This window comes from Hyla sarda, chromosome 3 (assembly GCF_029499605.1).
Source record: "Hyla sarda isolate aHylSar1 chromosome 3, aHylSar1.hap1, whole genome shotgun sequence".
Lineage (NCBI taxonomy): Eukaryota > Metazoa > Chordata > Amphibia > Anura > Hylidae > Hyla > Hyla sarda.
This window is the reverse complement of record NC_079191.1, coordinates 447,247,611-447,376,457: the sequence shown is the minus strand read 5'-3', so window position 1 is coordinate 447,376,457 and position 128,847 is coordinate 447,247,611. Positions and strand designations below refer to the sequence as shown.

Sequence of the window (128,847 nt, the reverse complement as noted above, 5' to 3'; positions counted from 1 at the left end):
CCCCTGTATAATATACATCTCTATATACACTGTATCCTCCTGTATAATATACATCTCTATATACACTGTATCCTCCTGTATAATATACATCTCTATATACACTGTATCCTCCTGTATAATATACATCTCTATATACACTGTATCCTCCTGTATAATATACATCTCTATATACACTGTATCCTCCTGTATAATATACATCTCTATATACACTGTATCCTCCTGTATAATATACATCTCTATATACACTGTATCCTCCTGTATAATATACATCTCTATATACACTGTATCCTCCTGTATAATATACATCTCTATATATACTGTATCCTCCTGTATAATATACATCTCTATATACACTGTATCCTCCTGTATAATATACATCTCTATATACACTGTATCCTCCTGTATAATATACATCTCTATATACACTGTATCCTCCTGTATAATATACATCTCTATATACACTGTATCCTCCTGTATAATATACATCTCTATATACACTGTATCCTCCTGTATAATATACATCTCTATATACACTGTATCCTCCTGTATAATATACATCTCTATATACCCTGTATAATATACATCTCTATATACACTGTATCCTCCTGTATAATATACATCTCTATATACACTGTATCCCCCTGTATAATATACATCTCTATATACACTGTATCCTCCTGTATAATATACATCTCTATATACACTGTATCCCCCTGTATAATATACATCTCTATATACACTGTATCCCCCTGTATAATATACATCTCTATATACACTGTATCCCCCTGTATAATATACATCTCTATATACACTGTATCCCCCTGTATAATATACATCTCTATATACACTGTATCCCCCTGTATAATATACATCTCTATATACTCTGTATCCCCCTGTATAATGTACATCTCTATATACACTGTATCCTCCTGTATAATGTACATCTCTATATACACTGTATCCTCCTGTATAATATACATCTCTATATACACTGTATCCTCCTGTATAATATACATCTCTATATACACTGTATCCTCCTGTATAATATACATCTCTATATACACTGTATCCTCCTGTATAATATACATCTCTATATACTGTATCCTCCTGTATAATATACATCTCTATATACACTGTATCCTCCTGTATAATATACATCTCTATATACACTGTATCCCCCTGTATAATATACATCTCTATATACTGTATCCCCCTGTATAATATACATCTCTATATACACTGTATCCTCCTGTATAATATACATCTCTATATACACGGTATCCTCCTGTATAATATACATCTCTATATACACTGTATCCTCCTGTATAATATACATCTCTATATACACTGTATCCTCCTGTATAATATAAATCTCTATATACACTGTATCCTCCTGTATAATATACATCTCTATATACACTGTATCCCCCTGTATAATATACATCTCTATATACACTGTATCCCCCTGTATAATATACATCTCTATATACACTGTATCCCCCTGTATAATATACATCTCTATATACACTGTATCCTCCTGTATAATATACATCTCTATATACACTGTATCCTCCTGTATAATATACATCTCTATATACACTGTATCCCCCTGTATAATATACATCTCTATATACACTGTATCCTCCTGTATAATATACATCTCTATATACACTGTATCCTCCTGTATAATATACATCTCTATATACACTGTATCCCCCTGTATAATATACATCTCTATATACACTGTATAATATACATCTCTATATACACTGTATCCTCCTGTATAATATACATCTCTATATACACTGTATCCTCCTGTATAATATACATTTCTATATACACTGTATCCCCCTGTATAATATACATCTCTATATACTGTATCCTCCTGTATAATATACATCTCTATATACACTGTATCCTCCTGTATAATAAACATCTCTATATACACTGTATCCCCCTGTATATTATACATCTCTATATACACTGTATCCTCCTGTATAATATACATCTCTATATACACTGTATCCTCCTGTATAATATACATCTCTATATACACTGTATCCCCCTGTATAATATACATCTCTATATACACTGTATCCTCCTGTATAATATACATCTCTATATACACTGTATCCTCCTGTATAATATACATCTCTATATACACTGTATCCTCCTGTATAATATACATCTCTATATACACTGTATCCTCCTGTATAATATACATCTCTATATACACTGTATCCCCCTGTATAATATACATCTCTATATACACTGTATCCCCCTGTATAATATACATCTCTATATACACTGTATCCTCCTGTATAATATACATCTCTATATACACTGTATCCTCCTGTATAATATACATCTCTATATACACTGTATCCCCCTGTATAATATACATCTCTATATACACTGTATCCCCCTGTATAATATACATCTCTATATACACTGTATCCCCCTGTATAATATACATCTCTATATACACTGTATCCTCCTGTATAATATACATCTCTATATACACTGTATCCTCCTGTATAATATACATCTCTATATACACTGTATCCTCCTGTATAATATACATCTCTATATACACTGTATCCTCCTGTATAATATACATCTCTATATACACTGTATCCCCCTGTATAATATACATCTCTATATACACTGTATCCCCCTGTATAATATACATCTCTATATACACTGTATCCCCCTGTATAATATACATCTCTATATACACTGTATCCTCCTGTATAATATACATCTCTATATACACTGTATCCTCCTGTATAATATACATCTCTATATACACTGTATCCTCCTGTATAATATACATCTCTATATACACTGTATCCCCCTGTATAATATACATCTCTATATACACTGTATCCTCCTGTATAATATACATCTCTATATACACTGTATCCTCCTGTATAATATACATCTCTATATACACTGTATCCTCCTGTATAATATACATCTCTATATACACTGTATCCTCCTGTATAATATACATCTCTATATACACTGTATCCCCCTGTATAATATACATCTCTATATACACTGTATCCTCCTGTATAATATACATCTCTATATACGCTGTATCCTCCTGTATAATATACATCTCTATATACGCTGTATCCTCCTGTATAATATACATCTCTATATACACTGTATCCTCCTGTATAATATACATCTCTATATACACTGTATCCCCCTGTATAATATACATCTCTATATACACTGTATCCCCCTGTATAATATACATCTCTATATACACTGTATCCCCCTGTATAATATACATCTCTATATACACTGTATCCTCCTGTATAATATACATCTCTATATACACTGTATCCTCCTGTATAATATACATCTCTATATACACTGTATCCTCCTGTATAATATACATCTCTATATACACTGTATCCCCCTGTATAATATACATCTCTATATACACTGTATCCTCCTGTATAATATACATCTCTATATACACTGTATCCTCCCGTATAATATACATCTCTATATACACTGTATCCTCCCGTATAATATACATCTCTATATACACTGTATCCTCCCGTATAATATACATCTCTATATACACTGTATCCTCCTGTATAATATACATCTCTATATACACTGTATCCTCCTGTATAATATACATCTCTATATACACTGTATCCTCCTGTATAATATACATCTCTATATACACTGTATCCCCCTGTATAATATACATCTCTATATACACTGTATCCCCCTGTATAATATACATCTCTATATACACTGTATCCTCCTGTATAATATACATCTCTATATACACTGTATCCTCCTGTATAATATACATCTCTATATACACTGTATCCTCCTGTATAATATACATCTCTATATACACTGTATCCTCCTGTATAATATACATCTCTATATACACTGTATCCCCCTGTATAATATACATCTCTATATACTCTGTATCCCCCTGTATAATATAAATCTCTATATACACTGTATCCTCCTGTATAATATACATCTCTATATACACTGTATCCTCCTGTATAATATACATCTCTATATACGCTGTATCCTCCTGTATAATATACATCTCTATATATACTGTATCCCCCTGTATAATATACATCTCTATATACACTGTATAATATACATCTCTATATACACTGTATCCTCCTGTATAATATACATCTCTATATACACTGTATCCCCCTGTATAATATACATCTCTATATACACTGTATCCTCCTGTATAATATACATCTCTATATACTCTGTATCCCCCTGTATAATATACATCTCTATATACACTGTATCCTCCTGTATAATATACATCTCTATATACACTGTATCCTCCTGTATAATATACATCTCTATATACACTGTATCCTCCTGTATAATATACATCTCTATATACACTGTATCCTCCTGTATAATATACATCTCTATATACACTGTATCCCCCTGTATAATATACATCTCTATATACACTGTATCCTCCTGTATAATATACATCTCTATATACACTGTATCCTCCTGTATAATATACATCTCTATATACACTGTATCCTCCTGTATAATATACATCTCTATATACGCTGTATCCCCCTGTATAATATACATCTCTATATACACTGTATCCTCCTGTATAATATACATCTCTATATACACTGTATCCTCCTGTATAATATACATCTCTATATACCCTGTATCCCCCTGTACAATATACATCTCTATATACACTGTATCCCCCTGTATAATATACATCTCTATATACGCTGTATCCTCCTGTATAATATACATCTCTATATACACTGTATCCTCCTGTATAATATACATCTCTATATACACTGTATCCCCCTGTATAATATACATCTCTATATACGCTGTATCCCCCTGTATAATATACATCTCTATATACGCTGTATCCTCCTGTATAATATACATCTCTATATACGCTGTATCCCCCTGTATAATATACATCTCTATATACCCTGTATCCCCCTGTATAATATACATCTCTATATACCCTGTATCCCCCTGTACAATATACATCTCTATATACACTGTATCCCCCTGTATAATATACATCTCTATATACGCTGTATCCTCCTGTATAATATACATCTCTATATACACTGTATCCTCCTGTATAATATACATCTCTATATACACTGTATCCTCCTGTATAATACACATCTCTATATACACTGTATCCCCCTGTATAATATACATCTCTATATACACTGTATAATATACATCTCTATATACACTGTATCCCCCTGTATAATATACATCTCTATATACACTGTATCCCCCTGTATAATATACATCTCTATATACTGTATCCTCCTGTATAATATACATCTCTATATACACTGTATCCCCCTGTATAATATACATCTCTATATACACTGTATCCCCCTGTATAATATACATCTCTATATACACTGTATCCCCCTGTATAATATACAACTCTATATACACTGTATAATATACATCTCTATATACACTGTATAATATACATCTCTATATACACTGTATCCCCCTGTATAATATACATCTCTATATACACTGTATAATATACATCTCTATATACACTGTATCCCCCTGTATAATATACATCTCTATATACACTGTATCCCCCTGTATAATATACATCTCTATATACTGTATCCTCCTGTATAATATACATCTCTATATACACTGTATCCTCCTGTATAATATACATCTCTATATACACTGTATCCCCCTGTATAATATACATCTCTATATACACTGTATCCCCCTGTATAATATACATCTCTATATACACTGTATCCCCCTGTATAATATACATCTCTATATACTGTATCCTCCTGTATAATATACATCTCTATATACACTGTATCCTCCTGTATAATATACATCTCTATATACACTGTATCCTCCTGTATAATATACATCTCTATATACACTGTATCCTCCTGTATAATATACATCTCTATATACACTGTATCCCCCTGTATAATATACATCTCTATATACACTGTATCCTCCTGTATAATATACATCTCTATATACACTGTATCCTCCTGTATAATATACATCTCTATATACACTGTATCCTCCTGTATAATATACATCTCTATATACACTGTATCCTCCTGTATAATATACATCTCTATATACACTGTATCCCCCTGTATAATATACATCTCTATATACACTGTATCCTCCTGTATAATATACATCTCTATATACACTGTATCCTCCTGTATAATATACATCTCTATATACACTGTATCCTCCTGTATAATATACATCTCTATATACACTGTATCCTCCTGTATAATATACATCTCTATATACACTGTATCCTCCTGTATAATATACATCTCTATATATACTGTATCCTCCTGTATAATATACATCTCTATATACACTGTATCCTCCTGTATAATATACATCTCTATATACACTTTATCCTCCTGTATAATATACATCTCTATATACACTGTATCCTCCTGTATAATATACATCTCTATATACACTGTATCCTCCTGTATAATATACATCTCTATATACACTGTATCCTCCTGTATAATATACATCTCTATATACACTGTATCCCCCTGTATAATATACATCTCTATATACACTGTATCCCCCTGTATAATATACATCTCTATATACACTGTATCCTCCTGTATAATATACATCTCTATATATACTGTATCCTCCTGTATAATATACATCTCTATATACACTGTATCCTCCTGTATAATATACATCTCTATATACACTGTATCCCCCTGTATAATATACATCTCTATATACACTGTATCCCCCTGTATAATATACATCTCTATATACACTGTATCCTCCTGTATAATATACATCTCTATATACACTGTATCCTCCTGTATAATATACATCTCTATATACACTGTATCCTCCTGTATAATATACATCTCTATATACTGTATCCCCCTGTATAATATACATCTCTATATACACTGTATCCCCCTGTATAATATACATCTCTATATACACTGTATCCTCCTGTATAATATACATCTCTATATACTGTATCCCCCTGTATAATATACATCTCTATATACGCTGTATCCCCCTGTATAATATACATCTCTATATACACTGTATCCTCCTGTATAATATACATCTCTATATATACTGTATCCTCCTGTATAATATACATCTCTATATACACTGTATCCTCCTGTATAATATACATCTCTATATACACTGTATCCCCCTGTATAATATACATCTCTATATACACTGTATCCTCCTGTATAATATACATCTCTATATACACTGTATCCCCCTGTATAATATACATCTCTATATACACTGTATCCCCCTGTATAATATACATCTCTATATACACTGTATCCTCCTGTATAATATACATCTCTATATACACTGTATCCTCCTGTATAATATACATCTCTATATACACTGTATCCTCCTGTATAATATACATCTCTATATACACTGTATCCTCCTGTATAATATACATCTCTATATACACTGTATCCTCCTGTATAATATACATCTCTATATACACTGTATCCTCCTGTATAATATACATCTCTATATACACTGTATAATATACATCTCTATATACACTGTATCCTCCTGTATAATATACATCTCTATATACACTGTATCCTCCTGTATAATATACATCTCTATATACACTGTATCCTCCTGTATACTATACATCTCTATATACACTGTATCCTCCTGTATAATATACATCTCTATATACACTGTATCCTCCTGTATAATATACATCTCTATATACACTGTATCCTCCTGTATAATATACATCTCTATATACACTGTATCCCCCTGTATAATATCTCTATATACACTGTATCCCCCTGTATAATATACATCTCTATATACACTGTATCCTCCTGTATAATATACATCTCTATATACACTGTATCCTCCTGTATAATATACATCTCTATATACACTGTATCCTCCTGTATAATATACATCTCTATATACACTGTATCCTCCTGTATAATATACATCTCTATATACACTGTATCCTCCTGTATAATATACATCTCTATATACACTGTATCCTCCTGTATAATATACATCTCTATATACCCTGTATAATATACATCTCTATATACACTGTATCCTCCTGTATAATATACATCTCTATATACCCTGTATAATATACATCTCTATATACACTGTATCCTCCTGTATAATATACATCTCTATATACACTGTATCCCCCTGTATAATATACATCTCTATATACACTGTATCCCCCTGTATAATATACATCTCTATATACACTGTATCCCCCTGTATATTATACATCTCTATATACACTGTATCCTCCTGTATAATATACATCTCTATATACTCTGTATCCTCCTGTATAATATACATCTCTATATACACTGTATCCTCCTGTATAATATACATCTCTATATACACACTATCCCCCTGTATAATATACATCTCTATATACACTGTATCCTCCTGTATAATATACATCTCTATATACACTGTATCCCCCTGTATAATATACATCTCTATATACACTGTATCCCCCTGTATAATATACATCTCTATATACACTGTATCCTCCTGTATAATATACATCTCTATATACACTGTATCCTCCTGTATAATATACATCTCTATATACACTATCCCCCTGTATAATATACATCTCTATATACACTGTATCCTCCTGTATAATATACATCTCTATATACACTGTATCCTCCTGTATAATATACATCTCTATATACACTGTATCCCCCTGTATAATATACATCTCTATATACTCTGTATCCCCCTGTATAATATACATCTCTATATACACTGTATCCTCCTGTATAATATACATCTCTATATACACTGTATCCCCCTGTATAATATACATCTCTATATACACTGTATCCTCCTGTATAATATACATCTCTATATACACTGTATCCTCCTGTATAATCTCTATATACAGTGTTAGTTTGGGGGATACCCTGTGTATTATGTGTATATGTTGCTGTATCCTCCTCTCTAATCTCTATATACAGTGTTAGTTTGGGGGATACCCTGTGTATTATGTGTATATGTTGCTCTATCCTCCTATAATCTCTATATACAGTGTTAGTTTGGGGGTATACCCTGTGTATTATGTGTATATGTTGCTGTATCCTCCTCTCTAATCTCTATATACAGTGTTAGTTTGGGGGTATACCCAGTGTATTATGTGTATATGTTGCTGTATCCTCCTCTCTAATCTCTATATACAGTGTTAGTTTGGGGGTATACCCTGTGTATTATGTGTATATGTTGCTGCATCCTCCTCTCTAATCTCTATATACAGTGTTAGTTTGGGGGATACCCTGTGTATTATGTGTATATGTTGCTGTATTCTCCTCTATAATCTCTATATACAGTGTTAGTTTGGGGGTATACCCTGTGTATTATGTGTATATGTTGCTGTATCCTCCTGTATAATCTCTATATACAGTGTTAGTTTGGGGGTATACCCTGTGTATTATGTGTATATGTTGCTGTATCCTCCTCTCTAATCTCTATATACAGTGTTAGTTTGGGGGTATACCCTGTGTATTATGTGTATATGTTGCTGTATCCTCCTCTCTAATCTCTATATACAGTGTTAGTTTGGGGGTATACCCTGTGTATTATGTGTATATGTTGCTGTATTCTCCTCTATAATCTCTATATACAGTGTTAGTTTGGGGGTATACCCTGTGTATTATGTGTATATGTTGCTGTATCCTCCTATAATCTCTATATACAGTGTTAGTTTGGGGGTATACCCTGTGTATTATGTGTATATGTTGCTGTATCCTCCTCTCTAATCTCTATATACAGTGTTAGTTTGGGGGTATACCCTGTGTATTATGTGTATATGTTGCTGTATCCTCCTCTCTAATCTCTATATACAGTGTTAGTTTGGGGGTATACCCTGTGTATTATGTGTATATGTTGCTGTATCCTCCTCTCTAATCTCTATATACAGTGTTAGTTTGGGGGTATACCCTGTGTATTATGTGTATATGTTGCTGTATCCTCCTCTCTAATCTCTATATACAGTGTTAGTTTGGGGGTATACCCTGTGTATTATGTGTATATGTTGCTGTATTCTCCTCTATAATCTCTATATACAGTGTTAGTTTTGGGGTATACCCTGTGTATATGTTGCTGTATCCTGTTCATGGTTACATTTATTTTTTAATCCTTCTCCTTCCATCCCCTCCTCAGGGCTCCCCCTGGACTGTGTGGTGATGGGCTGACCTTCATGTCTCCAGGGGTCCTCATTGTCTTCTGAGCCGCGCTCCCCATCCTCAGTGAGTATAGCGCCATCCTGAGTCTGTATAGTAGTATTATGTCTGTGCACATTATATCCACCGTCTAAGACCTGGAAAAGCTTTCAAACCAGCATGGAGCACAGTTCAGACTGGAGTCTCACCACAGCTACAGGGGACGTTACTTCACCCACTCACTGCAGGCTGGAGCCCAGTTTAGTAAAATCAAGAAACATTATTATTTCCACATTAAAATCTTAGTTTCCAGGACACATCAATAATAAAGGAAAACAGATACAAATACAAAAAGATACCTCAAGACTTCTCTTCAAATACTGACAATTTGTGGCACCACTACAAACATCTGGGGAAATTGTCTTCACGTAGGTCCCGGACAGGCGTCTTTGCGTAGGTTCCGGACAGGCGTCTATGTGTGGGTCCCGGACAGGCGTCTATGTGTGGGTCCCGGACAGGCGTCTATGTGTGGGTCCCGGACAGGCGTCTATGTGTGGGTCCCGGACAGGCGTCTATGTGTGGGTCCCGGACAGGCGTCTATGTGTGGGTCCCGGACAGGCGTCTATGTGTGGGTCCCGGACAGGCGTCTATGTGTGGGTCCCGGACAGGCGTCTATGTGTGGGTCCCGGACAGGCGTCTATGTGTGGGTCCCGGACAGGCGTCTATGTGTGGGTCCCGGACAGGCGTCTATGTGTGGGTCCCGGACAGGCGTCTATGTGTGGGTCCCGGACAGGCGTCTATGTGTGGGTCCCGGACAGGCGTCTATGTGTGGGTCCCGGACAGGCGTCTATGCGTGGGTCCCGGACAGGCGTCTTTGCGTGGGTCCCGGACAGGCGTCTTTGCGTGGGTCCCGGACAGGCGTCTTTGCGTAGGTCCCGGACATGCGTCTATGCGTGGGTCCCGGACAGGCGTCTATGCGTGGGTCCCGGACAGGCGTCTTTGCGTGGGTTCCGGACAGGCGTCTATGCGTAGGTCCCGGACAGGCGTCTATGCGTAGGTCCCGGACAGGCGTCTATGCGTAGGTCCCGGACAGGCGTCTATGTGTAGGTCCCTGCCTAAACGGTGACTCCTCAACTAGAAAACGCTCCCTACTCTGGAATAAGTGCAGGGACGTCTCAGGTGAAAACAACAAACTACGCACAATACAGTAAAGGTCAGGGAGAAACTGTCAGTACACAATAGGTTAAACTGCACAGGATTCTGAACCCAGAGGGAAACAAACAAACAGTAATTGGATAGTCAGCAAGCTGGATCAAAAAGCCAAGAGGACCACAGAAATCAAATAGCAAAGGGTTAACAAATACCAGAGCCAAAGTCACAGAACCAGAACACAGAATCAGATGCAGGATAAAGCTACAGAGGAGACTCTACTACAAGCAAAGACTTAAGGACATTGCAGACTTAAATAGCCAGAGCAGGAGGGTGTGGACGTAAAAGTGACACCTCATTGGCCAGAGAAACACCAGACAGGATAGGCCAAGGCGTCACCAGAGCAACCACAAGCTTTTCCAGAGACTAGAAAGGTTTAACCCTTTGGGCAAAACTAGGTTGTGTCGTTACACTGGACAGGCGTGTTCGTTTAGGTTCCAGACAGGCGTCTTTGCGTAGGTTCCAGACAGGCGTCTTTGCGTAGGTTCCAGACAGGCGTCTTTGGGTAGGTTCCAGACAGGCGTCTTTGGGTAGGTTCCAGACAGGCGTCTTTGGGTAGGTTCCAGACAGGCGTCTTTGGGTAGGTTCCAGACAGGCGTCTTTGCGTAGGTTCCAGACAGGCGTCTTTGCGTAGGTTCCGGACAGGCGTCTTTGCGTAGGTTCCGGACAGGCGTCTTTGCGTAGGTTCCAGACAGGCGTCTTTGCGTAGGTTCCAGACAGGCGTCTTTGCGTAGGTTCCAGACAGGCGTCTTTGCGTAGGTTCCAGACAGGCGTCTTTGCGTAGGTTCCAGACAGGCGTCTTTGCGTAGGTTCCAGACAGGCGTCTTTGCGTAGGTTCCAGACAGGCGTCTTTGGGTAGGTTCCAGACAGGCGTCTTTGCGTAGGTTCCAGACAGGCGTCTTTGCGTAGGTTCCAGACAGGCGTCTTTGCGTAGGTTCCAGACAGGCGTCTTTGCGTAGGTTCCAGACAGGCGTCTTTGCGTAGGTTCCGGACAGGCGTCTTTGCGTAGGTTCCGGGCAGGCGTCTTTGCGTAGGTTCCGGGCAGGCGTCTTTGCGTAGGTTCCGGGCAGGCGTCTTTGCGTAGGTTCCGGACAGGCGTCTTCTTGTAGGTTCTGGCAGGCGTCTTCTTGTAGGTTCTGGCAGGCATCCTCGTGTAGGTTCCGGACAGGCGTCTTTGCGTAGGTTCCGGACAGGCGTCTATGCGTAGGTCCCGGACAGGCGTCTATGCGTAGGTCCCGGACAGGCGTCTATGTGTAGGTCCCGGACAGGCGTCTATGTGTAGGTCAGCAAGCTGGATCAAAAAGCCAAGAGGACCACAGAAATCAAATAGCAAAGGGTTAACAAATATCAGAGCCAAAGTCACAGAACCAGAACACAGAATCAGATGCAGGATAAAGCTACAGAGGAGACTCTACTACAAGCAAAGACTTAAGGACATTGCAGACTTAAATAGCCAGAGCAGGAGGGTGTGGACGTAAAAGTGACACCTCATTGGCCAGAGAAACACCAGACAGGATAGGCCAAGGCGTCACCAGAGCAACCACAAGCTTTTCCAGAGACTAGAAAGGTTTAACCCTTTGGGCAAAACTAGGTTGTGTCGTTACACTGGACAGGCGTGTTCGTTTAGGTTCCAGACAGGCGTCTTTGCGTAGGTTCCAGACAGGCGTCTTTGCGTAGGTTCCAGACAGGCGTCTTTGGGTAGGTTCCAGACAGGCGTCTTTGGGTAGGTTCCAGACAGGCGTCTTTGCGTAGGTTCCAGACAGGCGTCTTTGCGTAGGTTCCAGACAGGCGTCTTTGCGTAGGTTCCGGACAGGCGTCTTTGCGTAGGTTCCGGACAGGCGTCTTTGCGTAGGTTCCAGACAGGCGTCTTTGCGTAGGTTCCAGACAGGCGTCTTTGCGTAGGTTCCAGACAGGCGTCTTTGCGTAGGTTCCAGACAGGCGTCTTTGCGTAGGTTCCAGACAGGCGTCTTTGCGTAGGTTCCAGACAGGCGTCTTTGCGTAGGTTCCAGACAGGCGTCTTTGCGTAGGTTCCGGACAGGCGTCTTTGCGTAGGTTCCGGACAGGCGTCTTTGCGTAGGTTCCGGACAGGCGTCTTTGCGTAGGTTCCAGACAGGCGTCTTTGCGTAGGTTCCAGACAGGCGTCTTTGCGTAGGTTCCAGACAGGCGTCTTTGCGTAGGTTCCGGACAGGCGTCTTTGCGTAGGTTCCAGACAGGCGTCTTTGCGTAGGTTCCAGACAGGCGTCTTTGCGTAGGTTCCGGACAGGCGTCTTTGCGTAGGTTCCGGACAGGAGTCTTTGCGTAGGTTCCGGACAGGCGTCTTTGCGTAGGTTCCGGACAGGCGTCTTTGCGTAGGTTCCGGACAGGCGTCTTTGCGTAGGTTCCGGGCAGGCATCTTTGTGTAGGACTAGAGATGGGAAGGACTGGATAAATTGGAAAAACAAAAATGGAATAAGGAATATGTTCTTTTATACTGATACGTAATCTGCTTATAACATATTCATCTATATAATATTTAGACCTTCATTCTCCAGTTTCACCTGAACGACAAGTAAATTCTGAAATACAATTCAAATACGGAGAATGCAAATTTTAATATGTATTTCTGTCTCTAGGTGGCGCTGCAGGGAAAAATGTTTGTTTTGGTTTGGTTGTGGCCGGACTCCATCTTGTTGGTATTACGGTAGATAATGGTTTCTGTTCTCTTAGATTGGCCTTAACTTACATGTATTCATCCCATATTGTGACACCTACCTGAATGTAATGGAGCGCTCTCCGCCATACCTACCTACCTGACTATAATGGAGCGCTCCCCGCCATACCTACCTACATGACTATAATAGAGCCCTCCCCGCCATACCTACCTGACTATAATAGAGCGCTTCCCGCCATACCTACCTGACTATAATGGAGTGCTCCCCGCCATACCTACCTGACTATAATAGAGCGCTCCCTGCCATACCTACCTACCTGACTATAATGGAGCGCTCCCCGCCATACCTACCTGACTATAATAGAGAGCTTCCCGCCATACCTACCTGACTATAATAGAGCGCTCCCCGCCATACCTACCTGACTATAATAGAACGCTCCCCGCCATACCTACCTGACTATAATAGAACGCTCCCCGCCATACCTACCTGACTATAATAGAGCGCTCCCCGCCATACCTACCTGACTATAATAGAACGCTCCCCGCCATACCTACCTGACTATAATAGAGCGCTCCCCACCATACATACCTGACTATAATAGAGCGCTCCCCACCATACCTACCTGACTATAATAGAGCGCTCCCCACCATACCTGCCTGACTATAATAGAACGCTCCCCGCCATACTTACCTGACTAATGGAGCACTCCCCACCATACCTACCTGACTATAATAGAGCGCTCCCCACCATACATACCTGACTATAATAGAGCGCTCCCCGCCATACCTACCTGACTATAATAGAGCGCTCCCCGCCATACTTACCTGACTATAATGGAGCACTCCCCACCATACCTACCTGACTATAATGGAGCACTCCCCACCATACCTACCTGACTATAGAACGCTTCCCTCCATACATACCTGACTATAATAGAGCGCTCCCTGCCATACCTACCTGACTATAATAGAGCGCTCCCTGCCATACCTACCTGACTATAATAGAGCGCTCCCTGCCATACCTACCTGACTATAATAGAACGCTCCCCACCATACCTACCTGACTATAGTAGAGCGCTCCCCACCATACCTACCTGACTATAATAGAGCACTCCCCACCATACCTACCTGACTATAATAGAGCGCTCCCTGCCATACCTACCTGACTATAATAGAGTGCTCCCCACCATTCCTACCTGACTATAATAGAACGCTCCCCGCCATACTTACCTGACTAATGGAGCACTCCCCACCATACCTACCTGACTATAATAGAGCGCTCCCCACCATACATACCTGACTATAATAGAGCGCTCCCCGCCATACCTACCTGACTATAATAGAGCGCTCCCCGCCATACTTACCTGACTATAATGGAGCACTCCCCACCATACCTACCTGACTATAATGGAGCACTCCCCACCATACCTACCTGACTATAGAACGCTTCCCTCCATACATACCTGACTATAATAGAGCGCTCCCTGCCATACCTACCTGACTATAATAGAGCGCTCCCTGCCATACCTACCTGACTATAATAGAGCGCTCCCTGCCATACCTACCTGACTATAATAGAACGCTCCCCACCATACCTACCTGACTATAGTAGAGCGCTCCCCACCATACCTACCTGACTATAATAGAGCACTCCCCACCATACCTACCTGACTATAATAGAGCGCTCCCTGCCATACCTACCTGACTATAATAGAGTGCTCCCCACCATTCCTACCTGACTATAATAGAACGCTCCCTGCCATACCTACCTGACTATAATAGAGCGCTCCCCGCCATACCTACCTGACTATAATAGAGTGCTCCCCACCATTCCTACCTGACTACAATGGAGCACTCCCCACCATACCTACCCCATATTGTGACACCTACCTGGCTATAGTGGAGAGCTTCCTGCCATACCTACTGCATATTGTTATACCAACACCTAAAATTTTTACTGAACTTGGATCCAGCCTGCAGTGAGCCGTACAATTCACCCCAGACACCTTAAATCAGTGCAGATAAGACTCTCTTCACACCTTGTTTGCCCATTATTCCCATGAGTCCCCCCATAAAGATCTAGATGGACACAAGGACGCCTCCATTCTCTGTTAACAAGCAGAAATATTAAAATCATTAAGAAGTTAGACTCAAAGGTTACAGAACGTCTTCATTATCAGGTGATGGAAGATTTGGAGAATGTCAGCAAAAATATAGGTCCCCAGACATTGACCTTATATCTGGTGGCCCTGGCGATTCTGAGCCCCATATTTCCTGTGCAGTAATTTGTCCCAGTCCAAACCCCTCCCCTCCTTTATAATATCCTCGTATACCAGCAGTTTACATAGGACTAATCACCCTCTATATGTGTCTTACCCATCATCCACATGAGTGTAGTTGTAGCTGCGCTGCCATGTAACAATGTTTTACTTTGATTTTTAGAAGTAAAATGAAGCGACGCGCAGAGCGAGAGCTCCAGACCAGCAACCAGAAACAGAAGAAACGCTTCGAAGAACTGGGGCTCAACCTGAGCTCCACCTCTGATGATGACACCCAGTGCAGCAACCATGGCACCCAAGGTGAGGGAGAGTCCGGGACTATAATTCTCATTGCACCTTTATATTGTGCTGCTGAATCCTATAACATTTTACCGAACAATTATCCAATTTAGGACTGATTAAATAGTACAATAATAAAACTAAAAGGGGTACTCCGCCCCTAGACATTTTATCCCCTATTAAGCGGCTGGACCCCCGCAATCTCTATGCAGTCCCCTGGCGTTCTGAACATTATGTTCAAAATGCTGAGTTCGGGTGGTTGTGATGTCACGCACATTCATGTCTATTGGAGGGGGCATGACATGAATGAAGGGGGTGGGGCATGACACCCCTCCCATAGACATGAATGGAGGGGGCGGGGCACTCCTCCCATAGACATGAACCGAGGGGGCGGGGCACTCCTCCCATAGACATGAACCGAGGGGGCAGGGCACCCCTCCCATAGACAAGAATGGAGGGGGCGCGGCACCCCTCCCATAGACAAGAATGGAGGGGGCGCGGCACCCCTCCCATAAACAAGAATGGAGGGGGCGGGGTACCCCTCCCATAGACATGAATGGAGGGGGCGGGGTACCCCTCCCATAGACATGAATGGACAGGGCGGGCCACCCCTCCCATAGACATGAATGGACGGGGCGGGGTACCCTCCCGAGGGGGGGGGCGGGGTACCCTCCCATAGACGTGAATGGAGGGGGGGCACTCCTCCCATAGACGTGAATGGAGGGGGTGGGGCACCCCTCCCATAGACGTGAATGGAGGGGGCGGGGCACTCCTCCCATAGACATGAATGGACTGGGCGGGGCACTCCTCCCATAGACATGAATGGACAGGGCGGGCCACCCCTCCCATAGACATGAATGGACGGGGCAGGGTACCCTCCCATAGACGTGAATGGAGGGGGGGGGCACTCCTCCCATAGACTGTGAACGGAGGGGGCACCCCTCCCATAGACCGTGAACGGAGGGGGCGGGGGCACCCCTTCCATAGACCGTGAACGGAGGGGGCGGGGGCACCCCTCCCATAGACCTTGAACGGAGGGGGGCAGGGGCACCTACCGACAGGCAATGGCCAGCAGCTGAACCTCCCCACAGGCAATGGCCAGCAGCTGAACCTCCCCACAGGCAATGGCCAGCAGCTTACCCTCCTCACAGGCAGATAGCAATAAATGCAGAAGAAGCTATTAACACATTATCCATCTACCTGCATTTAATGCTCTAATGGAGTTATCCCAAGATTACAGCTATCACTCACCTATCCAGGGGAGTGACACTGCAGCACCACTCACTTTATATGGGGCAAAGATGGCTGCTTATAAATGTAACCTCTCTGCTTTTCTGTCTACTTTCCAGAGTCCTCCACAAGTGGCACAGGCTCGGACAGCGATTGTGATGAGAAGAGACCAGTGTTTGGGTCCGCGGGTAATGACAGCACCTCAGATCCGCTGGCAGAGGGAACGTCTTCTCGCTACCACATGTTTAACAGCGTCTCCCAGAAGCTCATGGTAAGTGATGGTTTCCATAGATATTTCCTAAAGGGGGATATATCATACCTAAAAACGTATTATCTATCCGCAGGAGAGGGGATAAGTTTTATATCGCGGGGGGTCCGACCTCTGGGACCCACCGCAATCTCCTGTACGGGGCCCCGGGAACAGGGCGTGCTATGTGCAGGGGTCGACACGCTACATTCCCGGGAAGAGCCGGGGCGTACAGGAAATCTTGGTGGGTCCCAGCGGTCAGACCCACCATGATCTTAAATTTCTTGTCTGGCTCCATTGGGGGATGCAGAGACCGTGGGTTTATGATGCTGCCACAAGGAGGTGCTGACACAAGGCAACAAAAGAAGTCGGCCCCTCGCAGCAGGATATACCCGACTCCTACAGTTTTAGCTTAGTGTTTCCCCCCTCTCTGTCTATCTCCAACCTGGCGCGGGTTTTCCGTACTGTGGTGACTGCCTTGGAGAGGCTCACTCACCTTCCCCTGATCACTGTTTTGGGTGATCTCAAGCGCCTTAGGGTTTTCTCCTCTGGTTCCTCTCGGGAATCCAAAGCTCGAGACAGGCGCTCTACTCATAGGACTCACTCCTCTTCCCTGGCCCCCCCCGTAAGCGCTCCTGCTCTAAGGGTCGCTCTCCTGATCGCCGTTCTAGGTCTGCGTGCCAGGTCCGTTTCGCCTTTATCCAAGGCTGCCTCCACCCACTCCCACTCTCCTGGGGAGCTGGAAGATGAGGTGTCAGGTTCTGCCTCTGATCCAGAGGACCGAGCCAGCACGTCCGACATGGTAGACAACTTGGTCTCTGCCATCAGGGACACCTTTCATCTAGAGGACTCCGGAACTTCGGACCCAGGAGCAGAAGTTTCCTTTCATTGCTTCTGTCGCTCTCCTAAGGTATTCAGCTCTCATGCTGAATTTGACACCTTACTGGAAACAGCATGGAAGCATCCAGGCAAACTCTTTCAAGAGACTAAGAGGGTTCAGGTGCAGTTTCCATTTGCCCAGGACCTCATTGCGAAATGGACATCTCCACCGACTGTATCCTCTGGTTTCCTTTCTGTGAAAAGCGACTACTCTGCCTTTGGCGAATGCAGCATGGCTTAAGGACCCGGGGGACAAGAGGATTGAAAATTTGGCCAAATTCGCCTTTGAAGCAGCAGGTTTATCTTTGCTTCCTGTCTTCTCTTCTGCTTGGGTGTCCCAAAGCCCTCTCTGTCTTGGCTTCCCAGCTCTGCCAGGGCATTTTGTCTGGGGCCCCTTCTGAAGATTTGGCAGATTTTGCACTTCAACTCTCCAATGCTGGAGACTATTTATGCTCTGCTTCTATGCAGTCTATCCATTGTATGGCTTTTGCCACAGGTGATCTATTGGCGTTGCTCCATGTGACTCAAGGCCTGGGAGGCCGATGCCGCTTCCAAGAAATCTCTTACTGAGCTTCCTTTTGCTGGGTCCCGACTTTTCGGGAAACGCCTGGATGAGATTATCTCTGAGGTCACTGGAGGTTAGAGCTCCTTATTACTGCAGAATAAGTCTCGCCGTACCGATTCCCGCAGGAAGTCAACCTCCTTTCAGTCCTTTGGCTCAGGTCGGGCGACCAGACCTGTGCCCTCACAGGATAAGAAGGTTTCTTCCTTCAAGGCCCGTCCCTCCTGGAAATCGGTTAACAGTTCCGTCCGTTTTGCGGCCAAGTCGGGCACCCGTAAGCCTCCCTCCACCTGAAGGGACACCCCCACCCGAATGCTCTTCTTAGGTTGGTGGTCGTTTGTCCCTTTTTTCCGGGATGTTTGGTCTGCCCACGTGCAGTATTTTTGGGTCCGAGATGCTATCGGATCGAGTTTGCTTCCTTTCCAAGGGATCGCTTTTTTCGATCCCGCCCTCCTCGTTCCCCTTCCTTAGCAGCGGCTTTTCGGGTTGCACTTCGGACCCTTCCCACTCAGGGAGTGATCGACCCAGTTCCTCCCAAGGAGCGTTTTTCTGATTTCTGTTCAAACCTGTTCATTGTCCCCAAGAAAGGGGGTTTTATCCACGGCCCTGTATCTGAAGCTCCTCAACCGTCACCTACTTCTACGCCATTTCTGTATGGAGTCTCTCTATTCTGTAGTGGCATCCATGGATCAAGGGGAATTTCTTTCCTCAGTGGATATCCGAGATGCCAACCTTCACATCCCTATTTTTCCAGCACATCAGCCATTTTCAGTTTGTGTCCCTTCCTTCTTGCCTGGCCACGGCCCCAAGGGTCTTCACTAAGGTCCTGGCGGCAGTGATTGTCATCCTGTGAGCCCGGGTTGTGTCCGTGATCCCCTACCTGGACGACCTCCTGCTCAAGGCTCCACCCGCGGCCAAGAATCAAGATAGTCTTCGTCTCACTCTTCAGACTGTGTCACGTTTCGGCTGGGTGGTCAATCAAGACGAGTCCAACCTGACTCCCGCCCAGTGTCTGATCTTCCTGGGAATCCAGTTCGCCACCGCACGAATTTGGCCTCCACCAGACAAACGCTGTGCTCTGTCATCAGGAGTTCATATTCTCTGGCATCCTATTCCAGTTTCCATTTGGTTCTGCATGAAAGTCCTGGGTCGGATGCTTGAAGCCGTTCCCTTTGCCCAGTTTCATTGTCGGCCTCTTCACCTTTCTTTTCTGTCCTGGTGGGACAAGTCTCCGCTCTCCCTTGATCGCAGGATCATTCTTCCTCGCAGGACTCGCCAGTCCCTACTATGGTGGCTGCAGTCCCCTTTTTATCGACAGGGCCGATCCTTTCTGCCCCTCCACTGGCAGGTTATCAAGACTGATGCCTGTCTCATCGGTTGGGGGGGGGGGGGGGGGTGTTTTCAGGGATCGGACAGTCCAAGGCCTTTTGTCCTCCCAGGAAGCTCTCCTCCCCATCAACATCCTGGAACTTCGGGCAATTTATCTTTGCCTTCTCCATTGGGAGCGCCTTCTTCAGGACTGTCCTGTTTGTGTCTAGTCGGACAACTCCTTGGCTGTGGCATATGTCAATCGCCAGGCCGGCACTCGCAGCCCCGCAGCGATGGCTGAGGTCTCCAGGATCCTTCTCTGGGCGGAACTCAGAGTTCCCTCCATCTCTGCGATTCACATCCCGGGAGTGGAAAATTGGGAGGCGGACCTCCTCAGTCGCTCCTCGGCCGAACCCGGCAAGTGGTCTCTTCATCTAGAGGTGTTTGTGGAGATCTACAACCTCTGGGGCACTCTGGACGTGGACCTCTTTGTGTCCTGCCACAACTAGAAAGTTACTTGTTTTGTCGCGAAGTCCGGTCCTGTCCTTTTTGCCTAAGGTGATCTCCTCCTTTCACCTAAATGAGGATATCATCCTTCCGTCCTTTTGCCCAGCTCCGTCCCACCCCAGGGAACGTTTGCTCCATGTGCTTGATGTGGTACAGGCTGTTTGGAGTTACCTTTCAGTCACTTCTTCCTTTCGCCAGTGTGACTCTTTCTTTGTGCTTACGGAGGGACGTCGCAAGAGACTTCCTGCTTCTAAGACGACCATTTCACGGTGGATCCGTTCTGCCATTTCGAAAGCTTACTTCTGCAAAGGGAAGACTCCTCCTTTCCGGGTCTCAACTCTTTCCACTTGTTCCATCGGGGCCTCCTGGGCTCTCCACAACAGGACTTCGGTCTTGCAAATCTGTAAGGCGGCCAGCTGGTCGTCCTTACACCCGTTTACAAAATTTTACCGGGTACATACCTTTGCCTCCACTGATGCTGGTTTGGGTCCCAAGGTGTTGCACGCGGCTGTGGTCCAGCCTTCCACCTGATTTACTCGATTTTTTTCCCACCCAGGGGACTGCTTTGGTACGTCCCACGGGCTCTGTGTCCCCCAATGGAGCCAAAAGAGAAAAGTAGATTTTTGTGCTTACCATAAAATCTCTTTCTCAGAGGATCCATTGGGGGACACAACATCCACCCATTTGTTCTGGTGTCCTTGGTTCGGTTAATTTTTGTCTGTGGTTTCCTCGAACAGTTACTGTCTTTGCTTTACCTGTCGGTCCTCTCCTACTGCTTTGGGACTGATAAACTGATAGCTTAGGTGCCTGTGGGCGGGTATATTCTGCTGGGAGGGGCCGACTTCTTTAGTTGTCTAGGGTCAACCTCCTAGTGACAGCAGCATATACCCACGGTCTCTGTGTCCCCCAATGGATCCTCCGAGAGAGAGATTTTACGATAAGCATAAAAATCTACTTTTTTGTGATACTTATCCTTTACTAGTACCATACTAAACTGAACCCCCTTAAGGACACATCCTATTTTGGCCTTTATTTTGGTCAACACAATGAAAATTATACCCAATTTATAATTTTTTTAAATTATTTTACTTTAAAAAAAAATATCTAAAATTGTAAAAAAAAAATCTAAAAGTTTAACTTTATTTTGTATTTTTTTTTAAACAAAATCAGTATGCCTAAAATTGTCCTTTTCTGACACCTATAACTTTATTTATTTTTTCATATATGGAGATGTATGAGGATCATTTTTTTAACCCAGTGAATTATATTTTTATCAATACCATTCTGGTTTTGCTGGGACTTTTTGATCGCTTATTGATCTTATTTTTTATTTTTTTTAAATACACTTTTTACCATGCGGTATCATAAATGTTGTTTTTTAATAGTTTGGACAATTACGCATGCATCAATACCAAATATATTTTACTAATTATTTTATGTATTTTTGGGAAAGGGTGTAAAATGGGAAAAGATGGGTGGTTTTATCTTGTATTAGGGGAGGGTGTTTTTACATAATTTTAATTTTTATTTTTTATTTCACTTTTTAAGTTGTAATAGGGGACTGTTATATGCAATCATTAGTTTGCATTCATTGTATAATACTGTGCCTATGGCACACCATTATAGGGTGTGATTGGTGCTCTACTGGCTAAGCGGTTACAGGGACCCTACTGGCATTTTAGCTAATCGGACCCCCACAACATAGTTGTGGGGGTCCAATGAGCCCCAATATCTAGCCAGCTTGTATGATAAATTCCTTGAGATTCCATGATTAGCGTTAATCGTGGCATCTTTTTTTAAATTTTTTTTTTAAACAATTTGCTTTTATTCAGTAAAGAAAGAAAAAGGAGATAAACAATACATCATGTATATCAAACAGTAACAAAGTAGTCCGAACATGAAAGGCCAAGTGAATTGACATAGTCCGGATATACAGAACTGTCAATTACTTCATACAATAGTCACAAAGGCATTAATGCCTGGCTCAACAGGTTTGTCAGACATCTCGCTGCATATTATAAACGGCTTAAAGGGAATTGAGCCATAATACAAGAAGTGTTGAGTTTAATTCTGGCATCTTAAAAGTAAATGACTGGGAACAGTGCAGTTATGGTGATTATTTTTATTTTATTTTTTATTACCTTGGTTGGTGTTTTTTTTTTTTTTTTTTTTCTAACCAGGGTGGCTCCAGCTGTTGCAAAACTAAAACTCCCAGCATTCTTAGACAGCCAGCGGCTGTCCGGGCATGCTGGAAGTTGTAGTTTTGCAACAGCTGGAGGCCCCCCCTTGTTAGAAAACACTGACCTAGCAGGAGAAGTTTGCTACTTCCTCACTGATGTTACCATTGAACGTTGGGCAGCCCAGCACTGTTTATGCATTGCAACATTTGCCAGCCCAGCAATGTTTAAGCATTACAACATTGGGCAACCTAGCACTTTCTATGCATTATAACGTTGGGCAGCCTAGCACTGTTTATTCATTACAACAATGGGCAGCCTAGCACTTTTTATGCATTACAACATTGGGCAGCCTAGCACTGTTTATGCATTACAGCTTTTGGCAGCCTAGCACTGTGTATGCCTTTATAACATTGGGCAGCCTAGCACTGTTTATGCATTACAACATTGGGCAGCCTAGCACTGTGTATGTCTTTATAACATTGGGCAGCCTAACACTTTATATGCATTACAACTTTTGGCAGCCTAGCACTGTTTATGCATTACAAAATTGGGCAGCCTAACACTTTATATGCATTACAACACTGGGCAGCCTAGCACTGTTTATGCATTACAGAATTTGGTCTATGGTGTGTCATAACATTTAACCCTTTGCACATTTATTCAGAGATTTGGGGGGCTTAGAAGGGCCTCCTAGTGACCAATTAACTGATTATCACGCTTGCGACATTTCTGTTTTCTGGACTTTGCTGACTCCTATTTCTTCTCTTTCAGGCAAAGATGGGTTTCCGCGAGGGAGAAGGTTTGGGCAAGTTCGGACAGGGGCGAAAAGAGATTGTGGAGACCTCGAAGCAGAAAGGCCGCAGGGGCCTGGGTCTGATCCTGAAAGGGTTCGAGAAGGATCTGAACATTAACTGGAGGGACATGCCTGAGGTTAGTGGGGGGAGGGGAGAGGGGGGTGCATGTGGATGCTTAGGGACAGACCACTCTAACCTTCTCACTGATGTTCCAGGCAACGGCTTATGAAGAAGTCGAATGGTTCCCAGAATGCACCACAGAGATTCCTGATGCCGATGAGCTGGCCGACTGGATGATGGTGGGCAAGGTAAATGTTCATAATTGTCCTGTAGACTCGAATGAGGTTTTAAAGGGGTTATCCAGCAGGACGAAAACATAGATTCTTTATTTCTGATGCAGCGCCACTCTACGCCTCAGGTTGTGTGAGGTATTACAACTCATTTCCATTAAAGTGAATGAAGCTGAGTTTTTATACCTCACACAAACAGAGGACAGGGGTGGTGCTGTTTTTGTAAGAAAGCATCAGCGGGGGAGTCTGGGGGGGCGGAGGGTGCAGCATCTTTAGTGACATTTGATCCTGGGTACGTGATGCAGCGTCCCAGAAGGAGAGCTACAGTACCAGCTTTGTGTGCTATGTTAATATAAAAGCGGATGTAAATATCCATCTTGTTTAACCCCTTAGTGACCTCCCGCATCTCCCTGATGCATCCAGCGTTCATTTACAGCATTTGTAGCAGCGCCAGAGGCACGTGACATAACAGCAACGCCCCCTCACTGCAAGTCTAAGGTCGTCACGCCCCCTCCCATAGACGACTTGCATTGAGGGGGTGTGGCCGTCACGAGCCTCCGCCCCGCATCGCCAGTCATCCGGCACGGAGCGAAGTTTTCTCCGTGCACCAGATGTCTGGGGTGCCGCAGCCAAAATCTCGGGGGTCCCCAGTGGTGTGACCCCCTGTGATCAGACAATCTTATCCCTTATCCTTTGGATAGGGAATGAAATGTCTTGGGGCGGAGTACCCCTTTAACCTCTTAAGGACCCAGGGCGTATGGATACGCCCTCACACCCTGGGCCTTAAGGACCCAGGGCGTATCCATACGCCCTGGCGTTTTCTGGTCTCTGCCGCGCGCCGGGCAGAGATCGGAACTGGATGCCTGCTGAAATCCTTCAGCAGGCATCCAGGGCAAACGCCGAGGGGGGCCATGTAGGCCCCCCATATCGGCGATCGCCGCAAATCGCAAGGGAAATCGCCCTTGCGATCTGCGGCGATACCGGGCTGATCGGGTCTCTGGGACCCGACCGCCCGGTAATTTTGCATGATCCCGGCTGTCACAGACAACCAGGACCATGCTGGAGGCTAGAAGCGAGGTGGCAAGCCTGCCACCTCCTCCTATACCCTGCGATCCGTCGGTTAGTTAACCGACCAATCGCAAGAGGGGGGGCGGTTACTTCCTCCCGTCCTGCCCGGCCCCTGAAAGTCCGGAGAGGACGGGAGGAAGACCGGAGGACGCGGCGGGGGACGGGGGAGTGCTGGGGACCGGCCCCGGTACTTACCTCGTCCCTGAAGACCCGAATCCCGGCGTGAAGGCGGCGGCGACAGGTGAGTAGATCTTCAGCCGCGGTCGGGCCCTTTACAGCAATGCACGTCGCCGTAAAGCGACATGCATTGCTGTAATGGGACCCTGTAAACTACAACTCCCAGCATGCCCAGGCAGCCCTTGGCATCTGGGCATGCTGGGAGTTGCAGTTTTGCAACATCTGGAGGTCCACAGTTTGGAGACCACTGTGCCCTTCCAGATGTTGCAAAACTACACATCCTCAGCATGCCCTTACTGTCCAGGCATGCTGGGAGTTGTAGTTCTGTAACATCTGGCCCTTCAGATGTTGCAGAACTACAACTCCCAGCATGCCTGGACAGTTGGCATACTGGGAGTTGTAGTTTTGCAACATCTGGAAGGGCACAGATTGGGAACCACTGTATTAGTGGTCTGCAAACTGTAGTCCTCCAGATGTTGCAAAACTACAACTCCAAGCATGCTGGGAGTTGTAGTTCGGCAACATCTGGCGCTAAAGATGTTGCCGTACTACTTCCAGCATGCCTGAGAATGTTTGGGAGTTGTGGTTTTGCAACAGCTGGAGGCACACTGGTTGGGAAACATTGTCTGTTTCCTAACTCAGTGTTTCCCAACCCGTGTGCCTCCAGCTGTTGCAAAACTATAACTACCAGCATGCACTGATAGACTGTGCATGCTGGGAGTTGTAGTTTTGCAACAGCTGGAGGTCCCCCCCCCCCCCCTGTGATTGTACAGGGTACATTCACATGGGCAGGGGCTTACAGTGAGTATCAGGCTGCAAGTTTGCGATGCAGCAAATTTTGCGCGGCAGCTCAAACTCGCAGCGTGAAACTCGCTGTAACCCCCCGCCTGTGTGACTGTACCCTAAAAACACAACACTACACTAACACAAAATAAAATAAAAAGTAAAAAACACTACATATACTACACATACCCCTACACAGCCCCCCTCCCCTCCCCAATAAAAATGAAAAACGTCTGGTACGCCACTGTTTCCAAAATGGAGCCTCCAGCTGTTGCAAAACAACAACTCCCAGTATTGCCGGACAGCCGTTGACTGTCCAAGCATGCTGGGAGTTTTGCAACAGCTGGAGGCACCCTGTTTGGGAATCACTGGCGTAGAATACCCCTATGTCCACCCCTATGCAAATCCCTAATTCAGGCCTCAAATGCACATGGCGCTCTCTCTTTGGAGACCTGTCGTATTTCAAGGCAACAGTTTTGGGACACACATGGGGTATCGCCGTACTCGGGAGAAATTGCCTTACAAATTTTGGGGGGCTTTTTCTCCTTTCACCCCTTATGAAAATGTGAAGTTGGGGTCTACACCAGCATGTTAGTGTAAAAAAATTAATTTTTTACACTAACATGCTGGTGTTGCCCTATACTTTTCATTTTGACAAGAGGTAAAAGGGAAAAAAGCCCCCCAAAATTTGTAACGCAATTTCTCCCGACTACGGAGATACCCCATATGTGGGCGCAAAGTGCTCTGGGGGCGCACAACAAGGCCCAGAAGGGAGAGTGCACCATGTACATTTGAGGTGATTTGCACAGGGGTGGCTGATTGTTACAGCAGTTCTGACAAACGCAAAAAAAAAAAAAAAAAACACATGTGACCCCATTTCGGAAACTACACCCCTCACGGAATGTAATGAGGGGTGCAGTGAGAATTTACACCCCACTGGTGTCTGACAGATCTTTGGAACAGTGGGCTGTGCAAATTAAAAATGTTGTACAGACCACTGTTCCAAAGATCTGTCAGACACCAGTGGGGGGCAAATGCTCACTGTACCCCTTGTTACGTTCCTCAAGGGGTCTAGTTTCCAAAATGGTATGCCATGTGTGTTTTTTTTTTGCTGTTCTGGCACCATAGGGGCTTCCTAAATGCGACATGCCCCCCAAAAAGCCAAATATGACTCCTTCTCTTCTGAGCATTGTAGTTCGCTCGTAGTGCACTTCAGGTCCACTTATGGGGTACCTCCATACTCAGAAGAGATGGGATTTCAAATTTTGGGGGGTATTTTTTGCTATTAACCCTTGCAAAAACGTGAAATTTGGGGGGAAACACCCATTTTAATGAAATTTTTTTTTTTTTTAACGTATGCAAAAGTTGTGAAACCGCTGTGGGGTATTAAGGCTCGCTTTATTCCTTGTTACGTTCCTCAAGGGGTCTTGTTTCCAAAATGGTATGCCATGTGTTTTTTTTTTTTTTTTTGCTGTTCTGGCACCATAGGGGCTTCCTAAATGCAACATGCCCCCCAAAAACCATTTCAGAAAAACGTACTCTCTAAAATCCCCTTGTCGCTCCTTCGGTTCTGAGCCCTCTACTGCGCCCGCCGAACACTTTACATAGACATATGAGGTATGTGCTTACTCGAGAGAAATAAGTATAAATTTTCTCCTTTTACCCCTCGTAAAAATTCAAAAATTGGGTCTACAAGAACACGCGAGTGTAAAAAATGAAGATTGTGAATTTTCTCCTTCACTTTCCTGCTATTCCTGTGAAACACCTAAAGGGTTAAAAGGCTGACCGAATATCATTTTGTATACTTTGGGGGGTGTAGTTTTTATAATGGGGTCTTTTATCGGGTATTTCTAAGATGAAGACCCTTCAAATCCACTTCAATCTGAACTGGCCCCTGAAAAATAGTGAGTTTGAAAATTTTGTGGAAAATTGCTGCTGAACTTTGAAGCCCTCTGGTGTCTTCGAAAAGTCAAAACTTGTCAATTTTATGATGCAAACATAAAGTAGACATATTGTAGATGTGAAAAAAAATTTTAAATATTTTGAATATCCATTTTCCTTACAAGCAGAGAGCTTCAAAGTTAGAAAAATGCAAAATTTTCCAATTTTTCATAAAATTTTCACATTTTTCACCAAGAAATGATGCAAGTTACAATTTTTTTTACCACTATGTTAAAGTAGAATATGTCACGAAAAAACAATCTCGGAATCAGAAGGATAACTAAAAGCATTCCAGAGTTATTAATGTTTAAAGTGACAGTGTTCAGATGTGCAAAAAATGGCCGGGTCCTAAGGTGTAAAATGGCCGGGTCCTAAGGTGTAAAATGGCTGGGTCCTTAAGAGGGTAATGACCCAGCACTTTTTATTATTAAAAGAAACGTTTGGGAGCTGCTTTTTTCAAATAAATGTTATTTTTAAATGTATAACTTGTAAACGTGTAAAACACACAGTCTGAAAGGAATACATATATGACAGACATTGGGGCTTTCATTCATCTCCTGGCATCCATCAAAACCCATCGGCACCCTGCAGTCAATTTGTAGGTGTGAAAGGTTTACCATATATCAAATTAACTGGTATGGGTACGGAACCTACCGTTTAATACAAAACACAATACCCTTTTAAAATCTAACCTTTAATGAGATCTTTAATATAAAATATATAAACACCAATATGTGAAAATGGCGCTATTATAAGTAGTTTGTATGGTGTGCAAAAAATACAAATAAGTCAATGCGTGTTATCTAGTGTAGAATAATAACCTAGAAATATGCTTTAAAGGGGGACTCCGTCCCTAAGACATCTTATCCCCTATCTTTTTGAGCTGCACGCCACGCTGCCAGCTCACAAACTGCCTTGTGCCGACCACTGGGCCGGAGTATCATGACGTCACGCCCCGCCCCCGCTATGCAAGTCTATGGGAGGGGGCGTGACGGCCGTCACGCCCCCTCCCTTAGACTTGCATAGCGGGGGGGTGACATCACACGGGGGTGGAGTCGTGCCGTCACGATACTCCGTCCCCTTGGTCGGCACAAGGCAGTTTGTGAGCTGGCAGCGTGGAGTGCAGCTCAAAGAGGTGGGTGCCGAATGCAAGATTGCGGGGGTCCCCAGCGGCGGGACCACCGCGGTCAGACATCTTATCCACTATCCTTTGGATAGGAGATAAGATGTCTTAGGGCCGGAGAACCCCTTTATCCACACTCAGAGTAAATACTGACCCCAAATAGTATGTAAAAAGGGGGTATTATATTGGGTGTAGTATAAATGCATATACATTAAGGAGCAATAGTCGGAATAATCACATATGCAAGTACCAATCAAATAAAGATTAGATAATATAATATAAAAGGTCATTCATGATTTAGCAGAGGCGAAGAACAGATGGATACAGCAGGAGCCAGCAATAGAACACATTCTGGTAGGGGAACAATACATATAATATGCAAGATTATCAAATTGTTGTCCCTAACATGCTGCTCCTAAACGTACCCTGCCTAACAGTGGAGGATGAGCCCCCACTTCAAACATAGGCTGTCCATTTTAGGACCCTAAAACACCCTAATTGACAATACCTTATAATTGCCCTAATGATGATGCATCACCATTTACAAATCTACAAATAAATAAAAAATATTTTGGCTTCCTCAACGCGTTTCCCCATTTAAGAGAACATCAGGGTTCTTCAGGAGGTAGTCAGCTGATAGAAAAATAGAAGCTATACAGGGAAAAAGATGTAGCACGTGAAATGCATGATACCAGACTGCATCCCTGTAGCTGAGGTGCACATAGATGCCGTGTGTCCCTCTGTAGGCGTGACAGAGGGCGAGGCGGAGTGCCATTCTGCGGGAAGTCACAGTTAGTATTCAAACTTTTATCAAGGGTTTGTGATTTTAATGACATTTCTATGTTTTAAGTAGGTCCAGAAGGGATGACATAGATAGGTAGTGTAGTAACAGGTTGTCAGCTTACACTCTCTACTGCCATCTTGTGTTTCAGCGGAAGCTGATCATCGACGACGAGACCGAGTTCTGCCAAGAGCCCCTCCTCCGAAGCCTTCTAGAATGCAAGGTCAGAATCCCCTCACCGTCTAAGCTACACGACTGTCAGTGTTAATTAAACAGAGAAGTAGCAAGACGGAAAGAAGTCGCACTCACCCGGACTGTAGTTGCAACTACAGTCCGGGTGAGTGCGACTTCTTTCCGTCTTGCTACTTTTCCATATTTGAAGCTATGCTTGTTTATGAATGTTTGCACCCGAAGACGCCACACAGAGCTGTTCTACGGGACTATCGGTAGCACATAGAGCAGTGCCTGGTATATCTGTATTTCAAGTGTGTTAATAAAACAGAGACTTCTGGGAATTATGTTCCTAGGACTGCTGTAAAGTATGTAGTGTTGAAAGGGACTACAAGAGTCAGCAGTTTTAGCGACCCTCTTCATTTTATCTTTACACACTCATTAAAGCGTACCTGTCATAATTCAAAAATGTTTTAAAAAAAGTTAGTACCTATTCCGGATCATGTACATATCATGTTTGTGTCTAGAACCTGTATATCCCTAACAAATAGCATTTATATGTTGCTCACTTGCTTTGTGTTTTTGCCTTGTGGAGGGGGCGTGTCGATCTCTCTCCCTCACTGTGGATGACTCAGTCTGGAAATCACTGCACTCTGTAACCTTTTCATCTCTGGGCAGACTGCAAATCACTGCACAGTAGTTTTTATGCATTCATGTTCTATCTGTTCCTAGTAAAGCTGGATACCAATCAACATAGCTGTCACTATGTGTGTCATTCTGTTTTCACAGACTCCTGAATGTCTGATCAGTTTCTTTGTCATTAAGGAGTCAGAGAAAGCTTTGGTGGTTTAAGCATGCTGGGAGTTGTAGTCTTTCAACAGCTTGAGCTGCAGTGTTTGTAAAGCACTATGTTAGAGCAGTGTTGCCTGTAGCTATTGCAAAACTACAACTCCCAGCATGCCCACACATCCTTTGTCTGTAGTTTTGCAAGAGCTGGAGGCACACAGCTGGAGAATACACAGCTCTAACACAGAGTTTTACAAAGATTGTACTCCCAGCTGTTGCAAAACTACAACTACCATCATGGGAGTTGTAGGTTAGGAACAGCTAAAGGCTGTAGTGGTGCAATGGTGATCTCCTATCCTGGATACCAACACACTTTATGGCCAGTATCCAGTATGCTGCAAAATACAGAGTAGTCTGTCTGCATAAAGACAGATGACGCCCTAGTGGCGGCTATTTTCATTTTTTTTATTTCCTGTTTCTGTGCCCTATTCCAATTACAATCCCCAGGATGGATCCCTTGTTTGTAGGTGGGAAGTGACTTATCTCTCTCCCACACATCCGTCACCCCACCCATTGCAGCACAGCTGAGCCCCCTTCCAGTTGTGCTGTGCTTGAAACTACAATTCCAATTACAATTGAAGCACAGACATGCTCCCTTTGAACCCCTAACTTGTGATGTAATGTCTCACCCCACACTGAAACCTGGGAAAACCAGACAACACTCATTTTGTATGTTCCTAAAAATGAACATTGGGGCAAAGATCACATAAGAGTTGGGAGACCATCCATCAAACACAGGTACAGACACTATATTATGAGCTACACTTACATTACAGCCCCTGTAGCACAGTCAAATTAAAAATATTCCAAAATACCCCTTTAATATTTAGTCTTTTACTACAGAATGCATTTGACGAGTTGGAAGGGGAGGAAATGAGAAGAGCCCGGACGCGCTCCAACCCTTACGAGATGATCCGCGGGGTCTTCTTCCTAAACAGGTCGGCGTTGCTTGTATCTCACGTCCCCTACATAAAAATCTGAAGGGTTTGTTCACACTGCAGGATTTTCTACAAGTTTCCCGCTGTGGATTTTAGCCGTGGTAGATTTTCCTCAGCGAAAAGCCTACAGCAGATTACGTTGACTTCAATGGGGTCTGCTGAAGAAAATCCGCTGCAACTAAAACCCACAGAGGGAAACATGCAGAGGATCTGAATAGTGCAGCACAGCTGAGCTGCGTCCTGTCTGACAGTCTGGTTGCCACATTATAACATCAGTGTTTCTGATGTTTCTAGGCAACAAATCTTTAGCATGGTTACTAAGCATCTTTTACTTCTGAGGTTGCTAGGCAATGAATCCTTAAAGGGGTACTCCACCCCTAGACATCTTATCCCCTATCCAAAGAATTAGATCTCGAACTCGGCACCCCAGACATCCGGTACATGGAGGGAACCTCGCTCCATACCGGATGACTGGCGATGTGGGGCGGAGGCTTGTGACATCACAGTCATGCCCCGCCCCGCTCGTGATGTCATGCGCATGCCCCGCCCCGCTCGTGATGTCACGGCCATGCCCCGCCCCGCTCATGATTTCACAGCCATGCCCCGCCCCGCTCGTGATGTCACGCGCATGCCCCCTCAATGCAAGTCTATGGGAGGGGGCGTGATGGTAGTCACGCCCCCTCCTACAGACTTGCATTGAGGGGGCGTGGTCGTGACGTCACGAGCCTCCACCGCTGAACCCAACGCTTTAAACCAATTCTGGGTGCAGCACTGAGACTGAGGGGTCCCGCCTTTGGATTGGGGATAAGATGTCTAGGGGTGGAGTACCCCTTTAATGAAGATCATGAGGTCTTGGGTTGCATGGTTGCTAAGGAATTATTGCCTAGCAACCACTGAGTTTAGAAGATGTTACAATTAATCCTTAACAACCAGACCCACCTCAGTTCACTCTAGGGTGGTTACTAAGCATTCATTGCCTAGAAACCATAAGGTCATGAAGACGTAACAGTGAATCCTTAGCAACCAGAACCCCCCTATGTAATCTTAGATGGTCTGGTTGCTAAGGATATACTGCACAGCAACTTGAAAAGGAACCAGATGATCTTAGATTACTTAGATACGGGGTGTTTTGGTTCTTCAGGATTCATTGTTATATCCTCGTGACTTCTATGGTTGCTAGGCAATTAATCTTTAGCAACCAAGACCATCTTAGATCACTTAGTACTGGGGATGATGCAGGGTGAACCCCTCGTCATTCTCTGCATTTAACTTTTTCTGTAACCATGTTTTATACAAATAGTCAAGGGAAGATGCCTATATTAGTACATGACCCCATCAGTGACCCCTATATTAGTACATGACCCCATCAGTGACGTCTATATTAGTACATGACCCCATCAGTGACCCCTATATTAGTACATGACCCCATCAGTGACGTCTATATTAGTACATGACCCCATCAGTGACCCCTATATTAGTACATGACCCCATCAGTGACCCCTATATTAGTACATGACCCCATCAGTGACCCTTATATTAGTACATGACCCCATCAGTGACCCCTATATTAGTATATGACCCCATCAGTGACCCCCTATATTAGTACATGACCCCATCAGAGACCCCTATATTAGTACATGACCCCATCAGTGACGCCTATATCAGTACATGACCCCATCAGTGACCCCTATATTAGTACATGACCCCATCAGTGACCCCTATATTAGTACATGACCCCATCAGTGACCCCTATATTAGTACATGACCCCATCAGTGACCCCTATATTAGTACATGACCCCATCAGTGACCCCTATATTGGTACATGACCCCATCAGTGACCCCTATATTAGTACATGACCCCATCAGTGACCCCTATATTAGTACATGACCCCATCAGTGACCCCTATATTAGTACATGACCCCATCAGTGACGTCTATATTAGTACATGACCCCATCAGTGACCCCTATATTAGCACATGACCCCATCAGAGACCCCTATATTAGTACATGACCCCATCAGTGACCCCTATATTAGTACATGACCCCATCAGTGACCCCTATATTAGTACATGACCCCATCAGTGACCCCTATATTAGTATATGACCCCATCAGTGACCCCCTATATTAGTACATGACCCCATCAGTGACCCCTATATTAGTACATGACCCCATCAGTGACGTCTATATTAGTACATGACCCCATCAGTGACCCCTATATTAGCACATGACCCCATCAGAGACCCCTATATTAGTACATGACCCCATCAGTGACCCCTATATTAGTACATGACCCCATCAGTGACCCCTATATTAGTACATGACCCCATCAGTGACCCCTATATTAGTATATGACCCCATCAGTGACCCCCTATATTAGTACATGACCCCATCAGTGACCCCTATATTAGTACATGACCCCATCAGTGACCCCTATATTAGTACATGACCCCATCAGTGACCCCTATATTAGTACATGACCCCATCAGTGACCCCTATATTAGTACATGACCCCATCAGTGACCCCTATATTGGTACATGACCCCATCAGTGACCCCTATATTAGTACATGACCCCATCAGTGACCCCTATATTAGTACATGACCCCATCAGTGACCCCTATATTAGTACATGACCCCATCAGTGACGTCTATATTAGTACATGACCCCATCAGTGACCCCTATATTAGTACATGACCCCATCAGTGACCCCTATATTAGTATATGACCCCATCAGTGACCCCCTATATTAGTACATGACCCCATCAGTGACCCCTATATTAGTACATGACCCCATCAGTGACCCCTATATTAGCACATGACCCCATCAGAGACCCCTATATTAGTACATGACCCCATCAGTGACCCCTATATTAGTACATGACCCCATCAGTGACCCCTATATTAGTACATGGCCCCATCAGTGACCCCTATATTAGTACATGACCCCATCAGTGACGTCTATATTAGTACATGACCCCATCAGTGACCCCTATATTAGCACATGACCCCATCAGTGACCCCTATATTAGTACATGACCCCATCAGTGACCCCTATATTAGTACATGACCCCATCAGTGACCCTTATATTAGTACATGACCCCATCAGTGACCCCTATATTAGTATATGACCCCATCAGTGACCCCCTATATTAGTACATGACCCCATCAGTGACCCCTATATTAGTACATGACCCCATCAGTGACGCCTATATCAGTACATGACCCCATCAGTGACCCCTATATTAGTACATGACCCCATCAGTGACCCCTATATTAGTACATGACCCCATCAGTGACCCCTATATTAGTACATGACCCCATCAGTGACCCCTATATTAGTACATGACCCCATCAGTGACCCCTATATTGGTACATGACCCCATCAGTGACCCCTATATTAGTACATGACCCCATCAGTGACCCCTATATTAGTACATGACCCCATCAGTGACCCCTATATTAGTACATGACCCCATCAGTGACGTCTATATTAGTACATGACCCCATCAGTGACCCCTATATTAGCACATGACCCCATCAGAGACCCCTATATTAGTACATGACCCCATCAGAGACCCCTATATTAGTACATGACCCCATCAGTGACCCCCTATATTAGTACATGACCCCATCGGTGACCCCTATATTAGTACATGGCCCCATCAGTGACCCCTATATTAGTACATGACCCCATCGGTGACCCCTATATTAGTACATGACCCCATCGGTGACCCCCTATATTAGTACATGACCCGATTAGTGACGTCTATATTAGTACATGACCCCATCAGTGACCCCTATATTAGTACATGACCCCATCAGTGACCCCTATATTAGTACATGACCCCATCAGTGACCCCTATATTAGTACATGACCCCATCAGTGACGTCTATATTAGTACATGACCCCATCAGTGACGTCTATATTAGTACATGACCCCATCAGTGACGTCTATATTAGTACATGACCCCATCAGTGACCCCTATATTAGTACATGACCCCATCAGTGACCCCTATATTAGTACATGACCCCATCAGTGACCCCTATATTGGTACATGACCCCATCAGTGACCCCTATATTAGTACATGACCCCATCAGTGACCCCTATATTAGTACATGACCCCATCAGTGACCCCTATATTAGTACATGACCCCATCAGTGACGTCTATATTAGTACATGACCCCATCAGTGACCCCTATATTAGCACATGACCCCATCAGAGACCCCTATATTAGTACATGACCCCATCAGTGACCCCTATATTAGTACATGACCCCATCAGTGACCCCTATATTAGTACATGACCCCATCAGTGACCCCTATATTAGTACATGACCCCATCAGTGACCCTTATATTAGTACATGACCCCATCAGTGACGTCTATATTAGTACCTGACCCCATCAGTGACCCCTATATTAGTACATGACCCCATCAGTGACCCCTATATTAGCACATGACCCCATCAGAGACCCCTATATTAGTACATGACCCCATCAGAGACCCCTATATTAGTATATGACCCCATCAGTGACCCCTATATTAGTACATGGCCCCATCAGTGACCCCTATATTAGTACATGACCCCATCAGTGACCCTTATATTAGTACATGACCCCATCAGTGACGTCTATATTAGTACCTGACCCCATCAGTGACCCCTATATTAGTACATGACCCCATCAGTGACCCCTATATTAGCACATGACCCCATCAGAGACCCCTATATTAGTACATGACCCCATCAGAGACCCCTATATTAGTATATGACCCCATCAGTGACCCCTATATTAGTACATGGCCCCATCAGTGACCCCTATATTAGTACATGGCCCCATCAGTGACGTCTATATTAGTACATGACCCCATCAGTGACCCCTATATTAGTACATGACCCCATCAGTGACCCCTATATTAGTACATGACCCCATCAGTGACCCCTATATTAGTACATGACCCCATCAGTGACCCCTATATTAGTACATGACCCCATCAGTGACCCCTATATTAGTACATGACCCCATCAGTGACGTCTATATTAGTACATGACCCCATCAGTGACCCCTATATTAGTACATGACCCCATCAGTGACCCCTATATTAGTACATGACCCCATCAGTGACCCCTATATTAGTACATGACCCCATCAGTGACCCCTATATTAGTACATGACCCCATCGGTGACCCTTATATTAGTACATGACCCCATCAGTGACCCCTATATTAGTACATGACCCCATCAGAGACCCCTATATTAGTACATGACCCCATCAGTGACCCCTATATTAGTACATGACCCCATCAGAGACCCCTATATTAGTACATGACCCCATCAGAGACCCCTATATTAGTACATGACCCCATTGGTGACCCCTATATTAGTACATGACCCCATTGGTGACCCCTATATTAGTACATGACCCCATCGGTGACCCCTATATTAGTACATGACCCCATCAGTGACGTCTATATTAGTACATGACCCCATCGGTGACCCCTATATTAGTACATGACCCCATTGGTGACCCCTATATTAGTACATGACCCCATCAGTGACCCCTATATTAGTACATGACCCCATCGGTGACCCCTATAACCAGTGTGTATTTTGTGCTGCTGCTGAGCTTTACGTTTTTCATCTCTTTTCCAGGGCCGCGATGAAGATGGCGAATATCGACCACGTGTTTGACTATATGTTCACTAACCCCAAAGACCCTCAGGGGGTGAGGACTTCATTTTTTATTTTTAGGCTTTAAGCATTCTGTGAGATAAAAAAGAGGGGCTTTCTCTAATTATTGAAATAGCGCCACTCCATGGTCTGTGTAAGTAATTACAACTCATTCACTGGAAGTCTAGTTCTAGTTGTAGATGGTAAATCTGTTTTATTTATGGTAGATAATGGATAAATGTGATGGGGGATTTAGTCTATTTTCTGGATCAGTATAGACCAAACTACAGAGGGTTAGTCCGGTCTATTGTGCTCCTCATTTATAAAAAGGTCACAGGACTCTCGATCATTTCTGCGCACGGACTTGGGGATCTATGATTTAGACTGTATTTAAACCTGCTCCAGCATCGTCTGACACTTCAGCGGACTTTAGCCCAATGCAAATTTTTGCCGAAAAGTCGCTATTGATAAATTTAGCACCAATGCATTTGTCTGTCTAAAATAGACTAAAATGCATCGTGCTAAAAATCCTCTAAAGAAAAAGTCGCAAAAAGTTGCACGTATTTAGACTGCGACTTTCTGTGCAACAATTATAGACAGGAAAAAAAAAAAGTCTAAATCTCTGATAAATCTCCTCAATGACTCTACCAGCAGAATAGTGAGTGCAGCTCTGGGGTATAATACAGGATATAACTCAGGATCAGTACAGGATAAGTAATGTAATGTATGTACACAGTGATCTCACCAGCAGAATAGTGAGTACAACTCTGGTGTATAATACAGGATATAACTCAGGATCAGTACAGGATAAGTAATGTAATGTATATACACAGTGACCTCACCAGCAGAATAGTGAGTACAGCTCTGGAGTATAATACAGGATATAACTCAGGATCAGTACAGGATAAGTAATGTAATGTATGTACACAGTGACCTCACCAGCAGAATAGTGAGTACAGCTCTGGAGTATAATACAGAATATAACTCAGGATCAGTACAGGATAAGTAATGTAATGTATGTACACAGTGACCCCACCAGCAGAATAGTGAGTACAGCTCTGGAGTATAATACAGGATATAACTCAGGATCAGTACAGGATAAGTAATGTAATGTATGTACACAGTGACCCCACCAGCAGAATAGTGAGTACAGCTCTGGGGTATAATACAGGATATAACTCAGGATCAGTACAGGATCAGTAATGTAATGTATGTACACAGTGACCTCACCAGCAGAATAGTGAGTACAGCTCTGGAGTATAATAGAGGATATAACTCAGGATCAGTACAGGATAAGTAATGTAATGTATGTACACAGTGACCTCACCAGCAGAATAGTGAGTACAGCTCTGGGGTATAATACAGAATATAACTCAGGATCAGTACAGGATAAGTAATGTAATGTATGTACACAGTGACCCCACCAGCAGAATAGTGAGTACAGCTCTGGAGTATAATACAGGATACAACTCAGGATCAGTACAGGATAAGTAATGTAATGTATGTACACAGTGACCTCACCAGCAGAATAGTGAGTACAGCTCTGGAGTATAATACAGGATATAACTCAGGATCAGTACAGGATAAGTAATGTAATGTATGTACACAGTGACCTCACCAGCAGAATAGTGAGTACAGCTCTGGGGTATAATACAGGATATAACTCAGGATCAGTACAGGATAAGTAATGTAATGTATGTATACAGTGACCTCACCAGCAGAATAGTGAGTACAGCTCTGGAGTATAATACAGGATATAACTCAGGATCAGTACAGAATAAGTAATGTAATATATGTACACAGTGACCTCACCAGCAGAATAGTGAGTACAGCTCTGGGGTATAATACAGGATATAACTCAGGATCAGTACAGGATAAGTAATGTAATGTATGTACACAGTGATCTCACCAGCAGAATAGTGAGTACAGCTCTGGAGTATAATACAGGATATAAATCGAGATTTTCCTAGCTTGTGACGGAAAATATAAGTTATATGAAGACAGGAGGCGAGTATCTTATGCATTAATCTTTCTTTCTTTAATGCTCATAGCAGAAACATCATGCAATTTTTTCAAAACAAAAAACTACAATTCCCAGCAGTCCCCTGTACACTCCTCCCCTCCTAGCCTGACTGGCTGCTATAAAAGGGGGCTGCTTGTAGATCCTCTTCCTCTTTCTTTATGCAAATTTCTTGAACGTCAACCGAACCATCGAACACCGGAACCGTGCCGCTTGGACCCTTCCGAACCGCCGGCCAACAGGACCGCAAAACTGTTAATGAACAATGTCGACAGAAAACATCAGTCTTCTACAATACCAGGACGTCTTCACCGTCTCCGCTCAATACCCTGGAAAGACAAGAAACAGCATAACAGGGTTGGGTCGGGAGGGAAGATACTCGCCTCCTGTCTTCATATAACTTATATTTTCCGTCACAAGCTAGGAAAATCTCGATTTATATATCAGACAGGAGGCTCATATCTTATGCAAGTTTAAAGCTAACTTCGAATAAAAGAAGACAAAACATAACAGTTAAAGAACTGATACCGACACATGTTCTCCTGGCCTGAAATAGAAATGGCGAAAAGTCGTCTCCGACGACCAATCAGCCGCCAACAAGAGGTCTGACAAAGAACCTCCTGAAGTAACCACTTTTGTGGCCATTGCTCCCCTAGACGAGTGAGCACCGAATAGGGAGATATCAATCCCTGCTAATTCCATGGCTGATCTCACCCACCTGGCCAAAGTGGCCGAGGAAACCGGTAGGTGCGGCTGCACGTAAGATATTAACAATTGGCTATGATTAAGCGACCGTACCGACGCTGTCCGAGTCTCGTACATCTGGAGACAGCGCACCACACAAAGTTTGGGGTGCGACGGAAAAAAGGGATAGAATACTGATTGCAAACCCGTTTTGGTTCGCTGAGCCACGGAAAAGCGTACTCCTTCAGGTGAGAATTGACGCCTAGAGATGTCGAGCTCTAACATCCGATACTCTTTTAATGGAAACAAGACATAATAATGTAGTCAACTTAAAAGACAGGAGTTTCAATGACAATATCTCGTTGTCTTCCCAAGAGGAAAACGTATCCAACACCCGGGAGACATCCCAAGTAGATTGGTACCTAGTACGAGGAGGATGTTTAAATGTAACTCCCCTGAGGAGACGACACACTAACGGATGTTTATCAACCGGTAAAGAGTCCTCTGGGCAATGATATGCCGAGATGGCGGATCTGTACACATTTAGAGAACTATAAGATTTTCCTATCTCAAAAGAATCCGCCAGGTAGTTCACTATGACTGGAACAGGTGCTTGAGTGGGATCAACTTGTCGTTGATCACACCAACGAACCCACAAGGCCCATGCAGATCGACACACCGATCTTGTCCCGGGGGCCCAGGCCAAGGCGAGGAGATCTCTAGCTGATTGTGAAAGTTCGCCACCTGGGTCTGGCACCCCGAAACCAACCACGCTAGGAGCGTGAGATTGCCCTCCAGAACCAGCGGGTGAAGACCCTTGGCTGGATTCGTTAGACTAGGTGAGTGCGGAATTAATCTGGGATAGTCCATAGACATCCCCAACAGAAGAGGAAACCACGGTTGCGTCGGCCACCATGGAGTGAGCAGAACCATCGTCGCTTTCTGAGTCGCAACTTGAAGAAGGACTCTGATAATCAGAGGGAACGGAGGGAACGCATAATGTGTCCCTGTCGCCCACTTCTGACGGAGGGGTAACTGACAGTTGAGGCGTGAGGCAAAGAGGTCCGTATGTAATGGGCCCCATAACTCTTGGAGCGCCAGGAAAACCGACCAATCCAGGGTCCAATCGCTGGAGTCGATCAAGTAGCGAGAATTCCAGTCCGCCACCTCGTTGGCGACCCCTGGAAGATATTCCGCTATAGGGAAGATATTCCGGGACATACAGAAATGCCAAAAGTCGGACGCAATGTCCGTCAAAATTCTGGATCTCGTGCCTCCCAGGCGGTTGATATATTGTACTGCCGCCACGTTGTCCATGCGTAATAATACGCAACAATTGGACCTCTGTCTCAGGAAGCTCCTGATAGCGAAAAACGCTGCCAGGAGTTCCAGAGCGTTGATATGGAGAAGAGATTCCTCTTCTGACCATATCCCTCCGGTGGAGTCCTGCCCGCAACGAGCTCCCCAGCCTTGGCGACTCGCATCGGATTCTATGATCACGTCCGGACAGGAATTGAATATCGTCCTGCCGTTCCATTCTACGGCATGACGCAACCACCAATGCAACTCCGACACCGATTCGGGACATAGTGTTACCTCGTCGGCGTACCGTAAACCCTGCCGGAGATGCAGGGTTTTGAGGCGTTGGAGTGCTCGATAATGGAGTGGAGCTGGGAAAATCGCCTGAATGGAAGCTGACAGTAAGCCGACTATCCGTGCGATCAGCCTCAAAGAAGTTTGACCCTTGTGTAAAACCGCCCTGATTTCCTTGCGAATCAGAGCCAGTTTTGATGTTGGTAGACGTAAAACGGCTAGTTGGGTGTCCACTAGAAAACCCAAAAATTCCATCTCTTGGGCCGGATGAAGCACCGACTTCTTGTGATTGATGAGGAATCCTAATTCCTCTAACAGAGCCACTGTCCACTGTTTGTGTAGCAGAGCTTGAGACCTGGACCGTGCCATGATCAGTAGATCGTCCAGATATATTATGAGTCTCACCCCCCTGCTCCGAAGAGCAGCTACCACGGGTTTCATTAACTTGGTGAAACACCACGGGGCCGACTACAAACCGAATGGAAGGCAAGTGAATTGCCACATTCGGTTTCTCCACAGGAATCTTAGGAATTTCTGTGAGGAATGGTGCATTGGGACGGTGAGATACGCGTCCTTTAGGTCGATTTTCACTAGCCAGTCTCCTGGCCGCAGAAGATCTCTTAATAGATGGATGCCTTCCATCTTGAAGTGACGATATGTCACATGCTGGTTTAGATCTCTTAAGTTTATCACCGGGCGATAGCCGCCGTCTTTCTTCTTGACTAAGAAGAGGTTGCTGACAAAACCTGGAGACTGGGGGTCTACTTCCAGAACAGCCCCTTTTGTCCGAAGTTCTAGTAGTTCCTCGTCTATGAGGGCTACATTTTGAACAGAAAACCGTATTGGTTGTGGAATAACATTTAGAACTGGCACAGACAGGAATTCTACGGTGTATCCCATCACCGTGTTGAGAACCCAGGCGTCTGCCGTAATCGTGGACCAGACGTGGGTAAAATACATTAGCCTGCCCCCCACTAAGGTACTTGGTAGTGAAAGTGGAAGGGTACTCACCAGTTGTCGGGCGTGACCTGGGATAACCACGTCCCCCGCGTCCTCTCCATGGTCGACCCCGGGGGGGGAAAAATGGTGCGGGTTGAGCCACTGGCAAAGCATACGGCTGGTGTACGGGCTGGTATTGTTGGGCCCCTGGTCTGTTGTAGGGCCTGAAAGAAGCATTGCGGCCGGCAGATCGGCCTCTGCTTCTGCCGGCCTTGCCAAAAACCTTGACGGGTTGGCCCGCCTTCTTCAGTGAAGATTGGGCCTTGTCAAGGCTTGTGAAGAGGGACACAAATTTGTTGATATTCTTAAGTAAGTCCTCTCCAAACAACATTCCCTCGGCCGAGGGACCTGGTTCGCTCTCAGCTAAATGTGACAGTTGAGGCTCTAGTTTCATGAGGATTGATCTCCTCCTTTCAATAGAGCAGGTAGTATTTGCACTACCGAGCATACACACGGCCCTTTGGGCCCAGCCTCTTAGCTGCTCCAAGTTGACCGGTTGGGCCGTGGAGGCCGCCTGTTCCGATAAATTTAGAATTTTGGTCAGTGGCCCTAACATATCCAAAATCCTGTCTTGGATGAGCTTAAAAGAACGCTCAATCCCTTTCTTTGCGTATCTACCGGACCGCGTCAGGTATTTGAGCAAGACGGGATCTATTTCCGGCGTTAATGTCACTTTTTTTAGCAATAAAAGGTCTAGGGCATTCTGCCCGTAATTTGTTGCGATTGGACCGGTCGATAGCCCTTCTGGTCCAGAACTCTATATACTGAGCGACCTGAGGTAGCGGTGCCCAGTCTCCTGAACGTGGATGCGAAATAGCATCAGGGCTGAAAAATGGCTGCCCTAGTGTATCTAAAATCGCCTCGTTTGGCGTGCTTGTTGTGGCATCATTGAAGTCTGCCATGAGCCCCGCATCTGAGTCCGCAGACTCTGAATTATCATCATCAGCCATCTCCGATGCGGTAGATGAGTCATCATTAGAGGTGTCAAAAGAATTGGGTTTAGACCGTCTGGTGGTCTTATGCCTCTTTATTGTCTCCTTGAGGCCCAAGGGTCGTACTTGTTCAGATTGATGCGGGGCGTGACAGGCCGGGTTGGGTCCTGTCTGGGACATATTATTATCTTCCCCTGTCGGGGAGTAGAGTTGGGCTGACACGTGTTTCCGTTTAGAACGGGCTTTACCCCCTGTAGGTTGGATGCCCGATGTAGTGGCTTGTGGTTTAATAGGCAGAGTAGCTGATGCTAAAGCAGCTTGGACAGATTTGTTAATAAGGTCCTGAAGTTGTGAAGGTGACATAAATTGGGAAGCGTCTAGCTCCACAGTACCACCAGCAGCTACAGACAATATGGGTACAGGGGTAACAAAATGATCATCTTCAGACATGATAGTATAATAAGCTACAAGTAGCTAGGATATAAATAGCGCGGTATCTACAGATAATTCTATGAGGTAACAGACCCTGGGTCTATGCTACCTGTTCACACACCGAGTTATGCTCACAGGAGTATTGACTAGGCAGGTAGAGAAGGAAGCCTACTACAAGATAGCTCGATTAAGCCACAGGCACACAACAGACCGTACGCGATGCTGGCGCTCCCTCACTCCGTTCGCACAACACTGGTGGCGGGAAGAAGGGGCGTAAACCAGCTACAGGGTTCGCGGCCGTAGTCTCGCGAGACTCCGACCGCAAGCGCTGTGATAGGTCACGCGGCCTATGAGGTATGCGAGAGCGTCCGGAGTGCGTCACAAAACCACGCCTCCGACACTCTGAGCCCGCGAAGAGAGGATCGCGGCGGGAAAATCTGGCAAGAAGATGCGTGAAGGCCCCCCCCCCCCCCAAGATGGAGTACGGTAAAGAACAGAGTGAGAAAGAGGGGGGGGGAAGGGGAAAGGAGGAGAGAGGATAAGGACAGTAAATAGGAGCGTGGAGGTGTGTGCGGTAAATGACACACAACCTGCACGCAGATGAAAGCTATATATTATATATATATATAAATGTGAAACCAATAAAACGTACAAAATAACAATATGAAAATCTGCAAGTAATGAATCTTATATGAATGACCATATACAACAATGATTACTATATACGACTACTATATACGATTACTATATACTATTACTATATATGATTACTATATATTATTACTATATATGATTACTATATACGACTACTATATACGACTACTATATACGACTACTATATACGATTACTATATACGATTACTGTATACGATTACTATATACGATTACTATATACGATTACTGTATATTATTACTGTATACGATTACTATATACGATTACTATATACTATTACTATATACGATTATTATATATTATTGCTATATATGATTACTATATATGATTACTATATATGATGACTATATACGACTACTATATACGACTACTATATACGACTACTGTATACGACTACTGTATACGATTACTGTATACGATTACTGTATACGATTACTATATACGACTACTATATACGACTACTATATACGACTACTGTATACGACTACTGTATACGATTACTGTATACGATTACTGTATACGATTACTGTATACTATTACTGTATATTATTACTGTATATTATTACTATATATGATTGCTATATATTATTACTATATATGATTACTATATATGATTGATTACTTTATATTATTACTATATATTATTACTATATATGATTGATTACTATATATTATTACTATATATTATTACTATATATGATTACTATATATGATTACTATATATTATTACTATATATGATTGATTACTATATATTATTACTATATATGATTACTATATATTATTACTATATATGATTACTATATATTATTACTATATATGATTGATTACTATATATTATTACTATATATGATTACTATATATTATTACTATATATTATTACTATATATTATTACTATATACGATTACTATATATGATTGCTATATATTATTACTATATATGATTACTATATATGATTGCTATATATGATTACTATATATTATTACTATATACGATTACTATATATGATTACTATATATGATTACTATATATGATTACTATATATTATTACTATATATGATTACTATATATTATTACTATATATGATTACTATATATGATTACTATATATTATTACTATATATGATTACTATATATTATTACTATATATGATTACTATATATGATTGCTATATATGATTACTATATATTATTACTATATATGATTACTATATATGATTACTATATATGATTGCTATATATGATTACTATATATTATTACTATATATTATTACTATATATTATTGCTATATATGATTACTTTATATTATTACTATATATTATTACTATATATTATTACTATATATTATTGCTATTAATGATTGCTATATATTATTACTATATATGATTACTTTATATTATTACTATATATTATTACTATATATTATTACTATATACTATTATTGTTCCATGTGGTCTCCTCTGTCTCATCCTTTTTGTTTTTATAGAAACCAGTTCTGAAAGATCGAGACTCTGAGTTGCTTTATTTTGCGGACGTTTGTGCCGGTCCCGGGGGCTTTTCGGAATACGTCTTATGGAGAAAGAAATGGCACGCCAAGGGGTTCGGTATGACCCTCAAGGGACCCAACGACTTCAAGCTGGAAGACTTCTATTCAGCGTCCAGTGAACTCTTCGAACCTTATTATGGTAAATCTTTTGTCTTGTGTAGAAATGTAGGAGGAGATAATAAAGTAAAACGTGACTCCTCATAATCTCATACACATAAGTGTCTGTGCTGGGGGGCAATTCTGTTCCCATGGAGGTATACAGATATAACTAATGGAGGTTACTGGAGCTCTGTGGATATTTTGAAGTGTCTATGCCAGTGTATCCCAACCAGGGTGCCTCCAGCTGTTGCAAAACTACAATTACCTGCATGCTAAGCATCAGGTATCATGGTCTAAGCCAGTGTTTCCCAACCAGGGAGCCTCCAGCTGTTGCAAAACTACAATTCCCAGAGTGCTAAGCAGCAGGTATCATGGTCTAGGCCAGTGTTTCCCAACCAGGGAGCCTCCAGCTGTTGCAAAACTACAATTCCCAGAGTGCTAAGCTGCAGGTATCATGGTCTATGCCAGTGTATCCCAACCAGGGTGCCTCCAGCTGTTGCAAAACTACAACCACCAGCATGCTAAGCAGCAGGTTTCATGGTCTGGGCCAGTGTTTCCCAACCAGGGTGCCTCCAGCTGTTGCAAAACAACAATTGCCTGCATGCTAAGCATCAGGTATCATGGACTAGGCCAGTGTTTCCCAACCAGGGAGCCTCCAGCTGTTGTAAAACTACAATTCCCAGAGCGCTAAGCTGCAGGTATCATGGTCTATGCCAGTGTATCCCAACCAGGGTGCCTCCAGCTGTTGCAAAACTACAACCACCAGCATGCTAAGCAGCAGGTTTCATGGTCTGGGCCAGTGTATCCCAACCAGGGTGCCTCCAGCAGTTGCAAAACTACAACTCCCAGCATGCTAAGCAGCAGGTATCATGGACTAGGCCAGTGTTTCCCAGCCAGGGTGCCTTCAGTTGTTTCAAGACTACAACTCCCAGCATGCTTAGCAGCAGGTATCATGGTCTGGGACAGTGTTTCCCAACCAGGGTGCCTCCAGCTGTTGCAAAGCTACAATCCCAGCATGCCCGGACAGCCAAAGGCTGTCCGGGCATGCTGGGAGTTGTAGTTTTGCAACAGCTAGAGGCACCCTGGTTGGGAAACACTGGTCTAGGCAGTGGATGGGAGACTAAAAGCAATGCACAGAGCAGTGTTTCCAAACCAGGGGGCCGAAGGCTGTCCAGGCATGCTGGGAGTTGTAGTTTTTCAACTGCTAGAGACACCTTGGTTGGGCAACACTGGTATACACCATTGGAGATGATACAGGACATACATGGTCAGATTACAGCGAGACTGCATAGCCGAATGAGACATTTCTCCTGGACTGACACATTGTAGCAAACTCTCAGGCCAGGAGAGGATTATTTAGACTGGATACAATGTAACAGGCCCTTCTAATGTTTGTTTGTATTACAGGTGAAGGAGGGGTGGAAGGGGACGGGGACGTCACTCGCCCGGAGAACATCACAGCCTTTCGTAACTTTGTTATGGACAATACAGACCACAAGGGGGTGCACTTCATGATGGCGGATGGGGTATGTAAGGGGGGGCCGTCAGTGCCATGTACGGATATAGAGAGTCTATTACTATGATGGATAGTTGGCTGTGTGTCCATGAGGATGTGTCCTCCTCCTTATAGGGCTTCTCTGTGGAAGGTCAGGAGAACATCCAGGAGATACTGAGCAAACAGCTCATGCTCTGCCAGTTCCTGGTAGGACTGTCTGTCGTCAGAATAGGTAAAACGGTCTATCTATCTATCCATATATCTATCTCATATCTATCTATCTCATATCTATCCATCTATCTATCTCATATCTATCTATCTCATATCTATCTATCTATCTCATATCTATCTATCTCATATCTATCTATCTATCTATCTCATATCTATCTATCTCATACCTATCTATCTATCTATCTCTCTCATATCTATCTCTCTCATATCTATCTATCTCATATCTATCTATCTATCTATCTCATATCTATCTTTCTCCTATCTATCTATCTATCTCATATCTATCTCATATCTATCTATCTCATATCCATCTATCTATCTCATATCTATCTCCTATCTATCTATCTATCTAAATATCCCAGGAGAGCAGCACAACCAGATAGTGCTTCAGGTAGCTGGTGCACGCTGTGTAGGAGCCTTGGTTCGGGATCCCAATAGATAAATCCAAAGAGGCAGCAGCACACAAGGTATACGGTGCAAAAAAGTATGTGGTTTTATTGCATCAGTGCATACAGAGCAACGTTTCTGCGACCTCCTCGTCGCCTTTCTCAAGCTTTCTCGAGCTTGAGAAAGGCGACGAGGAGGTCGCAGAAACGTTGCTCTGTATGCACTGATGCAATAAAACCACATACTTTTTTGCACCGTATACCTTGTGTGCTGCTGCCTCTTTGGATTTATCTATCTATCTATCTATCTCATATCTATCTCCTATCTATCTCATATCTATCTATCTATCTCATATCTATCTATCTATCTCATATCTATCTATCTCCTATCTATCTCATATCTATCTATCTATCTCCTATCTATCTATCTATCTCATATCTATCTATCTCATATCTATCTATCTATCTCCTATCTATCTATCTATCTATCTATCTATCTATCTCATATCTATCTATCTCATATCTATCTATCTATCTCCTATCTATCTATCTCCTATCTATCTATCTCCTATCTATCTATCTATCTCCTATCTATCTATTCTGCAGTTCGGTCCCTGATTTATGTTTCCTATTACAGGTGGACATTTCATCTGTAAGACCTTTGACCTGTTCACCCCGTTCAGTGTGGGTCTCATCTATCTGCTGTATTGCTGCTTTGACCGCGTTTCTCTCTTTAAGCCACTGACCAGCAGACCCGCTAACTCCGAAAGGTGAGCGCCCAGGGGCATGAGACCTGCTCCACAACTCAGACATATTTACTCTGTATGTTCTGTAATAATATAAAAAGACCCTTGATAGATCTGTCTTAGATGTAACCTAATAATATATGAGGGGGATACATAACACTATTAAAAGAGGAGAAGGGGTTATTTTATATGTTCTAGATATAAGCTTATGTTCTACCATGTTGGATCAGTCCATTATTATAGGTAGTGACTGTACATTGGATCGGTCCATTATTGTAGGTAGTGACTGTACATTGGATCGGTCCATTATTGTAGGTAGTGACTGTACATTGGATCGGTCCATTATTGTAGGTAGTGACTGTACATTGGATCGGTCCATTATTGTAGGTAGTGACTGTACATTGGATCGGTCCATTATTGTAGGTAGTGACTGTACATTGGATCGGTCCATTATTTTAGGTAGTGACTGTACATTGGATCGGTCCTTTATAGTAGGTAGTGACTGTAGTAGTAGTTGACAAAGGCCATTGGGCCGAAACGCGTCCTGCGAGTCGCTATTCTGCATTACCTTGCATATGGATTAATAAACCACTATGATTAAGCATACCGAGTGAGTGCCGGGATTTTTTCTACCTACCATTATTGTAGGTAGTGACTGTACATTGGATCAGTCCATTATTGTAGGAAGTGACTGTACATTGGATCAGTCCATTATTGTAGGAAGTAATTGTACATTGGATGAGTTCATTATTGTAGGTAGTGACTGTACATTGGCTCGGTCCATTATTGTAGGTATTGACTATGCATTGGATCGGTCCATTATTGTAGGTAGTGACTGTACATTGGATCAGTCCATTATTGTAGGTAGTGACTGTGCATTGGATCAGTCCATTATTGTAGATAGTGACTGTACATTGGATCGGTCCATTATTGTAGGAAGTGACTGTACATTGAATCAGTGCATTATTGTAGGTAGTGACTGTACATTGGATCAGTCCATTATTGTAGTTAGTGACTGTACATTGGATCAGTCCATTATTGTAGGTAGTGACTGTACATTGGATCAGTCCATTATTGTAGGTAGTGACTGTACATTGGATCGGTCCATTGTTGTAGGTGACTGTACATTGGATCAGTCCATTATTGTAGTTAGTGACTGTACATTGGATCAGTGCATTATTGTAGGTATTGACTGTACATTGGATCAGTCCATTATTGTAGTTAGTGACTGTACATTGGATCAGTCCATTATTGTAGGTAGTGACTGTACATTGGATCAGTCCATTATTGTAGGTAGTGACTGTACATTGGATCAGTCCATTATTGTAGGTAGTGACTGTACATTGTATCAGTCCATTATTGTAGGTAGTAACTGTACATTGGATCGGTCCATTATTGTAGGAAGTGACTGTACATTGGATCGGTCCATTATAGTAGGTAGTGACTGTAGTAGTAGTTGACAAAGGCCATTGGGCCGAAACGCGTCCTGCGAGTCGCTATTCTGCATTACCTTGCATATGGATTAATAAACCACTATGATTAAGCATACCCAGTGAGTGCCGGGATTTTTTCTACCTACCATTATTCTAGGTAGTGACTGTACATTGGATCGGTCCATTATTGTAGTTAGTGACTGTACATTGGATCAGTCCATTATTGTAGGTAGTGACTGTACATTGGATCAGTCCATTATTGTAGGTAGTGACTGTACATTGGATCGGTCCATTATTGTAGGAAGTGACTGTACATTGGATCAGTGCATTATTGTAGGTAGTGACTGTACATTGGATCAGTCCATTATTGTAGTTAGTGACTGTACATTGGATCAGTCCATTATTGTAGGTAGTGACTGTACATTGTATCAGTCCATTATTGTAGGTAGTAACTGTACATTGGATCGATCCATTATTGTAGGAAGTGACTGTACATTGGATCAGTGCATTATTGTAGGTAGTGACTGTACATTGGATCAGTCCATTATTGTAGGTAGTGACTGTACATTGGATCAGTCAATTATTGTAGGTAGTGACTGTACATTGGATCAGTCCATTATTGTAGGTAGTGACTGTGCATTGGATCAGTCCATTATTGTAGGAAGTGACTGTACATTGGATCAGTCCATTATTGTAGGTAGTCACTGTTCAATGGATGAGTCCATTATTGTAGGTAGTGACTGTACAATGGATGAGTCCATTATTGTAGGTAGTGACTGTACATTGGATCAGTCCATTATTGTAGGTAGTGACTGTACATTGGATCAGTCCATTATTGTAGGTAGTGACTGTACATTGGATCGGTCCATTATTGTAGGAAGTGACTGTGCATTGGATTTGTCCATTATTGTAGGTAGTGACTGTACAATGGATGAGTCCATTATTGTAGGTAGTGACTGTACATTGGATCAGTCCATTATTGTAGGTAGTGACTATACATTGGATCGGTCCATTATTGTATGTATTGACTATGCATTGGATCGGTCCATTATTTTAGGTAGTGACTGTACATTGGATCGGTCCATTATTGTAGATATTGACTATGCATTGGATTGGTCCATTATTGTAGGTAGTGACTGTACATTGGATCAGTCCATTATTGTAGGTATTGACTGTGCATTGGATCGGTCCATTATTGTAGGTAGTGACTGTACATTGGATCGGTCCATTATTGTAGTTAGTGACTGTGCATTGGATCAGTCCATTATTGTAGGTATTGACCATTCATTGGATCGGTCCATTATTGTAGGTAGTGACTGTACATTGGATCGGTCCATTATTGTATGTATTGACTATGCATTGGATCGGTCCATTATTTTAGGTAGTGACTGTACATTGGATCGGTCCATTATTGTAGGTAGTAACTGTACATTGGATCAGTCCATTATTGTAGGTAGTCACTGTTCAATGGATGAGTCCATTATTGTAGGTAGTGACTGTATAATGGATGAGTCCATTATTGTAGGTAGTGACAGTACATTGGATCAGTCCATTATTGTAGGTAGTGACTGTACATTGGATCAGTCCATTATTGTAGTTAGTGACTGTGCATTGGATTTGTCCATTATTGTAGGTAGTGACTATACATTGGATCAGTCCATTATTGTAGGTAGTGACTGTACATTGGATGAGTCCATTATTGTAGGAAGTGACTGTACATTGGATGAGTCCATTATTGGAGGTAGTGAATGTACATTGGATGAGTCCATTATTGTAGGTAGTGACTGTACATTGGATTGGTCCATTATTGTAGGTAGTGACTGTACATTGGATGAGTCCATTATTGTAGGTAGTGACTGTACATTGGATCAGTCCATTATTGTAGGTAGTGACTGTACATTGGATCAGTCCATTATTGTAGGTAGTGACTGTACATTGGATCGGTCCATTATTGTAGGTAGTGACTGTACATTGGATCAGTCCATTATTGTAGGTAGTGACTGTGCATTGGATCAGTCCATTATTGTAGGAAGTGACTGTACATTGGATCAGTCCATTATTGTAGGTAGTGACTGTACATTGGATCAGTCCATTATTGTAGGTAGTGACTGTACATTGGATCAGTCCATTATTGTAGGCAGTGACTGTACATTGGATCAGTCCATTATTGTAGGTAGTGACTGTACATTGGATTTGTCCATTATTGTAGGTAGTGACTGTACATTGGATCAGTCCATTATTGTAGGTAGTGACTGTACATTGGATTTGTCCATTATTGTAGGTAGTGACTGTACATTGGATCAGTCCATTATTGTAGGTAGTGACTGTACATTGGATTTGTCCATTATTGTAGGTAGTGACTGTACATTGGATCAGTCCATTATTGGAGGTAGTGACTGTGCATTGGATTTGTCCATTATTGTAGGTAGTGACTGTACATTGGATCAGTCCATTATTGGAGGTAGTGACTGTACATTGGATCGGTCCATTATTGTAGGTAGTGACTGTACATTGGATTTGTCCATTATTGTAGGTAGTGACTGTACATTGGATCAGTCCATTATTGTAGGTAGTGACTGTACATTGGATCAGTCCATTATTGGAGGTAGTGACTGTACATTGGATCGGTCCATTATTGGAGGTAGTGACTGTACATTGGATTTGTCCACAGTTAGCTAAGAGACAGCTGAGACAGTTCATGAAAAGTGGATCCATCAGCCTCTGGTGTATCTTATTGCCGACAGTCACTGGTGCTCGGGCTGACAAACACCTTGGCACCAGGATGGAATTCTAAGTCACCACTGTAACCTGGCGCTTGGGATTTGTGGAGCGCTGCATAGGAGATGGGTGGGAGGTAAAGAGGGATCAATGCCTCAAAGAAAAAGAAATCACAGGAACAAATAGTTACAAAATGTGCAGCAAGATGAAGAATGTGAAGCATAAAGGACACATAGACCCCAACAAATAAGACCCTGAAAACATCTTGTGAGAGAGAGAAATGCTGATCGGTGAATGGTCTATTACAGTGGTCTTTAACCTGTGTACCTCCAGATGTTGCAAAACCACAACTCCCAGCATGCCCGGACAGCCCTCGGCTGTCCGGGCATGCTGGGAGTTGTAGTTTTGCAACATCTGGAGGTCCGCAGGTTGAAGACCACTGGTCTATTAGAACTCATTACTTGATACATTATGGATCTGACCGGAGCCTCATATACTGGCCCCAGGACAGGTCAGAAGAACATTGTTCCACCTCTCTTATCCTCAGTTCTCTTCCATCCAGACACACTCGCTGCACCCCCCTCCCACATGGCAGTCGCTGTATCCCGTTTAGATCTGCAGACAAAACAAATGATACATGTTTCTCAGCTAATGTGTGATCTGTAAAGTTTTAAAAGAAAGTTTTTCTTCTAAGCTCTAGAGTCATAGAAGCCAAGCTCAGGTGAGGTCTCCATCCTGCCTTCTCTGCCCTATATGATTGATGTCCAGGAGTCAGTGTTGGAAGCCAAACTCTGTCCATCAATCATGCAGGGAAGAGAGAAGATGTTCATGCTGCCGCTCCACTTGGCCTCTATAATTCTGAGTTAAGAAGAAAGCATGATTTTATTACTTACCCATATTTGACAGGATTTCAGAATTTTGCTCCATGACATTAGATGAAACAGCACTCACTATTCTGCTGGTGGAGTCACTGTATACATACATTACTTATCCTGAGTTATATCCTGTATTATACTCCAGAGCTGTACTCACTATTCTGCTGGTGAGATCACTGTGTACATACATTTTATTACTTATCCTGTACTGATCCTGAGTTATATCCTGTATTATATCCCAGAGCTGCACTCACTATTCTGCTGGTGAGGTCACTGTGTACATACATTACATTACTTATCCTGTACTGATCCTGAGTTATATCCTGTATTATACTCCAGAGCTGTACTCACTATTCTGCTGGTGGGGTCACTGTGTACATACATTACATTACTTATCCTGTACTGATCCTGAGTTATATCCTGTATTATACTCCAGAGCTGTACTCACTATTCTGCTGGTGAGGTCACTGTATACATACATTACATTACTTATCCTGTACTGATCCTGAGTTATATTCTCTATTATACCCCAGAGCTGTACTCACTATTCTGCTGGTGAGGTCACTGTGTACATACATTACATTACTTATCCTGTACTGATCCTGAGTTATATTCTGTATTATACCCCAGAGCTGCACTCACTATTCTGCTGGTGAGGTCACTGTTGTATATACATTACATTACTTATCCTGTACTGATCCTGAGTTATATCCTGTATTATACTCCAAAGCTGTACTCACTATTCTGCTGGTGAGGTCACTGTGTATATACATTACTTATCCTGTACTGATCCTGAGTTATATCCTGTATTATACTCCAGAGCTGTACTCACTATTCTGCTGGTGAGGTCACTGTGTACATACATTACATTACTTATCCTTTACTGATCCTGAGTTATATCCTGTATTATACTCCAGAGCTGTACTCACTATTCTGCTGGTGAGGTCACTGTGTACATACATTACATTACTTATCCTGTACTGATCCTGAGTTATATCCTGTATTATACTCCAGAGCTGCACTCCCTATTCTGCTGGTGGGGTCACTGTGTACATACATTACATTACTTATCCTGTGCAGATCCTGAGTTATATCCTGTATTATACTCCAGAGCTGTACTCACTATTCTGCTGGTGAGGTCACTGTGTGCATACATTACATTACTTATCCTGTACTGATCCTGAGTTATATCCTGTATTATACTACAGAGCTGTACTCACTATTCTGCTGGTGAGAACACTGTGTACATACATTACATTACTTATCCTGTACTGATCCTGAGTTATATCCTGTATTATAGTCCAGAGCTGTACTCACTATTCTGCTGGTGAGGTCACTGTGTACATACATTACATTACTTATCCTGTACTGATCCTGAGTTATATCCTGTATTATACCCCAGAGCTGCACTCACTATTCTGCTGGTGAGGTCACTGTTGTATATACATTACATTACTTATCCTGTACTGATCCTGAGTTATATCCTGTATTATACTCCAAAGCTGTACTCACTATTCTGCTGGTGAGGTCACTGTGTATATACATTACTTATCCTGTACTGATCCTGAGTTATATCCTGTATTATACTCCAGAGCTGTACTCACTATTCTGCTGGTGAGGTCACTGTGTACATACATTACATTACTTATCCTTTACTGATCCTGAGTTATATCCTGTATTATACTCCAGAGCTGTACTCACTATTCTGCTGGTGAGGTCACTGTGTACATACATTACATTACTTATCCTGTACTGATCCTGAGTTATATCCTGTATTATACTCCAGAGCTGCACTCCCTATTCTGCTGGTGGGGTCACTGTGTACATACATTACATTACTTATCCTGTGCAGATCCTGAGTTATATCCTGTATTATACTCCAGAGCTGTACTCACTATTCTGCTGGTGAGGTCACTGTGTGCATACATTACATTACTTATCCTGTACTGATCCTGAGTTATATCCTGTATTATACTACAGAGCTGTACTCACTATTCTGCTGGTGAGAACACTGTGTACATACATTACATTACTTATCCTGTACTGATCCTGAGTTATATCCTGTATTATAGTCCAGAGCTGTACTCACTATTCTGCTGGTGAGGTCACTGTGTACATACATTACATTACTTATCCTGTACTGATCCTGAGTTATATCCTGTATTATACCCCAGAGCTGCACTCACTATTCTGCTGGTGAGGTCACTGTTGTATATACATTACATTACTTATCCTGTACTGATCCTGAGTTATATCCTGTATTATACTCCAAAGCTGTACTCACTATTCTGCTGGTGAGGTCACTGTGTATATACATTACTTATCCTGTACTGATCCTGAGTTATATCCTGTATTATACTCCAGAGCTGTACTCACTATTCTGCTGGTGAGGTCACTGTGTACATACATTACATTACTTATCCTTTACTGATCCTGAGTTATATCCTGTATTATACTCCAGAGCTGTACTCACTATTCTGCTGGTGAGGTCACTGTGTACATACATTACATTACTTATCCTGTACTGATCCTGAGTTATATCCTGTATTATACTCCAGAGCTGCACTCCCTATTCTGCTGGTGGGGTCACTGTGTACATACATTACATTACTTATCCTGTGCAGATCCTGAGTTATATCCTGTATTATACTCCAGAGCTGTACTCACTATTCTGCTGGTGAGGTCACTGTGTGCATACATTACATTACTTATCCTGTACTGATCCTGAGTTATATCCTGTATTATACTACAGAGCTGTACTCACTATTCTGCTGGTGAGGTCACTGTGTACATACATTACATTACTTATCCTGTACTGATCCTGAGTTATATCCTGTATTATAGTCCAGAGCTGCACTCACTATTCTGCCGGTTGTAATGAAATGTCCCTCCCCCCAGGTACGTGGTGTGCCGTGGTCTTAAGGTGGGTTCTGAGGACGTCCGTAATTACCTGTTTACCACTAACCTTCGTCTGAACCATCTCCGCGGCTCTGATCAGGACGTTAATCTGGTGGTTCCCCTGGAGGTGCTGAGAGGTGACCGTCAGTTCTATGAGTACATGATCCGCTCTAATGAGAGGTGAGGATTGGGACCTGGACATTCTGAAACAACTAAAAGTTTCATTGTAACCTAAAGGGAATTTAAAATCTAAATGTTGTGTATTGAAAAGTTTTGGGCGTCCCGTCACATGACCGGAACAGATTTGTATCGTCTGGAATTAGACAAATTTCCATTGTATGACAACAAGCAGAGATCTTGAAAGAGAACAGAAGGAATTGATTCAGAAAGTTGTATAAACTTTTTATTTTTTATGTTTGTTACAAAGAATTTTATGAATCCAGAGTCCCCCTTTAATCACAGGAAATTTAGCAACTTTCTAATATATTTCTTTAATTTCTTCACTATTTTCATGAATGTTCCGCTCATTGATGGTTTGTTACATTATATCTGATTCATCAAACAGGAGTTCAGTCAGGAGAGGGATTTAAAGCGGACTGATACATTGTATCTTGGGGAATTTCCTCTAGACCTGATTAAAGGGGTACTCCGGTGCTCCAGCGTTCTGGACATTTTGTTCAAAACGCTCTGAGCCGCAGGCCGTGATGTAACGGACACGCCCCTTGTGATGTCATGCCACACCCCCTTCATTCATGTCTAAGGGAGGGGGCGTGTCGATAGACACGCCCCCTCCCTTAGACATGAATGGAGGGGGTGTGACGTGATGAGGGGGCGTGGCCATGACATCACAACCACCGCAGGAACCTTTCGTTCAGGAGATCGCGGGGGACCCCAACAGGGGGACCCCAGTGATCAGTCATCTTCTCTGGATAGGTGTTAAGATGTCTAGCAGTGGAGTACCCCTTTAAACAAATCCTTGAAGTGACTTTCTCTTCTTCCCGTCTTCTCTTCCAGTTACTGTGAGTTTCAGATCAAAGCTTTGGCTAAGATCCACGCCTTCGTCCAGGACTCGTAAGTAAACGCGATACCAACCAACAGAGCTTTGTTGTTACTTAAAGGGTTACTCCGGCCCTAATACATCTTATCCCCTATCCAAAGGATAAGATTTAGGATTGTGGGGGTCCCGCTGCTGGGGACCCCCGCAATCTGTCATTCTGCACCCACCTTTGTGAGCTCTCCGCAGCGCTGGAGGCTCCGAGTGGGAAGCGTTACGACCACAGGGCCGGGGTATCTTGATGTCATGACTCCGCCCCCATGTGACATCACGCCCCGCCCCCTCATGACTTCACGTCCCGTCCCCTCGTGACTTCACGGCCCGTCCCCTCGTGACTTTACGGCCCGTCCCCTCGTGACTTCACGGTCCGCCCCCTCGTGACTTCACGGCCCGCCCCCTCGTGACTTCACGGCCCGCCCCCTCGTGACTTCACGGCCCGCCCCCTCGTGACTTCACGGCCCGCCCCCTCGTGACTTTACGGCCCGTCCCCTCGTGACTTCACGGCCCGCCCCCTCGTGACTTCACGGCCCGCCCCCTCGTGACTTTACGGCCCGTCCCCTCGTGACTTCACGGCCCGCCCCCTCGTGACTTCACGGCCCGCCCCCTCGTGACTTCACGGCCCGCCCCCTCGTGACTTCACGGCCCGCCCCCTCGTGACTTCACGTCCTGCCCCCTCGTGACTTCACGGCCCGCCCCCTCGTGACTTCACGTCCTGCCCCCTCGTGACTTCACGGCCCGCCCCCTCGTGACTTTACACCCCGCCCCCTCATGACTTCACATCCCGCGTGTGATGTCACGTCCTCCCATAAACTTGAATTGAGGGGGCGGGGTGTGACATCACATGGGGGCGGAGTCATGACATCAAGATACTCCTGCCCCGTGGTCGTCATGCTTCACACTCTGAGCCTCCAGCGCTGCGGAGAGCTCACAAAGGTGGGTGCAGAATGACAGATTGCGGGGGTCCCCAGCGGCGGGACCCCCGCGATCATACATCTTGGATAGGGATGAGATGTATTAGGGTCTTATTATTGTTTAGCGTTATTCATAAACTGCTGATTGCTTATTGAAGGATTTAGAGAGTAAAATATGTCATGTGTCTCTCTATATGGTACACAACTACAACTCCCAGCAAGCCTTGATAGTGAGGGCATGCTAGGAGTTGTAGTTTTGCAACACCTGGGAGGGTAATAGGTAGGGATCGACCGATTATGGGTTTGGCCGATAATCACGATTTTGGGCATTATCGGTATCTGCAATTACCTTGCTGATAATCCGATAATGCGCACCGCCCCACCGCACCGCCCCTGCCCCAATGCCCCCCCCCCCGTCCCCGGTTTTATAATTACCTGTTCCCGGGGCCCGGGCTACTTCTGGCTCCTGCTGTGTCCTGCGTTGCGCTGTGCGCAATGACAAGTGACGCGACGTGACGTCACCGTCAGTGCGCACAGTGACAGCTCAGGAGGACACCACCGGAGCCAGATGTAGAGTGGACCCCGGGAACAGGTAATTATAAAGCCGGGGATGGGGGAGGCAACGGGGCCGGGGCGGGGCGGTGGGGGGTGCGACGCGGTGCGGTAGGGGGCACGGAGCGGCGTTGGTGGTGGGAGAGTGGGTGGCCAGTGGTGTCCTGGGGGGATAAATAGCCGATAACTTATACCGGAATATCGGTACAAGTTATCAGCTATCGGCCCTAACCTCCACCGATTATTGGTATCAGCCCTAAAAAACGATATCGGTCGATCCCTAGTAACAGGTTGGGGGTTTGAGGTGTCTCGCTATATGGCACTCAACTACAACTCCCAGCACTCCCTGAGTTTTATAAATGTGAATAAGCCCCTTCCCTCAAAGTTACCCTCTTTTCCCTTGTTACAAATAATAATAATAATAATAAAAATAAATAAAATAAAGCAAACTTATAAACCTATTTGGAATTGCTGTGTGTGGAAATGCGGTGAATGGCGAAAAAAAAAAAAATGACCAATGTCCGAAATTACTCATTTTCGGTCACATCATTAAAAAATGCAAAAAAAAAAAGGGACCAAAATGTCACATATACGCAGACGTGGTACCGTTTAAAAACGACAGATCATGGTGAGAAAAATTAGATAATAAGAAAGTTATAGAGTGAGAATGCAAATACAGCAACACGCAGCGCTGATCACAGACACTTTTCATTTCAGTGTAAAATTGACTGTGCTGAGGTGATTTCCCCCTAGAAATATGCTGTGTGCGCCATTTCATAAATTTGACGCACGTCGGCACTTTCTCAGCTGAAAATGATTGACTGTAAAACACGTTCATTATAGACAATAATGATGAATTTTCCCCTTTTATGTTTTTTGCAGGACCCTGAACGAGCCCCATCAGGCAGACCTACGTAAGGAGTGTCTGAAGCTGTGGGGGGTGAGTATCGTGTCTGTATCATGGATGCACACAGGTTTGCTCCACCATGGTCTTTATATGGCTTTTAAAGGGGTACTCCGCCCCTAGACATCTTATCCTCGATCCAAAGGATAGGGGATAATATGTCTGATCACAGGGGTCCCTGCTGCTGGGGACCCCCCGCGATCTGTACTGCGGCACCTCAGACATCCGGTGCGTGGAACGAACTTCGCTCCGTGCCTGATGACTGGCAATGCGGGGTGAAGGCTCGTGACGTCACGGCCGCGCCCCCTCAATGCAAGTCTATGGGAGGGGGCGTGACGGACGTCACGCCCCCTCCCATAGACTTGCATTGAGGGGGCGCGGCCGTGACGTCACGAGTGTGGCGTGGCCGTGAAGTCACGAGCCTCCGGCGCTGCACTCGACATTCTAAACGAATGTCTGGTGAAGCAGGGAGATTGCGGGGGTCCCCAGTCCTTTCCATAAGGGATAAGATGTCTAGGGGCGGAGTACCCCTTTAACATAGACATGAAAAACTTGATAATAATCTTTACTTCAGATTGACTTGAATGGGGTCTGTCAGGGATTCGGTAGTGTATCGTAGAAATATATTCGTGCAGGCATTACACCCGTTATTACAATGGACTGGCCGAGGGACCTCCATATAGCACAATGTCACATAGTCCTGAAAACGGGCCTCAAAAAATCCCATTCATGTCAATGGGATTTTTTTTTGACCATCCTTTAGCGCCAAAGCACAGATGATCCAATATCACTTTATTAATATTCCAGCATACATATAAGGCAGGACTTAACGCGTTTCAGACGCCGCGTCCTTAGTCATAGTCCTTTAGCACCAGTTATGACTAACGGGCGTTATTTTTGACGCCACAAAAGACGGCGCATGCACTAATTTTTGTCCCATCAAAAAGAAATGTGGAATAACGGACGTAAAAATTTTAACATTGAAGTCTATGGGTGACGGTTGTTCGCAATTGACATCCGTTAGCGTGCGTTGCTTTCATCTTTCGTTATAATCCGTTATTTGTACTGCGCATGCTCAGAACGGCATCGCAACCAGGAAGTTACATGGAAATATGGAATAACGGACTATAACGGGTAATAATGGATGGAACATGTCCGTTATTTTGATAGAATTGCCGTTAAAATAAACGGACGTTGGTCACCCGTTGGCATCCGTTATGTTCCGTTATTTTGTCTATTTTTTCATGACCTCTTTCAGCAGAAAAACGGCAGGAACACGACGGTAGTGTGAAAGAAGCCTTAGGGTGCACGCGCACCACGTTTTTGCTATACAGTCCCCGTATATGGTTTCAAGGTAAAAAACGTACAGAACTGAATAGAAAACCGTATGCAGTGACTTAGCGTTGTAAACCGAATGTCAAACGCATCATCCGGTTTAGTCTGTTTTGCATCTTATACGGTTTTGTCTGGTCTTTTTTTCCCATACCCACAACGCTAGACTACCATGTTTTTGGTCCTGGTTAAAAACCATTTTTAATCGTATACTTTTTTTTTTTTTTTTAACATGGGAGTCAATGGGAGCCGTATGTGCGTACAGTTCCATCCGGTTTGCACCATACGTTTTTTGACTTGGCACAGTTTTTTTTTTCCTGGAATTTCAATCAAATAAGTTAAACTTTATTCATATTGTAGTGAAAAGTTAAAAACGTATACGTTTTTTTTTTTTTTTCAAACGGATGCAACCGGACATCATTTTCCAAACCGTATACGGGTTGAAATTTGTACACACGTTTTTATACAGTTTAGGCTGGGTTCACACTACGGTTTGTACTTACGGTTCCCATATATGGCTGGGAGGGGGGGGGGGGGGCGGGGCTTAATCGCGGCGCCCGCACTCAGCCGTATTTGGGAACCGTATTTAATGCATGTCTATGAGCCGACTGGAATGAACCGCAGCCTCCGATCGGCTGCGTTTTCGGCCGTATGCGGTTTCCCGACCGTAGGCAAAAACGCGGTCAACCACGTTTTTGCCCGCGGTCGGGAAACCGCATACGGCCGAAAACGCAGCCGACCGGAGGCTGCGGTTCACTCCGGTCGGCTCATAGACATACATTAAAAACGGTTTCCCGAGTACGGCTGAGTGCGGGCACCGCCCCCCCCCTTCCCGTATACGAGAACCGTAAGTACAAACCGTAGTGTGAACCCAGCCTTACTCCGGTTTTGAGGAATCCATTTTTCATCAAAAAACTGATACGAGAACTGTACTGCAAAAACGTGGCGTGAATGCAGCCTTAGACTGGGTTCACATCACGTTTTCTCCCATACGGGAGCGTATACCGCAGGGGGGAGCTAAAACCTCGCGCTCCCATATGTAATTCATTTCAATGAGCCGGCCGGAGTGATACGTTCGGTCCGGTCGGCTCATTTTTGCGCCGAATGCGCCTTTACAATCGACCTAAAACCGGGGTCGACCACAGTTTTACGTCCGGGGAAAAAGCGCATACGGCGCAAAAATGTGCTGACTAGACCGAACGTTTCACTCATTGAAATGAATGACATATTGGGGTGCATACGAAAGTGTACGGGAGCGCGAGGTTTTTGCTCCCCCCTGCTGTATACGCTCCCGTATGGGAGGAAACGTGATGTGAACCCCCAGCCTAAGACCTTCCGTCCTCCATGTTGTTTCTCCTATAGATCCCAATGAATATTCTTTCTTACAGATCCCTGACCAGGCTCGAGTGGCCCCAACTAATACTGACCCCAAGACCAAGTTCTTCCATCTCATCCAGGTATGTGCTCCGCCTCCGCTTCTCCCGCTCCATCTTACACCGTCCTTATATAAGAAGCTGAGTGTCTCTTCTAGAGCCGGGACATCGACATTTACAGTCTCAAGCCGACCCCCCTGATGGCCAAGACCCTGGAGAAGCTGAGCCACGTGCTGGACTACAGGTGCATGGTGTCCGGGAGCGAGCAGAAGTTCCTCCTAGGAATGGGGGTAAGATGGCTCAGTAATGCGGTAATTCGCCCCCTGCCTCCTACTCTATCATTAGATTTGCCATTCAGGAGTCTCAGAAAGCTGGGTGGCAAATACTCTAGATGTTTTATTTAACCTTTCGTTTTATTCTGTCCTCAGAGGTCTCAGATCTACACCTGGGGGGGTCGTCCTTCTGACCGCTGGACGAAACTGGACCTAAAAACGGAGCTCCCCAGAGACACCCTCCTGTCCGTGGAGATTGTGCACGAGCTGAAAGGCGAGGTGATGGGGAAATCTAATACTGACAGACTAGGCCCCTAGTAAATAAAAGATATATTCTCTTCTGTGAAATTCTTTTTCGGAGAGCTGGGTGACACCACTCGCTCACATGTAACCCGCATGCTCCAGTGTCAGTGCAGCCGAGCCATAATGGCGTCAGTATCGGTTTGTCACATGATTGAAAGGCGTTTCTTGTGATTCCAGGGGAAAGCGCAGAGAAAGATCAGCGCCATTCACATCCTGGACGTCTTGTTCCTGAACGGCATGGATGTGCGACCGCATCACTTCAACCAGAGGTGAGTCCTGCGTCACAGCATGGCAGACATTGCAATCGCGCCAAAATGTATTAAAGTGACGCTACAGAATACATGAGGGAAAAATCGTGTGTATGGAAATACGAAGACTCCAATTCCCCCCCCCCCCTACAGGATCGGGCAGTGTTTCCCAACAGTGCCTCCAGCTGTTGCAAACCTACAACTCCCAGCATGCCCAGACAGCCAAAGGCTGGAGGCACCCTGATTGGTGGGAAACACTTGGATAGGGGATAACAAGCTGACTGGTTGGGGTCTGACCTTTGTGACCCCTACCAATCCCTGGGAATAGAAACATAGGCTCTGTGCATTATTGGGACAATTATGTCAATGTTCTTAAAGGGGTACTCCCCTGGAGTCAGTGCAGGAGAGAGCTGATACACTGTAACAAGTCTGCACCTGGAGTCAGTACAGGAGAGAACTGATACACTGTAACAAGTCTGCACCTGGAGTCAGTACAGGAGAGAACTGATACACTGTAACAAGTCTGCACCTGGAGTCAATACAGGAGAGAGCTGATACACTGTAACAAGTCTGTACCTGGAGTCAGTACAGGAGAGCTCCGGTACACTGTAACAAGTCTGCACCTGGTGTCAGTACAGGAGAGAACTGATACACTGTAACAAGTCTGCACCTGGAGTCAGTACAGGAGAGAACTGATACACTGTAACAAGTCTGCACCTGGAGTCAGTACAGGAGAGAACTGATACACTGTAACAAGTCTGCACCTGGTGTCAGTACAGGAGAGAACTGATACACTGTAACAAGTCTGCACCTGGTGTCAGTACAGGAGAGAACTGATACACTGTAACAAGTATGCACCTGGTGTCAGTACAGGAGAGAACTGATACACTGTAACAAGTCTGCACCTGGTGTCAGTACAGGAGAGAACTGATACACTGTAACAAGTCTGCACCTGGAGTCAGTACAGGAGAGAACTGATACACTGTAACAAGTCTGCACCTGGTGTCAGTACAGGAGAGAACTGATACACTGTAACAAGTCTGCACCTGGTGTCAGTACAGGAGAGAACTGATACACTGTAACAAGTCTGCACCTGGTGTCAGTACAGGAGAGAACTGATACACTGTAACAAGTCTGCACCTGGTGTCAGTACAGGAGAGAACTGATACACTGTAACAAGTCTGCACCTGGTGTCAGTACAGGAGAGAACTGATACACTGTAACAAGTCAGTACAGAAGAGAACTAATGCACTGTAACAAGCCTGCACCTGGGGTCAGTACAGGAGAGAGCTGATACACTGTAACAAGCCTGCACCTGTGGTCAGTACAGGAGAGAGCTGATACACTGTAACCAGTCTGCACCTGTGGTCAGTACAGGAGAGAGCTGATACACTGTAACAAGTCTGCACCTGGTGTCAGTACAGGAGAGAACTGATACACTGTAACAAGTCTGCACCTGTGTCAGTACAGGAGAGAGCTGATACACTATAACAAGTCTGCACCTGGAGTCAGTACAGTAGAGAGCTGATACACTGTAACAAGTCTGCACCTGGAGTCAGTACAGGAGAGAGCTGATACACTGTAACAAGCCTGCACCTGGTGTCAGTACAGGAGAGAACTGATACACTGTAACAAGTCTGCACCTGGTGTCAGTACAGGAGAGAACTGATACACTGTAACAAGTATGCACCTGGTGTCAGTACAGGAGAGAACTGATACACTGTAACAAGTCTGCACCTGGTGTCAGTACAGGAGAGAACTGATACACTGTAACAAGTCTGCACCTGGAGTCAGTACAGGAGAGAACTGATACACTGTAACAAGTCTGCACCTGGTGTCAGTACAGGAGAGAACTGATACACTGTAACAAGTCTGCACCTGGTGTCAGTACAGGAGAGAACTGATACACTGTAACAAGTCTGCACCTGGTGTCAGTACAGGAGAGAACTGATACACTGTAACAAGTCTGCACCTGGTGTCAGTACAGGAGAGAACTGATACACTGTAACAAGTCTGCACCTGGTGTCAGTACAGGAGAGAACTGATACACTGTAACAAGTCAGTACAGAAGAGAACTAATGCACTGTAACAAGCCTGCACCTGGGGTCAGTACAGGAGAGAGCTGATACACTGTAACAAGCCTGCACCTGTGGTCAGTACAGGAGAGAGCTGATACACTGTAACCAGTCTGCACCTGTGGTCAGTACAGGAGAGAGCTGATACACTGTAACAAGTCTGCACCTGGTGTCAGTACAGGAGAGAACTGATACACTGTAACAAGTCTGCACCTGTGTCAGTACAGGAGAGAGCTGATACACTATAACAAGTCTGCACCTGGAGTCAGTACAGTAGAGAGCTGATACACTGTAACAAGTCTGCACCTGGAGTCAGTACAGGAGAGAGCTGATACACTGTAACAAGCCTGCACCTGGGGTCAGTACAGGAGAGAACTGATACACTGTAACAAGTCTGCACCTGGTGTCAGTACAGGAGAGAACTGATACACTGTAACAAGTCTGCACCTGGAGTCAGTGCAGGAGAGAACTGATACACTGTAACAAGTCTGCACCTGGTGTCAGTACAGGAGAGAACTGATACACTGTAACAAGTCTGCACCTGGTGTCAGTACAGGAGAGAACTGATACACTGTAACAAGTCTGCACCTGGTGTCAGTACAGGAGAGAACTGATACACTGTAACAAGTCTGCACCTGGTGTCAGTACAGGAGAGAACTGATACACTGTAACAAGTCAGTACAGGAGAGAACTAATGCACTGTAACAAGCCTGCACCTGGGGTCAGTACAGGAGAGAGCTGATACACTGTAACAAGTCTGCACCTTTGGTCAGTACAGGAGAGAACTGATACACTGTAACAAGCCTGCACCTGGGGTCAGTACAGGAGAGATCTGATACACTGTAACAAGTCAGTACAGGAGAGAACTGATACACTGTAACAAGTCTGCACCTGGGGTCAGTACAGGAGAGAACTGATACACTGTAACAAGTCTGCACCTGTGGTCAGTACAGGAGAGAACTGATACACTGTAACAAGTCTGCACCTGGAGTCAGTACAGGAGAGAACTGATACACTGTAACAAGTCTGCACCTGGAGTCAGTACAGGAGAGAACTGATACACTGTAACAAGTCTGCACCTGTGGTCAGTACAGGAGAGAACTGATACACTGTAACAAGTCTGCACCTGGAGTCAGTACAGGAGAGAACTGATACACTGTAACAAGTCTGCACCTGGTGTCAGTGCAGGAGAGAACTGATACACTGTAACAAGTCTGCACCTGGTGTCAGTACAGGAGAGAACTGATACACTGTAACAAGTCTGCACCTGTGTCAGCCTATGAAAACATTCACTGACAGTAAGCAGAGATTCTAAACATGGGGAATTGAAACAAAGTATAATAGACGAGGGGAGAATTTGTCAGCAATATTGGGATCTCCTCCAGTGGTGTAGATGGAGGGTGCAGAGGATGATGGGAGTTGTAATGTGTCGTCTTCTCCCTCAGGATACAGCTGGCTGAGAAGTTTGTGAAGGCCGTGTCCAAGCCCAGCCGCCCCGACATGAACCCCATCCGGTGAGTGATAGCCGTGTCCACTGCGCCTCTTGTCTGCAGCGGCCGCCATGACACCATCCGGAGGGTCCGTCCTTTCTACACAGATCGTATCATGTTTTATCCACCAAACACAATCGCACAATGTTTTCCTCTCGTTACAATGTATCAGTTTAGACTAAATCTTTTCTGTCCCAGTCTTCAGGGTGATTTCTCTTACCTACCCTGACACATTGTAACAAACACTCACCTCCTGTAAGGAAAGGGTTTCATCTTCTGGGCATTAACGTTGAGTGTTTCTATTCACTGACACCAAGTAGAGATACAGGGATTTTTATTTTACTGCCTTTAAAACTCTTGAAACTTCTCTAACAGGGTGAAAGAGGTTTACAGACTGGAGGAGATCCAGAAGATCTTCCTGAGGTGATGACTGCAGCGAATGCTTCACCCATGGGGGGTCATACAGTCCTATCAGAGGAATCAGTTGTAGCTCTACCCCCCCTGCCTTCTGATAACCCCCCACTGCCCCTCCTTGTCTCTGATCCCCCCCCCCCCGGGCCCCTCCTTGTCTCTGATCCCTCCGTGGCCCCTCCTTGTCTCTGATCCCTCCGTGGCCCCTCCTTGTCTCTGATCCCTCCGTGGCCCCTCCTTGTCTCTGATCCCCCCCCCCCCCCCCCGGGGCCCCTCCTTGTCTCTGATCTTCCCGGGCCCCTCCTTGTCTCTGATCCCTCCGGGGCCCCTCCTCGTCTCTGTTCCCCCCCGGGGCCCCTCCTCGTCTCTGTTCTCCCCCCCCCCGGGGCCCCTCCTCATCTCTGTTCCCCCCCCCGGGGCCCCTCCTCGTCTCTGTTCCCCCCCCCCGGGGCCCCTCCTCGTCTCTGTTCCCCCCCCCCGGGGCCCCTCCTCGTCTCTGTTCTCCCCCCCCCGGGGCCCCTCCTCATCTCTGTTCCCCCCCCCGGGGCCCCTCCTCGTCTCTGTTCCCCCCCCCCGGGGCCCCTCCTCGTCTCTGTTCCCCCCCCCCCCCCCCCGGGCCCCTCCTCGTCTCTGTTCCCCCCCCCCCGGGGCCCCTCCTCGTCTCTGTTCCCCCCCCCCCGGGCCCCTCCTCATCTCTGTTCCCCCCCGGGACCCCTCCTCGTCTCTGTTCCCCCCCCGGGGCCCCTCCTCGTCTCTGTTCCCCCCCCCCCCCCCCCGGGCCCCTCCTCGTCTCTGTTCCCCCCCCCCCCCGGGGCCCCTCCTCGTCTCTGTTCCCCCCCCCCCCGGGCCCCTCCTCGTCTCTGTTCCCCCCCGGGGCCCCTCCTCGTCTCTGTTCCCCCCCGGGCCCCTCCTCGTCTCTGTTCCCCCCCGGGCCCCTCCTCGTCTCTGTTCCCCCCGGGGCCCCTCCTTGTCTCTGATACCTGACCGCTTCTCCTTTGCTCGGGTTTAGGTTGGAGATGAAGATCATTAAGAGCTCCGGGGGGATCCCACGACTCTCCTACACCGGCAGAGATGACCGACACTTTGTGCCATCGGGGCTGTACATTGTGAAGACAGTGAACGGTAAGTGCAGGGGGGTAGATACTGAATAGATGGACCCCACTGTACCTTCCACATTACCCCCCCCACCATAGCCTCCACCAATCCCCCTGCCCCGCCATAACTACCTACCTCTGTCCTCCGCAGATCCCTGGACCATGGCCTTCAGTAAGAGCCACAACCGCAAATACTTCTACAACCTCAAGACCCACAAGTCCATTTATGAGGTCCCAGTTGAATCCATTGCACCATTTCAGTAAGTCTGGAGCAGTGAACGTCCTCTGGGGGTGTCTGATCCCTGCCCCCTGCTCAGTATACGGCATTACATGGGATACAGACAAGTCTAATGCAGCCACATGGGGGTCCATAATATGACTGCAAGTCCCCCCGTGCCCCCTCAGGTCTAATGACTCGAACTGACAGCATCATAGGGATCTATTGCGGGGGTCTGGGCTCTGTCGTAGGGGTCTGGGCTCTGTCGTAGGGGTCTGGGCTCTGTCGTAGGGGTCTGGGCTCTGTCGTAGGGGTCGGTCTGGGCTCTGTCGCTGGGGGGGGTCTGGGCTCTGTCGCTGGGGGGGGGGGGGGTCTGGGCTCTGTCGTGGGGGGTCTGGGCTCTGTCACTCTACCTCCTACTCTGGACAGTTCCTGACATGGACAGAGGTGTCAGCAGAGAGCACTGTGGTCAGACTGGAAAGAACTACACAACTTCCTGTTGACGTGAGCCTTATTATAGTGCTTAAAGTTATACAGAATTGTAAATCACTTTCATATTAAAACCTTAACCCTTCCAGTGCATATCAGCATTATAGTAAGGCTCACGTCACCTCTCACCTTTATCTTCTCATTTTGCAGCGTCTGCTACTCGGAGCGTCTCTTCTGGGAGTGGGGCGAGGGGGTGCAGATCCACGAGACCCAGAAACAAGACCCCAGCTCTGAGAAGCTCTCCAAAGACGCCGTCCTGCACTTCATCCGGATGCACCAGCCCTCGTCCTCTGGGAGCAGAGAGGAAAGGTAGTGATGGGACAAACGGAAAAAACCGCGAGATCCGGGACGCACAGCGACTTCCTCCTCGTCATTGGCCGCTCTCCTGTGGGCTCTGAGCCCGGGCGGCTGACTGAATGACCCCCTGGATGGAGGGGGAGGGGAGTCTGATGGGGGTGACCTCCGCCCCCTCCGCCTGTCAATCTCATTACAGAGACATTAATTGCACTGCAGACCACAGACATTGGACGATATTTTCTTTTAGCGCCCGGTATTTAGGTTTGTTGAGTTGCAGGACGTTGTTCCTCTCCTATATAGTCGCCCGAGTGTGTGTTTGGGGGGGGGGGGGGGGGTCAGTGTTCTGGGGTCCCTCCTCCTGGGGCTCTATAGACGGATATAGATCTGGATGCTCAGGTGGGGGCCCCGGACTTACTTTTAAGCTTCATTGTCCCGTTCCTGGTCCTATGGGCGTGTGTTGTAATGCATGGTTTGCCTTGTTCCCATCTCATTGGGCGCACACTACTCTCCTATGGCAATAAAGCACTAGAGTTTGGATATAAGATGGGATTATGGCGCCCCCTTCTGCCGGAGTCATAGAGGTGCAATATGTCTGTTCTGTATACATTCCGCTACCATCTTGTCCTGAAATAGTTTCTACCTTTGGGTCCCAAGCTGGTGCAAAACTACAACTCTCATCGTGCCATGACGACCCTTGGTGCATCCCCCTAGTGCAATTGTCTTCAACCTGCAGTAGTTTTGCAACATCTGGAGGTCCGCAGGTCAGAGACCACTGGCCTAGGAAGTTAGCCTGGTAAGTATATAGCCAGCACCCCCCATATGTTGCTAAGTATCTAGGTAGGTAGCCAGAAAGGTTAGATTGTCAGGTAAGTAGGGGGTCAGCAGACATACCCAACCCCCACATTCACCTACCATCCCTCCCAATGTCAGAATGATTAAAAAAACAAAACTTATACTCACTTACTGTGGCAGGCAGAGATCTCCTCAGCAGCGCAGGCCGGCCGCGTTCTCCCTCCATGGTGCAGGCGCCGGTGACATCATCATGGCCTACACTGCGTGGGCAGAGATCACAGGTCTCTCAGTAAAGCTGCAGGTGTTGCGGATCTCTGTATGTACCTGTGTGTGTACAGCTGAATGCGGCACTTGCTTGCCTGGAGATCCGGGACAAGTGACCTGGATTCCCAGTAGCGCTCGCGCGCCTGTGCTGTTCGGGCTCCCCCTCCACCCGGGGCCCACGTGTCACTCAGCGGCATCCCTGGTCTAGGCAGTGGATAACTGTGCAACACTACAACTCTCATCATGCCCTGATAGCCTTTGGTGCATCGTATCTCAGAGGGGCCATATTGCTTGGTACATCCATGTACTGTGCAGCATCTATAGAAGTGTTTCCCAACCAGGGTGCATTACAACTCCCAGCATGCCCGGACAACCAACGATATACGTCAGCACAGCGTCGTCACCACGGCAACCAGTACACATATGCCGGCGCATGCGCACATGAGCGCTACTGACAGACCATTACAGTACAAGTAAGTAAAAGATAAAAACCATATTGAAAATACAGGGAGAACTTCATAAATAGAGCGATTATTAAAATACACTCCTATCGTTTTCTCATTCAGCCCTGAGGCTCCCAGCGCATTGCTTCTCAGGATCCAGGCCGATTCCTTCTGGAGTAACATCTCGTGACGATCTCCGCCATCTTTGGGTATATGGACAACCTCCAATCCTGAGAGACAATACATTGGCATTACCTGCATGAACACTTTTTACATGCTCTATTAGACGTGGGCACCCATGGCCCGTTCTTATGGCCCGTATGTGCTCCTGTATCCGCATGTATACACAGCGTATAGTTTTGCCTATAGAAAAGAAACCACACGGACACAGGATCACAGAAACAACATATTTAGTCTTGCAGGTAATGAAATGAGACATCTTCCAGTTTATCCCTCCTATATTGCAATATTTAAGTTCAACATTGAATCTACACATTGAACAGCGCCTACACTTGAATGGCCTCTGGGGGGCACTCTCTCTCTCTCTGGCCAGTTTTCCCTGTTCTGGACCAGACGTGTGCACGTACGTCTATAGGAGTTGCCTGAGTGCGACCTCCTTCAAGTCAACATCACTTTCTAACAAGTGCCAATGGCGGCGGATTGCGGATTGTATGACGGTATTCATGGGTGAATGTTGAAAAGAGAAAATAAATCGTTTTCCATTGGTTGCAGCTTTTTGATGTGTGAGAAGATGGAATTGTTTTTTAGGTCTCGCCTTGTCTAGTGCTGACCTAACTTCTCTCGGGGGATACCCTCTCTCAATCAGACGCACCGATAACTCTTCTGCTTATCAAAAATCATGTCATCATTGTTCGGATGAACTGGCCATACGGAATGACCCTCTTGTGGGGGGTGGTAACTATTATGGTGTAATAACGCATTGGTTGCCGTTGTCTTTCTAAAACAGATGTAACCAAGTTACCATCTTTAATTTCCACCCTCACGTCAAGAAAGTCTAAAGCCAAAGACTGACGTGAACTTCATATTCATTTTGAAACCTTCATTAAGATTTTCCACAATCTGTGTGGTTTTAATAAAAATTCCTCCCTGTTCCACGTATCTGCGCAGAAGTGACTGTAATTGGCCCAAATATTTAACAGCAGGATCTGTAACTAATGGGTGGTACACATTGGTATTGTGGAGCTGACGGTGGGCTTCATTGTATTGTTCCCAGCACCACAATATTGCCCCCTTATCTGCCTTTCTAAACACTAAATTGCTTTGTGATTTTGGCCATCTAAGGGCCTTGTGCTCTCTAGCAGTAAGGTTGCTGGCTGCCATTAGTTACCAGATTGGTAAAAATTTCGAGTGACCTTCCCGGGATACTATCGGAGGATACTATCGGAGGACAGGTTACACAACATTTCCACAGCTTCTCCCACCTCTTGGGTAAGATTAGTAACAGCACTAAAGTCCAGGGAACCCACTGATACTGAAATCTCGCCCAGCTTTGCTCCTGGAGCCAAAAACTCTTTTTTAGAAAAATGTTTGTGTAAATTAATCTTACGAATCGACTTAAATAAGTCCACTTGAAAGCCAGTGAAATCGAATGTCTCGGTGAGACAAATGTTCAGTCCATAGGACAAGACTGTAAGACAGGTAGCAGTCCAACATCAGTTAGATTAATGACATTATAGGCAGGCGTCTTACCGGCATCTCACTGCTTCCAGGACACCTACTTTCTCTGGTATCCTCCACAATTCGGCCCTGTTCTTTTTGTGGTGGCCCCGCCTGACCCTCCTCCTAAAGGGGGTGTCACATACAGCCCTCACGACCTGGCGTATGGACACGTCCACGCCTCTCAGAAAAGAGTGAGCGAACAAAAGAACCACAAAACCAGCAGAATATTTACTCTAATATTCTAACTCTAAGCTGCCACCGTGGCACGTTCACTCTCGGCTCCCTTGAGCACGCTCTGCTCCCTTATGAGCCAGTGACACAACTTAACTACACACTGTTTGTAGATCCCCGTGTCTTTTCTGCACACGTGACCTCGGCTGGGAAGGTATAGGGGCACTCTGCTTCCACGCTCACTTTCACACACACTGACCACTATAGGCCCTAAAAATGAGCTACACACATCCCAAAACCAGTCCACATGCCCACACACCAATACGCTGCCACCATCTATCAGTAGGCCGATAGAACGCCTCCGTTCATACACAGATTCTTGCGCTCTGCACTTTGACACCAAAACTATGGGAACGGCACGAGCCACACATACACTTATACATCTATATAGGGCTATAGGTTCGTTAGAGCATACAAGGCTACGCATTAAAGGTATGGCTTTAATGTACATAAAGGGGTACAGTACTTAATTACAAAAATAATTAAAGAAACAGACATACAAAATGTACGAAACAGTTATACAAAATAAAAGGGGAATAAAAATCAGAAGATTTCCATACTTAACGTCTTTGAGTAAAGTCCTAATCCGTCCTGGGGCCAAGGAAGAAAATAGTGGCACAAGTCCATTGAGAATGGGCCCCAAACTTGTGACAACCAGCTTGTGTTAGCCCACCACTTTTATGGGGGCCGCAGAGGGTTGGGTTAGAAGGGAGGTCTCCAGTGTCTTCTTAGATCAGCCCACATCGTCCCAACCTCCTCTCAAACACAGATTGATAGTCCATAAATCGTAACTCCCATCGTACACAACAGATGTGACATAGATGGCGGTACCCTTATTGATATGGTGACATTATAACGCACATTTAGATAGGATTCATGAAGGGGTTATACATAGGTATAGGATACATACAGCTTAGGGATCCATACAGCTTAATCTATGGGCACAATGGGGTCATGTTTGGGTTCTACATACAGACTATTATTCGGGGATCATGATTCTGGGGGATATATAACTATGGCTACTAAGGGGAGCCCTGAAAAACATATTTCTACACTGGGAAATATTTACTATAGGTAAGATGTAAACCTTTTGTTCCAGTTGGCACCAAACTGGCAGGATGTGCACGATTAACCCAATCAGCAAACTATCTGTCTTGAGGCTCCTCACAGCTAGGGGCCAAGGGATATGTAAAGTAACCAACAGGGAGATAAAAGAATACAGAAGTGACAACATATGGAGGGGGATAAGATAAAACAGAACAGGGTGTATACAGCCAAAGGAAAATAATCAAAGGCCAAGAGGATATATACATCTCAAACAGGGTCCCAGACAGTAAGGAGACAGATCCACCATATTTTCCCCAAAAAATAATATCCTCAGCCTATAGTCACTACAGGGGGATTCTGGGCATTCGTGGATAAGGGGGCATCTGATATTCCTTGGTCGTCCGAGATGATCGAATCAGAATCTGTGCTCAAGAATTCTTATTTTCATCATTTGGTCAGGGTCCCCATTGCAGTTCACACAGTTTGTGGAATATCTTAATGAAGGTCTCAAAATGAATATGAAGTTCACGTCAGTCTTTGGCTTTAGACTTTCTTGACGTGAGGGTGGAAATTAAAGATGGTAACTTGGTTACATCTGTTTTAGAAAGACAACGGCAACCAATGCGTTATTACACCATAATAGTTACCACCCCCCACAAGAGGGTCATTCCGTATGGCCAGTTCATCCGCCTTCGATGGTCGGACAATGATGACATGATTTTTGATAAGCAGAAGAGTTATTGGTGCATCTGATTGAGAGAGGGTATCCCCCGAGAGAAGTTAGGTCAGCACTAGACAAGGCGAGACCTAAAAAACAATTCCATCTTCTCACACATCAAAAAGCTGCAACCAATGGAAAACGATTTATTTTCTCTTTTCAACATTCACCCATGAATACCGTCATACAATCCGCAATCCGCCGCCATTGGCACTTGTTAGAAAGTGATGGTGACTTGAAGAAGGTCGCACTCAGGCAACCCCTGTATATAGACGTACGTGCACACGTCTGGTCCAGAACAGGGAAAACTGGCCAGAGAGAGAGAGAGTGCCCCCCAGAGGCCATTCAAGTGTAGGCGCTGTTCAATGTGTAGATTCAATGTTGAACTTAAATATTGCAATATAGGAGGGATAAACTGGAAGATGTCTCATTTCATTACCTGCAAGACTAAATATGTTGTTTCTGTGATCCTGTGTCCGTGTGGTTTCTTTTATATAGGCAAAACTATACGCTGCGTATACATGCGGATACAGGAGCACATTCCATCCATAAGAACGGGCCATGGGTGCCCACGTCTAATAGAGCATGTAAAAAGTGTTCATGCAGGTAATGCCAATGTATTGTCTCTCAGGATTGGAGGTTGTCCATATACCCAAAGATGGCGGAGATCGTCACGAGATGTTACTCCAGAAGGAATCGGCCTGGATCCTGAGAAGCAATGCGCTGGGAGCCTCAGGGCTGAATGAGAAAACGATAGGAGTGTATTTTAATAATCGCTCTATTTATGAAGTTCTCCCTGTATTTCCAATATGGTTTTTATCTTTTACTTACTTGTACTGTAATGGTCTGTCAGTAGCGCTCATGTGCCGGCATGTGTACTGGTTGCCGTGGTGACGACGCTGTGCTGACGTATATCGGCTGCGCCGGCACCACGTCACAGTTATTGAGCCGGAAGAAGCGTGTAACACGAAACGTCGCTCTACTTCATTGCCTGTTTGTCGTTTGCACCCATCCTCTTTGAATAAAGCATCATGGAACACAGTGAGAATTATCTTTGCTGGTCACAGGACGTGGCACCGCTACCACACTATACACCGCTACCACACTATAGAAGCGGTAGCAGCGCATCATTGGGGGATGCAGTGTCAGAGGATCTTGAAGTGGTAGTGCCAGCTTTATACTCTCTTTGCCACCTTTTTAATTCTTATGGTAGTGGGCATGCCCTCTGACCTCTGCGGAGGTCCGTGTGAAAGGAGGGGAGCTGAGACCATCACCTGTTGAGTTCTATAGGAGAGTGCTGTGAACATGCTCTGGGACCTGTGTACAGGGGAGCTGAGACTGTCACCTGTTGACCTATATTAGAGTAGGGGTGTGATCTGGATCCTGTGCAGAGTATAGGGAGGAGTGGAGCTCAGATCATCACCAATTGACTTCTATAATGAGTGTAGTGAGCATGCTCTGTGACCTCTCCAGAGGTTGTTGTGCAGGGAAGTGGGAAGGCAGAGCTGTGAACATCACCTATTGTTAATGACCTGATCCCGTCTTATCTATATAGTGGTTGTAATTCTGCATGTGAGGTCAGGATTATAATAAAAAGGACAATTAGGAAAAACATCACCAAAAGTCTTCCATCCCCCGCGGCCCTATCAGCAGCACCATATGGGGGATTTCTCCATCCTGAGGACTGATCACTCCGGACTATAAGAGGACCCCTTACACTTCACCCCTTGTGGGATTCTTCTGTCCTACAATATGGAGGAGACCACAGATTCATCTCATTAGGACCGTTGGCTGTCCATGCACGATGGGAGTTGTAGTTTTGCAACAGCTGGATGCACACTGGTTAAGAAACACTTCCATACATAATCCCCTAAGACATACAGCTCATCCTGATCCTCCTGTTTCACTACTATGAATCCTGAGCCGAGGACTGACACCTGAGGGACCACATATCAGGGCGGTGTTCACACCATGCAGGGCGGTGGTAAGTAATGGCGGACGTTCTCAATAGTCGCCCAGAAAACGGATGAACAGGAGATGAGAAAAGGTTTTTATTTCTTATATAAAGGTATGAAAACATTCGTCATCAGAAATAGCAGCATCAGAGGGAGGAGCCTGTCAGACAGATGACCCCACCCCCGAGGGACAGGGTCCAGTCATGGTCCAGCGGGGGAGGGGGACAGGAGTCGGAATGTGGCAATGGCGGAATCTGCTCCACAGCCCCTTCCCCCAACATTCATCTGTCGGCCGCAGGTCACATGGTCCAGCAGTAATATACCAGCACGATGAGGAAGAAGAGGGCGAAGGACACGGCGGAGTTCTTACGGTTCTCGTGTCGGAGACATTTCAGCTCCTTCTCTGAAGAGTCAAAAAAATAGACGAAAATTATCAACATATCGCAACGTTCTATCCTGACCGGACCGAGGTGTCTGAAGAAGAGCAATAATTATATCCTGTGCCCCGCCCCTTCCTGTCCTCCACTAGTATATCCTGTATTATGCCCCGCCCCTCCTGTCCTGCACTATTATATTCTGTATTATGCCCCACCCCTCCTGTCCTGCACTATTATATCCTGTATTATGCCCCGCCCCTTCCTGCCCTGCACTATTATATCCTGTATTATGCCCCGCCCCTCCTGTCCTCCACTATTATATTCTGTATTATGCCCCGCCCCTCCTGTCCTGCACTATTATATCCTGTATTATGCCCCGCCCCTCCTGTCCTCCACTATTATATTCTGTATTATGCCCCGCCCCTTCTGTCCTGCACTCTTATATCCTGTATTATGCCCCACCCCTTCCTGCACTTTTATATCCTGTATTATGCCCCGCCCCTCCTGTCCTGCACTATTATATCCTGTATTATGCCCCGCCCCTCCTGTCCTGCACTATTATATCCTGTATTATGCCCCGCCCCTCCTGCCCTGCACTATTATATCCTATATCATGCCCCGCCCCTCCTGCCCTGCACTATTATATCCTATATCATGCCCCGCCCCTCCTGCCCTGCACTATTATATCCTGTATTATGTCCCACCCCTCCTGTCCTCCACAATTATATCCTATATTATGCCCCTCCCCTCCTGCACTATTACATCCTGTATTATGCCCCGCCCCTCCGGCACTATTATATCCTGTATTATGCCCCGCCCCTCCTGTCCTGCACCATTATATCCTGTATTATGCCCCGCCCCTCCTGTCCTGCACTATTATATCCTGTATTATGCCCCGCCCCTCCTGCACTATTATATCCTGTATTATGCGCCGCCCCTCCTGCCCTGCACTATTATATCCTATATCATGCCCCACCCCTCCTGTCCTCCACTATTATATCCTGTATTATGCCCCTCCCCTCCTGCACTATTACATCCTGTATTATGCCCCGCCCCTCCGGCACTATTATATCCTGTATCATGCCCCGCCCCTCCTGCCCTGCACTATTATATCCTGTATTATGTCTCACCCGTCCTGTCCTGCACTATTATATCCTGTATTATGCCCCTCCCCTCCTGCACTATTACATCCTGTATTATGCCCCGCCCCTCCGGCACTATTATATCCTGTATCATGCCCCGCCCCTCCTGCCCTGCACTATTATATCCTATATCATGCCCCACCCCTCCTGTCCTCCACTATTATATCCTGTATTATGCCCCGCCCCTCCGGCACTATTATATCCTGTATTATGCCCCGCCCCTCCGGCACTATTATATCCTGTATTATGCCCCGCCCCTCCTATCCTGCACTATTATATCATGTATTATGCCCCGCCCCTCCTGTCCTGCACTATAATATCCTGTATTATGCCCCGCCCCTCTTGCCCTGCACTATTATATCCTGTATTATGCCCCACCCCTCCTGTCATGCACTATTATATCCTGTATTATGCCCCGCCCCTCTTGTCCTGCACTATTATATCCTGTATTATGCCCCGCCCATTCTGTCCTGCACTATTATATCCTGTATTATGCCCCGCCCATTCTGTCCTGCACTATTATATCCTGTATTATGCCCCGCCCCCTCCTGTCCTGCACTATTATAGCCTGTATTATGCCCCGCCCCTCCTGTCCTGCACTATTATATCCTGTATCATGCCCCACCCCTCATGTCCTGCACTATTATATCCTGTATCATGCCCCGCCCCTCCTGCACTATTATATCCTGTATTATGCCCCGCCCCTCCTGTCCTGCACTATTATATCCTGTATTATGCCCCGCCCATTCTGTCCTGCACTATTATATCCTGTATTATGCCCCGCCCCCTCCTCTCCTGCACTATTATATCCTGTATTATGCCCCGCCCATCCTGTCCTGCTCTATTATATCCTGTATTATGCCACGCCCCTCCTGTCCTGCACTATTATATCCTATATCATGCCCCACCCCTTCCTGTCCTCCACTATTATATCCTGTATTATGCCCCGCCCCTCCTGTCCTGCACTATTATATCCAGTATTATGCCCTGCCCCTCTTGTCCTGCACTATTATATCCTGTATCATGCCCCGCCCCTCCTGTCCTGCACTATTATAGCGTGTATCGTGCCCCGCCCCTCCTGTCCTGCACTATTATATCCTGTATTATGCCCCGCCCCTCTTGTCCTGCACTATTATATCCTGTATTATGCCCCGCCCCTCTTGTCCTCCTATTATATCCTGTATCATGCCCCGCCCCTCCTGTCCTGCACTATTATATCCTGTATTATGCCCCGCCCCTCTTGTCCTGCACGATTATATCCTGTATTATGCCCCTCCTGTCCTGCACTATTATATCCTGTATTATGCCCCGCCCCCTCCTGTCCTGCACTATTATATCCTGTATTATGCCCCGCCCCTCCTGTCCTGCACTATTATATCCTGTATTATGCCCCGCCCCCTCCTGTCCTGCACTATTATATTCTGTATCATGCCCCGCCCCTCCTGTCCTGCACTATTATATTCTATATCATGCCCCACCCCCTCCTGTCCTGCACTATTATATCCTATATCATGCCCCACCCCCTCCTGTCCTGCACTATTATATCCTGTATTATGCCCCGCCCCTCTTGTCCTGCACTATTATATCCTGTATCATGCCCCGCCCCTCCTGTCCTGCACTATTATATCCTGTATCATGCCCCGCCCCTCCTGTCCTGCACTATTATATCCAGTATCATGCCCCGCCCCTCCTGTCCTGCACTATTATAGCCTGTATTATGCCCCGCCCCTCCTGCACTATTATAGCCTGTATTATGCCCCGCCCCTCCTGTCCTGCACTATTATATCCTGTATTATGCCCCGCCCCTCCTGTACTGCACTATTATATCCTGTATCATGCCCCACCCCCTCCTGTCCTCCACTATTATATCCTGTATCATGCCCCGCCCCTCCTGTCCTGCACTATTATATCCTGTATTATGCCCCGCCCCTCCTGTCCTGCACTATTATCTCCCTTATTATGCCCCACCCCTCCTGTCCTGCACTATTATATTCTGTATTATGCCCCGCCCCTCCTGTCCTGCACTATTATATCCTGTATTATGCCCCGCCTCTCTTGTCCTGTACAATTATATCCTGCATCATGCCCCGCCCCTCCTGTCCTCCACTATTATATCCTGTATTATGCCCCGCCCCTCCTGTCCTGCACTATTATAGCCTGTATTATGCCCCACCCCCTCCTGTCCTGCACTATTATATCCTGTATTTTGCCCCGCCCCTCCTGTACTGCACTATTATATCCTGTATTGTGCCCCGCCCCTCCTGTCATGCACTATTATAATCTGTATTATGCCCCGCCCCTCCTGTCCTGCACTATTATATCCTGTATTATGCCCCGCCCCTCCTGTCCTGCACTATTATATCCTGTATTATGCCCCGCCCCTCCTGTCCTGCACTATTATATCCTGTATCATGCCCCACCCCTCCTGTCCTGCACTATTATATCCTGTATTATGCCCCGCCCCTCCTGTCCTGCACTATTATATCCTGTATCATGCCCCGCCCCCTCCTGTCCTGCACTATTATATCCTGTATTATGCCCCGCCCCTCCTGTCCTGCACAATTATATCCTGTATTATGCCCCGCCCCTCCTGTCCTGCACTATTATATCCTGTATTATGCCCCACCCCTCTTGTCCTGCACAATTATATCCTGTATTATGCCCCTCCTGTCCTGCACTATTATGTCCTGTATTATGCCCCGCCCCCTCCTGTCCTGCACTATTATATCCTGTATTATGCCCCGCCCCTCCTGTCCTGCACTATTATATCCTGTATCATGCCCCGCCCCCTCCTGTCCTGCACTATTATATCCTGTATTATGCCCCGCCCCTCCTGCACAATTATATCCTGTATTATGCCCCGCCCCTCCTGTCCTGCACTATTATATCCTGTATTATGCCCCACCCCTCTTGTCCTGCACGATTATATCCTGTATTATGCCCCTCCTGTCCTGCACTATTATATCCTGTATTATGCCCCGCCCCTCCTGTCCTGCACTATTATATCCTGTATTATGCCCCGCCCCTCCTGTCCTGCACTATTATATCCTGCATCATGCCCCACCCCTCCTGTCCTGCACTATTATATCCTGTATTATGCCCCGCCCCCTCCTGTCCTGCACTATTATATCCTGTATCATGCCCCGCCCCCTCCTGTCCTGCACTATTATATCCTGTATTATGCCCCGCCCCTCCTGTCCTGCACAATTATATCCTGTATTATGCCCCGCCCCTCCTGTCCTGCACTATTATATCCTGTATTATGCCCCACCCCTCTTGTCCTGCACGATTATATCCTGTATTATGCCCCTCCTGTCCTGCACTATTATATCCTGTATTATGCCCCGCCCCTCCTATCCTGCACTATTATATCCTGTATCATGCCCCGCCCCCTCCTGTACAGCACTATTACATCCTGTATTATGCCCCGCCCCTCCTGCACTATTATATCCTGTATTATGCCCCGCCCCTCCTATCCTGCACTATTATATCCTGTATCATGCCCTGCCCCCTCCTATCCAGCACTATTATATTGTCATGCCCCGCCCCTCCTGTCCTGCTCTATTATGCCCCACCCCTCATGTACTGTTATATTCTGTGTAATGCCATGCCCCTCCCACCCTGCACTATTATATCCTCTGCGACGCCCCACCCCCTCCTGCTCTACCGTGTTTCTCCGAAAATAGGATCAGGTCTTATATTACTTTTAGCCACAAAAAACACACTAGGTCTTATTTTCAGGGTAGGGCTTATAACAGTACGGTATGCACATTAAACAACATGGCGGTTCCACGGTATTTACACCCCCCCCCCCCATTATTATCATGTGATGGGCGCAGCTCTTATATCCTGTACCATGCCCCGCCTCCTTATGATCTGCACTATTATTTCCTGTGTCATGCCCCACCCCCTTGCGCCCTGCGCTAATACTTTGGGGAGATTTATCAAAACCAGTCCAGAGGAAATAACAACCAATCAGATCGCTACTTTCATTTTTCACAGGCCTTTATAAAAATGAAAGAAGAAATCTGATTGGTTGCTATGGGCAACTCCGTAACGTTTCCTCTGGACAGGTTTTGATGAATCTCCCCCTGTATCCTTTGTCATGTCCCATCCCTAGTGATGTCATCCAGATGTACGGAGGCTCCGCCCACCACTTACCATAACGGGACATCTTGTTGGTGAGAGAATTTTCCTCCTTTTCTAATGATTTCCTTAAAGGAAAAAAGAAAAGAAGAGGCGTCACCCTGGTGTCCCGGAGGTGGAGCCCAACGATAGGAACAAAACCTGTGCAGAGGAAAAGTTACCCATAGCAACCAATCAGATCACTACTTTCATTTTGCAGAGGCCTTGATAAATATGAAAGAAGCGATCTGATTGGTTGCTATGGTCTGATTGGTTGCTATGGTCTGATTGGTTGCTATGGTCTGATTGGTTGCTATGGGTAACTTACTTGGCAACTTTTCCTCTGCAGAGGTTTTAATAAATCTCCGTCTATAAAAAGCTTTTAACTACGTTATTCAACTCCCTTCTATCCTCACTCCGCCCCCACTTACCTCCCATCCTCAGCTTCTCCCCTCTATCCTCACTCCGCCCCCACTTACCTCCCATCCTCAGCTTCTCCCCCTCTATCCTCACTCCGCCCCCACTTACCTCCCATCCTCAGCTTCTCCCCTCTATCCTCACTCCGCCCCCACTTACCTCCCATCCTCAGCTTCTCCTCTCTATCCTCACTCCGCCCCCACTTACCTCCCATCCTCAGCTTCTCCTCTCTATCCTCACTCCGCCCCCACTTACCTCCCATCCTCAGCTTCTCCCCTCTATCCTCACTCCGCTTCCGCTCACCTCCTGTCCTCAGCTTCTCCCCCTCTATCCTTGCTCCGCCCCCGCTTACCTTCCGTTCTCATCTTCTCCCCCTCTATCCTCACTCCGCCCCCGCTCACCTCCTGTCCTCAGCTTCTCCCCTCTATCCTCACTCCGCCCCCGCTCACCTCCTGTCCTCAGCTTCTCCCTTCTATCCTCACTCCGCCCCCACTTACCTCCCATCCTCAGCTTCTCCCCTCTATCCTCACTCCGCTCCCGCTCACCTCCTGTCCTCAGCTTCTCCCCCTCTATCCTTGCTCCGCCCCCGCTTACCTTCCGTTCTCATCTTCTCCCTCTCTATCCTCACTCCACCCCCGCTCACTTCCTGTCCTCAGCTTCTCCCCTCTATCCTCACTCCGCCCCCGCTCACCTCCCATCCTCAGCTTCTCCCGCTCTATCCTCACTTTGCCCCGCTCACCTCACGTCCTCAGCTTCTCCCGCTCTATCCTCACTTTGCCCCGCTCACCTCCCGTCCTCAGCTTCTCCCGCTCTATCCTCACTTTGCCCCGCTCACCTCCCATCCTCAACTTCTCCCCCTCTATCCTCACTCCTCCCCCGCTTACCTCCCGTTCTCAATCAGCTTCTCCCCTCTATCCTCACTCCGCCCCCTCTCACCTCCCATCCTCAGCTTCTCTTCCTCTATCCTAACTCTGCCCCAACTCACCTCCCGTCCTCAGTCAGCTTCTCCCCCTCTATCCCCTCTCCGCCCCCGCTCACCTCCCACTCTCAGTCAGCTTCTCCCTCTCTATCCTCGCTCCGCCCCTGCTCACCTCCTGTCCTCAGTTTCTCCCCCTCTATCCTCACTCCGCCCCCGCTCATCTCCCGGTCTCAGTCAGCTCACCCCCTCTATCCTCACTCCGCCCCCGCTCACCCCCCGTCCTCAGCTTCTCCACCTCTATCCTCACTCCGCCCCCGCTCATCTCCCGTTCTCAGTCAGCTTCTCCCCGTCTATCCTCACTCCGCCCCAGCTCATCTCCCGTTCTGTCAGCCTCTCCCCCTCTATCCCCACTCACCTCCTGTCCTCAGCCAGATTCTCCCCCTCTATCCCCACTCACCTCCCATCCTCAGTCAGCTTCTCCCTCTCTATCCCCACTCCGCCCCCGCTCACCTCCCATCCTCAGTCAGCTTCTCCCGCTCTATCCTAACTCAGCCCCCGCTCACCTCCCGTCCTCCCCTTCTCCCCCTCTATCCTCGCCCTGCCCCCGCTCACCTCCCATCCTCAGCTTCTCCCCCTCTATCCCCACTCCACCCCTGCTGACCTTCCTTCCTCAGCTAGATTCTCCCCCTCTATCCTTGCTCCGCCCCCGCTCACCTCCCCCTCTATCCTCGCTCCGCCCCCGCTCAGCTCCCTCTCTATCCTCACTCCACCCCCGCTCACCTCCCGTCCTCAGTCAGCTTCTCCCCCTCTATCCCCGCTCCGCCCCCGCTCACCTTCCATCCTCAGTCAGCTTCCCCCCTCTATCCTAACTCCACCCCCGCTCACCTGCCTTTATCAGGCAGCTTCTCCCCCTCTATCCTCGCTCTGCCCCGTCCTCTGTCAGCTTCTCCCCTCTATCTTCACTCCGCCCCCGCTCACCTCCCGCCCTCAGTCAGCTTCTCCCCCTCTATCCTTGCTCCGCCCACACTCACCTCCCGTCCTCATTCAGCTTCTCCTGCTCTATGCTCGCTCCGCCCCTGCACTCCTACCGTCCTCAGTCAGCTTCTCCTCGTCTATCCTCGCTCCGCCCCCACTCACCTCCCGTCCTCAGCTTCACCCCCTCTATCCTCACTCCACCCCCGCTCACCTCCCGTCCTCAGCTTCTCCCCCTCTATCCTCGCTCTTCCCCTGCTCACCTCCCATCCTCAGCTTCTCACCCTCTATCCTCACTCCGCCCCCGCTCACCTCCTGTTCTCAGCTTCTCCCCCTCTATCCTCGCTCCGCCCCCCACTCACCTCCCCCTCTATCCTCGCTCTGCCCCCACTCACCTCCCCCTCTATCCTCGCTCCGCCCCCGCTCACCTCCTGTCCTCACTCAGCTTCTCCCCCTCTATCCCCACTCCGCCCCTACTCACCTCCCATCCTCAGTCAGCTTCTCCCCCTCTATCCTTGCTCCGCCCCCGCTCACCTCCTGTCCTCAGTCAGCTTCTCCCCCTCTATCCTAACTCCACCCCCGCTCACACCTCCCTTCTTCAGTCAGCTTCTCCCCCTCTATCCTCGCTCCGCCCCTGCTCACCTCCCATTCTTGGCTTCTCCCCCTCTATCCTCACTCCGCCCCCCCTCACCTCCCGTCCTCAGCTTCTCCCCCTCTATCCTCACTCTGCCCCCGCTCACCTCCCGTCCTCAGCTTCTCCCCCTCTATCCTCACTCCACCCCCGCTCAACTCCCGTCCTCAGTCAGCTTCTCCCCTTCTATCCTCACTCCGCCCCCGCTCAGCTCCAGTCCTCAGCTTCTCCCCCTCTATCCTCACTCCACCCCCGCTCACCTCCCATCCTCAGCTTCTCCCCTATATCCTCACTCTGCCCCCACTCACCTCCCATCTTCAACTTCTCCCCCTCTATCCTCACTCCGCCCCCACTCACCTCCCATCCTCAGTCAGCTTCTCCCCCTCTATCCTTGCCCCGCCCCCGCTCACCTCCCGTCCTCAGTCAGCTTCTCCCCCTCTATCCTCATTCCACCCCCGCTCATCTCCCGTCCTCAGCTTCTCCCCCTCTAGCCTCACTCCGCCCCACTCACCACCCGTCCTCAATCAGCTTCTCCCCCTCTATCCTCGCCCTGCCCCCACTCACCTCCCGTCCTCAGCTTCTCCCCCTCTATCCTCGCCCCGCCCCCGCTCATCTCCCGTCCTCAGCTTCTCCCCCTCTATCCTCACTCCGCCCCCTGCTCACCTTCCCCTCTATTCTCGCTCCGCCCCCACTCACCTCCCGTCCTCAGTCAGCTTCTCCCCCTCTATCCTAACTCCGCCGCCGCTCACCTCCCATCCTCAGTCAGCTTCCCCCCTTTATCTTCACTCCTCCCCCCGCTCACCTCCAGTTTTCAGTCAGCCCCTTCCCGCTTACCTCACGCCCTCGCTCAGCCCCTCCCCCTCTATCCTGTCCCTGCTCCCCTCCCGTCCTCAGTCAACCTTTGCCCCCTCTCCTGTTCCCGCCCCCGCTTACCTCCTGTCCTCGCTCAGCCCCTCCCCCTCTATCCTGTCCCCGCCCCCGCTTACCTCCCGTCCTTGCGCAGCCCCTCCCCCTCTATCCTGTCCCGTCCCCTCTTACCTCCCGTCCTCGCTCAGCCCCTCCCCTCCATACTGTCCCCGCCCCTGCTTACCTCCCGTTTCCGCTATGCCCCTCCCCCTCCATCATGTCCCCGCCCCGCTTACCTCCCGTCCTTGCTCAGCCCCTCCCCTCCATCCTGTCCCCGCCCCCGCTCACCTCCCGTCCTCACTCAGCCCCTCCCCCTCCATCCTGTCACCGCCCCTGCTTACCTCCCGTTTTCGCTATGCCCCTCCACCCTGTCCCCGCCCCCGCTCACCCCCTCTCCTGTCCCCGCCCCCGCTTACCTCCCGTCCTCGCTCAGCTCCTCTCTCCGCAGCCGGTTCCGCACCTCCTCTAGGCCGCTCCTGCACGCCTCCAGCCGCTCCTCGATGCCGTCTATCTGCAGGAGACAGTCGCTGTGTTATCCGGTCCCCGGGGCTCCCCCCGCTCCCCGCTCCTCACCTCTTTCACCACACTAATCCTCTCCCGTCTCTTCCGCGCCATTCTCCCCGGACACGTCTCCTACAACTCACACCGAGAGGACAAGTGTCTGCTAGGGGCGGAGTCTGAAGCCGCGGGCGCCATGTTTGTGAAGGGCATGCAGCTATACATTCTTAGCGGCCGCCATGCTTGTGAAGGGCTCAGACAGGAAGTCAGTCTCCAAGACCGCCATGTCTACTAAGGGCAGCTGTGCCTCATGAACTACAGCTCTCATCATCCCCCAGCGCAGCGTTTACCCCCAGGTGGATCCCCAGCACCTTGTCAGGAGGAGCTGAAAGGGAACAGACTAATGAGGAGTCCTCATGTTATGGCCTTACACCAGGACTGTTGTGTAATGTTTTTGGGTTCTTAAGCAGTGAAAGGGTTAATACAAATATCCTTGGTGTTATGATGTATACGAAATCCTGGCTGTGAAGGGGTTAACCCTTATTTCCTAATGTACATGGCCCACCCTATTTAACTAGAGGTCCATTATGGTTGTTACAAGAGTCCTCACCCAGCTTTCCCATAACACTGATTGATGCAGTATGGATGGTGTCCCGCTCTATAATGGTGGATAACTATGGTGACCAAACTTCCTGGAACCGTCTCATGCACTATGATGGTGGTCAACACAGGGCTCAAGTCCTGCAGGAACGTGTGGGAACTGAGTTCCTTCACTTTTTTCACAGCAGGAACACCGTTCCAATTAGCATGAGTCCTGCAGGAACAGCCCTTGAGTGGAATGGTTCCCACACTTTTTTTCCCAGGACTTGACCACTGGGTCAACAATTGAAGGTCCAGAACTTTCAAGATTCACTGAGGAACCAGAACCCCAGGATACACCGAGGAAGCAGAACCCCGGGAAACACTGAGGAACCAGAACCCCCAGAATACATCGAGGAACCAGAACCCCCAGAATACATCGAGGAACCAGAACCACCAGAAGACTCTGAGGAACCAGAACTCCCAGCATACACTAAGGAAGCAGAACCACCAGAAGACTCTGAGGAACCAGAACCCCCAGGATACACTGAGGAAGCAGAACCACCAGAAGACTCTGAGGAACCAGAACCACCAGAAGACTCTGAGGAACCAGAACCCCGGGATACACTGAGGAAGCAGAACCACCAGAAGACTCTGATGAACCAGAACCACCAGAAGACTCTGAGGAACCAGAACCACCAGAATACATCGAGGAACCAGAACCCCAGAATACATCGAGGAACCAGAACCACCAGAAGACTCTGAGGAACCAGAACTCCCAGCATACACTAAGGAAGCAGAACCACCAGAAGACTCTGAGGAACAAGAACCCCCAGGATACACTGAGGAAGCAGACCCACCAGAAGACTCTGAGGAACAAGAACCCCCAGGATACACTGAGGAAGCAGAACCACCAGGATACACTGAGGAACCAGAACCACCAGAAGACACTGAGGAACCAGAACCTGAAGGAGACACTGAGGAACCAGAACCTGAAGGAGACACTGAGGAACCAGAACCCCCAGGATACACTTAGGAAGCAGACACACCAGAAGACTCTGAGGAACAAGAACCCCCAGGATACACTGAGGAAGCAGAACCACCAGAAGACTCTGAGGAACCAGAACCCCCAGGATACACTGAGGAAGCAGAACCCCCAGGATACACTGAGGAACCAGAACCACCAGAAGACTCTGAGGAACCAGAACCCCCAGGATACACTGAGGAAGCAGAACCACCAGAAGACTCTGAGGAACCAGAACCCCCAGGATACACTGAGGAAGCAGAGCCACCTAAAGACTCTGAGGAACCAGAACTCCCAGGATACACTGAGGAAGCAGAACCACCAGAAGGCTCTGAGGAAGCAGAACCCCCAGATTACACTGAGGAAGCAGAACCACCAGAAGACTCTGACGAAGCAGAACCCCCAGGATACACTGAGGAAGCAGAACCCCCAGGATACACTGAGGAACCAGAAGACTCTGAGGAACCAGAACCCCCAGGATACACTGAGGAACCAGAACCACCAGAAGACACTGAGGAACCAGAACCTAAAGGAGACACTGAGGAACCAGAACCTGAAGGAGACACTGAGGAACCAGAGCCTGAAGGAGACACTGAGGAACCAGAACCCCCAGGATACACTGAGGAACCACAACCTGAAAGATACATTGAGGAACCAGAACCTGAAGGAGACACTGAGGAACCAGAACCTTAAGGATACACTGAGGAACCAGAACCCCCAGGATACACTGAGGAACCAGAACCCCCAGGAGACACTGAGGAACCAGAACCCCCAGTTTACACCGAGGCAGCAGAACCACCAGGATACACAGATGAAGCAGAACCTGAATGGAACACTGAGGAACCAAAACCTTAAGGAGACACCGAGGAACCAGAACCTGAAGGAAACACTTAGGAACCAGAACCTGAAGGAGACACTGAGGAACCAGAACCCCCAGTATACACCGAAGAAGCAAAACCACCAGGATACAACGAGGAAGCAGAACCACCAGTATACACCGAGGAAGTGAAACCACCAGGATACACCGAGGAAGCAGAACCACCAGGATACACAGATGAAACAGAATCTGAGTGAAACACTGAGGAACCAAAACCTGAAGGAGACACTGAGGAACCAGAACCCGAAGGAGACACTGAGGAACTAAAACCTGAAGGAGACACTGAGGAACCAGAACCTGAAGGAGGCACTGAGGAACCAGAACCTGAAGGAGACACTGAGGAACCAGAACCTGAAGGAGACACTGAGGAACCAGAACCTGAAGGAGACACTGAGGAACCAGAACCTGAAGGAGACACTGAGGAACCAGAACCTGAAGGATACACTGAGGAACCAGAACCCCCAATATACACAGATGAAGCAGAACCACCAGGATACACCGAGGAAGCAGAACCACCAGGATACACAGATGAAGCAGAAGCTGAATGAAACACTGAGGAACTAGGACCTGAAGGAGATACTGAGGAACCAGAACCCGAAGGAGATACTGAGGAACCAGAACCTTAAGGAGACACTGAGGAACCAGAACCTGAAGGAGACACTGAGGAACCAGAACGTGAAGGAGACACTGAGGAACCAGAACCTGAAGGAGACACTGAGGAACCAGAACCTGAAGGAGACACTGAGGAACCAGAACCTGAAGGAGACACTGAGGAACCAGAACCTGAAGGAGACACTGAGGAACCAGAACCTGAAGGAGACACTGAGGAACCAGAGCCTGAAGGAGACACTGAGGAACCAGAACCCCCAGGATACACTGAGGAACCACAACCTGAAAGATACATTGAGGAACCAGAACCTGAAGGAGACACTGAGGAACCAGAACCTTAAGGATACACTGAGGAACCAGAACCCCCAGGATACACTGAGGAACCAGAACCCCCAGGAGACACTGAGGAACCAGAACCCCCAGTTTACACCGAGGCAGCAGAACCACCAGGATACACAGATGAAGCAGAACCTGAATGGAACACTGAGGAACCAAAACCTTAAGGAGACACCGAGGAACCAGAACCTGAAGGAAACACTTAGGAACCAGAACCTGAAGGAGACACTGAGGAACCAGAACCCCCAGTATACACCGAAGAAGCAAAACCACCAGGATACAACGAGGAAGCAGAACCACCAGTATACACCGAGGAAGTGAAACCACCAGGATACACCGAGGAAGCAGAACCACCAGGATACACAGATGAAACAGAATCTGAGTGAAACACTGAGGAACCAAAACCTGAAGGAGACACTGAGGAACCAGAACCCGAAGGAGACACTGAGGAACTAAAACCTGAAGGAGACACTGAGGAACCAGAACCTGAAGGAGGCACTGAGGAACCAGAACCTGAAGGAGACACTGAGGAACCAGAACCTGAAGGAGACACTGAGGAACCAGAACCTGAAGGAGACACTGAGGAACCAGAACCTGAAGGAGACACTGAGGAACCAGAACCTGAAGGATACACTGAGGAACCAGAACCCCCAATATACACAGATGAAGCAGAACCACCAGGATACACCGAGGAAGCAGAACCACCAGGATACACAGATGAAGCAGAAGCTGAATGAAACACTGAGGAACTAGGACCTGAAGGAGATACTGAGGAACCAGAACCCGAAGGAGATACTGAGGAACCAGAACCTTAAGGAGACACTGAGGAACCAGAACCTGAAGGAGACACTGAGGAACCAGAACCTGAAGGAGACACTGAGGAACCAGAACCTGAAGGAGACACTGAGGAACCAGAACCTGAAGGAGACACTGAGGAACCAGAACCTGAAGGAGACACTGAGGAACCAGAACCTGAATGATACACTGAGGAAGTAGAACCAACAGGATACACTGAGGAACCAGAATTTGATTCCTCCTCAGCCTTCTGGCTCCAGCTCTTGATATTAGATTTGTCCTGACTTTACTCTTGTCTGTATCAGTGTTAGTTTGATTTTTTTTTGTGGCTTTGTAGTTCCGTTTATCTCGTTTTATCTAGATTTTAGCCTTGTCCTGTCTATCTTGTGATCTGTCTGTACTTATGGTCGGTTTTATCTTGTCCAGTTTGTAACTGTTACTTTAACCTGTACCTTGACTTGTACACTGACCTGTTTGTGTTTTGTACTCCACCACGGTATAGGTCCTGATCCATTGCTGTTTGCTTTGTCCCTAGCCTAATGTGTTGTATTTTTGTGTTTAGTCTTGTGTGATCGTGTACGTGTGTTTTCTCATCTGTAGTTACCTGTTCACTTACCCAAATTTTGGTTAACCCCGCCCCTATATCTTCCTGGTAACCTGTTTTGTCATTACTGTTTAACCTGCCATATTACTTTGGTCCTGAACCTCTTAGTCAGTCTTCTGTATTCCTGCCATTATATCTTCCTGATACCTGTTTTTCGCACTTTGTATATCTGCTGTTATACATGACCTTGGTTTCCTGTTTGTTCTTGTCTCTTTACCCTTTGTGTCCTTACCTGTTACTTGACCTCCAGACAGTTCTGTTTATTATTTTGACCCCTATGCATCTTATAGCGCAGGGACCACTATCCAGTTGTGGATCCGCTGTCTATGGCAGATACCCAAGTAGGCAGGGAAAGTGGTTCTGTGTGAGCTCAGGGCCACACTATCCCCTGCCCAACGTGGCAGGAACTAAAAGGGATACATCAAAGTACCACAACCTGAAGGATACATCAAGGAACCAGAACCGGAAGGATACACCAAAGTACCACAACCTGAAGAATATACTAAGAAACCAGAACTGGAAGGATACACCAAAGTACCACAACCTGAAGAATATACTAAGAAACCAGAACCGGAAGGATACACCAAAGTACCACAACCTGAAGGATACATCAAGGAACCAGAACCGGAAGGATACACCAAAGTACCACAACCTGAACAATACATCAAGGAACCAGAACCTGAATAATACACTATAGGACCAGAACTTTCAGGATATTCTATGGAACCACAGCTTGAAGAATACACCAAAGAACCTACATTGGAAGGTACACCAAGGAACCAGAACCTGCGGGATAAAATGAGGAACCAGAACCTGCGGGATATAGTTAGGAAAAAGAATCAAAAGGAGACATTGAGGAACCAGAACCTGAAGGATACAGCAAAAAACTAGAACCAGCAGCATATACCAAGGAACCTGAACCAGTGAGATGCACTAAGGTACCAGATAAACCAGAGACTGTGGGTCCAGACAGTGATAAGTCTCCTTGGTGACGGGTCATTGTCACAGGAGACCACATGGTGGGTCATGGGTAATAACACCTTTGGATCATCCAGAACTTCTGATAATATGGGCTGAAGCTGCTCCCGAGGAATCAGCCCTGTATGTGTCAAAAATATTCCTGCTGATCCAGTCTCCCCCACCAGATGGCGCCCATGCCTCACACTTTATTGTCACCATCGTCTCAGTATAAGAACCCTTTATAACCCGTCACAGGGAGGTCACTGCTCTGCTCCCTCTGTACCCGTCACAGGGAGGCCACTGCTCTGTACCCGTCACAGGGGGGTCACTGCTCTGCTCCCTCTGTACCCGTCACAGGGAGGTCACTGCTCTGCTCCCTCTGTACCCGTCACAGGGAGGTCACTGCTCTGCTCCCTCTGTACCCGTCACAGGGAGGTCACTGCTCTGCTCCCTCTGTACCCGTCACAGGGAGGTCACTGCTCTGTACCCGTCACAGGGAGGTCACTGCTCTGCTCCCTCTGTACCCGTCACAGGGAGGTCACTGCTCTGCTCCCTCTGTACCCGTCACAGGGAGGTCACTGCTCTGCTCCCTCTGTACCTGTCACAGGGAGGTCACTGCTCTGCTCCCTCTGTACCCGTCACAGGGAGGTCACTGCTCTGCTCCCTCTGTACCCGTCACAGGGAGGTCACTGCTCTGCTCCCTCTGTACCCGTCACAGGGAGGTCACTGCTCTGCTCCCTCTGTACCCGTCACAGGGAGGTCACTGCTCTGCTCCCTCTGTACCCGTCACAGGGAGGTCACTGCTCTGCTCCCTCTGTACCCGTCACAGGGAGGTCACTGCTCTGCTCCCTCTGTACCCGTCACAGGGAGGTCACTGCTCTGCTCCCTCTGTACCCGTCACAGGGAGGTCACTGCTCTGCTCCCTCTGTACCCGTCACAGGGAGGTCACTGCTCTGCTCCCTCTGTACCCGTCACAGGGAGGTCACTGCTCTGCTCCCTCTGTACCCGTCGCAGGGAGGTCACTGCTCTGCTCCCTCTGTACCCGTCACAGGGAGGTCACTGCTCTGCTCCCTCTGTACCCGTCACAGGGAGGTCACTGCTCTGCTCCCTCTGTACCCGTCACAGGGAGGTCACTGCTCTGCTCCCTCTGTACCCGTCACAGGGAGGTCACTGCTCTGCTCCCTCTGTACCCGTCACAGGGAGGTCACTGCTCTGCTCCCTCTGTACCCGTCACAGGGAGGTCACTGCTCTGCTCCCTCTGTACCGTCACAGGGAGGTCACTGCTCTGCTCCCTCTGTACCCGTCACAGGGAGGTCACTGCTCTGCTCCCTCTGTACCCGTCACAGGGAGGTCACTGCTCTGCTCCCTCTGTACCCGTCACAGGGAGGTCACTGCTCTGCTCCCTCTGTACCCGTCACAGGGAGGTCACTGCTCTGCTCCCTCTGTACCCGTCACAGGGAGGTCACTGCTCTGCTCCCTCTGTACCCGTCACAGGGAGGTCACTGCTCTGCTCCCTCTGTACCCGTCACAGGGAGGTCACTGCTCTGCTCCCTCTGTACCCGTCACAGGGAGGTCACTGCTCTGCTCCCTCTGTACCCGTCACAGGGAGGTCACTGCTCTGCTCCCTCTGTACCCGTCACAGGGAGGTCACTGCTCTGCTCCCTCTGTACCCGTCACAAGGAGGTCACTGCTCTGCTCCCTCTGTGCTGCTGAGCTCCAGTATTACCAGAAGGTTGGATTAATACCCCTTGGATACGATGCAGATCTGCTCAGCTTCATGCATTAGATACATTGATCAGCCACCGGCAGGTGAGGGGTGTAACATGGATGATGTCTCCTTGATAGCCACATAGAAAGTCGTCTGGCAGTATCATGTGACTTATGAGTAGTGTTCAGCACGAATATTCGTAATGCGAATTTTTATCGCGAATATCAGCACTTCTGGATTTCGCAAATATTTAGAATATAGTGCTATAAATTCGTAATGACGAATATTCTTATTTTTTTTGTTTTTTTCATATGCTAATTTTTATGATTTGTAAACTACTTCTATTTAAAAATCTTAAACCTTTCAGTACTTGTTAGCAGCTGTATGCTACAGAGGAAATTATTTTCTTTTTGAATTTCCTTTCTGTCTGACCCCTGTGTTCTCTGCTGACCCCTCTGTCTTTATCAGGAACTGTCCAGAGCAGGAGAGGTTTGTTATGGGTATTTGCTCCTGCTCTGGACAGTTCCTGATATAGACAGAGGTGTCAGCAGAGAGCACTGTGGTCAGACAGAAAGGAAATTCAAAAATTACAGCTGCTAATAAGTACTGGAAGGGTAAAGATTTTTTTTAATAGAAGGAATTTACAAATCTGTTTAACTTTCTGGCATCAGTTCATTTAAAAAAAATGTTTTCCACTGGAGTACCCCTTTAATCATGACATGCCCGAAACTTTCTTTGTAGCTGGCGGCTGATCTTTGGTTGCACCGTCAGTGCGTCCTCGGGGGAGATGTACACTTTCCCAGTGTCTCCTTGATGACCGCAGTGGATAAAGTATGTGTAGAACCTGTGTCCCCGTGTTTTCCAAACAATGTACCTCCAGCTGTTGCAGAACTACAACTCCCAGCATGCTAAGCAGCAGGTATCATGGTCTGGGCAGTGGATGGGAGACCAACAATGTGCAGAGCAGTGTTTCCCAACTAGTGTGCCTTCAGCTGTTGGAAAACTACAACTCCCAGCATGCTAAGCAGCAGGTATCATCGTCTAGGCCAGCCTTTCCCAACCAGGGAGCCTCCAGCTGTTGCAAAAATACAACTCCCAGCATGCTAAGCAGCGGGTATCATGGTCTGGGCAGTGGATGGGAGACCAACAATACTCAGAGCAGTGACTTCCAACCAGAGTGCCTCCAGCTATTGGAAAACTACAACTCCCAGCATGCTAAGCAGCAGGTATCATGGTCTGGGCAGTGGATGGGAGACCAACAATACTCAGAGCAGTGACTTCCAACCAGAGTGCCTCCAGCTATTGGAAAACTACAACTCCCAGCATGCTAAGCAGCAGGTAGCATGGTCTATGCCAGTGTATCCCAACCAGGGTGCCTCCAGCTGTTGCAAAACTACAACTCTCAGCATGCTAAGCAGCAGGTATCATGGTCTAGGCCAGTGTATCCCAACCAGGGTGCCTCCAGCTGTTGCAAAACTACAACTCTCAGCATGCTAAGCAGCAGGTATCATGGTCTAGGCCAGTGTATCCCAACCAGGGTGCCTCCAGCTGTTGCAGAACTACAACTCCCAGCATGCTAAGCAGCAGGTATCATGGTCTAGGCCAGCCTTTCCCGACCAGGGTGCCTCCAGCTGTTGCAAAATGACAAGTCCCAGCATGCCCGGACAGCCTTTGGCTGTCTGGACATGCTGGGACTTGTAGTTTTTCAATTGTTGGAGGTACCCTGGTTGTGAAACACAGGTCTAGGCAGTGGATGGGAGACCAACAGCAATACTCAGAGCAGTGTTTCCCAACCAGGGTGCCTCCAGCTGTTGGAAAACTACAACTCCCAGCATGCTAAGCAGCAGGTATCATGGTCTAGGCCAGTGTAACCCAACCAGGATGCCTCCAGCTGTTGCAAAACTACAACTCCCAGCATGCTAAGCAGCAAGTATCATGGTCTGAGCAGTGGATGGGAGACCAACAGTACTCATAGCAGTGTTTCTTAACCAGGGTGCTCCAGCTGTTGCTAAACTACAACTCCCAGCATGCTCGGACAGCCTACGGCTGTCCGGGCATGCTGGGAGCTGTAGTTTTGCAATGATAGAGACACTCGTGTTGGGAACACTGCGGTAGGATCAGTAAGAGTCCATTCTCCTCAGTGCTCGATGTCCAGCTCTTACTACATTACCATGGTGGTCGGACCTGACAGTTTATAAGCCTCAGAACCATCAGGGTCCAAGACAGAGGTCACATGACCGATCCCACAAACCCCTCCCACAAACCCCTCCACTGCTCCTCCTAAGGGCCCTCAGGAGATCTAGAGAAAAGATCCAGTGAGCGGCCGTTGTGTGGAGGAAAATGCCTTGTCAAAGTCAGAGGAGAATGGGCAGACTGGTTCGAGACGACAGAGGCAACAGTAACTCAAATAACCCCTGGTTATACCCCAAGAATACCATCTCTGACCTCACAACATGTCCTACCTTAAGGCAGATGGGCTATAGCAGCCATGGATCCCTCCTGCCTTGTATCAGCGGGACGGGCAGCTTGTGGTGTGATGGTGCGGGGGGACATTTTCTGGGCACACTTTGGGCCCCTTAGTACCCATTGAGCCCGGTATAAACAGGGCAGCCTATGACCATGTCCATCGTGGACCCATCTTCTGATATATAACGATGCCCCATGTCACATGACATCATCTCATACGGGACAATGAGGTCACATGACTCCGATGGTCCATCAGGAAGGTTCTGCAGAATTGGTAGTAATTGTTCACACAATGTACCATCTAAGGGTTAATTTACCTGTGGCGGTGGCATCTGGCGCAGGAGGCGGGGCTTGTACCTAGGACAGACGCTACCCCCCCCTCCCCCGCACTCTCTCGTTTCCGCCATTTTACTGCATCAGTTTACAGTTCAATCCTTTTTTTAGATAAATAGATGCAGAGGAGCCGTATGGCGAGTGCGAAACAATTCCCAACCCGGATCATTCCGCTCACAGATGGAAAGAATCTGATGTGTCACATGGAGGAGCGGCGGACGCCTCGTCTCTGAATATTTTATGTCTGTAAAAATACCTCAACATCTGAGCAAAACGCGCCGCGAGATGGCCGCCATATTGTGCTTGACACCTCACCAGCTCAATATACTGTAAACTGACTGCGCCCAGAAAGGAGACACAAAAACATCTATCTATCTATCTCATATCTATCTATTTATCTATCTCATATCTATCTATCTATCTCATATCTATCTATCTCATATCTATCTCATATCTATCTCATATCTATCTATCTATCTATCTATCTCATATCTATCTATCTATCTCATATCTATCTATCTCATATCTATCTATCTATCTCATATCTATCTATCTCATATCTATCTCATATCTATCTATCTATCTATCTCATATCTATCTATCTCATATCTATCTATCTATCTCATATCTATCTATCTATCTCATATCTATCTATCTCATATCTATCTATCTCATATCTATCTATCTATCTATCTATCTATCTCATATCTATCTATCTATCTCATATCTATCTCATATCTATCTATCTATCTATCTATCTATCTCATATCTATCTATCTCATATCTATCTATCTCCTATCTATCTATCTATCTATCTATCTATCTATCTCATATCTATGTATCTCATATCTATCTATCTCGTATCTATCTCATATCTATCTATCTATCTATCTATCTATCCACCTCTATCAGGTGTATATAAGGTGTCTTGGATGTTCCAGTCCCTGCCATGCTTACTGAACTGTTCACACAGAGGCATATTCACAGTGTAGGGTCCGTCCCAGGAGGCTACCTTATCGCGGTGGGACGGTCCAAGCTATTTGACCGCCGGCGGAGACAAATTTGCGAGCTAAGTGCCTCACTATCTCATAGTTTCACATTTGCATCTATTACCCCATAGCTGTATAGTCCATGTTTTATCTGTATGTTCATGTTTCACCTATATCCTTGTGCTGGCAGTGTGCTGCTGTATTCTTCTGTTGCTGTATATCTATCTATCTATCTATCTCATCTCTATCTATCTCATATCTATCTATCTATCTATCTATCTATCTAGCAACAGAAGAATACAGCAGCACACTGCCAGCACAAGGATATAGGTGAAACATGAACATACAGATAAAACATGGACTATACAGCTATGGGGTAATAGATGCAAATGTGAAACTATGAAATAGTGAGGCACTTAGCTCGCAAATTTGTCTCCGCCGGCGGTCAAATAGCTTGGACCGTCCCACCGCGATAAGGTGGCCTCATTGAGACGGACCCTACACTGTGAATATGCCTCTGTGTGAACAGTTCAGTAAGCAGGGCAGGGTCTGGATTCATGGCAGGGTCTATCTATCTATCTATCTATCTCATATCTATCTATCTATCTCATATCTATCTATCTCATATCTATCTATCTATCTATCTATCTCATATCTATCTATCTATCTATCTATCTATCTATCTATCTCATATCTATCTATCTCATATCTATCTATCTATCTACCTATCTATCTATCTCATATCTATCTATCTCATATCTATCTATCTCATATCTATCTATCTATCTATCTATCTATCTATCTATATCTATCTATCTATCTATCGACCTATCTATCTATCTCATATCTATCTATCTCATATCTATCTATCTCATATCTATCTATCTATCTCATATCTATCTATCTCATATCTATCTCATATCTATCTCATATTTATCTATCTATCTGTCTCATATCTATCTCATATTTATCTATCTATCTATCTCATATCTATCTATCTATCTCATATCTATATATCTCATATCTATCTATCTCATATCTATCTATCTCATATCTATATATCTCATATCTATCTATCTCATATCTATATATCTCATATCTATCTCATATCTATCTATCTCATATCTATCTATCTATCTATCTATCTATCTCATATCTATATATCTCATATCTATCTATCTATCTCATATCTATCTATCTATCTATCTCTATCTATCTATCTATCTATCTACCTATCTATCTATCTCATATCTATCTATCTCATATCTATCTATCTATCTATCTATCTACCTATCTATCTATCTCATATCTATCTATCTCATATCTATCTATCTATCTATCTCATATCTATCTCATATCTATCTCCTATCTATCTCATATCTATCTATCTCATATCTATCTATCTCATATCTATCTATCTATATCTATCTATCCATCTATCTATCTCATATCTATCTATCTATCTATCTCATATCTATCTCATATCTATCTATCTCATATCTATCCCATATTTATCTATCTATCTATCTGTCTCATATCTATCTCATATCTATCTATCTCATATCTATCTATCTATCTATATCATATATATCTCATATCTATCTATCTATCTCATATCTATCTATCTATCTCATATCTATCTATCTATCTATCTCATATCTATCTATCTCATATCTATCTATCTATCTATCTCATATCTATCTATCTATCTATCTCATATCTATCTATCTCATATCTTTCTATCTCATATCTATCTATCTATCTCATATCTTTCTATCTATCTATCTATCTATCTATCTATCTCATATCTATCTATTATCATTATCATTCATTGTCATCTTCACTATCTGTTTTCTTCTTCTCGTCATTAGATTTTCTCTGATTTTATTGTTTTATTTATTGATTTGCAAAAACTTTTCTTAAACTTTTCTGAGAATGCTGAACTGTGAGTTTTGTCCTGTAGGTGTCAGTATAAGAGCTGAGGAGGCGGAGGATCTCACTTTCCGTCTTGCTGTGAAGCTGAATTCTCTCATTATATCCGGATCTGCTCTTCAGCTTTATTCTAATTCACCAGGAATATTCTGGAAGATCAGTAGGATTGTGCTGGGATCAGCAGCCGCCTCTGTGCTGCCCCCGGTGGTTCCTTTGATGCGGGGGCAGAATATTTTGGACATTCTCCTAAATCACTACTGAAGGGTTTTCTCTTTCTCTGCCGGAGGGATGTGACAGCGATCGGAGCCACACAAAGTGATGACATGAGGGAGCAGTGCCGCCTCCGGCCTGTAGATGGCGCTGTGGACCTTCTGTGGATGTCACTGACTGTGTCCTGTATTATCCCAGCTCTGAACCCCGTCAGCTGAACAGCAGAAAATAATCCGGGTATTGTCAGCGCAGACATTGTTCTGGATACTAAAAATCTGGAACTTGTCTGATCACTGGACACACTCGCTCTGGAACATGTTTGATCACTGGACACACTCGCTCTAGAACATGTCTGATCACTGGACACACTCACTCTGGAAATTGTCTGATCACTGGACACACTCACTCTGGAAATTGTCTGATCACTGGACACACTCGCTCTGGAACATGTCTGATCACTGGACACACTCGCTCTATAACGTGTCTGATCACTGGACACACTCGCTCTAGAACGTGTCTGATCACTGGACACACTCGCTCTGGAACATGTCTGATCACTGGACACACTCGCTCTGGAACATGTCTGATCACTGGACACACTCGCTCTGATCACTGGACACACTCGCTCTGGAACTTGTCTGATCACTGGACACACTCACTCTGGAAATTGTCTGATCACTGGACACACTCACTCTGGAAATTGTCTGATCACTGGACACACTCGCTCTGGAACATGTCTGATCACTGGACACACTCGCTCTATAACGTGTCTGATCACTGGACACACTCGCTCTAGAACGTGTCTGATCACTGGACACACTCGCTCTGGAACATGTCTGATCACTGGACACACTCGCTCTGGAACGTGTCTGATCACTGGACACACTCGCTCTGGAACATGTCTGATCACTGGACACACTCGCTCTGGAACATGTCTGATCACTGGACACACTCGCTCTGATCACTGGACACACTCGCTCTGGAACATGTCTTATCACTGGACACACTCGCTCTGGAACATGTCTGATCACTGGACACACTCACTCTAGAACTTGTCTGATCACTGGATACACTCGCTCTGATCACTGGACACACTCGCTCTGATCACTGGACACACTCGCTCTGGAACTTGTCTGATCACTGGACACACTTGCTCTGGAACGTATCTGATCACTGGATACGCTCGCTCAGGAACGTATTTGATCACTGGATACACTCACTCTGGAACGTATCTGATCACTGGATACACTCACTCTGGAACGTATTTGATCACTGGATATGCTCGCTCTGGAACGTGTCTGATCACTGAACACACTCGCTCTGGAACGTGTCTGATCACTGGACACCCTCGCTCTGAAACTTGTCCACTCACTGGACACACTTTCTCTTAGACACATCTGATGACTGGACACGCTCGCTCTGGAACGTGTCTGATCACTGGACACACTTGCTCTGGAACACATCAGATGACTGGACACACTCACTCTGGAACACATCTGATGACTGGACACGCTCGCTCTGGAACACATCAGATGACTGGACACGCTCGCTCTGGAACACATCTGATGACTGAACACACTCACTCTGGAACACATCTGATGACTGGACACGCTCGCTCTGGAACACATCTGATGACTGGACACGCTCGCTCTGCAACACATCTGATGACTGGACACACTCCCTCTGGAACACATCTGATGACTGGACACACTCGCTCTGGAACATATCTGATGACTGGACACACTTGCTCTGGAACATATCTGATGACAACACACTCGCTCTGGAACACATCTGATGACTGGACACGCTCGCTCTGCAACACATCTGATGACTGGACACACTCCCTCTGGAACACATCTGATGACTGGACACACTCGCTCTGGAACATATCTGATGACTGGACACACTTGCTCTGGAACATATCTGATGACAACACACTCGCTCTGGAACACATCTGATGACTGGACACACTCACTCTAGAACACATCTGATGACTGAACACGCTCGCTCTGGAACACATCTGATGACTGGACACACTCGCTCTGGAACACATCTGATGACTGGACACACTCGCTCTGGAACACATCTGATGACTGGACACACTCGCTCTGGAACACATCTGATGACTGGACATGCTCGTTCTGGAACACATCTGATGACTGGACACGCTTACTCTGGAGCACATCTGATGACTGGACACACTCGCTCTGGAACACATCTGATGACTGGACATGCTCGCTCTGGAACACATCTGATGACTGGACACGCTCGCTCTGGAACGTGTCTGATCTCTGGACACACTTGCTCTGGAACACATCAGATGACTGGACACACTCACTCTGGAACACATCTGATGACTGGACACACTTGCTCTGGAACACATCTGATGACTGGACACACCCGCTCTGGAACACATCTGATGACTGGACACGCTCGCTCTGGAACACATCTGATGACTGGATACGCTCGCTCTGGAACACATCTGATGACTGGACACGCTCGTTCTGGGACACATCTGATGACTGGACACGCTCGCTCTGGAACACATCTGATGACTGGACACACTCGTTCTGGAACACATCTGATGACTGGACATGCTCGCTCTGGAGCACATCTGATGACTGGACACACTCGTTCTGGAACACATCTGATGACTGGACATGCTCGCTCTGGAGCACATCTGATGACTGGACACACTCGCTCTGGAACATATCTGATGACTGGACACACTCGCTCTGGAACACATCTGATGACTGGACACACTCGCTCTGGAACACATCTGATGACTGGACACACTCCCTCTGGAACACATCTGATGACTGGACACACTCCCTCTGGAACACATCTGATGACTGGACATGCTCGCTCTGGAACACATCTGATGACTGGACACGCTTACTCTGGAACACATCTGATGACTGGACACGCTCGCTCTGGAACACATCTGATGACTGGACATGCTCGCTCTGGAACACATCTGATGACTGGACATGCTCGCTCTGGAACACATCTGATGGCTGGATACGCTCCCTCTGGAACACATCAGATGACTGGACACGCTCGCTCTGGAACACATCTGATGACTGGACATGCTCGCTCTGGAACACATCTGATGGCTGGATACGCTCCCTCTGGAACACATCTGATGACTGGACACGCTCGCTCTGGAACATAGAAGCTGCATTACTTATAAAAATGCAAATAAATTCACTTCCTCCCCCCTGCCCTGTGGATGTTTACTCCATGTACTCAGTAGATGACAGGAATGATACAGCCGTCTGTGTTATCGGTTTAGTTACATTGTGTTTGTCAGTAATTACTTACAAGACGCCAACAACACTGTTTCTCCCTGCCCTGTGGATGTTTACTCCATGTACTCAGTAGATGACAGTAGACAGTAGCCGTCTGTGTGTTATCGGTTTAGTTGCATTGTGTTTGTCAGTAATTACTTACAAGACGCCAACAACACTTTTCTCCCTGCACTGTGGATGTTTATGTGTTTATGCCATGTGGTCAGTGAAAAGCATGAACAATGCAGCTTTGTGTGTCATAAGGTTAGGGGCCACAACATTGTATATCATACTAGAGGACAGAGCTCTATACATGTCTGTACTGCAGTGTTTTCCAACCAGGGTGCCTCCAGCTGTTGCAAAACTAAAGCCCCCAGTATGCCCGGACAGCCAACAGCTGTCCGGGCATGCTGGGAGTTGTAGTTTTGCAACAGCTGGAGGCACCCTGGTTGGGAAACACTGCCACAGTTTGTAAAGTTTATTGTGCAGCGTGTTGGGATATTGGGATGCGGTGCCCATCTCGGCCTCTTGGTGGCGCCAGCGGAGCAGTTTCTTTCGTCGCCTCCGGCAAAACCGTTTATTATTTTATTTGTCTCCATATCACGAAAATGATTCTGGGCGAGAACGGAGACGCTGATCTGTGAGCGATGAGAGAAGGAGCCGCTTATCAGACAGTGCGGGGCCCCGGGACAAAGTGAGGGCCCCCCGGACACAGTGAAGGCCCCCCGGATACAGTGAGAGCCCCCCAGATACAGTGAGGGCCCCCGGATACAGTGAGGGCCCCCGGATACAGTGAGAGACCCCCAGATACAGTGAGGGCCCCCGGATACAGTGAGGGCCCCCAGATACAGTGAGGGCCCCCCGGACACAGTGAGGGCCCCAGGATACAGTGAGAGACCCCCCAGATACAGTGAGGGCCCCCCGGACACAGTGAGGGCCCCCGGATACAGTAAATGCCCCCCGGATACAGTGAGAGCCCCCCAGATACAGTGAGGGCCCCCGGATACAGTGAGGGCCCCCGGACACAGTGAGAGACCCCCAGATACAGTGAGGGCCCCCGGATACAGTGAGGGCCCCCAGATACAGTGAGGGCCCCCGGACACAGTGAGGGCCCCCGGATACAGTGAGAGGCCCCCAGATACAGTGAGGGCCCCCGGATACAGTGAGGGCCCCCAGATACAGTGAGGGCCCCCTGGACACAGTGAGGGCCCCAGGATACAGTGAGAGACCCCCCAGATACAGTGAGGGCCCCCCGGACACAGTGAGGGCCCCCGGATACAGTAAATGCCCCCCGGATACAGTGAGAGCCCCCCAGATACAGTGAGGGCCCCCGGATACAGTGAGGGCCCCCAGATACAGTGAGGGCCCCCGGACACAGTGAGGGCCCCCGGATACAGTGAGAGCCCCCCAGATACAGTGAGGGCCCCCCGGACACAGTGAGGGCCCCTGGATACAGTGAGAGACCCCCAGATACAGTGAGGGCCCCCGGATACAGTGAGGGCCCCCAGATACAGTGAGGGCCCCCCGGACACAGTGAGGGCCCCAGGATACAGTGAGAGACCCCCCAGATACAGTGAGGGCCCCCCGGACACAGTGAGGGCCCCCGGATACAGTGAGAGCCCCCCAGATACAGTGAGGGCCCCCGGACACAGTGAGGGCCCCCCGGATACAGTGAGGGCCCCCGGATACAGTGAGGGCCCCCGGATACAGTGAGAGCCCCCCAGATACAGTGAGGCCCCCCCCCGGACACAGTGAGGGCCCCTGGATACAGTGAAGGCCCCCGGATACAGTGAGGGCCCCCCGGATACAGTGAGGGCCCCCGGTCACAGTGAGGGCCCCCCGGATACAGTGAGGGCCCCCGGATACAGTGAAGGCCCCCGGATACAGTGAGGGCCCCCCGGATACAGTGAGGGCCCCCAGATACAGTGAGGGCCCCCGGACACAGTGAGGGCCCCCAGACACAGTGAGGGCCCCCGGATACAGTGAGGGCCCCCCCCGGATACAGTGAGGACGGACGTGATACATTTCATATCTCACACATTACAATGATGGACGGCAGGGGCCCCTATACTGTTACTACAAAGGGGCCCTTGCAAGGTTTCCTGTAGTAGAAGGGCCCCATTAATGCATCAGCCCCCAGGTTTGTTGTCTGGTCCTTCAGGTCGGGGGTGCGCAGCATAAGGGCCTTCTGAGGCTAGAACCCCCAGTGTGTACAGACAGGAGGAGACTGGGAGTTGTAGTCCCTTCATTGTTCGGTTACCTCCAGAGCTGCACTCACTATTCTGCTGTTACATCACGTCTTATCCTCCAGAGCTGCACTCACTATTCTGCTGTTACATCATGTCTTATCCTACAGAGCTGCACTCACTATTCTGCTGTTACATCATGTCTTATTCTTCAGAGCGGCACTCACTATTCTGCTGTTACATCATGTCTTATCCTACAGAGCTGCACTCACTATTCTGCTGTTGCATCACGTCTTATCCTCCAGAGCTGCACTCACTATTCTGCTGTTACATCATGTCTTATCCTACAGAGCTGCACTCACTATTCTGCTGTTACATCATGTCTTATTCTTCAGAGCTGCATTCACTATTCTGCTGTTACATCATGTCTTATCCTACAGAGCTGCACTCACTATTCTGCTGTTACATCATGTCTTATCTTCCAGAGCTGCACTCACTATTCTGCTGTTACATCAGGTCTTATCCTTCAGAGCTGCACTCATTATTCTGCTGTTACATCATGTCTTATTCTTCAGAGCTGCACTCACTATTCTGCTGTTACATCATGTCTTATCCTACAGAGCTGCACTCACTATTCTGCTGTTGCATCACGTCTTATCCTCCAGAGCTGCACTCACTATTCTGCTGTTACATCATGTCTTATCCTACAGAGCTGCACTCACTATTCTGCTGTTACATCATGTCTTATTCTTCAGAGCTGCATTCACTATTCTGCTGTTACATCATGTCTTATCCTACAGAGCTGCACTCACTATTCTGCTGTTACATCATGTCTTATCTTCCAGAGCTGCACTCACTATTCTGCTGTTACATCAGGTCTTATCCTTCAGAGCTGCACTCACTATTCTGCTGTTACATCATGTCTTATCCTCCAGAGCTGCACTCACTGTTCTGCTGTTACATCATGTCTTATCTTCCAGAGCTGCACTCACTATTCTGCTGTTACATCATGTCTCATCTTCCAGAGCTGCACTCACTATTCTGCTGTTACATCAGGTCTTATCCTCCAGAGCTGCACTCACTATTCTGCTGTTACATCACGTCTTATCCTACAGAGCTGCACTCACTATTCTGCTGTTACATCATGTCTTATCCTTCAGAGCTGCACTCACTATTCAGCTGTTACATCATGTCTTATCCTACAGAGCTGCACTCACTATTCTGCTGTTACATTATGTCTTATCCTCCAGAGCTGCACTCACTATTCTGCTGTTACATCAGGTCTTATCCTCCAGAGCTGCACTCACTATTCTGCTGTTACATCAGGTCTTATCCTCCAGAGCTGCACTCACTATTCTGCTGTTACATCATGTTTTATCCTCCAGAGCTGCACTCACTATTCTTCTGTTACATTATGTCTAATTTTCCAGAGCTGCACTCACTATTCTGCTGTTACATCATGTCTTATGCTCCAGAGCTGCACTCACTATTCTGCTGTTACATTATGTCTAATTTTCCAGAGCTGCACTCACTATTCTGCTGTTACATCATGTCTTACCCTCCAGAGCTGCACTCACTATTCTGCTGTTATATCATGTCTTATCCTACAGAGCTGCACTCACTATTCTGCTGTTACATCAGGTCTTATCCTCCAGAGCTGCACTCACTATTCTGCTGTTACATCATGTTTTATCCTACAGAGCTACACTCACTATTCTGCTGTTACATCAGGTCTTATCCTCCAGAGCTGCACTCACTAATCTTCTGTTACATCATGTCATCCTCCAGAGCTGCACTCACTATTCTTCTGTTACATTATGTCTAATTTTCCAGAGCTGCACTCACTATTCTGCTGTTACATCATGTCTTATGCTCCAGAGCTGCACTCACTATTCTGCTGTTACATTATGTCTAATTTTCCAGAGCTGCACTCACTATTCTGCTGTTACATCATGTCTTATCCTCCAGAGCTGCACTCACTATTCTGCTGTTATATCATGTCTTATCCTACAGAGCTGCACTCACTATTCTGCTGTTATATCATGTCTTATCCTACAGAGCTGCACTCACTATTCTGCTGTTATATCAGGTCTCATCCTCCAGAGCTGCACTCACTATTCTGCTGTTATATCATGTTCTATCCCCTAGTTACCTCCAGAGCTGCACTCACTATTCTGTTACGTCAGGTCTTATCCTCCAGAGCTGCACTCACTATTCTGCTGTTACATCATGTCCTATCCTCCAGAGCTGCACTCACTATTCTGCTGTTACATCATGTCTTATCCTCCAGAGCTGCACTCACTATTCTGCTGTTACATTATGTCTCATCTTCCAGATCTGCACTCATTATTCTGCTGTTATATCATGTCTTATCCTCCAGAGCTGCACTCAATATTCTGCTGTTGCATCATGTCCTATCCTCCAGAGCTGCACTCACTATTCTGCTGTTACATCATGTCTTATCCTCCAGAGCTGCACTCACTATTCTGCTGTTACATCATGTCTTATCCTCCAGAGCTGCACTCACTATTCTGCTGTTACATCATGTCTTATCCTCCAGAGCTGCACTCCCTATTCTGCTGTTACATTATGTCTCATCTTCCAGATCTGCACTCAATATTCTGCTGTTATATCATGACTTATCCTCCAGAGCTGCACTCACTATTCTGCTATTACATCATGTCTTATCCTACAGAGCTGCAATCACTATTCTGCTGTTACATCATATCTTATCCTCCAGAGCTGCACTCACTATTCTGCTGTTACATCATGTTTTATCCTTCATAGTTGCACTCACTATTCTGCTGTTACATCATATCTTATCCTCCAGAGCTGCACTCACTATTCTGCTGTTACATTATGTCTCATCTTCCAGAGCTGCACTCACTATTCTGCTGTTACATCATGTCTTATCCTCCAGAGCTGCACTCAATTTTCTGCTGTTTCATCATGACTTATCCTCCAGAGCTGCACTCACTATTCTGCTGTTACATCATGTCTTACCCTTCAGAGTTGCACTCACTATTCTGCTGTTACATCATATCTTATCCTCCAGAGCTGCACTCACTATTCTGCTGTTACATCATGTCCTATCCTCCAGAGCTGTACTCACTATTCTGCTGTTACATCATGTCTTATCCTCCAGAGCTGCACTCACTATTCTGCTGTTACATCATGTCTTATCCTCCAGAGCTGCACTCCCTATTCTGCTGTTACATTATGTCTCATCTTCCAGAGCTGCACTCAATATTCTGCTGTTACATTATGTCTTATCCTCCAGAGCTGCACTCAATATTCTGCTGTTTCATCATGACTTATCCTCCAGAGCTGCACTCACTATTCTGCTATTACATCATGTCTTATCCTCCAGAGCTGCACTCACTATTCTGCTGTTCTATCATGTCTTATCCTCCAGAGCTGCAATCACTATTCTGCTGCTACATCATATCTTATCCTCCAGAGCTGCACTCACTATTCTGCTGTTACATCATGTTTTATCCTCCAGAGCTGCACTCACTATTCTGCTGTTACATCATATCTTATCCTCCAGAGCTGCACTCACTATTCTGCTGTTACATCATGTCTTATCCTCCAGAGCTGCACTCACTATTCTGCTGTTACAACATGTCTTATCCTCCAGAGCTGCACTCAATATTCTGCTGTTACAACATGTCTTATCCTCCAGAGCTGCACTCAATATTCTGCTGTTACAACATGTCTTATCCTCCAGGGCTGCAATCACTATTCTGCTGTTACATCATATCTTATCCTCCAGAGCTGCACTCACTTTTCTGCTGTTACATCATGTCTTCTCCTCCAGAGCTGCACTCACTATTCTCCTGTTACATCATGTCTTATCCTCCAGAGCTGCACTCACTATTCCGCTGTTACATCATGTCTTATGCTCCAGAGCTGCACTCACTATTCTGCTGTTACATCATATCTTATCCTCCAGAGCTGCACTCACTATTCTGCTGTCACATCATGTCTTATCCTCCAGAGCTGCACTCACTATTCTGCTGTTACATCATGTTTTGATCTCCAGAGCTGCACTCACTATTCTCCTGTTACATCATGTCTTATCCTCCAGAGCTGCACTCACTATTCTGCTGTTACATCGTGTCTTATGCTCCAGAGCTGCACTCACTATTCTGCTGTTACATCATATCTTATCCTCCAGAGCTGCACTCACTATTCTGCTGTTACATCATGTCTTATCCTTCAGAGCTGCACTCACTATTCTGCTGTTACAACATGTCTTATCCTCCAGAGCTGCACTCACTATTCTGCTGTTACATCATGTCTTATCCTCCAGAGATGCACTCACTATTCTGCTGTTACATCATCTTTTGATCTCTAGAGCTGCACTCACTATTCTGCTGTTACATCACGTCTTATCCTCCAGAGCTGCACTCACTATTCTGCTGTTACATCATGTCTTATCCTCCAGAGCTGCACTCACTATTCTGCTGTTAAATCATGTCTTATCCTCCAGAGCTGCACTCACTATTCTGCTGTTAAATCATGTCTTATCCTCCAGAGCTGCACTCACTATTCTTCTGTTACATCATGTCTTATCCTCCAGAGCTGCACTCACTATTCTGCTGTTACATCATGTCTTATGCTCCAGAGCTCCAGTCACTATTCTGCTGTTACATCATTTTTTGATCTCCAGAGCTGCACTCACTATTCTGCTGTTACATCATGTTTTGATCTCCAGAGCTGCACTCACTATTCTGCTGTTACATTATGTTTTGATCTCCAGAGCTGCAGTGATGAGCTGGTTGGTCACAGACATTGTGCAGTGTAATAGGATTTTGAATGCAGCTTTGGATGTGACTGGAGTACAGGATCTGGTGTGGTGCACTACAAGCTCCAGCTGGGGGATCCTTTGCTCCTCTCCTGGCCCTTTAATTGTCCCCCGCATTGCGTGCTGTTGATTTTCCTCTGTGTGAACCCGCTGCGCTCCCGAAATGAATCCACAAGTGACTGTTACTGGATTTGGAGACGATTTTCATCAGACAATTGGCGCGCGGTGAAGCTGCGGCGTCTCCTCTGAATAATAACACTACAAATATTATCACAGCTTCTATTATCCACTTGTGGTTTATCGCTGCGGCTCATCCCTCATTGACATAATGGGGGATCCTTCATCTTATTGTTTCCTAAAGATTCCCCCTCCAGGACCCCCTCCCCCTCACATCTCATCCACCGAGGCCGCGCCGGAGCCGCCATAATCACACGGATCACTACACTACAGCTCCTCATATAGGAACAGAATGACAGACCTGCAGTATAGACTGACACCCTGACCCTAGAGGAGGGAGAGATCCTAGAGGAGGGAGAGATCCTAGAGGAGGGAGAGATCCTAGAGGAGGGAGAGACCCTAGAGGAGGGAGAGATCCCAGAGGACGGAGAGACCCTAGAGAGACCCCTGAGGACAGAGTCACCCTAGAGGATGGAGAGACTCTAGAGGACAGAGACACCCTAGAGGACGGAGAGAACCTAGAGGACAGAGAGACCCTAGAGGACTGAGAGAACCTAGAGGACCGAGAGACCCTAGAAGACAGAGACCCCCTAGAGGACCGAGAGACCCTAATGACAGAGTCACCCTAGAGGACCGAGAGATTCTAGAGGACAGAGACACCCTAGAGGACAGAGAGACCCTAGAGGATGGAGAGACTCTAGAGGACAGAGACCCTAGAGGACCGAGAGACCCTAGAAGACAGAGAGACCCTAAAGGACCGAGAGACCCGAAAGGACGGAGAGGACGGAGAGAATCTAGAGGACAGAGACACCCTAGAAGACAGAGACCCTAGAAGACAGAGAGACCCTAGAGGATGCAGAGACACCCTTCAGAGTCCTGATATAGGAATAGAATGACATAAATGCAGTGAAGACTGGCACCCGGACCCTAGAGGATGGAGAGACCCTAGAGGACGGAGAGACGCCCCTTGGGGTCCTAATATAGCAATAGCATGACAGATCTGCAGTATAGACTGACACCCTGACCCTAGAGGAGGTAGAGATCCTAGAGGATGTAGAGACGCTCTTCAGGGTCTTGAAATAAGAATAGAATTACATAAATACAGTGAAGACTTATACCCTTACACTAGAGGACGGAGAGACGCCCTTTGTGGTCCTAATATAGGAATAGATTGAGAGATCTGCATTAATGACTGACACCCTGACCCGAGAGGACTGAGAGACCCTAGAGGATGGAGAGACGCCCTTTAGGGTTCTGACATGGGAATATAATAACAGATCTGCAGTGTAGACTGACACCCTTACACTAGAGGATGGAGAGACATTAGAGAACGAAGAGACGCCCTTCTGGGTCCTGATATAGAAATAGAATGACAGATCTGCAGTATAGACTGACACCCTGACACTAGAGGATGGAGAGACCCTAGAGGATGGAGAGACCCTAGAGGACGGAGAGACCCTAGAGGATGGAGAGACGCCCTTCAGGGTCCTGATATAGAAATAGAATGACAGATCTGCAGTATAGACTGACACCCTGACACTAGAGGATGGAGAGACCCTAGAGGATGGAGAGACCCTAGAGGACGGAGAGACCCTAGAGGATGGAGAGACGCCCTTCAGGGTCCTGATATAGAAATAGAATGACAGATCTGCAGTATAGACTGACACCCTGACACTAGAGGATGGAGAGACCCTAGAGGATGGAGAGACCCTAGAGGACGGAGAGACCCTAGAGGATGGAGAGACGCCCTTCAGGGTCCTGATATAGAAATAGAATGACAGATCTGCAGTATAGACTGACACCCTGACACTAGAGGATGGAGAGACCCTAGAGGATGGAGAGACCCTAGAGGACGGAGAGACCCTAGAGGACGGAGAGACCCTAGAGGATGGAGAGACCCTAGAGGACGGAGAGACGCCCTTCAGGGTCCTGATATAGAAATAGAATGACAGATCTGCAGTATAGACTGACACCCTGACACTAGAGGACGGAGGGACCCTAGAGGATGGAGAGACCCTAGAGGATGGAGAGACCCTAGAGGATGGAGAGACGCCCTTCAGGGTCCTGATATAGGAACAGAATGACAGATCTGCAGTGACACCCTGACACTAGAGGATGTAGAGATGCCCTTCAGAGTCTGTAGAAAGAATTTACAACAATGCAGATATTTGGTAGAATTTGACTTTCCCACTGAAGTCAATGGGGAAAACCTGCAGTCGGGAGGATCATTAGCATCGACAAGCTGAAAATTTGTTAAAGAAGCACTCCGCTGCAAAACTTCTAATCCCAGCATGCCCGGAAAAGCTTTGGCTGTCCAAGGGATACATCAGGGATACATCAGGGATACATCAGGGGCACATCAGGGGTACATCAGGGGCACATCAGGGGCGCATCAGGGATACATCAGGGGCACATCAGGGGCGCATCAGGGATACATCAGGGGCGCATCAGGGATACATCAGGGATACATCAGGGGCACATCAGGGATACATCAGGGATACATCAGGGGTACATCAGGGGCACATCAGGGATACATCAGGGATACATCAGGGGCACATCAGGGATACATCAGGGGTACATCAGGGGCACATCAGGGGCACATCAGGGGTACATCAGGGGCACATCAGGGGCACATCAGGGATACATCAGGGGTACATCAGGGGTACATCAGGGGCACATCAGGGGTACATCAGGGATACATCAGGGATACATCAGGGGCACATCAGGGATACATCAGGGATACATCAGGGGTACATCAGGGATACATCAGGGATACATCAGGGGTACATCAGGGGTACATCAGGGATACATCAGGGATACATCAGGGGTACATCAGGGGCACATCAGGGATACATCAGGGGTACATCAGGGGTACATCAGGGGCACATCAGGGGTACATCAGGGGCACATCAGGGATACATCAGGGATACATCAGGGATACATCAGGGGTACATCAGGGATACATCAGGGATACATCAGAGATACATCAGGGATACATCAGGGGCACATCAGGGGCACATCAGGGGCACATCAGGGGTACATCAGGGGCACATCAGGGGCACATCAGGGGCACATCAGGGGCGCATCAGGGATACATCAGGGATACATCAGGGGCACATCAGGGGCACATCAGGGATACATCAGGGATACATCAGGGGTACATCAGGGGCACATCAGGGATACATCAGGGATACATCAGGGGCACATCAGGGGTACATCAGGGGTACATCAGGGGTACATCAGGGGCACATCAGGGGTACATCAGGGATACATCAGGGATACATCAGGGATACATCAGGGGCACATCAGGGGTACATCAGGGATACATCAGGGATACATCAGGGGCACATCAGGGGTACATCAGGGGCACATCAGGGGCGCATCAGGGATACATCAGGGATACATCAGGGGCACATCAGGGGTACATCAGGGGCGCATCAGGGGCGCATCAGGGATACATCAGGGATACATCAGGGGTACATCAGGGGCACATCAGGGGCGCATCAGGGATACATCAGGGATACATCAGGGGCACATCAGGGGTACATCAGGGGCACATCAGGGGCGCATCAGGGATACATCAGGGATACATCAGGGATACATCAGGGGCACATCAGGGATACACCAGGGATACATCAGGGATACATCAGGGGCACATCAGGGATACATCAGGGATACATCAGGGGCACATCAGGGATACATCAGGGATACATCAGGGGCACATCAGGGATACATCAGGGGTACATCAGGGATACATCAGGGATACATCAGGGGCACATCAGGGGCACATCAGGGATACATCAGGGGTACATCAGGGATACATCAGGGATACATCAGGGGTACATCAGGGATACATCAGGGATACATCAGGGATACATCAGGGGTACATCAGGGGCACATCAGGGATACATCAGGGGTACATCAGGGATACATCAGGGATACATCAGGGGTACATCAGGGATACATCAGGGATACATCAGGGGCACATCAGGGGTACATCAGGGGTACATCAGGGATACATCAGGGATACATCAGGGATACATCAGGGGTACATCAGGGGTACATCAGGGGCACATCAGGGGCACATCAGGGATACATCAGGAATACATCAGGGATACATCAGGGGTACATCAGGGATACATCAGGGATACACATAGGAGCCTTACAGTCAGTTCCAGAGACGCATTTGCTGAATGTCCAGGAGTCTTTCCTGACACCATATCCTGACTCTTGGTGCTGATAAGACATTTGGGGGAAGGTTTTCCTGACTGTCCATGTGGTCACAACCACAGTTGCAGCTTGGGGGTTCAATGCTGGCAACATCGGGCTTCCCTATAGGCCGGCACAGATGTTGTGCTCCACCACATCCCAGCAGTCTCACCATATGGGACCAGCAACACCTCTACCTGCAGGGGCCTCTGGACAAAGACCAACAGAAGACGTAAGGTTGGGAGGTGGAGGGGCCCATTACACATTTTGTGGCTCCGTCTTCTTCTTCAGGTGATGATTTTTATTCACTTTTTCTCTGCGCCTCATCCTGGCCGAGTACTTTGTACCAGACCACAGGTCTCCCCGGCAGAACAATGTCCATCGTGTGTCTATACTGGATGCTCCTCCATTGCTGACAATCCAAACACTCGTTGGCTGATCGGATCTTTTGTGCGACCATTTATAAGGTAATGGGCCGCATGGGTCCTTGGTGAGGCCCGGCTGCACCATTGAGTCCTGTGAAGGCCAATCAGGGATACTGGCGCTCGTTCCTGCCTCCCTTTGGCCCGTGTAGGAGGACCCTGAGCTATTCCCTTTGGGCCGTGTTCCCCAAGCGCGGCCCTCAAGTCCCCCCCAACAGGTCTTCAGGATTTCCGTCAGTCCATCTGGTATCAGCACAATTCTACTGCCTGTAAAAGACTAAGGAAATCCTAAAAACAGGACCTGTTGGGGGGACTTGAGGACCGTGGTGAGCACTGCTGTCAGGTCCTCTCACTGGTGGTCACTGCAAGAGGGAATATACACGACAACGGATCTTCACAGCTTCAGCCCATTTGGTTGGGATCTTCTGACATCTGATCAACATGGACAGAAGACCAAACCATATACAGTGAAGCCACGAAATCTGCAGCTTCACTAGCGAGCAGCACCTCTTCGAAAGCAACATCATACAGTGCTGGGAAACAGAGACCTCTGGATGCATTTGGGGCACATGCTGGGAAACAGACTTCTGGATGCATTTGGGGTGCATGCTGGGAAACAGAGACCTCTAGATGCATTTGGGGTGCATGCTGGGAAACAGAGACCTCTGAATGCATTTGGGGCACATGCTGGGAAACAGAGACCTCTGGATGCATTTGGGGCACATGCTGGGAAACAGACTTCTGGATGCATTTGGGGTGCATGCTGGGAAACAGAGACCTCTGGACGCATTTCATTTGCATGCTGGGAAACAGAGACCTATGGATGCATTTGGGGTGCATGCTGGGAAACAGAGACCTCTCGATGCATTTGGAGTGCATGCCGTGAAACAGAGACCTCTGGATGTATTTGGGAAACAGAGACCTCTGGATGCATTTGAGGTGCATGCTGGGAAACAGAGACCTCTGGATGCATTTGGGGTGAATGCTGGGAAACAGAGACCACTGGACACATTTGAGGTGCATGCTGGGAAACAGAGACCTATGGAGTGCATGCTGGGAAACAGAAACCTCTGGATGCATTTAGGATGCATGCTGGGAAACAGAGACCTCTGGATGCATTTGGGGTGCATGCTGGGAAACAGAGACCTCTGGATGCATTTGGGGTGCATGCTTGGAAACAGAGAGCTCTGGAGGCATTACATTTGCATGCTGGGAAATAGATCTCTAGACGCTTTTGGGGCGCATGCTGTGAAACAAAGATCTATGGACGTGTTTCGGGTGCATGCGGGGAAACAAAGACCTCTTGATGTGTTTTGGGAACATGCTGGGAATCAGAGACCTCTGGATGCATTTGGGGCGCATGCTGTGGAACAGAGACGTCTGACCACGTTTTGGGGACATGCTGGGAAACAGAGACCTCTGGACGCATTTCATTCGCATGCTGGGAAACAGAGACCGCCGGACGCGTTTCATTTGCATTCTGGGAAACAGAGACTCTGGACAGGTTTAGGGTGCATCCTGGAAAAATAGACCTCTGGATACATTTGGGGCGCATGCTGGGAAACAGAGACCTCTGGAGGCATGACATTTGCATGCTGGGAAATAGATCTCTAAACACGTTTGGGGCGCATGCTGTGAAAAAGAGATCTATGGACGTGTTTTGGGTGCATGCTGGGAAACAAAGACCTATGGAGTGCATGCTGGGAAACAGGGACCTCTGGATGCATTTGGGATGCATGCTGGGAAACAGAGACCTCTGGATGCATTTGGGGTGCATGCTGGGAAACAGAGACCTCTGGATGCATTTGGGGTGCATGCTTGGAAACAGAGAGCTCTGGAGGCATTACATTTGCATGCTGGGAAATAGATCTCTAGACGCTTTTGGGGGGCATGCTGTGAAACAGAGATCTATGGACGTGTTTCGGGTGCATGCGGGGAAACAAAGACCTCTTGATGTGTTTTGGGAACATGCTGGGAATCAGAGACCTCTGGATGCATTTGGGGCGCATGCTGTGGAACAGAGACGTCTGACCACGTTTTGGGGACATGCTGGGAAACAGAGACCTCTGGACGCATTTCATTCGCATGCTGGGAAACAGAGACCGCCGGACGCGTTTCATTTGCATTCTGGGAAACAGAGACTCTGGACAGGTTTAGGGTGCATCCTGGAAAAATAGACCTCTGGATGCATTTGGGGCGCATGCTGGGAAACAGAGACCTCTGGAGGCATTACATTTGCATGCTGGGAAATAGATCTCTAAACACGTTTGGGGCGCATGCTGTGAAAAAGAGATCTATGGACGTGTTTCGGGTGCATGCGGGGAAACAAAGACCTCTTGATGTGTTTTGGGAACATGTTGGGAATCAGAGACCTCTGGATGCATTTGGCGCATGCTGTGGAACAGAGACGTCTGGACACGTTTTGGGCACATGCTGGGAAACAGAGACCTCCGGACGCGTTTCATTTGCATTCTGGGAAGCAGAGACTCTCAACAGGTTTAGGGTGTATGCTGGAAATAATAGACCTCTGGATGCATTTGGGGCGCACGCTGGGAAACAGAGACCTCTGGATGCGTTTCGAACACATGCGCTCAAAACGTGTCCAGAGGTCTCTGTTGCCCAGCACAGTTTGATGTTGTTTTGAGCCTCGCTGATGCGTCTGTCTTGTCACCTGACCCAGAGATCTTCTCCGCCTGCGGTTCCGTGTAGCCTCCTCTGGCTTCGGATTCCTTGCCGTCCCGGTGAACTGTATTTGATGAAGTCATCGTCCGGTGACGCTTCATCTATAACATTAATGGTTCAGTGAGGGGTGGGGGCGGCTCCGAGACCTATGAAAGATGTTCCCCTTTACCTTGCAGCTGTCAGGCAGGATTCCGCGCTCCCCGTCAGCGTCCCCGGCACACGAAGCCTCCGTCTCCTCACAAGGTTATCCAAAGAAAAGCATTAATCACCTACCCGGAGCCGACTCACCACCACCTGTCCTCATCAGATGTTCACACATCTCAGCAGACCTGCTAATTACCTGCGAAGAGTCACATGGTCACAGCCGGGGCGCCGCGATGAAACAACCCGAGAGCCCCCAAAACTTCATGGAGAGAAGCGCAATTTCTGCTTGATGGGAGCCATGATGGGCTTTGTCTTATGTGCTGCCAAGAAGAGCAAAAGGCTCCAGGATGGAGGAGGAAGGGGGCAGTAAAGGGGCTTAATGTGCGATAGAAAAGACTTCTATACAAAAAGGGATATCTTGTATATCCTGCAGTTGTCATTGTGTGTGTGAATATTGCTGTGGTTTTTGTGTGATTAAAGGGGTACTCCGGGTAACTAAAACTTAATCCTTATCCACAGGATAGCTTCTACCTAGTAGGGCTCACCCTGCTACCTCCTAACAGCAACATGGTGCATTAGGCTGGAATTCCCAAGGGCCATGTTGCATAAAAAGCATCTGTATATCCTGCCGTTGTTTTGTGCACTATTACATTGTGTGTGTAAATATTGGTGAGGTTTTTGTGTGATTAAAGGGATCCTCTATTGACAGGGAAGCTACTACCAGGGCTAACCATGCTACCTTCTAACAACAACATGGTGCATCAGGCTGGAATTCCCCAGCGCCATGTTCCTAAAGGGGTACACGAGGTAACTAAAATGTATCACCTATCCACGGGATTGGACATAAGTATCTAATCACAGGGATATCTGACTGCTGGGCCCCCCATGATCTCCAAAATGGAGCCCAGCATCCTCGGACCAGAGCAGCATCTACCCTCGAAGACGAGCTGGAGTGAAGGCCCAATCACCGGCTGCAAAGTGATTCCTTTAATTAGTGATTGGCTGAGCGGGTTGTCACTCCACAGGTGAAGGCCGCTCTGTTCAGAGGATGGGAGAGTAGCTGGGTCCCATTTCGGAGATCGCAGGGGCCCCATCGGTTAGATCCCTCTCGATCAGGCACTTATCCCCTAAATTAAGTTTTAGTTACCTGGAGTACTACTCAAATCACCCAGAAATCATGGCACTATTCACACACAATGTATAGTGCACAAAACAACTACAAGATATACGGATGCTTTTTAAGCAACATGGCGCTGGGGAATTCCATCTTGATGCACCATGTTTCTGTTAGGAGGTAGCAGGGTGAGTCCTGCTAGGAAGAAGCTGATTGGTGTTTGGGTATGTGTGGGACTGTTGTGGGCGAGTGGGTGACCAAATGGAGTGTAATGCTGTGCGGGGCTGAGCCGAGGGAGACTGCAGAGACAACAGCTGGAAGAAGCAGTGCAGGGTTGTGAGAGGGAAGATGTGAGACGCTGCCAGTGTACCAAGGGGACTGCAGACACCATGACAGCATCAGAGGTCTCTGGGGAAAGTGTGAGGTGGCAGTGTGTACTGCACAGCATTAAACACCATCCTGTCGCCTACATCAGTCCCCAACCTGTCCAAACACCAATTAGCTTCTACCTAGCAGGGCCCTTCCTGCTACCTCCAGCATGGTGCATTAGCCTGGACTTCCCCAGCGCCATGTTGCTTTAGGGGGACTCTTGTTAGAGGTAAGGACCTAAGGATATCTTACCCTAAAAAGGGCGGCCCCGCTCTGGAACCTGTTGCATATTGGTACATGCGCACCCTATAGCCCAGGTGAGACCGGCCTAAGTGTTATGCACCTGAATCTACACATTACATCACAAACTGATCCAAAAAGTGGCGTAACAACCTGCTATTACTCTCCGGGCCTGCTCCTACCCAAAAATAAAATAAAATAAAACCCTCTGTGAAAAACTTTTAGAGCAAAATGGCTTGTGTTGGGGCAAAGCAGAACATCAGAAATGGTTGGTAATCCAACAGTAGTCAGTCAGGTAACAAACAGCTGTTGGCTGTCCGGGCATGGTGGGAGTTGAAGTTTTGCAATATCTGCAGGCCCACAGTTTGAGACCACTGATCCAGAGTTTGTTTCAGGTCCACCACTCTGCTCCCTAACATTTATATCACCCACAATCTGGACACCATGGTAAGTCTTCCGGGCCTCGCGCTTCACAGCTCTGCCATGCGCCAAAGTTCAGACTCCTGTGATTTCCCGTGACCTCGGACATTTTAATCGCAGTAAGGCCTGGAGGTGCTATAAAGTGCGCGGGCAGCAATATATAACCAAACAATCAGCTCAGAGCGAACAATCAATTGTAATCTGCTCCTGGCAGCGAGAACGCTCGCAAACACCCATGACTGATGCTCCCATAAACAGCAAAGATATGCCAAACCGAGGAAAGTTCCAGCACAAAATTAAAGTACAGATAACTACAAGAAAAAAGTTTTATCTGCGATAATTCTCTGTATGGCAGCTCTGAATACTCTGTGGTGTCGTACACAGATAGGGCTGAGGAGCTGTGGTCTTGTAGACTGGTAGGGATGAGGAGCTGTGGTCTTGTAGACTGGTAGGGATGAGGAGCTGTGGTCTTGTAGACTGGTAGGGATGAGGAGCTGTAGTCTTGTAGACTGTAGGGATGAGAAACGGTGGTCTTGGAGACTGGTAGGGATGAGGAGCTGTGGTCTTGTAGACTGGTAGGGATGAGGAGCTGTGGTCTTGGAGACTGGTAGGGATGAGGAGCTGTGGTCTTGGAGACTGGTAGGGATGAGGAGCTGTGGTCTTGTAGACTGGTAGGGATGAGGAGCTGTGGTCTAGTAGACTGGTAGGGATGAGGAGCTGTGGTTGTCACGATGCCGGCTGGCAGGTAGTGGATCCTCTGTGCCGGAGAGGGATTGGCGTGGACCGTGCTAGTGGATCGGTTCTAAGTCACTACTGGTTTTCACCAGAGCCCGCCGCAAAGCGGGATGGTCTTGCTGCGGCGGTAGTGATCAGGTCGTATCCACTAGCAACGGCTCACCTCTCTGGCTGCTGAAGATAGGCGCGGTACAAGGGAGTAGGCAGAAGCAAGGTCGGACGTAGCAGAAGGTCGGGGCAGGCAGCAAGGATCGTAGTCAGGGGCAACGGCAGGAGGTCTGGAACACAGGCTAGGAACACACAAGGAAACGCTTTCACTGGCACAATGGCAACAAGATCCGGCAAGGAAGTGCAGGGGAAGTGAGGTGATATAGGGAAGTGCACAGGTGATCAGACTAATTGGAACCACTGCGCCAATCAGCGGCGCAGTGGCCCTTTAAATCGCAAAGACCCGGCGCGCGCGCGCCCTAAGGAGCGGGGCCGCGCGCGCCGGGACAGGACCGACGGAGAGCGAGTCAGGTACGGGAGCCGGGGTGCGCATCGCGAGCGGGCGCTACCCGCATCGCGAATCGCATCCCGGCTGGAGGCGGTATCGCAGCGCCCCGGGTCAGTGGATCTGACCGGAGCGCTGCAGTGAGGAGAGTGTAGCGAGCGCTCCGGGGAGGAGCGGGGACCCGGAGCGCTCGGCGTAACAGTACCCCCCCCCTTGGGTCTCCCCCTCTTCTTAGAGCCTGAGAACCTGAGGAGCAGACTTTTGTCTAGGATATTGTCCTCAGGTTCCCAGGATCTCTCTTCTGGACCACAACCCTCCCAATCCACTAAAAAAAAGGTTTTCCCTCTGACCTTTTTGGATGCCAGAATCTCTTTGACGGAGAAGATGTCCGAGGAGCCGGAAACAGGAGTGGGAGGAACAGATTTGGGAGAGAAACGGTTGATGATAAGTGGTTTAAGAAGAGAAACGTGAAAGGCATTAGGAATACGAAGAGAAGGAGGAAGAAGAAGTTTGTAAGAGACAGGATTAATCTGGCACAAAATTTTGAAAGGACCAAGATAGCGTGGTCCCAACTTGTAGCTAGGGACACGGAAGCGGACATATTTAGCGGAGAGCCATACCTTGTCTCCAGGGGAAAAAATGGGAGGAGCTCTTCTTTTCTTATCCGCGAACTTCTTCATGCGTGATGAAGCCTGTAAGAGAGAATTTTGGGTCTCTCTCCATATGATGGAAAGGTCACGAGAAATTTCATCCACAGCGGGCAGACCAGAGGGCAAGGGGGTAGGGAGGGGGGGAAGAGGGTGACGGCCGTACACCACGAAAAATGGGGATTTGGAGGAAGATTCAGAGACTCTGAAGTTATACGAGAATTCGGCCCATGGTAGAAGATCTGCCCAGTCATCCTGGCGGGAGGAAACAAAATGTCGCAAATAATCACCCAAGATCTGGTTAATTCTTTCTACTTGTCCATTGGATTGAGGATGATATGCAGAAGAAAAATTTAATTTAATCTTGAGTTGTTTACAGAGAGCCCTCCAGAATTTAGACACGAATTGGACGCCTCTATCCGAGACGATCTGCGTAGGCAACCCGTGAAGACGAAAAATGTGTACAAAAAATTGTTTAGCCAACTGAGGCGCTGAAGGAAGACCAGGAAGAGGGATGAAATGTGCCATTTTGGAGAATCGATCAACGACCACCCAAATAACAGTGTTGCCACGGGAAGGGGGTAAATCAGTAATAAAATCCATACCAATCAGAGACCAAGGCTGTTCGGGGACAGGCAGGGGATGAAGAAAACCAGCGGGCTTCTGGCGAGGAGTCTTATCCCGGGCACAGATAGTGCAGGCTCGCACAAAGTCCACAACATCCGTCTCCAGAGTCGGCCACCAATAGAAGCGAGAGATGAGTTGCACAGATTTCTTGATGCCCACATGACCTGCGAGATGGGAGGAATGACCCCATTTGAGGATTCCGAGGCGTTGGCGTGGAGAAACAAAGGTCTTTCCTGGAGGAGTTTGCCTGATGGAGGCTGGAGAAGTGGAAATCAGGCAGTCAGGAGAAATGATGTGTTGCGGAGAGAGTTCAACTTCAGAAGCATCCGAGGAACGAGAGAGAGCATCGGCCCTAATGTTCTTATCGGCAGGCCGAAAGTGAATTTCAAAATTAAATCGGGCAAAGAACAGAGACCACCTGGCCTGGCGAGGATTCAGCCGTTGGGCAGACTGGAGGTAGGAGAGGTTCTTGTGATCGGTGTAAATAATAACTGGAAATCTTGATCCCTCCAGCAGATGCCTCCATTCCTCAAGTGCTAATTTGATGGCTAGAAGCTCTCGATCCCCGATGGAGTAGTTCCTCTCCGCCGGAGAGAAGGTCCTAGAAAAAAAACCACAAGTAACAGCATGAAGAATTTTTTTTGTAGAAGAACAGCTCCAGCTGTTACGCCTAGCGCTCCGGGCCCCCGCTCCTCCCCGGAGCGCTCACGGCATCTTTCTCCCTGCAGCTCCCCGGTCAGTCCCGCTGACCGGGAGCGCTGCTCTGTCATGGCCGTTGGGGATGCGATTCGCACAGCGGGACGCGCCCGCTCGCGAATCGCATCCCAGGTCACTTACCCGTTCCCGTCCCCTGCTGTCATGTGCTGGCGCGCGCGGCTCCGCTCTCTAGGGCGCGCGCGCGCCAGCTCCCTGAGACTTAAAGGGCCAGTGCACCAATGATTGGTGCCTGGCCCAATTAGCTTAATTGGCTTCCACCTGGTCCCTGACTATATCTATCCTCCTCCCATGCACTTCCTTGCCGGATCTTGTTGCCCTTGTGCCTAGTGAAAGCGTTTTGTGTGTTTAAAGCCTGTGTACCAGAACTTCTGCTATCTCCCCTGACTACGAACCTTGCCGCCTGCCCCCGACCTTCTGCTACGTCCGACTTTGCTTCTGCCTACTCCCTTGTACCTCGCCTATCTTCAGCAGTCAGAGAGGTGAGCCGTTGCTAGTGGATACGACCTGGTCACTACCGCCGCAGCAAGACCATCCCGCCTTGCGGCGGGCTCTGGTGAAAACCAGTAGTGGCTTAGAACCGGTCCACTAGCACGGTCCACGCCAATCCCTCTCTGGCACAGAGGATCCACTACCTGCCAGCCGGCATCGTGACAGTAGATCCGGCCATGGATCTCGCTGAAGTTCCTCTGCCAGTTGTCGCTGACCTCCCTACGCTGATCGCCCAACAAGATCACCAGCTGTCGTACTTGACCACCATGACACAGCAACTCCAGTCACAACTACAGCAAGTACAGTCACAGCTACAGCAGCAACAACCATCTCCTCCGCCAGCTCCTGCACCCCTTCCGCAGCGAGTGGCCACTCCTAGCCTCCGCCTGTCCTTGCCGGACAAATTTAATGGGGACTCTAAGTTTTGCCGTGGCTTTCTTTCGCAATGTTCCCTGCACTTGGAGATGATGTCGGACCAGTTTCCTACTGAAAGGTCTAAGGTGGCTTTCGTAGTCAGCCTTCTGTCTGGAAAAGCTCTGTCATGGGCCACACCGCTCTGGGACCGCAATGACCCCGTCACTGCCTCTGTACACTCCTTCTTCTCGGAAATTCGAAGTGTCTTTGAGGAACCTGCCCGAGCCTCTTCTGCTGAGACTGCCCTGCTGAACCTGGTCCAGGGTAATTCCTCCGTTGGCGAGTACGCCATACAATTCCGTACTCTTGCTTCTGAACTATCCTGGAATAATGAGGCTCTCTGCGCGACCTTTAAAAAAGGCCTATCCAGCAACATTAAAGATGTTCTGGCCGCACGAGAGACTCCTGCTAACCTGCATGAACTCATTCATCTAGCCACTCGCATTGACATGCGTTTTTCTGAGAGGCATCAAGAACTCCGCCAGGAAAAAGACTTAGATCTCTGGACACCTCTCCCACAGTCTCCACTGCAATCTGCGCCTAGGCCTCCCGCCGAGGAGGCCATGCAAGTGGATCGGTCTCGCCTGACCCTGGAAGAGAGGAATCGCCGTAAGGAAGAGAATCTTTGTCTGTACTGTGCCAGTACTGAACATTTTTTGGTGGATTGCCCAATCCGTCCTCCACGTCTGGGAAACGCACGCTCGCACCCAGCTCTCGTGGGTGTGGCGTCTCTTGATGCTAAGTCGGCTTCTCCACGTCTCACGGTGCCTGTTCGGATTTCTACTTCAGCCAGCTCTTCCCTCTCAGCCGTGGCCTGCCTGGACTCTGGAGCTTCTGGGAATTTTATTCGGGAGTCCTTAGTGAATAAATTCCGCATTCCGGTGACCCGTCTTGTCAAGCCACTCCACATTTCCGCGGTCAACGGAGCCAGGTTGGATTGCACCGTGCGTTTCCGCACGGAGCCCCTCCTAATGTGCATCGGACCTCATCACGAGGAAATTGTATTTTTTGTCCTTCCTAATTGCACTTCTGAAGTTCTCCTTGGACTACCCTGGCTTCAACACCATTCCCCAACCCTGGATTGGTCCACTGGGGAGATCAAGAGTTGGGGTCCCTCTTGTTCCAAGGACTGCCTTCAACCGGTTCCCAGTACTCCCTGCCGTGACCCTGTGGTTCCTCCTGTATCCGGTCCCCCTAAGGTCATTAAGGACTCTGCCTGCCACAGGAAATGCCTCTCCCCCCCTCCCAGTCCCATCAGGCAAGCCCCTGTGTCCCCTCATGGCCCTCGTCCTGGTGTCACACTGCCCCGTGCCAGGTCTCGCCCTCTGCCCTCTCTCCCCATTCCTACTCCTGCTGTTCTGCCTGCCGTTGAGGAATCCCTCCATCCTTTCCCGGTGTCCTCATCCCAGGGGAGGCAGTTACCGGATAAAGAGAAGGGGAGACCTAAGGGGGGGGGTACTGTTACGCCTAGCGCTCCGGGCCCCCGCTCCTCCCCGGAGCGCTCACGGCGTCTTTCTCCCTGCAGCTCCCCGGTCAGTCCCGCTGACCGGGAGCGCTGCTCTGTCATGGCCGTTGGGGATGCGATTCGCACAGCGGGACGCGCCCGCTCGCGAATCGCATCCCAGGTCACTTACCCGTTCCCGTCCCCTGCTGTCATGTGCTGGCGCGCGCGGCTCCGCTCTCTAGGGCGCGCGCGCGCCAGCTCCCTGAGACTTAAAGGGCCAGTGCACCAATGATTGGTGCCTGGCCCAATTAGCTTAATTGGCTTCCACCTGGTCCCTGACTATATCTATCCTCCTCCCATGCACTTCCTTGCCGGATCTTGTTGCCCTTGTGCCTAGTGAAAGCGTTTTGTGTGTTTAAAGCCTGTGTACCAGAACTTCTGCTATCTCCCCTGACTACGAACCTTGCCGCCTGCCCCCGACCTTCTGCTACGTCCGACTTTGCTTCTGCCTACTCCCTTGTACCTCGCCTATCTTCAGCAGTCAGAGAGGTGAGCCGTTGCTAGTGGATATGACCTGGTCACTACCGCCGCAGCAAGACCATCCCGCCTTGCGGCGGGCTCTGGTGAAAACCAGTAGTGGCTTAGAACCGGTCCACTAGCGCGGCCCTCGCCATCCCTCTCTGGCACAGAGGATCCACTACCTGCCAGCCGGCATCGTGACACCAGCTCCCACTGAGGAGGCATCAACCTCCAATAGGAAGGGTTTGGAAGGGTCAGGTCTGGAGAGCACGGGAGCCGAAGAAAAGGCAGACTTGAGCCGTTTAAAGGCGTCTTCCGCTTGAGGAGGCCAAGACTTGGGATCGGCATTTTTTTTGGTTAAAGCCACGATAGGAGCCACAACGGTAGAAAATTTTGGAATAAATTGCCTGTAATAATTGGCGAACCCCAAAAAGCGTTGGATAGCACGGAGTCCGGAGGGGCGTGGCCAATCTAAGACGGCAGAGAGTTTGTCTGGATCCATTTGTAGTCCCTGGCCAGAGACCAAGTATCCTAGGAAAGGAAGAGATTGGCATTCAAACAGACATTTCTCAATTTTGGCATAGAGTTGATTGTCACGAAGTCTCTGAAGAACCATACGGACATGCTGGCGGTGTTCTTCTAGATTGGCAGAAAAAATCAGGATATCGTCCAGATATACAACAACACAGGAGTATAAAAGATCACGAAAAATTTCATTAACAAAGTCTTGGAAGACGGCAGGGGCGTTGCACATGCCAAAGGGCATGACCAGATACTCAAAGTGTCCATCTCTGGTGTTAAATGCCGTTTTCCATTCATCCCCCTCTCTGATGCGGATGAGATTATAAGCACCTCTTAAGTCCAGTTTGGTAAAGATGTGGGCACCTTGGAGGCGATCAAAGAGTTCAGAGATGAGGGGTAAGGGGTAGCGGTTCTTAACCGTGATTTTATTAAGACCGCGGTAGTCAATGCAAGGGCGTAGGGAGCCATCTTTTTTGGACACAAAGAAAAATCCGGCTCCGGCAGGAGAGGAGGATTTACGGATAAAGCCCTTTTTTAAATTTTCCTGGACGTATTCAGACATGGCAAGAGTCTCTGGGGCGGACAGAGGATAAATTCTGCCCCGGGGTGGAGTAGTGCCCGGGAGGAGGTCGATAGGACAATCATAAGGCCTGTGAGGA

At 47.1% G+C, this 128,847-nt stretch overlaps 2 protein-coding genes across 2 annotated transcripts; one reads left to right on the top strand and one right to left on the bottom strand.

Moving 5' to 3' along the window:
• Positions 1-10,278: 10,278 nt before the first annotated feature.
• On the top strand, positions 10,279-71,521 carry CMTR1 (cap methyltransferase 1). Its single transcript, XM_056568673.1, has 24 exons — positions 10,279-10,367; positions 16,582-16,718; positions 18,047-18,198; positions 24,382-24,540; positions 24,620-24,712; positions 30,719-30,790; positions 32,428-32,522; positions 38,182-38,254; positions 47,017-47,215; positions 48,583-48,701; positions 48,806-48,902; positions 49,925-50,057; positions 57,958-58,137; positions 58,972-59,028; positions 61,357-61,414; positions 64,099-64,167; positions 64,242-64,373; positions 64,512-64,634; positions 64,836-64,927; positions 68,427-68,495; positions 68,847-68,894; positions 69,892-70,004; positions 70,128-70,236; positions 70,833-71,521. Exons 2-24 carry the CDS (start codon positions 16,589-16,591, stop codon positions 70,993-70,995), a joined length of 2,535 nt encoding a protein of 844 aa, XP_056424648.1. The 5' UTR covers positions 10,279-10,367; positions 16,582-16,588; the 3' UTR covers positions 70,996-71,521.
• A 6,669-nt stretch (positions 71,522-78,190) lies between these two features.
• Positions 78,191-88,325, bottom strand: CCDC167 (coiled-coil domain containing 167). Its single transcript, XM_056563456.1, has 4 exons — positions 88,172-88,325; positions 88,015-88,109; positions 83,790-83,842; positions 78,191-78,512 (listed from the first exon to the last, which is right to left on the bottom strand). The coding sequence occupies exons 1-4, from the start codon at positions 88,211-88,213 to the stop codon at positions 78,409-78,411; spliced, it is 294 nt and encodes a 97-aa protein (XP_056419431.1). The 5' UTR covers positions 88,214-88,325; the 3' UTR covers positions 78,191-78,408.
• Positions 88,326-128,847: the final 40,522 nt, after the last annotated feature.

Coding starts and splice junctions, on each gene's coding strand:
- CMTR1 (XM_056568673.1), top strand. CDS start 16,589: ATGAAGCGACGCGCAGAGCGAGAGCTCCAGACCAGCAACCAGAAACAG. Junction 48,903..49,924: donor ACTGTCTGTCGTCAGAATAG/GTAAAACGGTCT, acceptor TTCCTATTACAG/GTGGACATTTCATCTGTAAG. Junction 70,237..70,832: donor GAATCCATTGCACCATTTCA/GTAAGTCTGGAG, acceptor CTCATTTTGCAG/CGTCTGCTACTCGGAGCGTC.
- CCDC167 (XM_056563456.1), bottom strand. CDS start 88,213: ATGGCGCGGAAGAGACGGGAGAGGATTAGTGTGGTGAAAGAG. Junction 83,843..88,014: donor GAGCTGAGCGAGGACGGGAG/GTAAGCGGGGGC, acceptor TTTTCCTTTAAG/GAAATCATTAGAAAAGGAGG. Junction 78,513..83,789: donor CAACAAGATGTCCCGTTATG/GTAAGTGGTGGG, acceptor TTGACTCTTCAG/AGAAGGAGCTGAAATGTCTC.